Genomic DNA, 144,179 nt, shown 5'->3' with positions numbered 1-144,179 from the left:
AGCCCATGCAAAGGCCTCTGACTCTGCCCCTCTGTCCGGGAACACAGGCGCCCACTCCTGGGGGAATCTCTCACCCACTATCCGTGCTTGCCGACCAGGATATCAGGCTGGCCGCCTCTCGCTCCGGGTGAGGTGCCCTCCCACACGGAAAAGTATGAGCATAGGGAATTTCACTCCCATTCACTCCCCACGCCATTTTTTCAGGGTGCAGGGGCTACCCTGAGACTCCAGTTTTCACCCACACAAAGGCCTCTGACTCTGCCCCTCTGTTCGGTAACACAGGTGCTCACTCCCGGGGCTTTAGGAGGAATCTCTGGCACACTATCTGTGCGCGCCGACCAGGAGATGGGGCGGATGGCTGCCCCACTTGTCTTTGTGTGGCTTTGGCGTGAGCGTTAGCTTGTGTTGACTGGGTTGCCACAAGCACAGTTTTTCCTTGGCTTGGATGTCTGTGCCGCAGCCTGGTACTATTCACACCCTATGCCCGCCTCAGTTCCTATACTCTCAGTTCCCAGTGAAAGCAGCCCTTATTTAGGTTAGTGAGGAAGGCAGAGTGTTTCTTCCTCCGTCTTATTTCCTTCATGGTTGATTATATATTTAGTCAATTTTTCGTTCGATCATACCTTCGCATTTAGTGTAGAACTGTTGGAGGCTCCAAGGATAGACTTTTCTGTCTCTGGTTGAAGATCTTGTTGAATTTTTGGGGAGATTTATTGGTATCACTCCTTACGGTGCCATTTCTCTGACGTCACTCCTAAATTTTTTTTCTAAGTGAACATTGTTTAAATTGACTTTCCAAGAATGTGAAATTCAATATTTATTTTTAAGTAGTATTTATTTTTTCTACTTCTTAGATTAAGTCAGGTTCTTGGGTGCTTAACTAATAATAATTAAATTTTTTTATTTAGTTTAGTAATATATTTTCAAGGAAATGATAGTTTCTGTTTTTTAAAGTGGGCCCCCAAATTTCTACTTTCATCATTTCAAATTGTTTTGAAAATCTAGTATTCTCAAGTCTCAGTATTGTATTTTCTGTTTTGATTCATTTAATGTCATTTGAATGGTAGGTAGTATTTTTTATGATGTAACAAATAAAATAGAAGACTGAATATTTTACAAAAAGTATAAGGGCTTTTGAGTCAAATGAACTTTGAGTTCAAATATTGGCCCAAACGCTTACTAACTTGGAACATAGAAAGAATTTACTTAACCATTTGAGCTTTTAGTAGCTTAATCAGTAAAATGAAATAATAATTTCTAGTTAACAAAATTGAACAGGGTTTTATTAGATAAACTAAAGTTTGAAGCACAGTGACCACCACAAGGTAGCTCTCATTAAGTGGTCTCTTCTATTATTATTACCAAACTAACTGATAAAATATAAGTATTATTATCAAACTAACTGATAAGATCCAAGATAGACTTTTTTCCAAACATTTTTGCTTTTTTTTTCATTTTTGCTTTTTTATTCAGGTATTTTGCTGATATAAACAATGAGATGCACTGGAGACCATTCTATATAAACAAATACTAACCCTGTGAAGTTTCTTTGTGTCTAAAATAGTTTTGTTCTGCATAGTTCCGCTTGTAAAAAATTTCACACTTTTAGTTTTTCAATTACAAATTGTCCAACAGATCCTATGGGAAAAGAGGACTGTTTTCTAAAGTCAATGAACACAAGGTAAGTTAGTAAAATTTTCCCGATTTCACCTTCTTTCCCATGGTTACTTAGCAACCAGCCAAATCTCCTTTGAATACAAAATTACCATTGAGATTTGTGTCTATTGCCAAATTGAAGATCAAGTAGCAGTCACAATTTCCCTAAAGGACACAGTGAAAATCTAGTTAATATCACCTCATTGCCACTAAGAGACCAACATTTTGCTCTTCCTGTTTAGAATATCATTATGTGCTGTTAGTTATGCATAATAAATTCATAGTAAAGTCTGTGAGGCTGGGGTTGTAGGTGGGGATGTGTCATGTGGCCAACTACCCTTCTATAATATTTAATATGAGTCAGTCCTCCAGGGCATCCCTTCATGCTTTGCGAACACGTGCCCAGAGAGTGACATGAATAAGGTAACAGTCCATTCTGGTTTCCTGGGATGGATCTGGTTTACAGCTATTGTAAACCAATTAAAACGGAATGACTTTAACACCTCTTTTCATTCTCAAAATTGACCTGCTTTGAATTATGAATTAATTACATGGTCACCCTGGATTTGAAAAATTTGGAGACAGTCCAGAAGAGATCCAAGAAAACTAGAGTTATAGGAAATAGCCTCTGTGAAGAATGACAAAAGGAGATGGGTTTGCTTATTTGTTGCAGAAAAAGAGAATACATAGGGAAATTTCACTCCCCAAGTACAGGAGATGCTCTAAAAAGAAAAAGAAATGTCTTTGCCCTCTTCTCTGCTTGGGGCTTCAATTCTCCCAGTGGAGATAGGCTGTGCAGAAAGTAGAGGTTAGGAAGATGTATGCACTGGATTATCCCCCGGCAAAGCTGTTATTTCCTATTTTGAATATTCTTTAAAGAACAAATAGAATATGAACATATTCTATATCCAGCAATTCTACTTCTAGATATATACCCTAGAAAACTTGTGCAAATGTACATCAATATGTACATTTATTAACCAGGCTGTTAACAGCTTCATTGTTTTTAATAGGACTGTTGTGAAAATAACTCATTTTACTGGGGAACAATTTTTTTTTTCCATTTTCTGTTGCATGAGGTTTTAGAACTTTTTCTATATCTTTCTACATCGCTGATTCCAAATCTGAAATCCGTTTTTTGGTGAATGCTCTAGTTTTTATGCAATTTTAATTTCTTTTTGTTACAGTTAATGGCATGCATTGGTTTTTAAGTTGGAGTTAAAGGGCAACGACTCTTGGATTGAACATAAATAACCACAAGATAATTAATGTTTTACAAACATCACTTTTACTTAATTGTAGTTGTTTTTAAATGTAAAAAATTATTATCTGATAAAAACAATCTCTTATTTTGTTTTAAGATTGAATCATGGCTTCTTCAAGTAGGCGTAAATGTAAGAATAGTCCTGACACTTTCTGTTATATATGTGGCTGTAACACACTTCTATGTCAAAGGCGCAATATTTCATCATTTGTGACATGTGCATATATTGCCTATTTTCAAGTTCCCCTTGGCGATCAAGACAAGAATTGGGCTCCTCATATTGTGTGTCATAATTGTGAGGAAATGCTTCATGAATGGACAAAAGGAAAATGCAAAGGAATGCCTTTTGGTATTCCCATGGTTTGGCGTGAACCTAAGAACCACAGCAGTGACTGTTATTTCTGTCTGATCCACACAAAGGGCAGATTTTTGTCTGCATAGAATTTAAATAAGTTTTGTGCAAATTTTATGATTAAAATAAGTGTTTTAATATGTTCTATTTCAAAATTGTAGACAAATTCTGATGCAATCATATCTTTTAGTGTATTAGTGTATTTAATGCATTATATAAATTATATTTTCGCAAAGATGATGCCCAAGAACACATTCTATTTCATTATGTTAAACTAAATGTTGAAAATTTTACAATAAGATGAAAACTTACAATCTTGAATTGCAAAAAATCTGTAGCTTGCAGAGAAAAACTAATGTCAAATTTGAGATCAGCACACTCAAATTAGGTAAGAACAAATGTTTTTGTGGATGCAACTTGACATCTTAGGACAAGCGGTGCAGGCCACCAGCCATGAAAACTGAGTACATCCAGTACATGGCTGGAGGCAAAAGATAAACAACCGTTAGAAATGTAGCAATATTTTCCACTGAACTCTATGTACCCAACATCCAGGAAGCCCTACCCTAGAGACTTAGCCAAGAATAAGGTCAGCTAATCGCACCTCTTCTGCCCTTGTAAACGCTGCTTGCTTGCTCAACCTAGATAGCCACCCTATAAAAAGGAGCCATTTTAGAGGCTCGGGACTGCAGTGTTCCCTTGCGTGGGTTGCCTGAAGTCCCTGCGCAGGTTTGCAATAAAACTTATAAAATTCACTTTGGGTTTGCTGTGGTCCGGTGTTTCCCAACGTGGGGTCCATGCCCCACAGGGGGGGCAATTCGATAGTTAAGGGGGGCAATTTAAAAATGGACTGGACACGACTTTAACTCTTTCGCCCCGGGCCATTTAAATGCAATGCTAGATATCGGTGCCAAATTTAACAAAAAATGCAATTCTTAAATAATTGCGGTAAATAATTATTAAGTATAATTTCATTTGACGAGACCAAAATATCAACTGGGTGATTGGCGTCGTCAAGTAAACTTCGTCCTGGGTTCACCGCGGAGTGTGCCATCTGCCGCGGGGAACCCCGGATGTTTTAAAAACTTGCTAAACAACGCAGTTATTCTCACCTAATTGGCCCATCGCAACTTCTGTAGTGTTTCACATCATTCAGTTGGTGTTAATTTGAAATAAGTGTCAGTCAAAACTGTTGTAAAAGCTTGTTGATTTAATAAATATACATATATATATTGTATAGATATAATTGGTAAGTTATTTGATTTTATTTTTATCAATATTAAACTCTTTATTAAGTACTTCTTGCATCGGGGCTAGAAAGCACTAATATTTTATAAATATTATTGGGGCTATAATAGTGCATGCACGACAATTTTAATTTTAGAAGCATAACTTTCCAAAAAATTTTGTCAAGTGGAAAAAATATAGATACCTTTTGATTTTCGGTGGTAGTGTAGTAAATGTGTTATATACATTTAAATAAATATGACTTTTTAGTATACGTTTACTCTATGTCACATTGAATATATATATATATATTTTTTAATTATTTTTATTTATTTATTCCATTTTAGAGAAGAGAGAGAGAGAGAAGGGGGAGGAGCAGAAAGCATCAACTCCCATATGTGCCTTGACCAGGCAAGCCCAGGGTTTTGAACCAGTGACCTCAGTGTTCCAGGTCAATGCTTTATCCACTGCGCCACCACAGGTCAGGCACATTGAATATATTTTAACACATATTTTAATATTAGTTTTTAATTGATCTTATTTTTATTTCTTATAGCCCATAGTAAAATGAGTGGTGCAAGCAAGAAAAAAACTCGTCAATATTTGGAGGAATATTTAAAATTTGGGTTCATACCCGCTGTTCATGATGAGCGGATTCCTTTTTGTCTTTTATGCCAGCAATGCTTGACCAATGAATCAATGAAATGAGGTCGTCTTGAGGCGCATTTGAAGGCGAAACATAGTGCTCATATTAATTCAGATTTGAGTTACTTTAAAACTTTAAAGAAAAATTTTGAAAAAAAAAACCATTAAAGTCTCTATTTACTGCTCATACTTCAACTAATAATCGTGTTCTTGAGGCTAGTTATCAAATTTCTTTATTCATCGCTAAAACTGGAGAAAGTCACACTATAGGAGAGAATTTAATAAAACCATCAATATCAGCATTTCTTAAAACGGTTCTTGAAAAAGATGACAAAGATGTAAAAGCTATGCCACTCAGTAACAATTCTGTTAGCAGAAGACTAGACAAAATGAGTGAGGATATTGAAAAACAACTTATTGAAAAGCTGAAAACAAAAAAATTCTCCTTGCAAATGGATGAATCAACTTTGAGAGACAGTGAGGCAGTATTGATAACTTATGTAAGATATATTGATAAAGGACATTTTGCTGAAGAAATGTTGTTCTGTAAAAGATTAGAAAGCACCACTACCTCCAAAGATATATATAATAAGCTAAAAAACTACTTAGATGTCAATGATATACCAATGAAAAATAGAACATCTTGTGGTGCAGATGGTGCTCCCAATATGATGGGCAAGAAAAATGGCTGCTTAAAATTGATGAAAGATGCGAATCCAGAAATGATTCTTGTGCATTGTGTTATTCATAGGGAAAACTTGGTAGCTAAAAACATCTCGCCTGTTCTGAATGAAGTATTACATACAGTAATAAAGTGTGTTAATGCTATTAAAGCTAGTGCCAAATGTGAGCGTCTTTTCAAGCTATTTTGTGAAGAACAAAATGAAGACCATGTGAGACTTTTACTTCATACTGAAGTCAGATGGCTATCTAAAGGAAACTGTTTGAAAAGATTTATGGAACTGTTTGATACTCTTAGTGATTTTTTAAGCGACAAACCTGAAATGAAGTATCTGTTAACAATGGATGGTAAAGCATTTGTGAGTTATTTAGCCGATATCTTTGAAAAACTAAATATATTAAATAAGCAACTTCAAGGAACAAATAAAACTCTTGTCGATGCAAAAGCAAAGATATTTGGTTTCATGACCAATATTGAGTTATGTCAGAAACATATTAACAACAAAAACTTTAAACAGTTTCATTGGCTCCAAAAATGTGAAGTAACTGATACCGCTTTACTTGTTATTGTCAATCATTTGAATATTCTATCGGCTGATTTCAAAGAAAGATTTTCTGATTTAAAACAAATTGATTTCCCAACATGGATGATGCAGCCAATGTTAATGGATTTGTCTGATATATCAAATATGCAGTATCAAAAAGAACTCACAGAATTGCAAAATGATGAGTCAGTTAAAGCTTTATTTAATATCAAAGGAGCGATGGCATGGCTTTGTGAGGAAACAGAAATCAAATACCCAAATTCAACCAAATGTGCAAGAAAACTATTGCTACCGTTTCCATCTTCATTTTTAGCTGAATGTGGATTTAGTGCTGTAAATGATTTACTGGTAAAAAAAAGAAATCGGCTGGATATAAAACAACGTGGAAACTTGAGACTAAAGCTAACCAAATTGGAACCTAATATAAAATCTCTGTGCAGCAAGCATCAAGCGCAAGGATCACACTAAATTAAAATAATAAATTAATATAGAAAAATCTGTATTAAAATTTTAAATTTCTGTTTTTCATTATATGTTTTGAAATTTTACTTACTGTGTTTTGTTAACAATTTCATAGTGATTTCTTCCTAGAACCTATCATTTATGTTTATTAAGTGAACAAATCAATTTTTAATGTTAAAAATTATGTATGTTACATGGGGGGGACATAAAAATTTTAGAAAGGTTAAGGTGGGGCATGGCACAAAAAAGGTTGGGAAACACTGCTGTGGTCTGTCTCCTGGGATGTAACATATGGAGGCCCCAGCAAGATAGGCCATGTAAGACGGAGTGGGCTGCAGCAGACGTTGGTAGCTGGCCAGCCTCCGGCAGTTGTTGTTTGGAAACTGAATTTGGCTGATTTGAAACATTCAGGGGTTTTGAGACTGTCTGGTAAGGAAGCTTCCTCTTTGAATATCTAGAAACAGAGCTCTGGCTAGAGAAAAGAGTGTAGTGGAGCAGGCAGGATGGCACCTGATATCTCCAGGATGCTGCCTTCTCCCTTTTGGTTTCGGTTTAGAAGTTTTGTTTGTTTCGTGTGCATATTTGGTTTGTTTGTCTGCTTCTCCCATTGTTTCCTCACAGGATTCCTTCGGGAATCAAGGGCCATGGGTCAGGGGCAATCTACTGCCCTAATGCCTCTTCAGTGCTTGCTTGATAACTTTTCTGATTTCTCTCGCAGGGCACGAGACTATGGGACTCCTGTTGATTCCGCTACGTTGCGGACTCTTTGTGAACTAGAATGGCCAACCTTTGGTGTAGGGTGGCCCTCAGAGGACACTTTCAATTTACCCACACTCTTTCCTGTCAGGGCAAATGTTTATCGGGTCCCGCACCCTGACCAGATGCCATATATAGATGTGTGGATTGACATAGCCATGAGAAGACCAGGTTATGTTAAGAAATTTTTTAAGAACTATATTAAGGGAGATAAAGTCCGGGCAGGAGGAAAAGCTGTCCTATTGGCAACCCCAAATGAAGGCAAAGGGAGGCTTCCCTCCCCAAAACAAGAAACTTTGAGAAAACAGCCACAGCCTGCCCGCAGACTTTATCCAGTAATACCAGAAGATCCAGGGGCCACTGAGTCCTTACTAGATCCCATTCCTCCTCCATATCCAGAGCAAGCCGAGGACCCGCCTAAAGCCGCAGGGCTACCCCTCCCCCCCGCAGCAAACCCACAACCTGGACTGGCCCCCTCTTGGGAAAGCCCACCCCATACCCGTACAGGGGCCAATTATGGTCATCCTAGTATGCCACCAGCTCCAAAGCCAGCACCTTTGCTTCCCCTCTGAGAAGCTGCAGGTGGGGGGGATCCTAGGGGACTGGCTAGATTAATTTATGTCCCCTTCTCTACTAGTGATTTATATAATTGGAAACATCAGAACCCCCCATTTTCAGAGAAATCCCAGAATCTAATTTCTCTCCTTGAAACCATTTTCCGTACTCATCGTCCTACTTGGGATGATCGTCAACAGGTTCTTTATACTTTCTTCACTTCTGAGGAAAGGGAAAGAATCTACCAAGAGGCTGCTAAAGCAGCAGTAGGGGATGGAGATCTACACAGCCTTAGTCGAAGGCAAGAATTAGAGGAAGTTCTCCCTTTGACCCTCCCTGACTGGGACCCCAACACTTCTAGGGGACAGGAGGCTTTATGCAAGTATCATGATTTCCTGCTCAAGGAAGCCAACTAATTTTAGTACAGTCAGAGAAATCATCCAGGGAAAGGATGAATCTCCTTCGGCTTTCCTTGAGAGGCTTTTAGAAGCCTATAGAACATATACTCCATTAGACCCGGATGCCCCAGAGAATAGGAGGCTCATAAACGTAGCCTTTGTCTCCCAAGCGGCCCCAGACATTAGAAAGAAGTTACAAAAGTTAGAAGGATTTGAAGGAGAAAATAGAAGCAAGCTTTTAGAAGTTAGTAAGAAAGTTTATATGAACAGGGAGGATCCAGAGATACGAGGTGCGGAAAAGGTGGCAAAAATACTAATCGCAGCCCAGCAAAAGAAACTCGCTAAAAGAAAGACACAAAGGAAAGGGCAGAATAGTAGGCCACCTCTAGACAAGAATCAATGTGCTGGCCCTGGCCTGTTGGCTCAGCGGTAGAGTGTTGGCCTGGAGTGCGGGGGACCTGGGTTCGATTCCCGGCCAGGGCACATAGGAGAAGCGCCCATTTGCTTCTCCACCCCCCCTCCTTCCTCTCTGTCTCTCTTGTCCCCTCCCGCAGCCAAGGCTCCATTGGAGCAAAGATGGCCCGGGCGCTGGGGATGGCTCCTTGGCCTCTGCCCCAGGCGCTAGAGTGGCTCTGGTTGCAGCAGAGCGACGCCCCGGAGGGGCAGAGCATCACCCCCTGGTGGGCAGAGCGTCACCCCTGGTGGGTGTGCTGGGTGGATCCTGGTCGGGTGCATGCGGGAGTCTGTCTGACTGTCTCTCCCCGTTTCCAGCTTCAGAAAAATACAAAAAAAAAAAAAAAAAAAAGAATCAATGTGCTTATTGCAAGGAGACTGGGCATTGGAAAAATGAGTGTCCTAAGCTAAAGGAGAAGAAGGGACAGAAAACTGAGGTCCTCTTTGAGGATCAAGACTGAGGGGGCCAGGGTTTCATAACGTTAGGCCCCCAGGGACCCATGGTAACACTGTCCATTGATGGGGAGCCCACCAAATTCCTTGTGGACATGGGGGCCACTTATTCGGTATTACAAGAAGCTACAGGACCACTCTCTTCAAAGAAGATCGCCATTGTTGGAACAACGGGAAAAGCTAAGTCATACCCATGGATGAAGGTAAGGATCACTGACCTCGGGAAGGGAACTATCTCTCATTTGTTCCTAGTAATGCCAAAGTGTCCTTATCCTCTCCTTGGAAGAGACCTCCTACACAAACTACATGCTACCATCTCCTTCCATGGGGAGGCAACTACATTAACTTTAGATCCAGCTTCAACCCCGTTCATATTAGTAACAGTACCCTTGTCAGAGGAATACTTGTTAATAGAGGAACTGTCCCAAGCAGTTCCCTCTAGCTTTTTAGAGGAATTACTCGCAGAAGTATTGGGTGTTTGGGCAGAAACAAATTCTCCTGGACTAGCTAGGCATCAGCCTCCTGTCCACGTTCAGCTAGCAAGCACGGCACTACCCATACAAGTCTGGCAATATCCAATCCCACAGAAAGCTAAAAAAGGGGTGTCAAAGCATATAAATAGACCCTTAAAAGCAGGCATTCTAAGGCCGTGTCACTCTCCTTGGAATACTCCATTACTCCCTGTCAAAAAGCCAGGGACAGAGGACTATAGACCGGGCCAGGACCTCCGAGAAGTCAATCTCCGGGTTGAAACAATTCACCCGACAGTTCCGAACCCCTACACCCTTCTGAGTCTTCTACCTCTGGACCACACTTACTATACGGTCCTCGACTTAAAAGATGCTTTTTTCTCCATCCCTTTAGCTGAAAGGAGTCAGCCTATTTTTGCTTTTGAATGGATCGATCCAGAAGGGGGATTTTTTGGACAGCTAACGTGGACAAGATTGCCTCAGGGGTTTAAAAACTCCCCAACATTATTTGATGAGGCATTAAGCAAGGATTTACAACCTTTCCGAGAATCACATCCACAGGTTACACTACTCCAATATGTAGATGACCTTCTCCTCGCAGCAGACTCTGAGGAAACCTGCAAAGAAGCCACCAGAGACTTGCTCCACACCCTCGACCAGCTCGGGTATCGTGTCTCCAGCAAGAAGGCCCAAGTAAACATTCGGACAGCCACGTATCTCGGGTATGACCTTAGAGAAGGTAAGAGGACTTTATCATCTGAAAGAATTCAGGCAATTCTTGATATCCCGACCCCTTCCACAAAAAAGACAAGTTCGAGAATTTCTAGGGGCTATTGGATATTGCAGACTGTGGATATTAAGGTTTGCTGAATTAGCAAAACCCCTAGATACAGCAACCGGGGGTAAAAGTCCAGACCTTATATAGACAACAACTGAGGAAGCTGCTTTCCAAGCCCTGAAGGAAGCTTTGGTCTCAGCCCCTGCTCTGGCACTTCCTGATTTGAATAAGCCATTCCAGTTATTTGTAGCTGAAAAACATGGGGTAGCAAAAGGAGTACTCACACAGACTCTTGGACCTTGGAAGCGGCCCGTTGCTTACCTATCCAAGCACCCTAGACCCTGTAGCCACAGGATGGCCCACATGCATGAGAGCCATAGCTGCCACGGCGGCGCTAGTCAAAGAAGGCGGGGCTAGTCAAAGAAGCTCAGAAGTTGACTCTCGGGCAGGACCTCCAAATACATGGAGGTCATACCACTGAAGCCCTTCTAAGGTCCCCACCAGATTGACGGATTTCTAACGCTAGGTTAACTCAATACCAAGTACTCCTTTTGAACCCTCCTTATGTAACGTTCTTCAAGTCAGTAGCCCTCAACCCGGCAACCCTGCTGCCTGAGACAGAGGAACAGCCCGGCCCTGATCATGATTGCCTTGAACTTCTTGACACTATTTCCAGTCTCCGCCCAGATCTTCAGGACTTCCCATTGTTGAATGCAGAAACTACTCTCTTCACCGATGGGAGTAGCTTCCTCGACCAGGGGGTCCGAAGAGCTGGAGCAGCTATAACAACCGAGGACAAGGTAATATGGGCCCAGTCTCTTCTACAAGGAACTTCTGCCCAGAGGGCTGAACTTATTGCTCTCACTCAAGCCTTAAGATGGACAAAAGGGAAAACTGTCAACATCTACATGGACAGCAGGTATACTTTGGCTACTGCACATATACATGGGGCTTTATATAAGGAGAGAGGCCTTCTTACTTCTAGAGGGAAAGAAATTAAAAATAAAGAAGAAATTTTAGCACTCCTCAAAGCCACTTGGCTATCAGCTAAAGTAGCTATTATACATTGTAAAGGACATCAAAAGGGGTCGGATCCAATAGCAAAAGGAAATAACCTAGCACATGATACAGCAAAAGCAGTTGATTTAAAACCCGGGGAACCAGTTACTATCCTTCCCTTACTTCCAGAAAGACTTTTACCTGAGAAGCCTCACTATTTAGAAAAAGAAATGCAATTAGGAAATAAATTACACTGCAGAGACTTACCTAGTGGATGGAAGCAGCCACCCGATCAGAGACTGTTTATACCTAAGGCTATAGGAACAACTTTAATTCGGGAAATGCATCAAGGAACCCACCTAGGTATTAACAAGCTCACTTCCTTGCTACGAAGGCACTATTACATACCTGACTTAAGTAGTCTTGTAGAATCAGAAGTATCCAGATGCCTTACATGTGCAAAAGTAAACCTACACCAATGGAAGAATATACCTAAGGAAAGACAACGGGGACGCTCTCCAGGTGAAATTTGGGAAGTAGACTTTACTGAAGTAAAGAAAGGAAGATATGGATACAAGTACATACTAGTCTTTATTGATACTTATTCAGGATGGGTTGAAGCCTTCCCTACAAAGCATGAAACTGCTACCACTGTGCTCAAGTACCTCACCTCTGAGATTATCCCTCGGTTTGGCCTTCCCTTTGCTCTGGGGTCAGACAGTGGTCCGGCTTTCATAGCCTCAGTTTCTCAAAATTTAGCCAAAGCTCTAGGTATTAACTGGAAAGTTCATTGCATATACAGGCCACAGAGTTCAGGACAAGTAGAGAGAATAAATAGAACCCTAAAAGAAACTTTAACTAAATTAAGAAAGGAAATAAGTGATGATTGGGTAGGCCTCCTGCCCTTTGCCCTTCTCCGTACTAGGTGTTCTCCTTACTATAAAGGCTTAACCCCTTTGGAAATTCTTTTCGGAAGACCTCCTCCTATCCTGCCCAAGTTAAGTTCAAGCATGTTAGCCCCCTTTGATAACTCACAGTTCCTTAAGTCCTTACAGGCCATTGAGGCAGTGCGAGCAGAAGCCAACTCCCACACCCAAAGAATACCTAACCAGCACCCGCATTCCAGCGAGCCTCTCATCGAACCTGGACAGTGGGTTTGGGTCAAGCGGCTCCATCGTGAGAACCTTCAGTCCACTTGGGAGGGACCTCACCTTGTTATCCTGGCTACTCCAACAGCAGTTAAGGTAGCGAACCGCAAACATTGAATTCATCACAGCCAGGTAAAGCGAGCACATCCTGACCAAATACCCACTAAGAACAAACAATAGAAGGTACAAAAGGACCCTATAGACCCCTTAAAGCTTCGGTTTACATCACCACCGGGGTAATCCTATTTACACTGACTTTCACTCAAGCAGGAACCCCTAGCCACAGTGAATGGGTCCTCATTAGAACTCAAGATGGGTCTGCAATTGCCAGGAATCAAACTTGGGTTACTTCAGCTGTCACCTTGTCAGTAGACTTGTCTAAACTCTTTGACGAGAAATTCTGTGACTCACCGGCGGCTTGGAGGCACTCTGATTCAGCAAGGAGCCCCCTCCTAGATGACTGGCCTAGTTCATACACCATAGGTAGCATATGTTCTCCCCACGTTAAAAATAGAGCCTTCTGGTGTAGTCCTCATTATGCATGTCCTGAACCCCCTTCTGGGCAGCGCCGTACTTGTGGGTCTGTCACTGATTATTATTTTAAAAAGTGGGGTTGTGAGACTCTTATTAGTGAATTCCAGTGGAGTCCCCCTAAACAAGACCCAGACATAAACCTTCTCAGATTAGGAACGAGACCAGGGGGAAAAAGACCAAATGATGGATGGGATGATAATTGTGCTAAAGATAACTGTAACCCCACCATCTTTACTATTAAGAAACCCCAGGACCCAAGTTGGAATACAGGGAAAACGTGGGGCCTAAGATTATATGACACGGGCTCAGATCCAGGAACCTTCTTCACCATCAAGAAGTTACACCCCCGAGGCTCGCAAGCCTCTCTTGAGGGGATTAACTCATACCTTATCTAAAGTCTTTAAGCCCCCTAAGGCCAACTCACCTAAAGTAGAATTAAATCCCAATTGTACTGCTTCGCATAGTCCGGAGACTGTATCACCCACTAAAGCTACCCCTATAGCTAACACCTTAGCACCTCCTGACCCCACATTAGAACACAGTTCTTCTATCTTCACACTTCTAGACTCTTATTTTTCCAGTCCTAAATAGCTCCCATCCTGAAGCTACTAAGAGTTGTTGGCTCTGTCAGGCGTCCCCAAACTACGGCCTGCGGGCCGCAATGCGGCCCCCTGAGGCCATTTTCCAGCCCCCACTGCACTTCTGGAAGGGGCACCTCTTTCATTGGTGGTCAGTGAGAGGACCACTGTATTTGGAAGCCCACCAATGGTCTGAGGGACAGTGAACTGGCACCCTGTGTAAAAAGTTTGGAGACCCCTGCGAATCTGCCTAGATCCTCAACCTCCCTACTATATTGGATTAGGAGCTAATGTTTCTTTTCAGAATGTCACTGTAAATGATTCAGACTCCCTTGTTGAGTGCGAACAGGAAGGACACATCTCTCTGGCCGGATTCCAAGGAAAAGGACATTGCTTCACCTTAGGAGAACTGACGGACCCCACCACCGTTGGATATCAGAACTCTTGTCTCTCCATGACTCACATCAGTCCACCGGCAGCCGGAAGACTGTGGGTACTAAAAGCACCAAAAGGAACTTGGGTTTCTTGTTTATCTCGAGTCAGCAAATGTATCTTACCTAGCACCTCTGATGATTTTTGTATATCTACCTATATTGTACCTCAGGTTTACCTATACGGGGGAAACTCTGAATTCCTTCTCCAACCCAACATCAGGTACAGAGCTAAAAGAGCTGTACCCCTACTTTTACTTATCATAACAACCTTAGGGATCACTGGAGCCATAGCTACAGGAGCATCTGCTCACATCACCCTAGAAACTAGAATTAAACAATTATCTTTGACCTTTTCAAAGGATATATCTATTTTACAAACTCAGATGTCATACCTTGAACATGCTGTAGATCAGCGGTTCTCAACCTGTGGGTCGCGACCCCGGCGGGGGTTGAACGACCAAAACACAGGGGTCGCCTAAAGCCATCGGAAAATACATATTTCCGATGGCTTTAGCCGCTGAGAAGCCGCGCTACTGTCTGCAGCAGCGCTATTCAGCCTGCTCGCAAGCCGTTATGGACGCGGTTCCAAACTGAATGCCTGCGGTCATGCGCAGACGTGATTGCATCATCTGTCCGGGGCCTAAGGGGCGGGGGAAGCAGGGGGGAACGCTCCACAGTCAATAGCAGCGCATTACATGTGTCCGGCGCTTACTGACGTCATCAGTGGGCGGGTGCAGCAAGCGCCGGAGGACAGAAGACTAAGAGGTGGAGAGGCAAGAGGCGGAGAGCCAAGAGAGCCTGTGAGACAGCCTGCTGGTGTAAAGAAGGTTAATAATGTAAAAACAGTACACACACCATACACACAATACTGTGTAAGTGTAAGCTGCTTTGTGTGTAATCATTACACAGTACACAAAGCAGCTTACACTTACACAAAGCACCATACATTTACACAGTGTGAACTACATCGGTCTTATACTATAAGAGACCACTATAAGGTGGAGATATGGGAGATATGGGAGATAATATAATATAATAGTGGGAGATATGGGAGATAATTATACATTGGGGAACAGTGTGGTGGCTACTTCATAACTGTAATTTATGCCCCAATAGACTGAAAGAGGCCTCACACTGAGGAATCTGCTGTGAGGATTCTGCAGTGTAAAAGATCTGCCTCCTATAGAAGTTTATTGGGGGTTGCGGATTCCACCTTTGGAATTTTTCTGCTCTAGGAAAAGTTCTAGCATGAAAAAAATTAAGCAACATGCTCTATATTTGAGCGGAATCTGCTGCGGCCTCCCATTGACTTGAATAGGAGAGGAAGAAATGTGTCGGAACTGCATTTCTGCCGTACAGGGGATCTCTCTTCTGCGGAATCCACGAGTCTCCCATTGAAGTAAATGAGATGTGGATTCCACCGCAGAAACCGCTGCTTTATAGTGTGAAAGAGCCCTGAAAGATACCATGCTGTGCAGAAACTGCAGTGTATCCTATGACATAGTTCACACTGTTCTATATAGAAAACTTGCCACTAATCTGGAAAAAACAGATCCATTAGTTAAGCAGCTATTTACGGAATGGTAGCCCCATACACTAGGTAAGGAGGTCCATTAGTAATAAATATTTTTCAATATATAATTAAATATTGTTTTTGTGATTAATCACTGTTTAAATTATGTTTGATTTGTAGCAATGAGAATACATAATGCATATCAGGTGTTTACATTCCGAATCATAACTGTAGCAAAATTACAGTTATGAAGTAGCCACCAAAATTATTTTTTGGTTTGGGGTCACCGCAACAGGAGGAACTGTATTGCGGGGTCACGGCATTAGAAAGGTTGAGAACCACTGCTGTAGATTCTTTAGCAGAGGTAGCTCTTCAAAACAGGAGAGGGCTAAATTTACTCTTCTTAAAACAAGGAGGATTATGTGCAGCTCTAGGAGAAACTTGTTGCTTTTATGCTAACCATTCAGGAATAATTAGAGAAAGTATCCAAGTTTTAAGAAAAAGGCTCCAAGATAGGGAAAAGGAATTACAAGACAATAACTGGTATCAAAATCTTTTTAATTGGTCCCCTTGGTTAACAACCTTACTTACTGCATTAACTGGGCCAGTTTTAATATTGCTACTCGTCCTTACCTGTGGACCAATCATTGTCAATCGTTTAGTAGCATTTGTCCGAGAAAGAATAGATACTGTAAGACTTATGGTCTTAGCTCAGCCCTACCAGATTATACCCAGTTCGGATGAGCAATACCAAAGTTCAATGGTTTAAACTAGTAAGAAGAAAAGGGGGGAATGTGACATCTTAGGACAAGCAGTGCAGGCCACCAGCCATGAAAACTGAGTACATCCAGTACATGGCTGGAGGCAAAAGATAAACAACCATTAGAAATGTAGCAATATTTTCCACTGAACTCTATGTACCCAACATCCAGGAAGCCCTACCCTAGAGACTTAGCCAAGAATAAGGTCAGCTAATCGCACCTCTTCTGCCCTTGTAAACGCTGCTTGCTTGCTCAGCCTAGATAGCCACCCTATAAAAAGGAGCCATTTTAGCCCTGGCTGGTTGGCTCAGCGGTAGAGTGTCGGCCTAGCGTGTGGAGGACCCTGGTTCGATTCCCAGCCAGGGCACACAGGAGAAGCGCCCATTTGCTTCTCCACCCCTCCGCCGCGATTTCCTCTCTGTCTCTCTCTTCCCCTCCCGCAGCCATTGGAGCAAAGATGGCCCGGGCGCTGGGGATGGCTCTGTGGCCTCTGCCTGAGGCGCTAGAGTGGCTCTGGTCGCAATATGGCGACACCCAGTATGGGCAGAGCATCGCCCCCTGGTGGGCAGAGCGTCGCCCCTGGTGGGCGTGCCGGGTGAATCCCGGTCGGGCGCATGCGGGAGTCTTCTGACTGTCTCTCCCCGTTTCCAGCTTCAGAAAAATGAAAAAAAAAAAAAAAAAAGGAGCCATTTTAGAGGCTCAGGACTGCAGTGTTCCCTTGCGTGGGTTGCCTGCAGTCCCTGCTCAGGTTTGCAATAAAACTTATAAAATTCACTTTGGGTTTGCTGTGGTCTGTCTCCTGGGATGTAACAGCAACAAAAATTTTGTTCCTCAGTGTAAAAATTGAACAATATATAATTACATGCCACCTTATGTATATGCTTCAAAACATAGTGTTGAGTTTGAAAGACATGTTACTGAAGAATACATACAGTCGTTTTATTTACACCAAAGTTAAATAATAGGTTAAACTTATTTTCCTAGCATGGATGCCCCAAAAAAGGATCCTAAATGAATGATTCAAGTTCAAGTATTAAGTTGAAACATGAAACAACTGATATTCAATCATTTATGACCTACAAGAAATGGCAAATATGGTTCAATCAAATTGGGAGGGTAAGAAAAATAGCAGTAGATGTGGGGAAATAGATAAGGAATGGAAGCAGACACTATAGGTGCATTTTTAAGCCAGTTAGCACTGTAGATTAGTGGTCCTCAACCCCCGGGCCGCGGACCAGTACCGGTCTGTGGGCCATTTGGTACCAGTCCACAGAGAAAGAATAAATAACTTACATTATTTCTGTTTTATTCATATTTAAGTCTGAACAATGTTTTATTTTTTAAAAATGACTAGATTCCCTCTGTTACATCTGTCTAAGACTCACTCTTGACGCTTGTCTTGGTCACGTGATACATTTATCTGTCCCACCCTAAAGGCTGTTCCGTGAAAATATTTTCTGACATTAAAGCGGTCCGTGGCCCAAAAAAGGTTGGGGACCACTGCTGTAGATGGCTAGAGCTTAATCCTATCTGGGAAACTCAAGGGGCCTAGTAAAACACACACACCAGAATTAACTTATGTACAGCAAAGAAATTTAGATATTTATGTACTGTTTCACATCAGTTTCTGTTGGAGAGATGTGCCCGGGTCTGCAGACTTTACATAGCAAATATTGCTCCCTACCTTGAATATCTCCAGTTGATGAGATCAGCTGGTGCATATGTTCCCAGAAGCTTCGTCACTTGTATCACCGGCTGGGACTGCTGCAGACCCATTTTGTTCTGGACCCAATCCCAGATGGTCATCTTCCCAGTTACCCACTGAATGGCTTGTGAGGCAATATTCCCAAATGTAGTAGATGTTCTTCAAAATCCCAAAAGGCTCACTAATGTTTGCCTCTTTCTGAGTTTTTTTTTTCTTTTTTTTTGTATTTTTCTGAAGCTGGAAATGGGGAGGCAGTCAGACAGACTCCGGCATGCGGCTGACCGGGATCCACCCGGCATGCCCACCAGGGGGCGATGCTCTGCCCATCCTGGGGGCGTCGCTCTGTCGTGACCAGAGCCACTCTAGTGCCTGGGGCAGAGGCCAAGGAGCCATCCCCAGAGCCCGGGCCATCTTTTGCTCCAATGGAGCCTCGGCTGCGGGAGGGGAAGAGAGAGACAGAGAGCAAGGAGAGGGGGAGGGGTGGAGAAGCAGATGGGCACTTCTGCTATGTGCCCTGGCCGGGAATCGAACCTGGGACTCCTGCACACCAGGCCGACGCTGTACCACTGAGCCAACTGGCCAGGGCCAAGACCTTTCTTAGTTTTAGTAACGGCCAGGTGCACTAACTTGTCCTTTACTCCTGGGGAGATATGCTGGCATCCCTTTGACCTCTTAGTCCCTAAGTACCTTGCTGGCGTTCCTGGCCTGTGAATCATTGAAGGGATTATTTCCAAGCCTCTGGTGTGTGTTCACCTGATTAAGGCATCCAGAGTATTGCCACTTTTTCATCCATAGTTCCAATTATTATGCTATCAAGTACAGTGGCCTGGTGCGATGTTAAAAGAAATATCCAGATGATCGAGTTTCCTATGGACTGTATCGTGCTCAAGAGTGGGAGAGTTATCATAGTCCTGGGTAAAACTGTGATGTAGTGTGCCATCAATCTGTCTTGAGCCCTATGTTATGCTCTCTCTCTCTCTCTCTCTCTCTCTCTTTTTTTTGCCAGGGCTGGATTAGTGAATTGAAAGAGATATATATAATGGTAATATCATACTGTGGCTATTTCATTTCAAATATGGACTTGGTTATTACTCTGTGTGTTGAGTTTTCCATACAAAATATCTTCACAAGGATCACAGTGTGATCCAGTCTCAAATTGAAAACATCTTGCGTACAATAGAAACAAGGAATCAACAAAGTGTAAATTCTATACTATTGAAGAGGAAGTTTATCTTTGGTGGAAAGACACCACAATTGCATATTTTTTAAAAAATTGATGTAACATTGGTTAATAACAAGTGTTTTGCAAAGCTGTAACCAAGTGCTTTATAGGACCAGACAAAGATTGCCAGGTAGATAACGCAAAGTTGTTTTGTTTCTGAGATACTTGGAAACAGCTTGTTTATCACATGCCAAGTGATATAACTAAAGGCATGAGAATCAATTGAAAAAAGACACATGCTTGATTTCTGGACTTTTTGTTTTATTCCATTGGTTTAGATACCTGTATTTATGTCAGTACCACACTGTCTTATTGTAGCTTTATTAAATTTTGAAATTGGAAGGTGTATATCTTCCATCTTTGCGATTTTTCCAGATTATTTTGGTTATGCTGGGCCCCATGCTTTTCCATATGGGTTTTAGAATCAGCTTGCCCATTTCTGAAAAAAAATTGCCAGTTAGGGATATGAGAGAGATAGGATCAAATCTGCCAGTCATTTTGGGAACTATTGCCATCTTAACAATATTAAATCTCACTCCTTGAACATAGGATGTCTCTCCATTTATATAGCTTAATTTCTTTCAACAATGTTTTTTATTTTTCTGATTATAAGTCTTGCATTGTTTTGGTTCCATTAGTGCAGGGGTCCCCAAACTACGGCCCGCAGGCCGCATGCGGCCCCCTGAGGTCATTTATCCAGCCCCCACCGCACTTCCGGAAGGGGCACCTCTTTCATTGGTGGTCAGTGAGAGGAGCATAGTTCCCATTGAAATACTGGTCAGTTTGTTGATTTAAATTTACTTGTTCTTTATTTTAAATATTGGATTTGTTCCCGTTTTGTTTTTTTACTTTAAAATAAAATATATGCAGTGTGCATAAGGATTTGTTCATAGTTTTTTTATAGTCTGGCCCTCCAGTAGTCTGAGGGACAGTGAACTGGCCCCCTGTATAAAAAGTTTGGGGACCCCTGCATTAGTGTATAGAAATACAATTGATTTTGTAGATTGATCTCATATCCTGAGAATTTGCAGAATTCATTTGTAAGCTCTAAGTTGTGTGTGCGTATGTGCTTGTGTAAAGATATATTACTTTATAGAAAAGTTAGGACCACATTGTCTGGTTTCCATATTTTTACCTCATTGTGGTTAAACACTTTGAAATAGTTTTGTGATTTTCCCAAAGGAATGGAAGAAGTCCTCTCTCTTCTTCTTACTCTCATTGGACAAGAGCCAAATGACTTCCTTATCACCTTATCTCCTTTTCTCTCCAGTGACTCAGGGAGGCTACATGGAAGAAACTGAAGTATAATGGTTCTTACTTTCAATTTTATGCATATTCCACAAACACATTTACAACAATAGCTATCCTATATTCTCCCAAAGGTGAGAAATCAGCTAGAGGTTTTTTATGTATTTATGATTTTAATTTATTGTGTTTACATAGATTCGAGTGTCCCACCGAATATATCTCCCTCCACCCCTGTGTTCCCCTTGGCGCCCCCTTTTCCACCTCCCCCCAATGCCTTCCCTCCTTCCCTCCTTCCTTCCAGGATTTTGCTGTCTTGTTCTCTATAATGCTGTGCTATGTATATATAATTCACTAATCTCCCTTCTCTGATCCCATCTTCTCTTCCACTTTTCCTCTGTCTGCTTTTCTTCTAGTCCCTTTGATCCTGCCTCTGCCTCTGTTCTGTTCCTCAGTTCACATTGTTCATTGGATTCCTCAAATGAGTGAGGTCATATGACATTTTTCTTTCTCTGCCTGGCTTATTCCACTTAGCAGGATTCAGCTAGAGTTTTAATAGGATCAAACTGGACTAGAGATTGAAGTAAATTAATTTGTATTTCTGAAAATTCAATGGAGCTTTTACCCATGTCAAAACAAGCAACTAACTAAAATCACTCAGGGGGGAAAAATCCTAAAGTGAAAGATAAACTTTGGAAAAGAAATAGTGTTATTATAAAAACCTTTGTGGATTTGCAGCTAAGTAAATTCTAGGGAAATGCAAGAAGCTGTTCCCAAAGAATAAAAAATTGTCTATATTTACATGTTCAACTTGAACAGATAATGGAAATATAACTTTTATATCAAAACCTCTCAGTTAAAAATATAAAATATAAACCCAAGAGCATAATTGAATTTTCAGTTAAAGCAATGAAAAATTTCTTTTTAAAATAACATGCAGGGTGAGTTTTATACTTTATCTTTAAATTAGTTTGTGTGCTCTAAATTGTCTGCCTCTATCTATCTACCTACCTACCTACCTATCACCTTTTCATTTACCATAAGTCTAAGGGTGGTTAGTAATTTTTATGCTTAAAAAAATGCATCTTTTAACGTAAAAAAAAAACACATCTCACTATTACACATTTAGCCATCCTCTTGGCATATTCATATATGTTCAAGCTTTTCTCTTACTTCTTCTTCAAGAAAGGTAGACACCCACCTTTTATCATGTTTCTTAGTGGATCTGAAACTGTCCCCTATTGTTTGTGGTTCCCTGATGTGGATGGAGGACTGTGTTATCATTCACAGTATTTACTGCCCTTTTCCAAAAGTGTTTTATATTTTCCTTAATCACTGAATGGTAGTCATGGCTATGTGGCTTGATTTGGCCACTGAAATATGAGTTGAATTGTTTTTGTATCACTTCAAAGCAAAATCTCTAAAAACTTTTGTTTTGTTTTTCCCCATAAAAAGGCTTCCACTCATCTAGGTCATTCAGTGAACATGATGTAGAGCAGAGATACAGCCAACACAATGTGGACATGTGATATGAATAAGACATAAACTCTGGGGGTTATAAGTCATGGATATTTTGGAGACATTTCTTACAAAAGTATAACCCAATCTTGACTGATACAACTAGTGTTTCAGTCTTTCTCAAAAGACTACTTAAAGGGAAATGTAGAGAAAAAGAATACAATGAGAATGTTTTACAGGTTGGAAGTTGGGAAGAGAAATTCCTCTCAGATCAAGAAATATATGTGTTAGCTGTCCACTGGCTTGAGAGGTAAAGAATAAAATCAAGATCAATAGGTCCTCACTGGGGTGGAGGAAGGGCTGTCCACCCGGAAGGTAAAATGGCATATAATGAGGTTAACATTGCTCTTGAACACATTCCAGGCCATACAACTTCTTGGAAAATTCCAAGAGTGAGGCTTAACATGTTGATGATATACAGAACAAGTACCTTCAAAGAGTAGTAGAAGATATTCTGAAAAGGTTCTATAGTATATTGTTCCCCAAACCAAAATATCACTGACATTTTCTTGAATAAACCACTCTTCTTGGTCATGAAAAGTATACGTTCCAGTGGATGTGTTATTGACATTTGAGGTTCCCACACAGTCAGTCCTTCCAGAAAATGACCGAGGAGAAGACTACAGAAATAAGGGGAGGTATGTCTCTGATAATTCTTCATGTTATAGGAACCTAGATTTATAAATGAAAGCAAATACATAAGACACTTAAAAATGGTTTTATAAAAGCATTAGTTCTCTTGTAGAGCAAACAAGGCTGGAACAGAGATGTCCCCCTGGCTCTTAAAAACTTGCAGTTTCAAATACAATAGTTCTTTCTCCAGATTTTCTAATGTGAGTTAAAATGATAAACTAACTATATTAAACTGACTTAATATTAAAGGTATTAATATGGTGAAATAAATTATGTTTAATTTATTCTAGGCAAGAATTTTTAACTTGAATAATAGAATCTATTGCTACCCGACCTGAGACATACAAACTTAATTAAACCATATAATTTTTTTCATGTGAACTCAGTGGCCCTGCGGTGACTATATCAGAGCTGAATATTTATCTAAAATTAAAAATTCTGGAAAAAATTTTTTTCCTCAAAGTGGTAATAAATTACATTTTAAGAAAAACAATATATTTTTAAATCTCAAAGACATTTACATAAAAAGCAATTTCATAGACTTAACCTATACTTCAAGAAGTTAGATAACTAAGTGAAATGATTAAAAAGTACATTAGCCTTGCCATGATTAATATTGTTTGCCTGGTAAACTTGTGGGTGGTGCACTCATATGCTCATGGCTGAATCGATCACAGCAATTTGTAATATACCAATTTCCGCTGTTGTTAAGGGGCATGATTAAGATCATGTCTTCACGTTGAGCTAAGGGGTATGAAATAGCTCACCTCTAGGTTTGAAGTTTAATTGAAAAAGTTAATTAAGACCTAAGACATTTTTTTCTTTTCCCTTTTTGCTTTATAGAACTACCTGAAACTGAGATATATGTGAAACTAAGCTAAAGTGCATAGTGCAAAAAAGCAATTAAGTGAGGCAAGATATAGGTTTGTAGTATAACTGTTAAAAAACCATTTTCTGGTATCCTTATCTTTTGTTACTCGAAAATTACTTTACCTTAAAGATGCTTCTTTCTGCATCCGCTTTTGTTGACACAGTCCCCGGTTTGGACTGCCAGTGTCCCCTCTCTCCCATCTCTTTGTTTTTTATTCCATATTCTGGCTGCAAGTCTTCCATGACCGGATATCAAACTCAACATGTCCAGGTCTTGGTGCTCAGTCCTCCTCTGACCTGTATGGCACCTGTCTGTAGTTGTCAGTCATTGCTCTGTGACAGGTAATTTAGAATTGTTAGATTGAAAAAATTCCTTTTGTGTGCTGTCGTTCACATTTTCATTGTATTTATTTCCAGCAACTACTCCACAGACTTCTTGTGAGCAAGGATCACATATTTGTCTGTGAGTTCCAAGTCTCCTAATCCCATACTATATATTTCAAAGGAATTTGTATATTCATTGTCAGATGTGAACTAGTTGTCTTTTTGGGGAAGATTTAAAAAAAAATGAAAGGGTTATTCTTCCCATCTACCACTTTCAAGTGCAAATCAGTACCCTAGTGCAGTAGTCTCCAAACTCCGGGCCCTGGACTGATACCGGTCCGTGGGCCATTTGGTACCAGTCCGCAGAGAAAGAATAAATAACTTATATTATTTCTGTTTTATTTATATTTAAGTCTGAACGATGTTTTATTTTTAAAAAATGACCAGATTCCCTCTGTTACATCCATCTAAGACTCACTCTTGACGCTTGTCTCGGTCACGTGATACATTTATCCATCCCACCTTAAAGGCCGGTCCATGAAAATATTTTCTGACATTAAACCGGTCAGTGGCCCAAAAAAGGTTGGGGACCACTGCCCTAGTGTACTATGCTAAAAGGAGCAAATTCTCCACCAGATTTTTACGAATCAGGTTTTATGTCCTTTTTGCTTTGAAGAACAGGGGTTCAAGAGTCAAATGACTTAAAGGGATCACATGAGCTGGTGTAATACTAGTTCATTTGTTTTGTTTTGAAACAACTTTATTGCTATGTAATTTATATACCAAAGAAGTCGTTAATTAAAAATATATGAGTCGATGGATATTAATATATTCACAGATTTATGCAGCAACCACAAGTCACTTTCAGATCATTTTCAAAACTTTCCCCCCAAATTCCATGCCCTTTACCAGTCATTCCTCATTTCCTCCTACTTTCCCTCTCCGTCCCAACCTGAGGCAACACTAGTCTACCTTTTGTCACAGATTTGCTTATTCTGGATGTTTCACACAAAGGAACTCATTCAATATGCGGTCTTTTGTGACTGGCTTCTTCACTCAGCATGTTTTCCAGGTTCAGACACGTTGTAGCATGAGTCAGCACTTCATTTCTTTTCAAGGCTGAATAATGTGCCATTGCATGGATATATCACATTTCCTTGATCTAATTTTCAGCTGGTTGGACATTTGGGTCTACAGTAGCTACAGTGCCACTAAGGTGTGGGCCCTTCTTGTGAAATCTGGTTTTTCAAGAGAGGTAAAAAATTTGTGTATCTGTGTGAAATTATCCAATTTTTCTATTTTGATAACTATTTATATAAAAGTTCATGTGTGCCTGTCAGATGTGGTCTGTTGTTTTGTGCCCTCCGCTATAGAGAACACCAGTGGTTTCTAAGATCATAGACTAATGATAGTAAGTCACTGGGGGGTTACTTCCTTCAGAGGAAATGATAGTTGCCATGGTTACAATGCCTCCATTCATGCAAGTCCTCCCACTCCTTATCCCTCTGTTCCTGATAGGGTGACTTTGTAAATAATGCAAGCCTCTCTCTGTGTGTGTGTGTGTGTGTGTGTGTGTGTGTGTGTGCATGCACTGCCATAGAGAGAACAGCCCCTCACTCCATTTGTCACTCCAGTCTAGCTGAAATCATTTGTCACTCCGTTCTAGCTGAAATTGACATGGAATGTGAAGTCAGGTTAAGAAGAAAACAGTTTCCTCCTCATAGGCTCCTCTGGCCTCCTATCAAGGCAGGAAGCATTAGAAACTTTGTTTCCTGTTTCACTCAGCAGTTAGAGTTCCCTAAGCCACAAAAAGGCTGTGGCATTTCTGGTCAAGTTCCTGCAGAACCGGGTCTTGGCAGAGAGTGCAGATCCCCCCTTTGGCAGATCCCCCCCCCCCCCAGCTAAAGGCCATCAATATCATCATGGCAGATTTATAGAATGTCTAGGCTCCTGTTCTACTGTAATTCTAGTTAGATGCATTTGTATTTGTCCAGGTTGCTACATATACTATGCTAACAGTGGTAATTTGTTGTTTTTTTTAATAACTTTATTTATTGATTTAACGGAGAGAGGAGGGGGAAAGCAAGAAGTTTCAACTCATAGTTGCTTCACTTTAGTTGTTCATTGATTGCTTGTCGTATGTGCCTTGACCAGACAAGCCCAGGGTTCGAACCAGCAACCTCAGTGTTCCAGGTCGACGTTTTATTCCACTGGGCCAGCACAGGGCAGGCAACAGTGGTAATTTGGTTAAGGATATGTCCCAATGAGTAAAAATACTGAGATTTGCTAAGCTGTGTTATTGAAAAAAATTTTGAATGCGTTTGGAGTCATGGCGTTTGCTTATATAATGCCTTTGTGGTACTTGGAGTAGTGAAATATGTCACCTGGGCACTCTTCACCCTTATGGCCTCATATAGATTTTCTCTGTGGCACTAGGCTTACTTATCAAGCAGCAAGTGTTGTATTGGAAGAAAAGGGCACTCAGAGCAAGAGGTTTTGCAAGTGGGCTCCCTTCAGCTCAGGGCCTCTGTGCAGCGCTGAGCTGCATGACCATATGCTGAGTCCCTGGCTGGAGAGGCTAACGAGTCAGACACGGTTTGGTGCAATCCCGTCTGTGTCGTTTAATTAGCTGTATGTCCTTAGGCAAATCAGCTAATGTAAAAACTCAGGTCCTTCTGTATAATGGAGATCATAAGTATGTAATGGAAATCATGAGAGGATTAAATAGAATAAGGTTTGTAAGGCAACTGGTACAGTGTCTCTAGACCATGTAGAGAGAAGCTGTGCAAATGAGGAGTTGCTATTGTTTATATATCGTCAAGAAAAAGTATTCAAAACTTAGAACTAAATGTAAGATGACTGTATGTCCTACAGGCTGCCGCAGTGCGCTTCAGTACTATAAGGCTATTCATGGCTCGGTTTACCTTACACTTTTACTATTGATTACAGCCTATCCCCAAAGTTACAGATGAAATCACGTAGGTGTTTATCTGTTACAGATGTAAGTGATTTTTGTCTGGTTACAGTTTTACAGCCAAGTAGGAAATAAATCAGTTTTGTGTCTAACCTAGTAATGTGCTATTCTTTCAGTGTTTAGATAAATGATAGTATTGCGCTATTCGTTCAATGTTTAGATATATTGTATCTTGAATTCTTTTTGACCCGTGTTTTCCATCCTTCTGGGTCTCTCACTAATTTATATGGAAGTCACTGGAAAATTATACCGTGACAACTTCCGTAGTGTATGCTTGAACAGTACATATCTCTGAATAAGGGGCTGGTTCCATTAATTAAAATATGAGTACACCTTTCTTCAAAGCAGCACCTGCATTTTCAGAGCATCCCTGAATTCCTAGAGGAACTCACAGTTTGAGGGAAACCTATGTATGGTCTTTACTAATCTTCTGCTTCATCCCTTCTTTCCTATTGAAGGTCAACAACGTTCACTGCCGGTTCTCCTTCCCAGTTACCACTAACCTTCACCTGCCTCTCCGGGAGCCTCCTCTTTATTCAAATGATGAAGTCAAAGAACCTTTCCCAACAAGCCATCTGCCTGCCTTCTTCTCCCCATCTCGCAGATAAGCATCTAAAAACAGTTTATGTTTGAAATAATTTTAACATAAACCCATTCAATGGGTAAGAAAAATAAGCAAAGGGCAAATTACAGAGTATTGAGATTCTTAAAAAGCACCTGTCGGGCGCCTCCTCCTTCCGCCCTCCTGCCCTCCGCAGTCTTCGTTCTCCAGGGAAGTATAAAGGAGCTGGCTCTACTTTCAGCTAACCTCTTTTCTTTTATCAAACGCTTTGCAAGTTTCCTGGGGAGTTTCACTTCATCCCTTCCAGCCACACGCTTTTATTCCTAGGGTTTGAGTTATCAAGTCCTCTACCCATTTTGAGAAAGGTGTTAACTAGCTTGCCAGACCTAAGAGGATCTTTTTTACATCTGAAGGAAGCTTTAAACTGGTGTAACACTGAGGTCCAGCCACCTGACTTGGCCCTCTCCTTAAGCTAGGAAGAGTCAGCCGAGGTCAATGCCTGAGAGAGCGCAGGCTGGACGGATCTGTTGTGTGGATTAGAGGTTCTCAGTGAGAAGTGTGGAAGGGAGTGTGTGTGGCTTTCACAGCCTGACAGTCGGGTGGGATGTGTGAGCAAAGGGCTGGTCAATGCTTCTGATAAGGTGTACACTCAGGGTAATTTTATACTCGGAGCATTTTTTTTTAAAGTAATTTTTTTTATTGGAGAAATTATAGAGAAGGAAGCATGATAGAAATGGCTGGTGGTGGCGCACTGAAAATGGAGTATCTCTCTCAGTTGGGAGGGCTGGGAGTGGAATTACTGGCATCACCTGGAAATAGGAGATATTTATGTGTATCAAAAAGGACATGAATTGTCTGACCTGTGGTGGAGCAATGGATAAAGCATCAACCTGGAATGCGGAGGTCGCCAGTTCAAAACCCGGAGCTTTCCCAGTCAAGGCACATACAAGAAACAACTACTATGAGTTAATGCTTCCTACTTCTCGCCACCCCTCTCTCTAAAATCAATAAATAAAATCTTTTTTTTTTTAAAGGACATGAGTTGTTTACATCGTTGAGAAATGTAGGATTTTTGGATAAAGCCTTGGTACAGTTCACATCCTTCTACTTCTCCACATTCCTAAAGGAGTTTCAAGTATCCTAACCTCGGAAACGTCAGCTGCAATGTGCAAACATTTCTAAGCTGTAGTCGAGTTCTCTCTGGAAGGCTTTTGTTTGTGTTTTTTGTTTGCTTTTATTTTTATTTTTTTACAGCTATAAAATTGGATATAGTATATGTGACACATTAAACAAGTAATAACTTAACAGTTCTAATGGTCCTAGAACTATTTGGATGACATGTTTCCGTCAGTGAATATTTGTATACATACACAATATTATAAGGAAAAATTTATGACAACTCACCGACTAGTGAAAGATTGCTTTAGAGAACATAAATCGCAAAAGAGCCAAGTAATAGCTTTCCCTGAGGAGTCTCTGAAAGAATTAACATTTGAATTGGATCCTGAAACCCTAAATTTAATTTATCACCCATTCTTCAAGTAATACTGTAGTTATATGTACAAGATAGCATCATAGAAATAAAATTCAAGAAAAGAATGGATTTGGTGTTTAAAAAATATTACCAGAATTACATGATTCTGCTGAGGTTATTCTTGCTTTAAATTGAACTTGTCTTTATAGTATCAAAAATCCAACCTTAAATTGACTTCATAAATAATCCTTTTCATTAAATGTTATGATTCTTAGAAATGAAAAAAAAAATCTTCACATGGAGAACTAAACTAGGAAAAAGGTCTGTGCATAACAGCGTAAAAACTAGAAAAAGTCTTCCCTTTTGTGTTTTCATTACCAGCAAAATAAACATATAAAGGTGTAGAATGATCGTTTTCTAGGACTTGATATCAAATCCATTCTAAATACTAAGATATTTATCTTTGTAGATTCATTGGTAAGTTTAGATTGCTGCTTATGATTCGTTTGTTCCATCATTCCTAAGGATGAAGTTCGTTACAGGAAATAATTACAGGAAGCTCATTATTTATTAAGAGCTAATGAAGAATTACTCATTTAAATATGCTGGGATTTAATTGCATCCTTTAATGATTTTCCTGATAGGAAATCAAATTATGCATATTACATATAATGTAACTATGTGTATTATATATTTTTTTTCATTTTTCTTTTCCAAGTGAGAGGAGGGGAGGTAGAGAGACAGACTTCTGCATGCCTCCTGGCTGAGATCTCTCCAGCAACCCATCTAGGGCTGATGCTCTGCCCATCTGGAGCCATGCTCACAACCTGAGCTATTTTTAGCACCTGATGCAGAGGCTACATGGAACCATCCTCAGCAGCCAGGGCCGATGTGCTTGAACCATTCGAGCCATGGCTGTGGGAGGGGAAGAGAGAGAGAGAGAGAGAGAGAGAGAGAAGGGAAGTGGGAGGGGTGGAGAATAGAGGGTTGCTTCTCTTGTGTGCCCTGACTGGGAATCCAACCTGGAACATACACACGTCAGGCTGAGCCAACTGGCCAGGGCCTGTATTATATATAGTTTTAACTGTAAGCTTAATGAATGACTTTTATCACTGACTTTGTCCCTTCCTTGTTGTGACCTCTCTGTGCCTGTTTCCTCACATATAAAAATGGGGATAACAATAATAGTTACTTCATAGAATTGAAGAGAGAATTATATCAGACAATACCAGTATAAAAACCACATGCTTGGCTCATAATTAGGACTCAATGTCTGTTACAATTTTCATGGTTAACAAATTCAAATGATTGACAAAGTAAGATGGAAGCTTTGCAATATGTCTTTTATTTTTCTCTTCTTTCTAGTTGTATTTTAGTTGATATACTGTGTATCCATCACATTTGTACTATTTTAAAATCCATGTCATAAAATAAGCTGTCACAGATTTTGTTTAGGAGCTTAAAGGGAGAACTTCTAACTGCTAAATTTATTCAATGCCTTTATAATGAGAGAGGAAGAATCGTGTTTGTTGAACAAATATATTGTTTTCTATCTTTTTATTATTATTTTATCTATAGATTGTTGTGGAAAGAATTATTTTCTCTTTACTTCTGTTATTTTATTAAAATAAAATAGCCAAACTATACCTTAAAATTATGGTTACAAAAGATCTTAGCATGCCAAACATTTCAAATACCACATCTGTTTTCAAATACATAATTACATTGTGAGAGTATAAAAACAGTCAGAAATGACACATGCCAACTTCAGGATTGTGGTTGCTCCCCAGAAAGGAGGGAGGTAAATAGTATGAGGAGGGAGGGTTCTGTGCCTATAAAGTTTTATTTATGAAAAAGGAGGATCTGAGGACAATATGGCAAAATATTTATGTCCCTGCCGTGCTTGGTGAGGTAGATGTCACAAGGTACTTTATTGTTCTCTCACCACCTTGGAAAGAATTTTAATCTAAAATGGAACTAGAGGATATAAAATGGAATATCTCAGTTATGTGCCCTCATGGACACAAAACATAAAGAATGACAGACTGATTTCCTGTAAATTCCTGATTTACATAAAACTGATAATATGGGACTTTTCTAAATGATAGGGAGTTTATCAGTGGTTACTTCATATTGGGAAATTTTGCTTATGGTTTTCCGGAGACATGAATAAGAAATGACCTAGATTGGGTTGATCTTGCAAAATAAACCGAATTGAATTTTGTTTGTATGACTGGACTGAATTTGTCTGCTCAGAAAAAATTTCAAACTGTTCTCTGTTTGTTTCTTATTATAACAGATATTGTTTAACTGAACTCTCCCCTCTTCACATTCCCTGCCCATAAATGCAGCTACTTTAAACCCTCAATAGACTTGCTTATACCTTGCTACGGTTTTCCTCTGGATTCCTGAATATACTCACATTTTGGACAATTTTGAGCTTGCCACACTCAGTATATCTCTTTGTTTAGGTTGACAATGACCAGTATTCAGGTTGAGAGAGCTGAATACGCTTACTTGGTGGCAACAATGCCTTCTGGAAAGTACACAAGAGATGCAGCAGGCTTCCTTCAACAAGAAAGCCCTAACCTGTCAGTTCCTAGTGTTCTTGCATGGCCAAATGACTCTTAATATCCTCAAGTTAGTTTCAGAATATTCTGTAAGAGCCATTTGAATAAAAGGACTCACATGCCACTGTGATTCAATGTCTGCTTTGCTAATGAATCAGCCATATTTGGCCAGCCTTGCTGTCTTCACATTTTTCTTTGTGTTTATCCTTAAGCTTAGCAACTAACCAAACACTAAGTGGAATATCAATATTTAAGAGTAAAATGTATTATTAACTAGTTGTTCTTCAGAGAGACTGAGTTTGTATGGTTTACATTTTTGTACTTGCTGTTTTACTTATTCAGAATGCGTGACATTTTGGCTTTCTTTCGCTATTTGCAAGCTTTAAGATACTGGTAAAATGTCTCTGTATATCTTTAGTTCACATAAAAGATTGTTATGTTGTTTGTGAATATACAAATGTAAGAACAGGAAGACAATTTTATTAAAGAATCAAAAAGTAGTCAATATGTAAACAGGACAAAAATGAAGTTCTACTACCCATGTAAGTAGTTTTCTTTTGACCAAATAGCTATATATAGTGTGTCTTGACATAAAAATGTTTTAAGTTTAACACTGCTGACTTTTACTGAAAGCCAATTTTCACCAAAAGGTTCTATTTTTACGCCACTTTAAAAATTGTGAACGTCTTACATTTATAATCACAGGAAGGTTTTTGCTTTAGTTTACCTTGGAAAGGTAATACAAACCCATTTTGCACATACTAAAATAACCTGGTTGGTTTTTTTTTGTTTGTTTTTTGTTTTGTTCTTTTTAAAGAAAATGATCGTGTTTTATTTCAAACACTGAATTGGACCAGGTGAGGGAAACACTGTGGTTTTGCATCAGCTCTGGGTTGTGAATGACGCCTCTTCCCCCCCCCCCCCCCCCCCAATAAGAGAACCTCGGGCGTTGGCCGAGTCTTTCAAGATCATTATTTTATACCCTCATTTTACAGAAAAGGAGCCTGGGCCGCGAGAGAGGAAGGGACCTGTTTAAGGTCAGCGCTCTACAGAGTCCTGATCCAGGATCCGCCCCCAGCTTCACCGTTATGGCGGCTGCTTTCTACATGCCATTCCCTTTTTCTGCAGGAACCTCTTGATTTCCATCCAGTCTTCTGGAAAGATGACTACAAAAATCGTAGTAGAGCTTATAAGAGGTTTTCCTCCTTCCGAACCCTGTTTTCTTTCCCGTTTGGGCTTCCCCCGCATCCCCAGCCGCCCCGCGGGGCAGGTGCAGCCCGCTTCCGCCCGGCAGGCGCGGGGCGGCTCCCGCTGGCCCCGTCCGCGGCCTCGGTCCTGCTCCGGCGCCGCGTGATGCAGCCCAAAAAAGGGCCAGCCTCGCACGTGTCCCCGCAGGCGCCCGGGCCTCTCGCGTCCAGGCCCCGCGCCGGCTGCCCAATCGCCGCGGTCGCCTCGCGCTCCGGCCGCGTGTGCTGCCCGAGGACGTCGGGCACCGGGAGCCACGCCGCCCGCCCGCCGCCATGCGGTTCCGGTTCGGGGTGGTGGTATCGCCCGCGGTGGCCGGCGCCCGGCCGGAGCTGCTGGTCGCGGGGGTCGCGGCCCGAGCTGGGGCGCTGGGAGCCGAGCGGGGCCCTGCGCCTGCGGCCGGCGGGCGCGGCGGGCGCGGCGGGGGCGCTGGCGCCGCAAGAGCCGGGCCTGTGGCTCGGGGAGGTGGAGCTGGCGCCCGAGGAGGCGGCGCGGGACGGGGCGGAGCCGGGCCGCGTGGACACGTTCTGGTACAAGTTCCTGCGCAGGGAGCCGGGAGGAGAGCTGTCGTGGGAAGGTACGGGAGCGGCCGCTGCGCTCCGCCCGCGCGCTCGGCCCGGACCCTGACTTCTGGAAGCCGTCCCCGCTCTGCTGGCCAAACCCGCACCGCCCGCTGCGACAGCGGCTCCCGACCGAGCCTCTAGGCTTTCCTGTGCCCTAACCTGCCCTCTGCCCTTTGTCCTCGAACCTCCGCCTTCTTTCCCGCACGCCCAGGACCCGGTTCATTTCCAGTCCGTTATCCAGGTTATGGTGGCATCGCGGGCCAGTTCCCTCCGTCCCGGACACCCAGGGTCGCTTCCCCCCTCGCTCCTTCTCTGCGCCCGGTCCCTGACTGCCGGGTCAGCCCCGCTGCGCGTGTGTTCACTGCTCAGTTCTGCCTCGATTCTTTATGGGTCCTCGTTTTCTTGCCATATGCACTAAAAAATGACCCACCCAGTGAAGGCATCCCTTTTGCTAATCCTAGACTGTAATGTGCCAGTTACTGTATGGTTTTCCTCCTTAGATGTGAGAGTGAACTGATCCAAAGACGATGAGTTTTTCTCTTTGGGGATTTTTTTTTTACACCGAATATTTGATAGTTGAGGCATGCTCTGATTTTTTAAACATAAAAACAATAATGTTGGTTAAAAAAAATCAAGTGCACAAGGTAAAAACCTGTTTCCTTTACACATCTTAAGGCCACTTACTTCCCAGTATATGCATTGCATGTGTGTCAGTGTCACTCGATATAGATGTCTCTCATTTTTTAAAAATGGCACCAAAATATTCTGCAGGTACTGATGCGCATTTAGGTGGTTTTTTGTTTTCCTCTGTAGAAGCGGTGATAGCCCAGTTGAAAACCTGTAGAGTTACCTTTAAGCATTTGGAAGTGTTTCTGTAGGGTCGATTCTATGAAATGAGATCATTAGATCAAAGTGTAGTCCCTATTTTATTACATTTCAAGGGGGTCATACCAATGTAGAGTTCATCCAGGGATGTGAATTTGCACAGCTCTTTGTTTAAAAAAAAATTGGAGCATATGATACTCATAGTTGTCTAACACCAATGAAAGGAAGGTCTCTTTAAGTTTTTATGACAAAGATAGGCCATTTAGTCCATAGTGAAGTGGAAACAAGGAATCAGCCAAGAAGCTGTGTATTCTGTGAAATGCCACATATTTACCCTCCTGCCTCTCTTTGTACCCCTGGGTTACATGATCTGGTAGCACTCACTGACCTTTTACATTTCCTACCAGAACTGAAGGTCACCCTCTTCAGATTTTACCCTTCTTTACAGCATACGACTGTTGCTAATAGTAGTATACATACTTATTTTTTATAATAAAATAATATCTGATACTTTTAATAATTAAAGTGGTAAAAAAACCAAAGGTCTTCCCAGCCCCCTCCTTTTCTGTTTTTAGCTTTTCTAAAAACTTATTTACTTATACAGTATTACTTTTTTTTTTTTTTTACAGAGACAGAGAGATTCAGAGAGAGAGAGAGATAGATAGGGACAGACAGGAATGGAGAGAGATGAGAAGCATCAATCATCAGTTTTTCGTTGTGGCACTTTAGTTGTTCATTGATTGCTTTCTCATATGTGCCTTGACCATGGGGCTACAGCAGACTGAGTAACCCCTTGCTCAAGCCAGCGACCTTAGGTCCAAGCTGGTGAGCTTTTGCTTAAACCAGATGAGCCTGCGCTCAAGCTTGCGACCTCGGCGTCTCGAACCTGGGTCCTCCACATCCCAGTCCGACGCTCTATCCACTGCGCCACCGCCTGGTCAGGCTTATTACTATTTTCTTAATTAAAAAAAAATATTTTTTTTGTATTTTTCTGAAGCTGGAAACGGGGAGAGACAGTCAGACAGTCTCCCGCATGCGCCTGACCAGGATCCACCCGGCATGCCCACCAGGGGAGATGCTCTGCCCACCAGGGGGCGATGCTCTGCCCCTCCGGGGCGTCGCTCTGCCAAGACCAGAGCCACTCTAGCGCCTGGGGCAGAGGCCAGGGAGCCATCCCCAGCACCTGGGCCATCTTTGCTCCAATGGAGCCTTGGCTGCGGGAGGGGAAGAGAGAGACAGAGAGGAAGGCGCGGCGGAGGGGTGGAGAAGCAAATGGGCGCTTCTCCTATGTGCCCTGGCCGGGAATCTAACCTGGGTCCCCCGCATGCCAGGCCGATGCTCTACCGCTGAGCCAACCGGCCAGGGCCATTACTATTTTTTTTTTTTTTTTTTTTCTGAAGCTGGAAACAGGGAGAGACAGTCAGACAGACTCCCGCATGCGCCCGACCGGCCCGCCCACCAGGGGCAACGCTCTGCCCACCAGGGGGTGGTGCTCTGCCCATCCTGGGCGTCGCCATGTTGCGACCCTCCTGGGTGTCGCCATGTTGCGACCAGAGCCACTCTAGCGCCTGGGGCAGAGGCCACAGAGCCATCCCCAGCGCCCGGGCCATCTTTGCTCCAATGGAGCCTTGACTGCGGGAGGGGAAGAGAGAGACAGAGAGGAAGGCGCGGCGGAGGGGTGGAGAAGCAAATGGGCGCTTCTCCTGTGTGCCCTGGCCGGGAATCGAACCCGGGTCCTCCGCACGCTAGGCCGACACTCTACCGCTGAGCCAACCGGCCAGGGCCATTACTATTTTCTTAATGTACCAACTTCAACTTTTCTGTTTTTAGATTTTTCTCTTACCATATAAATTATATTTTATTAACATTAGACAGTATCTAGTAACAGCTGGTGTATATCCCTAAAGTCAACCATGATACTTCCTATGAAATATGAAGAAATTTAGCTTAGTTCATTATTTCTCTTCCCCTGCTAATTTTTATATTATTTTAAATTATATAAAACATACATATTTGTTATATATAAACTATTTTTGTTTTATATAATTTATATAGTTTTTTGTTGTTATTGTTGTTGTTGTTCTTTTTTAGTGTATGTGAGAGGGAGAGAGAGAGACAGCCAGACAGACAGGGACAGATAGACAGGAAGGGAAAGAGATGAAAAGCATAAATTCTTCATTGTAGCACCTTAGTTGTTCATTGATTGCTTTCTTATATGTACCTTGACCTCAGGGCTCCAGCGCTCAGGCCAGCAACCATGGGGTCATGTCCATGATCCCATGCTCCAGCTGGGAACCCTGCACTCAAGCAGGTGAGCCCATGCTCAAGCCGGCAACTTTGGGGTTCTGAACCTGGGTTCTCAGCATCCCAGGCCAACACTCTATCTACTGCGCCACTGCCTGGTCAGGCAATGTTCTGTTTTATACTTGTTACTATACCTTCCTATTTTGGATTGATAGGTTGATTCTAAGAACTGTAAGTTAACAAAGAGCATTATGAGAACCGGTGTAGCCTGTGTTTAGGAGCAAGTATTACAGAGCCAGAATGCAGGGGTTCACTAACCAATGTGTGACCTTGGCAAGTCACTTAGCCCCACTGTGCTGCTTCAAGGACATAGAATAGGCTGTGTATTAAGTGTTAAGTATGTGTTGTTATTTTTACTATTATGGTTAGGAAATAATTACTGAAGAACCAAGTAGTTTTATAAATGCATTGAAAAGGGAATATAATTCTGCGATAAGAAGTCATATATATATGTATATATGTTAGAATCAGTTTGTTGATATCTACAAAATAGCTTGTTACGATTTTGATTGGGATAGCATCTAATCTACAGATCAAGTTCCAAAGAATTGACATCTTATAAATGCTAAATCTTTCAATCTATGAACATGGAATATTTCTGTATTTAATGAGGTCTTTATTAAATTTTTATTAGGGATTTGTAGTTTTCCACGTAGAGATCGTGTACATATTTTGTTAGATTTATACATAAGGCTTTTCTTTGCTGCTATTTTAAGTGGTTATATTTTTTAATTTCAATTTAAAATTTCAATTTCAATTGTTTATTGCTGGTACAGAGGAAAGAAGTTGACTTTTGTATCTATAGATTTTTGTTTGAATACTGGACATGTTAGTTTTACAATGTTTCAAAGAGTATGAATTTTTCCCCCTTGCAGTTATTTGTGGATTTGCTTGCTCCTATTGAGGCTTATTTTGAAGGTTTATAAGGGTAGGTCTATAATAGCTTTTACTGTAGGCTCGCTTTAGCCTCTAAAGGGCACAACTAAGCCATGTTCTTTCTAGATTCTCTACTGAATGCCCATGTGTTATACAAGATCTCCTCACTCTGGTGGAAACTCAGGTGTGCCCAGTTCTGTGTGAGCACTATTTTTTTCTTTTTGCCTCTTGTTCTTTGCATAGCTCTGTCAAATTCAACTATATGCATTCATAGATTGGATGCAGCCAAAGAGTATCGGAGACTTTAAAAAAATTTTCCCATTGATTTGAGAGAGGGGGAGAGAGGAGAGAGAGAGAAAGAGTGAGAGACAAAGAGAGAAGGACCAAGAGGGAGGGGTAGGGGGAAGAGAGAGAGAGAAAGAGAGGTGGGGAGGGAAGAGAGAGCGAGAGAGAGAGAGAAGCATCACCTTGTTTTTCCACTTAGTTGTTCCATTTAGTTATGTACTTATTGATCGCTTCTCCAATGTGCCCTAACTGGGGATCAAATCTGTGACTTCAGCATGCTGGTATAGCATTCTAATATACACTGAGCCATCGGGGTCCCTAGGCCAGGGTCCCTAGGAGACCTTTATGCAGATTTGTGGTTTTATCATCTCTGCATGGTTTTATCATCTCTGGAATTTGGTTCTACAAATTCTAGTCACTTTGTTTTTCCCAAGTTTGGATTTCTATTTCCTCAATAACAAGACTGTTGGGCTCTATTTGGGATCACTTATCTGTGTCATGGTTCAGAAATTCCCTATGGGTAGAAAGCTATGGCATTCATATTGTTTATCTTGTTGATTTTCCTTTTCTCGGGGATTATAGTCCTGTACAACCTTTAGTTTAACATTTAAAAACAGTGTTTTGTTTATTTTTCCACTTTTCTAGCTGCTGCTTTTATAGGCAGTTTCTCATTCTGTCTCCCCCAGTACCTGATACTAGTCCTTTGCCATGGGAACTGAAATGGAAATTTTGTTGCTTTTAGATAACTTGTTCATGCTTCTTAGAAGCAGAATAAGGTTCTAATTTTAGGGAAAAGAAAAATATTGTTGCCTGATCACAAGTTGAAGAGGGAAAAATGTTATGAAATTATTATTTTTTTTCAAAAGGTGGTAGAGCAAGTACAGTCTTAAAAATGTGCCTTGGTGCTTCTATGGAGACAAAATAATAAACTAGATAAGGCATTAGAATAAACCAGCAAAACATATTCTGTGGTGTGTAGGGAAATATAAACCCAGATGTTAGAGGTTTATACCTCAGTAAATGTGTTTCTTTGTGTAAAGGTAATACTCATGAGTGTTTGGGATTTGAGAATGAATGAGAAGAAGATTTATAAGTTGGATTTGTAGAAAGCCAGAGAACACACAGCTTAACGAGATGAGGGAAGTCGGAGGCTATTTCAGCTTTCTGGGAAAGAGACAAGTTCAGCTGGCAGGTCAGGTTTGATCAGCTGGGCCTCCACCGGGTGTGAGAGATGGCTCTTTGTCTTGGCACCAGAGTTGGTGCCCAGGCTTCTGTTACAGTAAGCTCATTAAAATGTTCTGTTATTCCAACACCATCAAAAATTTGAATTCTGTGGCCTGGAAAAGTTTTCTCAGTTTTCTGCTCTGACGGTGGGATCCTGGGCCATGTGTAGCTGGTGCAGGTCTGTGGAACACACTGGAGTGAGAAGCCTAACATTTTAAGTTCCATGACCTTCATGTTTTTAAATGTTAAACCATAGTGTCACATTTACATAGAGCTTCATCCTGAATTTTAGCTAACTAAATCATAGGGAGTCAGAGGAAGGGCTACTATGCAATGATTTTCTTTTTCAGTGAAGTTGCAGAAGGATCTAAACAGTTTTCCTGAGCCAAGAGAATGTTTATCGTCATTTGATCTGTTATTACCATCATTTGTGGATGTTATACTTGTAGATCTTTTTTTTTGTTGTTTTTTTTGTTTTTGTTTTTTTTTTCATTTTTCTGAAGTTGGAAACAGGGAGAGACAGTCAGACAGACTCCCGCATGTGCCCGACCGGGATCCACCCGGCACGCCCACCATGGGGCGATGCTCTGCCCATCCTGGGCGTCGCCATATTGCGACCAAAGCCACTCTAGCGCCTGAGGCAGAGGCCACAGAGCCATCCCCAGCGCCCGGGCCATCTCTGCTCCAATGGAGCCTTGGCTGCGGGAGGGGAAGAGAGAGACAGAGAGGAAAGCGCGGCGGAGGGGTGGAGAAGCAAATGGGCGCTTCTCCTGTGTGCCCTGGCCGGGAATCGAACCCGGGTCCTCCACACGCTAGGCCGACGCTCTACCGCTGAGCCAACCGGCCAGGGCTATACTTGTAGATCTTATGAAGTATTTGTATCCTTGGAAAGAGTTAATATGACATTTACATTCATGTCTTTTGCCATAAATGACCAATATATTACCTTCTTCACTGACTGAAATCTCTAAAAATCTATAATATTTGATGAGTGTGGCAATCATTATATAGACCATTTCAGAACTAGACTAATTTGGACTCCTATTCACAGGAAACTGTATTTGAGGATTGCACTGCTATAGCCATGATCTGAGATTCAGAACTGTTCTAAATACCATATATTGAATTCTGAGGTTGTGGAAATTCTGAATGTTGTGTAAAAAGCCATTGGTTCAAAGTATAGCTTTAACACTAGTTTGGAATAATTATGAAGAAGAATTGAGTTGATATATGTGAACATTCTTTGTAAATGGGAATAATTTTGTTTTAATAATATTGACTGAAAATTTTGTCACTGGATTTTTAATGTTTTTTATTTTTTATAATATCATGTTTTATTAGCAATGAAGGAGTATCCCTTAAAAAACACTATTTGTAACAACATGGATAGACCAACCTAGAGGCTATTTATTATACTAAGTGAGGTAAGTCATACACTTACCTTTTTAAATGTATGGATTCCTGGGTCAATCCCAGGCCCAAGAATCTCTAGGAATAGAGCCTGGATATCCATGTGGTTTTAAAAGCAGTTTTAGTGAGATATGATTTACGTACCATAAAATTCAACCCTTTAAAGCATGTAGTTCAGGGGTTTTATTATACCCACAAGTTGTGTAACCACCAACACTAAGTCTGCTACATTTCACCTACCCTGTTCTCATTCCTAATCAATCTCCATCCCTCCCTCTCTCATCCTCTGGCGAACACTAATGCCTCTTGTGTCTCTGAATTTGCCTATGCTAGGTACTTCTTATAAATGGAATCATATAACATGTGGCCCTCTGTAACTGACCTTTTTCACTTCGTGTAATGTTGTCAAGGTTCACACATGTTGTAGCATGTGTCAATACCTCATGCCCTTTTATTGTTGAGTAATATTTCATTGTATAGATGTAGCACATTTTGCTTGTTCTTTCAACAGTTGATGGACATGTGGGTTATTTTAATTTTTTGGTAATGCTGCTGTGCACATTTGTGCACAAATTTTGTGTGCACGTATGTTTTCACTTCTTCTGATTATATACCTGGAAGTCATATTGCGAAGTCATAAGGTAACCCCCTGGTTTAACTTTTGAGGACATGCCAAAGTCTTTTTACAATGTGATTGTACCCTTTTGCATTCCTACCAGCAGTGTATAAGAGTTTCAGTTTTTTCACATTTTTGACAACAACTGCTATTGTCTGTATTTTTTATTTTAACCACCCTAGGGGGTATAGAGTGGTATCTCATTTTGATTTTTTTTCCCTAATGATGGATGATGTTGACTCTTTTTTTTTTCCATGTGCTATTGGCCATGTGTTAGTCAGGAGGCACACATATATGTGCGTATGATCTTGGGAAAATGTTTATTCAGATCCTTTGCCTATTTTAAATTGGGTTATTTGCTTCTCAGTTATTGAGTTGTAAGAGTCCATGTCTTCTAAAAGTCATGGGCAGGTGACATTGATACAGATAATTCTTGTTTGGGATAGGCAGCTGACATACTTAATTGGACTGGATATTGCAGCTTTTACTTTGAAATGAATGAATTGGTTTCGTATAGAGCTTCATTTTGCTGTAAACGAATAAGGCAATAGGGTTCAGTGCTGGTTTAATGGAACTGGATGTAGGTGCGTTTATCCTTCTTGGTCAACCCTCATATTACCACGTTCATCTTTCTGTGCACTTCCATAAGTGTCAGTGTGCCTAGGGCTTCTCTCCTCAGGTCACCTGTATCTCAACTACATCCCTTCTTTGGAAGACCTTGAATCCTGTGATGATATAGCTTTAGCATTAATCTCTTTTCTGGGCTGCAGGCTTATACAGCCTGTTGTCTATCAGACTTTCATTTCTGGATTTCTTGTAAGTACTTTAAACTCAATATATCTAAACCTCAACTTATGAACAACTTTCACAAAGCTCCTTTTTCTGTGTTCCCTCCTTAAAGACACCACAGCTCAGTCACTCAGTATATGGAAACATAAGACCCTCTTAGGCTGGGCTGCCTGCATGGTTAGTATGATGAGCATTTCCTAGGCTACATCCTTAGAGACTGATTTAGTAATTCTGGGGTTGGCCAGGGAATAAGGATTTTATAATTGTCTCAGTTGCTTTCGATATGGGAGATCACTGTGAGGGTTCCGCAGTGGAAATATTTTAATCCTCCCCACCTTCCTCCCAGACCCTAATCACCCCTTTTTATTTTCTTCCTGTTGCTTCCGCTGTAGTTGGGTTCCTTGGCATTTCAGCGGACTTCTACATGATCTAACTCAGTGGTAGTCAACCTGGTCCCTGCCGCCCACTAGTGGGCGCTCCAGCTCTCGTGGTGGTAGCGGAGCAGCCAAAGTAGAAATAAAAAGATAGATTTAACTATAGTATAAATAAATTGTTTTATAAAGACTTATTCTGCCAAACTTAGCAAAAATCCGACATAAAGTACTTGGTAAGTAATTATTATTATATGCTTTAACTTGCTGTAACTCTGCTTTATAAATGTTATAAAGTAAAGTTACTTCCCTACTTTATAAATCACCATTACTGTGGAACCAGTGGGTGGTTAGAAAATTTTACTACTAACAGAGATACAAAAGTGGGCGGTAGGTAGAAGAGGTTGACTCCCCCTGGTCTAACTCCTTCATGTCCCTCGTCTGCTCAGTCCTCCCTCTGCACTACTACCAGCATTACCTGCCTAAACACAGATTGGATGTGTCACGTGATTAAAATGATTTGATGATTTCTTAGTTCCTGTAAAATAAATCTGAGCCTCACAGTATGACCTTTCAGGTTCCTCACAACCTGGCAGTTCTAGCCACCTAAACTCTTATTTTCCCCAACATGTTATGGCACTCTTTGTGAGTGCTATCCCCCTTTTGTGGATTTACGTCAAAGCTGTGATAGTCCTAGGTTTGCAATGACCCATGTGACATTATTCCACTGGCTTCAATGTGATATTCTGAAACCCTGTCGGAAGCAGCCTCGTGAAATTGAAACAAAACATTGTCATTAATCCATAGCAGTCACATGTGCATATGCACATTTCTTGGGATTAGGGGACGGATTAGTATTTTAATCCTTACGGTGTATCTGCCCTGGTCCATGTGGGCCATTGCTGGTAAGACTGCTTTATTTTCTCCAGCAGCTGCCTAGCCCATCAGCGTAGGTTGGATCCAGCACAAAGGCTTTCATTAGCGCTTCTGGTCAGAAACTTAACTCCCAGCTTCAGTGGAGGGAAGGAACAGCCTGCAGTCCTCCGGCGGGGGCACGTGTTACGGAGCTATGAGAAATAGTGCGCGGTTTAGTGAACTCACGTGTTTTGGGCATACACACACACACACACACACACACACACACACGATTGGTGCACGTGCTGGCTCTGTGGCCCCCACTCAACTGGCTGTCGCTTTCACATAGATACGTTCAGCAACCCTAATGTGTTTGTGTTGGGCCCCGGTATGATTTGTGTGCACCTGACTCTTACACTGCCACCCACCTGGCTATAATTCTGTATAGCTTTGTAACCTGGTCCTTCGCTGGCCACAGGCACAGCCTGCAGGTTGTACTGATAAAGTGCTCTGTCCAGAATGGCACTTAGACTCATAATTCATACGTGCATACATTCTATTTAATTAATTTATTTATTTATTCATTTTTAGAAAGGAGAGAGAGAGGGCGAGAAAGAGAGAGGAGAGACAGAGAGAGAGAAGGGGGGAGGATCTGGAAGCATCAACTCCCATATGTGCCTTGACCAGGCAAGCCCAGGGTTTCGAACCGGCGACCTCAGCATTTCCAGGTCGATGCTTTATCCACTGCGCCACCACAGGTCAGGTACACGTGCATACATTCTAAATAACTTTTCTCTACTTGTCTAGTACGCACTCATTTCTGTCTCACCTGCCTGACCCTAAATATTCCAAACCTTTAGCCCTCTATGATATCCCTTTCTTCTAATATTTAAGTAATATGGCTTGAATTTCCACCCCACATGCTGATAGATCTGACCTCTTTCCTCTGCGTCTCTCAGAGCCACGTTTCCTCGGTGTGTTTGGGGAAGTCGGGGCGTGTCAGACTGTTGCTGTGTACCAGTGTCCATGTGCTCTCTCCATGGGAGGGTTATCTTGCGTTGAGGAATGTCATGTGGCTAGCTTCGGTCAATAAAATGTGATGGGAACCGTTGTATGCCATTTCCTGTTGCTTCACCTCACTCCTCTGTCTCTGCATAGAGATTATTATTGGTACTCCAGATAGTGGTGGCTTTGTCTGCTGGTCCCTATATGAAGATGGTGAGAATGTGAGAAAGCGCCCTTAGCCAGTCTGCGGTATCCTCTGGCATGGGAGGGAAGTAAACGTTTGTTCTTCCGTGTCGCCGGTATTGTGGGGTTGCTTGTCATCACTGCACGCCCCAGGACTTACAGCAACGCCTGGCGTGTGACAGGTGTTCATCACATACTTCATAAGTGATTGAACATGAGCAGTGCACTTTCCAGGTGCCTCGAACTGGAACACTCATACTCTCCATCCTCCCATCATCGGTGTGGTCCAGGATAGAGATGCACTATTGTCTTAAAGCAACAATTATTATAAAAGACATTTTAGGACCCCCCCCCAATTTTATAATTAAAATGGACATGCATACGATATGGAATACAACACAAATCTTACACATGTTTTTAAAAGGTTAGGTTACTACTACTTCAAGCTATACTCCCAAGACCCCTTGGAAATGTTTGAGAAGCCTTGATAGTCTCTGAGTCTGGTTTTTCCTCTAGGAAATACAGTGTTTGAATGAAAGTAGAGGTGTCAAAGGCTCTTTAAGGAGGGACTCTGTGGTGTGAGCAGCAATGAAGTGGGAGCCAGCAGCCTAGGGCTCCAGTACTTCCTTTGCTGCTGAATAAACATAGAACCCTGTAATATCACGTCATCTACTAGGACCTCAGGAAGAGATATATTCACGCTTCTGCTATCTGTCCCACTGTATTGTTAAGGAATAATATTTTTGAAAGTATTTTGAAAATTATTAAGCTGTTATTCCAACTGAAAAGTGCATGAAAGTCTTGCAGTGTTTTCAAATTTGAAAGTTTTGTTTATACTGTACTTCCATTGGGTGGCAGTATTTCACTGTACTCTACTACACTTATACATACAGTTTGTTTATAATCTCATAGAAAAGAATTTAATCAACATCTTTTTCTCTCCCAATCTTACCTTTCCCCTTTCCCATCCCATGCTCTCTTTAGCTCCTAAAATAATTTTGAGAAAGTGTTAGCATTAATTTGAAAAAGAGACTCTTTTTTAAATGACTCTTAGGGACAGTCTTTCTAAGTCTTGGCAATTTATCCATAATTTCTGCTTTATTTGGGAAGAAGTGTTAGATAGCTTAATTTTGCTCAGATGTGAGCAAATTACTTTGATGTAGATAATTAAAATCAGTTAAACATCACCTACAGAAATCTTGCCATTGAAACTTTTGTGAATGCTTTAACAATTATTTTTTTCCAGTAAGCTCATGCAGACATTTTTTTAAACTGACAACAGTAGTCACACTTGTTTTATCTTCAAGATTTTGAAGTTGTCATGCTGAATCCTTTGATGTCTCTGACATGTGTGAGAAATATTTTATCGTGGTTCCAGATCTGTTTTCTTTGCATCAGAATTTCTTAGACAACATATTTCACTAATGGAGAAATAAGAAAAATATAAAGTATTATAAGTTATTCCTTGCTAACTTCTGTTGATATTGAAGTTTCAATAGAAGCGATAGCCTAGGACTATTAGAGTAGCCTTGTCCTGTAGTGTGGAAAAAAATTAGAAATCTTTAGGAAAGTAATGGATTATTTGTTTTCTTCTGTAAGGAGACCATTGCTGCAATTTTTAAACCTCCTTAGTCACTATATTCCGTACAAGAGAAAGTAGCTATTTTGAAAAATTAGGCTGTTGAATAGTTATTTATAAAATTGATATACATAGAGAAATCTTCATTTTTAAATGGCCAACACTTGATAAAAATTTTTAATTAATTGTTTTATGCTAAATAAATCTTTGCTGTATCCAGGGAGGAGAAAAAAGTTATAAAAAATGGATGTCTAAACTTTAATTGGCATGTTATTGAAAATTTTATACTTTTCTCTTATGGTTATAAATATGAACCACATTTTCTGCCTTCTAATATACAGGATAATGATAACATGTATGCATTGTGTGTATGAGCAATAAAAAATTTTTTTGGAGGGAGGATATTTAATAGCTTCTCATCGATTCTCAAAGGAACTTGTGATTCACATCAAACAAATGAACAAACAAACAAAAACCCTGATATCTCATCATTATTACATATTTTTGAATCAGGTCAAAATTGCTTTAGAAGTTTAACTTATCAAAGATTAGCCCCTCATTAGTACAAGGAGAAAATGGAGGAATAGTGTATCTTATTTTCTGTACAGGATTTTAGAAACATCTCCCAATTTCTTTTTTAGACAAATTAAAAGGCAACTGGCTGGCTAGTAGACTAGAGGGGTTCACTGCAAGGTGAACACCTGAACCTTAAGTGCTCAGATTAATAAACATGAAGGACATGTGGGTGTATGCAAATGGCAGGTCAAGTCACTTGTCTAGGTGCTTTCCTGCTAAATCATTTTATTAGTGATTTCGGAAGCTTGCTTATCGAATTTGCTGATAAGAGAAAACTGGTAGAGCTAGCTGTTATTTTGTTTGAGAGAAGCAGTATGCAGTATGCAAAGTAGTAAGTCCCAAAGATAAGAAGAAACAGACAAGAAGCAATTAATAGAACTTAAGTCTTGAATTGCATGAACAAATTACTTGATAAACATTGAGAACAGTTCAGAGAAATAGATTTTGGAGTTTCAGCTGGTTTTGGTGTAGGAAGAAGTTAGCAGAGTTTGGGCAGAGATTGGTCAGAATTTGTATAGTCGCTGAGTTACTGGGAAAATCAGTGATTTTATCTTTGGAACACATGAGCCTGTGTGAAATAACTGTCATTGTGGTCTTGTCTTGAAACATATAGGTCTGAACAAAGATTTTATTAAAAACAACTTGACCTCTTTTATTGGTTTACATGTTTTGCAAGTAAGTGCAGATTTGCAAGTGGACTTGAAGGACTGCAAATAATGTAGGAGAAGAATAGTAATTAAGACCTGTTATTAAATTGTTATTGGACACTGACCATAGTAGGTCCTGTGTTTAGTGTTTTAAATGGATTATCTAAGTGAATTCACTCACAACTCTGAGATAGATAGCAATACTAGGTTCCCTTATCACAGGGGTCGGGAACCTTTTTGGCTGAGAGAGCCATGAACTCCACATATTTTAAAATGTAATTCCGTGAGAGCCATACAACGACCCGTGTATGTTACGCATTATCCAATAAAAATTTGGTGTTGTCCCGGAGAACAGCTGTGATTGGCTCCAGCCACCTGCAACCATGAACATGAGTGGTAGGAAATGAATGGATTGTAATACATGAGAATGTTTTATATTTTTAACGTTATTATTATTTTTTATTAAAGATTTGTCTGCGAGCCAGATGCAGCCATCAAAAGAGCCACATCTGGCTCACGAGCCATAGGTTCCCAACCCCTGCCTTATCACAAATGAGAAAACAGAGGCACAGGTTGCTGGAATGGCTTTCTCACTATTATTTAGAAGCAGTAGAGAGTATAACTTGGAATGGAGTTCAAGTCTGAATGTTGAGCCCATGCACTTAATTGCTGTAATATTCTGCCTCCCGGGAGAGGAGCATGATGGAACCAGCGGAGGAGGGTTTCAGCAGAGAGTGGTCACTATCATTAAATGCTGCAGGCAGGTAAAGAAAATGAAAAGCGAACCTGACAGGAGATGAGTTCATTTAAAGTTTTTTTCAGTCAAGTATTGAAGGCAGATGCCAAATTGTAGCACACAGAAGAATGAATAGTGAAGTGAGGTTGTCCAGTGAGGACAAGGCCAGTTAGAGGAAAGATGAGGTTATAAGACCTGATGGAGGGGCAGAGATGACAAGAAAGCTAGAAGAAGAAGGGCTTGGGGAAGCTTAGGGGCATGAAGAGAAGAGATGCTGTGTTAGAGCAAAGAGGCTGTCCAAGCCAAACACAATGAAGCGCAAGGCAAATAGCCTCTCTGGTAAGTTTTAACTTTTATTTATTTTTTTTCAGAGACATAGAGAAAGTCGGAGAGAGGGATAGATAGGGACAGACAGACAGGAACGGAGAGAGATGAGAAGCATCAATCATTAGTTTTTTGTTGCGATACCTTAGTTGTTCATTGATTGCTTTCTTATATGTGCTTTGACCATGGGGCTACAGCAGACCGAGTAACCCCTTGCTCGAGCCAGCGACCTTGGGTCCAAGCTGGTGAGCTTTGCTCAAATCAGATGAGCCTGTGCTCAAGCTGGCCACCTTGGGGTCTCAAACCTCGGTCCTCCGCATCCCAGTCTGATGCTCTATCCACTGCGCCACTGCCTGGTCAGGCAAGTTTTAACTTTTTAAAAGTACATTAAAATGCATTTAGTTTGTTGATTTTTTTTTAAAAAAGTAATTTACAATAAAAAATGTAGTACATTGGGTGCTTCTGAATTAAATTAGGTAGAGGCAAGTTAGAACCAAAGAAAGGTGGTTTATCTTCCAAAATGATTTGCCGGAGAAGGATGATGTGTTCAGACCTAGCACAGTTGCCATCAGTGGCCTAACTAGCATTTGTGTCTCCCCACTCTCCCTGGCTAACGGGATGCTGACTTGTTTGGGTCAGGGTGGAATGAGTCAGGATTGCTCTATCACTTAGTTCTTGATATTGAGAGGGAAGAAGTCTGTTGGGTGAGGCTCCCAGGAAAGCGTTCACTTTTCTCATAAAAAAAACAACAGAGGCTTGTTTACTCTTCTCCATGGCTAGGACTCCAGACATGATGCCTAGTGGTCACCTTCTGAATGTGAGGTGACATGCGTGACAACAAGCATTTAGAAAGCACTTGGCATGTCACCATTTCTGTGCGACCTGGCTTTCATCTCTTGTTATGTGAGAGATGGACCTCTATTTGCTAAGTCATTGTTCGTTTTTCTGTTGCTTGCAGCCGGGCACAATTCTAAGAGAAGCAGAATCCTTCTTCAGCTCTTGTCTCGTACATGTATAGGAAGACAGTCTCCCTAACTGACCCTCTTTTATTTTTTACAGCTTATAATGTTTCATTGAAAGAGTTTAAAAACAATCTGTCTTACCAATTTCTAAAAAGAATTAGTCTTCAAAATTATATTTGGCCACTGCATCCTCTCTTTTAATCAGCTGGCCATTTCTAGTTTCTTTCCAGTACCTAGAGCACTGCCTGTATGATGTTCATATCAGCGGGGCCTCTGTACTGTCAGTCAGATATCTTTGTCCTGGAAGAAACCAAGGTGTCAAGCCATCGGAGGTGGATTTCCCATCACAACCGGCCCAGCTCAGAGGAATATTTCATTAAACCGTTTAGTCTACATTCTGGAAAATCTTAACAGAGGAGAGATTTCAGGCCAAAACATTTACTAACTACGAAACTGCTAAAATGTGTGTGTGAAGGGCTATTCAGGGTATGATGGAGTGAAATGTAAAGTAATCTTCCATGTTCTTCAGTGAGGATGAGGACGTTCATTCTCTGTTCTTTTCGTCTAAATGTTGGACACTCATGAAATGTGACTACCAGGGAAGGTATTGCCTTTTACCTCACTTATTTTCACTTAAATTACACAAAGATTGGTGACATGAGAGTCAAGGTGTGTCAAATGAAGTAGTGAAATCTGGTTAGAGGAATTTGCTTTATATAGGGAGTCTAATTCTAAGATAAATATTTTATCTTTTTTTTTTTTTTTTTTTTACAGAGACAGAGAGAGTCAGAGAGAGGGATAGATAGGGATAGACAGACAGGAACAGAGAGATGAGAAGCATCAATCATTAGTTTTTCATTGCGACACCTTAGTTGTTCATTGATTGCTTTCTCATATGTGTCTTGACCGCGGGCCTTCAGCAGACCGAGTAACCCCTTGCTCAAGCCAGCGACCTTGGGTCTAAGCTGGTGACCTTTGCTCAAACCAGATGAGCCCGCACTCAAGCTGGCGACCTCGGGATCTCGAACCGGTGTCCTCCGTATCCCAGTCCGATGCTCTATCCACTGCGTCAGGCTATTTTATCATTTTTTATAGTGTAATTTGGATTTGTGTTCAGATGATTAAACACAGTGAAATTTCTAGTCAATTCTGGGAGGGTTGTGGAGAAAAAAAAAGGACCTGTCAATTTAATAATAACATAAGTCTAGACACTACTATAAAAATGGTTTAAGTGACAATAGGAGAATCAACATTAAAATTATTAGAACAATTAAATAAAATTTTATTGAACACATGAGTAAACATCTTTGCATGAGACACAGACAGTAAATGTCGTATCCAGCAAATATGTCCAAGTACACAGAGATGGAATATTTTAATATGCTGATCTTCTGTTTAATCGCTCAAGTCATGGCATAATTAGCTATCAAAGGATTTGATCATTTCAAATCATGTTGTCTAGTCTTTGGCTTCACTCTGGATTATCACATTGAATGAATTGTTAATAATTCAGTCTTGTGCTTTGGGTCAAGCCTGTTAATAACAATCTAAGTTTCAGTTTTTCTCTAAAAATTATATAAGAAGGGCTTTTTTATTGTATTCAGTTTTAAACGGAAGCATCATTGTGTGGTCAATGCCATTGTTCGAGATTTTTTTTTTTTTAAATATCTTTCAGAACATCTTTTTTTTTTTAAAGATAACTTTTTTGTCGTTTTTTAATTTTTTTAATTTTTATTCATTTTTAGAGAGGAGAGAGAGAGAGAGAGAGGAGAGAGACAGAGAGAGAGAAGGGGGGAGGAGCTGGAAGCATCAACTCCCATATGTGCCTTGACCAGGCAAGCCCAGGGTTTTGAACCAGCAACCTCAGCATTTCCAGGTCGACATTTTATCCACTGCGCCACCACAGATCAGGCCTGTTCAAGATGTTTTTAAAGAGAATCTCCCATCCTTGAGATGATGCCCCTGGATCACCAGTTAATGTAAATCTCCCTTTTAAAAAACACCTGGCACCCTGGCCGGTTGGCTCAGCAGTAGAGCGTCGGCCTAGCGTGTGGAGGACCCGCTTCGATTCCCGGCCAGGGCACACAGGAGAAGCGCCCATTTGCTTCTCCACCCCTCCGCCGCGCCTTCCTCTCTGTCTCTCTCTTCCCCTCCCGCAGCCAAGGCTCCATTGGAGCAAGGATGGCCCGGGCGCTGGGGATGGCTCCTTGGCCTCTGCCCCAGGCGCTAGAGTGGCTCTGGTCGCAACATGGCGACGCCCAGGATGGGCAGAGCACCGCCCCCTGGTGGGCGTGCCGGGTGGATCCCGGTCGAGCGCATGCGGGAGTCTGTCTGACTGTCTCTCCCCGTTTCCAGCTTCAGAAAAATGCAAAACAAACAAACAAACAAAAAACAAACAAACAAAAAAAAACACCTGGCTTCTTAAATTATGGTTAGAGAAATGGTTATTCTGTTCTCTGCTCTTCTGACTTATGAAATCTACAGTGTTTGCTGTAGAATTTGGTAAGTTATGTGCATGTTCTATGAGTCAATATTATGTTGTCCCTTTACCTGCTGAAATAAACATATTTGTTTTTTATTATCTATTTCCTGCTTTGAACCAAATTCATACATTGTTGTTGTGCTCTTTGTTATGTATCAAAAACATACCCTGTTGTCAATCACAGCTTGGGACCCATCCCTGTCTATCCCAAATCCTTTCTCAGTAGTTCTAACACACCCAGATACAACAATCTCTATTTCTGTCTTCTACGTTTATGTACACACTGTACATCTATTAGTTTTCTTTCCTAGTGAGCCAGTCGCTCCTGAAAATACAACTCTATATAGCATAGTACATTAAAAAGGACATTGAAGGTGAAGCCTATTCATAGTTGAGTAATCTGTTAATGTATCAGTTATTTTATCCCGTTTTAAAGTTATTTTCATCATTTAGTTTAGTTTTTTTCTTACTTACTGATTGCTTTGTGTAACTTTTTTCTAATCAACTACGGTCCATTCCGTGTTGGAGAGGGGTTTTCAGTTTCGTTTGTCTGCCTCAGTTTATAACAGGCCTAGATATGTAACAAGCTCTTAATAATATTTGGTTAGTAACTGGATTGAACTCTAGAATATTTTACATGTATGAGCATATGAGTCTGCTTGAGCTGTTATAATAAAATGCCATAGACTATGTGGCTTAAATGACAGAAATGTATTTGCTCACAGTCCTGCACCTGGATGTCCCAGATCAGAGGGACCGCAGGTTCGGTTTCTGGTGAGGACTCTTTTCCTGGCTTTGCTGATAGCTGCGTTGTCCCTGGGCCTTTCTTCTGGCCCTGCATAGAGAGGGACTTCTGGCATATCCTCCATCCTTATAAGGACACCAGTATCTTGTGGGCTCCTCCATTATGATGTCACTTACCCTTAATTACCTAAGTACCCAAAGGCCCCACCTCCAAGCACAGTTCCTTCGGGAGTTAGAACTTCAGCATATATATGGGGGAGACAATTGAGTTGATGGCACTGAGAAACTAAATCATTAGTAAACCTTTTAAGAAAAGAGCCATTGAATTTTGCTTTTCCCACTATATTTCTTCAGTGCAGCTTGTTTTAAGCCCTCATTCCACCCCTTTCTTTCTCTAATCATGGGAGTCCTTTCTGCTAATATTTTCTGCTCTATATGGCTTGGCAGGTATTAATCAAGTCTCCTTAAAATTCTTGGTTTTAACTGATCAAGGCTTTTCTGGGAGTTTTACCTAAAACATCGCCTCTGGAGGCCTGGCAGAGAGTGAGCCCAAGGCTAAGCTTCATTCGTTATTCCTGCTGTTCCCCGTTTGCACACCTCACGCTCACCTTGGAGAGGACCAATGCATCACGTCGGGCTACTAAACATCCGTGTGAAGGGCTTTCCTGATCAATTCATAGAATCGCATAGGTGGATGGTCTTAAGTCTGATTATTAATAAGAGTTAATGAGGTCGTCCTTGCTCTGTACGGACGTATGAGTCCTCTGGCACATCTACCGAGTGGTTGTCTTAATTAGGCATATTTTTTTATTTAAAGGGCCAGATAAGTTTACATGCTCTGTACAGATGTACGGAAAGGGTGATGCTTATGTATCCCATGCTTCAACTTGGCTACTTTAACAAAAAGTAACAATCACCAATAATCATCAGTCTTCCACCTTGAAAGACAGTCTCTCTTTCTCTCTCTCTCTCTCTCTCTCACACACACACACACACACACGCACGCATGCACGCACGCACGCACATGCATAGATATAGCCGAGTCAGATGTTTGAGTCCCTACCATAAATACCATGACATGTTGGATACTTTCTTTTCGGGCCCCCCAAACTTCAGCCACCTTAACAAGTACTATTATCATATCTATTGTAGGAAAAACTTATTATCTTTAAACCTAATTCTTGTTTTCATCATTGCTAAGAGGGCTACTTATTATTATTTTTGTCATCATTATTATCATTCTTAATCAAAACCTTGGAGCTCTTTCCTGAATTTGTTGGGTGGTTCTGTATTGGAATTTTTCTAGGAGTTATTTGAGCTTTAATGCTAACCTTAGTACTCTTTATTATATAAACTTCTTATTATTTCACTGTAATATTATTATATAGAAACTGGGCCTTTGTCTACCTACCTATCTGAACTAGTATAGAATTTTCTTCATTTCCTTAGGGAGTCATTGATTTCCTAACTTTTGTTAGCCAAATTTTGTTGTTTTTGTGCTGTGAGCATAAAGTATTGTCTAGTTACATTTTGCATTTCAGATTTGTGCATTCTTAAAGTCAAATGAGTTAAAAAATCTTATGAATAAAAAGTCTATCTGCATCTTGTGTTACCATTTTCTTATTAGATCTTGATTTCTTTCTTAACATTTTGTTCTGTTGTGTGTGTGCAGATTCTTTTTTTTTAATTTTTTTTATTTTCTGTATTTTTTCTGAAGCTGGAAAAAGGGAGGCAGTCAGACAAACTCCCGCATGCGCCCCACTGGGATCCTCCGGCACGCCCACCAGGGTCGACTCTCTGCCCATCCAGGGAGTCACTCTGTCGCGACCAGAGCCACTCTAGCGTCTGGGACAGAGGCCAAGGAGCCATCCCCAGAGCCCGGGCCATCTTTTGCTCCAATGGAGCCTTGGCTGCGGGAGGGGAAGAGAGAGACAGAGAGGAAGGAGAGGGGGAGGGGTGGAGAAGCAGATGGGTGCCTCTCCTGTGTGCCCTGGCCGGGAATCGAACCCGGGACCTCCGCACGCCAGGCTGACGCTCTGTGTGCAGATTCTGAAAGCTTGTAAAGACTCTATGATTGCATAGGTTAGATTTTAACTATGGTCTTTCTTCTTCTGATACCCATTTTTTTCAGTCCCTGGTCCTGTAGGTTGGGACCATCCTGTAGAGAGGATGGAACCCTCTTGAAGATGCCTGTTTAGCAGGGAATCTATATCCTCGTGGTCATCCTTGACTTTGTTTTCCTGCTTCTACTCTGCTTGGCAGACAAAGCTTCTTGTGGCCCTGCTTATGTAGCCCTGCTCTACAGCAAGCCAGCGTAGGCAAGGGCTTCAGATTCAAAATAAACTGTTATTGTGGACCAACTCTCTCTCTTTCTACAGTGTGTGTGTGTGTGTGTGTGTGTGTGTATCGGTTACATTGAAGGTTGGGGAGGTGGATAAGAGAGGATTCGGTTATGTAGAAGGTTGGGGAGATGAATGAGAGAAATATTACAGAAAGGGCAAACAACTGCAGATTAAATATATATATATATATATTTGTATTTTTCTGAACCTGGAAACAGGGAGGCAGTCAGACAGACTCCCGCATGCACCTGAACGGGATCCACCTGGCATGCCCACCAGGGGGTGATGCTCTGCCCATCTGGGGTGTTGCTCTGTTGCAACCAGAGCCACTCTAGCGCCTGAGGCAGAGGCCACAGAGCCATCCTCAGCGCCCGGGGCCAACTTTGCTCCAATGGAGCCTTGGCTGCGGGAGGGGAAGAGAGAGACAGAGAGGAAGGAGAGGGGGAGGGGTGGAGAAGCAGATGGGCGCCTCTCCTGTGTACCCTGGCCGGAAATCGAACCTGGGACTCCTGCACGCCAGGCCAATGCTGTACCACTGAGCCAACCGGCCAGGGCCTGCAGATTAAATATTAAAACACGTCTTTTTCTCTTTCTGTGGTGGTCTCATGACCCAGGCATTTTGATTATCTACTTTACCTTACTGCTAAGCCGTTGGATCTTCCCTCTTCTCTTCTTCATCTCACCTTTCCTTCCCTTCACTTTTCTTACTCTTTCCCCATCCCCTCCTTCCTCGATTGCATCCTTGTCTTGTATTCTGTGATGCAGGATATTTCAGCTGCTCCATCACTGTCCTCAAACTCAGCTATGTTCTGGCTCTGGATATTGCAATTGAAGAGTGCCCAACCTGAGCAGGGTCCGCCCCTCCCAAGGAGGCAGTTGGGTGAACAAAGAGATTTTGTGTGTGTTTTGTTTTAGCCATTAGAACAGAATATTAAAATGCCAAAGAGTTTGTAATCATTATACCATATTTGTACAATTTTATGTACCAATAGCTTTTGAGGTAGTAACAGATGGGGCATGAGAGAGATCCAATTTGGGTGAATTGCTAGCTAAAATTAGAGACTAGAAATGTTAGGTTCAGAATTTATGTTCATGTGCTAGAAGTAAAAACTGTACAGTAATTAAACTCCGAAGAGGATAGATTAAAATAAAATAATCTATTGGTAATGAAATGAGAATTTTAATTTTAAGTAGACTAGACTATCCAGTAGACATTGCTTATCCAATGTCATTTCACATCTTCTGACTTTATAAAAAAGTTCATTTTAGCCTTAACTTTCAAACATATAGAACTGTTTGAAATAATGAATTAGTTCTGCTTTTTGCATTCGGAGGTTTCTCACTTCTCTGGGTTTAATTGGAGCTCCAGAAAGCAGGACGTTTTAGACCTTTCCATTTTCTCACTTTATTTTATCTTACCCAGCTTGCATTTTTTTTCATTCAGTTTGAGATCTTTGTGATTCTTGATATAATGAATGACTTTCTGTTGAAACCCGGACATTTTGAGTATTAATCCAGTGACCTCTGGATCTTACTTACAGCTGTTTTAACTGGATCCCTCTGACCTTGCTTCAGAAAAGTAGGGTGCCACCTCATTACCCACGTTCCCCTCCCCATCTCCATTGACAGCGGAGGGGCTTGGACTCCTTATTACTGCCGAGGGGGTAGGAGTCCCAGCTCTCTTCCTCGGCCGGCCGCCGCTGACCCTCCCTGGCCGAGAGAGACAGATACGCCATGTTACTTCTCCTCACATGGCTTCCACTGATGGCGGGGTGGGAGGGAAGTGAGAGTCCTTTGACACCACATCTGTTGAAAGGGGAGAACGCCTTGTTATTTCTCTGTGGAGGTAGCGTTCCATCTGCCCTCCTGGCCTTCCCTGGCACTGCCAGAGGGGGAGGGGCTAACATCTGGTGTTCTTTGACACCAGTCTAGTGAGCAGGTGTTTGTTACAGTCTGGGGAGGGTGGAAGTCTAGGTCCCTCCCGGTCTTTGCTTGTGTGGGGCCACAAATGCTTTTAGTGGTGTCTGGCTGGGGCAGAGCAGTTATTGTCTAAGAGTTTGCTGCCTTGCTATGCTGACTCTCCTTTTTCTTTGGTTAGAAAGAGCTGGGTTTTCTTTTGTCTGTTCTCATTGGTATTTTTTGGTTGCTGGCTTCTTCAGATCCAAGTAACGTGAAACACGTAACTCAGAGAACTCACTTCAGAGAACTCATTGCTGTGCAGTTCCTTATTCCCGTGTCCCTGGGTGGTTTCCTTCTCTTCACCTTTCAGAGTGGGGCAAACATAGGCTTACAGTTGTTTTTATGAAAAATAGTACTATAATCAATAAATAATAATGCAATAATAAACTCTGTGCCTGGTGTACTTACAACTATAAGCCTACTTCTGCCTGCCCTGTCCAGTGATTTTAATTGTTCTTAGAGGAAAGGGAAAATACATTTACTCCATTGTCACTGATACAGAAGTCCTTTTTGCTCTTTTTTAAAAACTAAATTTAAAAGACAATGACCAACCATCTAAAAACACTTACTAGGAAACAATTTGCATTACCCAGGTTATTATGTATGAAAGACTCCTTTAAAAGTTACCTAAAACATGTATGTATAAAAAATGAGTAGCTAGAGAAACCAATTCTAGGAATGAAGAATTCTTAGGAAGTTGATGTTACATAAATAATTTTTCTTGAACATTCTAATTTATATATATTTGAGCACCTCAATAATCACATGTATTTAAATTGTGTCATTTAAATTGTTAGGTCTATTGTATTGATCATAGATATCCTCCTGTTGAACTAAAAAGTAATACCCGTGGCCTGACCTGTGGTGGTGCAGTGGATAAAGCGTCGACCTGGAAATGCTGAGGTCGCTGGTTCAAAACCCTGGGCTTGCCTGGTCAAGGCACATATGGGAATTGATGCTTCCAGCTCCTCCCCCCTGTCTCTCTCTCCTCTCTGTCTCTCTTTGTCTCTCTCTCTCTCCTCTCTAAAATGAATAAATTAAAAAAAAAAGTAATACCCATTTTTGTAACACATCCAGTGAATTCACAATCCTTAGAGTAACATTGTGCTGCAGCCCAACTCCATTTTTCACATATAACTGTCCGACATGCACCCACCCAGCTGTTAGTGTGTCTCCACGTTCAGTCATGCTCCCCCTCCTCACTTCCTGCTAGGTCTCCTCTCCAGCTTCTCTTTTTATGCTTCCTTTGTGAATTCATCCTTCTCTGTCCAGTTGTTAAATGTTGGGATGCTTTTAGACTTGATTATAGAATGCTTTTCTTCTCAATCAATATTGTTTTTCCTTGTGACTCATCTATATCTTTGTTTCAATTGCCATTTGCTTTCAGATGAGTCTTAGATTTATTTTCCTAGTTTAGATCTCTGGTCTGGGTATTAGATCAGATCGGTAACTCCAACTCTGTATGTGACATCTCTTTTTGGATATCCACAAGCACTTCGAGCCCAACATGCCGAGCCAGATGGGAGCTTCCCTTCCAACCATTTCCAGACTTCACATCTCAGTGAATGGAACCACTGTAGACCGAGTTATATTAATATTTGCTTAGAAGAGTATTGATTCCCTTTCTCCTTCACCTCCTACATCTACTGAATCACCGAGTTGTGTGGCTTTTTCCCCTGGGATCTGCCCACTCCTTTTCATTTCTACCTCCAGGCTTTCATCATCTCCTGCTGTGAAGTTTCTGCTTCAAATTTCACTGTGCTTAATTATTATTTACTCTGTAACTAGAGAGATCTTTTTCGAAAACAAATTTGGTCACGTCACCTACCTGCCTGCTTAAAATATTTCAATTGTTTTTATGGTAAATGCCTAAATCCTTAACATGGATTAGCCTTGTGCCAATCATATAGTGGGCACTCAAATATTTGTGGGAGAATGTATCAATGAACTGATAGAGGTTACAGTATTTGCTACTAAAATAGTATTGCCATACACATGTATCTGTGCATGCATCTTTCTTTACTTTTATTAACATTTCTTTCAGATATCTTTTTAGAAGTGGGATTGCTAGTATAGGTTGGTTTTCCTTTATGAAATATCAAGGTTAACAGAGCAGTTGGTATAGTGCCTGCCTTGTAACTAACAAGAGGAAAGGAGGAGTTTGATCTGGGAAGATAGGCAATGTCTTAATGACTTACTAAGGAAGCTGTCTTGTACCTTCTTGCCAAATGGAAGGGAATTATATGTATGATATACTTAAAGAACTGCCCAATGACTTAAATAATTTTTTTTGAGATTTTATGCCAAATAATTTCAGATTAAATATTTTGTCTTAATCCCAGATAAGAAAAAGGTAAAGGAGTTTGTTACCACTGAGCCTGCTTTAATATTTTGAATGACAGAACAAGGGACAAATGAGTCAAGATTTTATATTCGTGACAAGTGTGACATTTCTATTTTTATTTTGCTTCCCTGTGTTTTGTTTATTAATGACATATTAAGGAAGTTAGGTAATTTCAGGAAAGAAATAACTTGAAATGGGGTGGTGACATATAAAGAGCTAATAAAATTAATATATGATTTATCATTCTCGTAGAAGGAGAGGATCTGTTGCTGGTGCAGTTGACGCTGGGCAGATAGTGTTCTCAGGACCATGTTTTTCTATCGCTGCCTTTTTTTTATTTTTTCTTCTTTTTTTTTAATTTTATTTTTTTAATGGGGCGACATCAATAAATCAGGATACATATATTCAAAGATAACAAGTCCAGGTTATCTTGTCGTTCAATTATGTTGCATACCCATCACCCAAAGTCAGATTGTCCTCTGTCACCTTCTATCTAGTTTTCTTTGTGCCCCTCCCCCTCCCCCTTTCCCTTTCCCTTTCCCCCCTCCCCCCCATAACCACCACACTCTTATCAATGTATCTTAGTTTCACTTTTATGTCCCACCTACGTATGGAATAATGCAGTTCCTGGTTTCTTCTGATTTACTTATTTCGCTTCGTATCATGTTATCAAGATCCCACCATTTTGCTGTAAATGATCTGATGTCATCATTTCTTATGGCTGAGTAGTATTCCATAGTGTATATGTGCCACATCTTCTTTATCCAGTCTCGCTGCCTCTTTTGCTGCTCTCCCTGGAAAGAGGATGGGATGTGCGGTGCTCTGAGATAGACAGAGAATAGCGTGAAGGCATCAGATTCCGGAAAGATGGGGACTGGGGCATCACGTTACACTAGCTCTGCCCTTATTAGTTCTGTGACCTTGGACAAGCTAGTTAATCTCTGTGATACTTAGTCTTCCTATCTGAAAATGATACTAACCACTGATATTCATGCCAACTAGATTGGATGTGATAATTTGTTTTATTATTTATTAATGTATTTCTTTTAAAAATTTGTGTATTTTTTGAGCTGATAGTAAAACGCTTTGTGAATGATTTTAATTGTGACTTTGGATACCAGAAAATTAAAAATATGTAATATGGGGATGTTAATTGCATTAAGAACCATTTTCAGCAGCTTATCAGGCTGTAAAATAAGTTGTAAGAGGCTCTTAAGGCCTGACAAATGCCATGAGATTCTGAAAGAGTTCCGATGCTTTTGGAAATGTCCATTGTACTCAAAGGGAACACAGAATCTATGGCAGTCGTAGCTAACTTTTAACGGATGTCTACTACTGTTTTCCCTTTGTGGCCTGTTTTTAAATACTGAGGTGTATAGATTATGCAGCTTTCTATTTATTTTTATCTTACTATTAATTCTGTTGACACAACATTACTTTGTGGCTGCTTAAGCAAAACTCAGATTTAATTGCTCCATTTGTCATTTCTTCCTGTTCAGGCAATGGGCCTCACCACGACCGGTGCTGCACTTACGATGAAAACAACGTAGTGGATGGTGTTTACTGTCTCCCAGTGGGACACTGGATCGAGGCCACCGGGCACACCAACGAGATGAAGCACACAACAGACTTCTATTTTAATATTGCAGGCCACCAAGCCATGCATTATTCAAGGTAAAAATAGTGCCGTGTTTATAAGCATAGAAATAGGACAAGAGGTAACATTAGGACAATGGAAGTATTTACTATGTTCAAAACTTCAATGTCTCGCTCCAGAGGGGTCCCGAGGCCTGCAGGTCTCTGAGGGGGTAAATTGGAGTGAGTCACATGTGTGAGCTTTTCTGGTTCTAGATGGGAAGGACCCTTGTTATAGAATTTAAATATATACCGTGGCATCAACATATTTTGACCAGACAGTAGTTAAATAATCTTTGTACTTAGTGGATCAAAAATAAAAGCTGAATGAAATTATCCTAGATCAGTATTTGCATCTTTTATGCTACTAACAGTGAAACACACGCAAAAAATGAGTATCTTCTTATGAAATCTTATTCAAATAAACATGGGTGAAAATTTAGACGTAAACCTAGATTGGATTGATCATTTGCTTTATTCTTTATTAACATACTCACTTTTTTATTTGTTTACTTAATTATTATACCAACACTGGTTACCCTATTAAAAATTCAAACACAAGAGGATGCTAAATTAAAAGCAAGGTTTACTACATTTTCCTTTATTTCCACTCTCAGAAATAACTGTATTTAACCATGTATCATTAGTTTTTCTGAAAGGTAAATTTAAATCTCGAATAATACACATATACTTTGTTAGTGTATCAATTAAAAATAGCTATTGATGTCCTCTATTACATGAGACAAATTTAGCTCACGTATACTTGTTCTCTGGCCCCATTCCCAATCCCTATTAGATTCATTAAACAAATTCTGTTGTTATTTAAGTTCATAAAGATCCTGTTTCTTGACCCATACATTGTTGATAGCACTTCTTAATCTGCTGTGTAAGATCAGAGATGAATCGCCCCTCTATTTCCCTCCACGTCTACTTTCCCCTATCAACTCCTGTTTTTTGTTATTTTTACATTTTCAAGGTTTATAGAATTAACATTTAATTTAGTAAATATAAATAAGCATTCCATACGTTGATGATTTCAAATTTCAAACCAACAATGCAACATATAAAATCCTATGTATATATTATTTACTGTAGAGCATGTAGTGTTTGTACTGTAGACAATGATGCATTCTCGTATTCTTAAAAATGTAATGCTTTGAATGAAAGAGAGAGACTTACTACTAACAGGGTTGTGAGGGATAGGGGAGGGAGAGAATGCGATTGCATCATACTGTTAGAGAATAAATAATCTTGGACATGCCTTTCTTATAAATTGATGCTAAATCTTGGCCTTCAGATAAATAGGAGGCAGTGCATGAGGAAGAGAGTTGTTGAGCATGACTCATGGTTTCATGGCCTGAGCAACTGGATTAGTGAATGATGTTGTTGTTTACGAAGATGGGGAACACTAAGAGATGAGCAATTTGGAATAGGGGTTGAGATAAAAATTCTATTTTAGGCCCTAGCCATTTGGCTCAGTGGTAGAGTGTCAGCCTGGTATGTGGAAGTCCTGGGCTCGATTCCCGGCCAGGCACACAGGAGAAGCCCCCATCTGCTTCTCCACCCTTCCTTCTTTCCTTCCTCTCTAACTCACTCTTCCCCTCCCACAGCCAAGGCTCCAATGGAGCAAAGTTGGCCCGGGCGCTGAAGATGGCTCTATGGCTTCCACCTCAGACACTAGAATGGCTCTGGCCGCAATGGAGCAATGCCCCAGATGGGCAGAGCATCGCTTCCTGGTGGGCATGCTAGGTGGATCCTGGTTGGGTGCATGCAAGAGTCTGTCTGACTGCATCCCCACTTCTAACTTCAGAAAAATATGGAAAAAATATTTCTATTTTAGACGTATTACCATTGAAATGTATGTTAGATTGAAGAAAGGAAATCAATTTTTTTGTGAGAAGCTTTGGGGAGAGGTTGGAAATGGAGAGAGAAAATAGATGACATTTAAAGTGATGAGACTAGCTGAGATCATTTGGCAATTGAGTGCAGAATGGAAGAGAAGGAGTGAAAATACAGGACCCTGGGTGCACACGATTTAGAGATCAAGGAGAAGAAGAGGATGCAGAGAGAGGAATGAGATGGAGCATCTGTTGAGATGTTCAGACATTTAATGAGGATGCATTTATGACTTATTTTTCATTTGTCCTGAATCACATTTGCTGAACTCTTTTATTTGAAAAATCATATTTTAGGCTCTAGGGGTTTTCTTCTATTTGATTATCTCTGAGATGGATGTTGGATTTTATGGATTTATATCCTATTCTAGACTTTTTTTTTTTTAAAGTAATTTTCACCTTCTGGTCTTATTGCTTTACATTTTGGGGTCATTTCATTTTTTTGAAACTTTAAAAACATTTAAAAAAATTTATTGATTTTAGAGAGAGGAAGAGAGGAAGAGAGGAAAAGAAAGAGACAGAAACATTGGTCTGTTGCTGTATGTGCCCTGGTAAGGGATCAAACCAGCAACTTCTGTGTGTCGGGACAATGTAACCAACCGAGTTATCCAACTATGGCCACTTCATTTATTTTTCCAACTTAACTGATTCTTAATTTTAGTGATTGAATCCTTAATATTCACAGACTGTGACTTATTTGGTTGTTTCCTTTTTGCATATTTGTTTTAGTTTATAAGGGGATGTAATATTTAACTTGTCTTAGAATATTAGATAATTCTTTAAAAATTCTCATTTCTTCCTGGGTGGATGTAGTTTCCTCCTGGACCAGTTGTTTTTTATTCATTTGATTTTCTTTTTTTGTGGTGTTAGTTTTTCAAATGACTGGTTGTTCTAGGTTGTCTGTTTATTACAGGAAAGAGAAGGTTGATTATTAAATGTGGCTGACATCGCCATTACTAGCTTCTGTGCCTATGAGGGTGTAGGTATAAGTGCAGGTCATGTCTCTCTGTGTAGACCAGAAGGAGACAAAGTCAGCTGGGCACCTCTGCTACCCCACTCTGAATGAACACCTCCCCACTCAGACAGCCTTTGCTCCCTAAGTAGATGTTTCTAGAGAAAGCATTTGTCAGCTTCACAATCGGTATCAGAGCTGTATGTGAGGTATGAATCATAGTTCATGTACTCAACTATGTAAAAAAGCTTACATTTCTTTATTTCTTTTAATACAACTTAGAGTTTTTAAAAAAATTGATTTTAGAGGGAGAGAGAAACATCAGTTTGCTGTTCTACCTATTCACGAATTCACTGGCTGATTCTTGTATGTGCCCTGACCTGAGATTGAACCTGCAACCTTGGTGCATTGGGTTGGCACTCTAACCAACTGAGCTACCTGGCCAGGGCCTAAAGTAACTTAGTTTTATATTTAAGTCTCTAACCTACTAAATTAACCGGAAAGTCAACCTGTTACTATCCTCTTCAAATGTAAATATATATCTTTAATATATAATAAATATAATATATAGCTATGTATCTGTGTATAATATGTAACATGTAGATAATATATAATAAAATAATATATATGTATAATATAAATCTATATCATAAATATATATGCAGTATCTAATAAACACAGACACATATGCCTATATACATATATATTATAAATGGGACAAAATCTCAGACTCATCACAGTACTAGAATTAACAATATTATTTGTTCCTCTATTTGTTTATCTCTATAATAGAACAAAGTGAGGACCTTGTAATAAATAACAATTGTTTATAATGAACCTGGTGCCATAGCTTTGCTTTTAAGGAATCCCATTAACCTCCAGTGTTTCTCGCAGTTCAGTCTCAAAGTCCCAAATTGAAAATCAATTGGGTGGAGTAATTTTTAAAAATAAAAATCAATTGAGTGTTGTGATTTAAAAAAAAATACAGATTTCTGGGACCCTCCTAGTCCTGAGAATCTTTATTTTTCAACCGGTTTATGTGATTCTTATGGGCATAACAGTTTGAGACCATATATATATATACATACCTATATACATATATGTGTGTATAAAGATATACACACATATATGTGTATATATATAATAAATCTATATATTATAATAAATACAATAATTTAGAATAAAAAAGGAGAAGATTTTTGAGTACTTTCAGCCATTTCTGTCTAACTGCTCTTAGAAATTCCAGCCACAATTCAGCCTCACTTGAAACTGGACAAGAAAACCATGTGAATTCAGTTTCAAAGAGCTGAAGAGACATTCATATATGTTACTGTTAAATTAAAGACATTTCATTGCTATTTACTTGCCATTTTCATCATGTATAAAGCTAAGATAATTTGTGAGCTTATGTTAGCTGCTGAAATGGATACAAGCATGATAGGTTATATATGTTGAGTACATGTAGTGATAGAGGTATCCACACTCACCTAAGAGCTTGCAGTCCCAAACTATCACCCTAGTCAGAACATGGGGATGGAATTATGCCTGAAATTCTTTATAGTTTTATTGTGTGGGTCCCTTTGTGCAGGATGATGAAAAATGGAGGGATAGTGGCCCCTGCTCTCAGGGACCTAAGTTGCTGGGGAAGACAAGCACAGGAACAACTGGAGTAGAGTGAGACAATTGCTATAACGAAGTTGTATGTGAAGGGTTCTGAGGGACAGGAGCAAAAGTCTTTAGTTCAAGGAAGTCTTTCGGAATAGAACTGAACAGAAATGTGAAGGGTCCTTGGCTCCAGGAGGACGTGTGGGGGAGGGAAGTCAAGATAAGCAGAAGGACAAGGCCAAATGTACGGAGATGTGAGAAGGTAGCATGAAGCTGACGGAATAATTTTGCCCAGTGAGGATAACTTGGAGAGGAAAAAGAGGTATTTTTCATAATTAGTCTGCATAACAGGTGTAGTCATATGATTACATTGCTACTTTTTGGTTTTCGTTTTAGGTATTATCTGTTCATTCCACACAAGGAAATAGGCAGATTTCCCTCTTTTTTCTTCCCCTCCCCCCGAAGATCCTCAGTTGGAGCCTTCTGTTGTTCAGGCCTCCCATTTAGTTATGCCACATGTTGAGAAGATCAGTATTTCACATGTTTATTTGTATGCAGCGTGTTATTTAACACCCCTAAACTAAATCTCAGCTGTCTAGATCTTTGAAGAATGTAGAGCATTCAGGGTTACTAGTGAGACGTGGAAGCCATTATGGCCTCCGATCCCTTATGTTCAGTTGTTCCCTCCACCCTCCACCAAGCCTTTTCTGTCTAGTATGAAATTTCATGGTGGTATGTCCTGGGGTAGGCCTATTTTATCCATTTCGCTAAGCTCTCAGTGAATAGTCTTTTTTAATTCTTTAAACTTAGGTACTTATTAGAAAGTAAAATTTTTTACTACAATTTTAAAAACTAAAGTCGACATAAGAAGTAAATTTCTTGAATTATTTCTTTAATGATTTCTTCCCCCCACCCCTTTCTTTGAATTCTTATTATTCAAAAATTGGAAACCTGGCCTGAGTGTTTAATATTTTGCATATCTTTATTAATTTTGTTTTTCTCTTCCTTTTAACAGATTTTCTCAACTTTATCATCCAGCTCTGCTATTTAGTTTTTTTTTTTATTATTTCTGTTATCATTCTTTTTTTTTTTTGTATTTTTCTGAAGCTGGAAACGGGGAGAGACAGTCAGACAGACTCCCGCATGCACCCGACCGGGATCCACCCGGCACGCCCACCAGGGGCCACGCTCTGCCCACCAGGGGGCGATGCTCTGCCCCTCCAGGGTGTCGCTCTGCCGTGACCAGAGCCACTCTAGCGCCTGGGGCAGAGGCCAAGGAGCCATCCCCAGCACCCAGGCCATCTTCGCTCCAATGGAGCCTTGGCTGTGGGAGGGGAAGAGAGAGACAGAGAGGAAGGCGGGGAGGGGGGTGGAGAAGCAAATGGGCGCTTCTCCTATGTGCCCTGGCCAGGAATCGAACCCGGGTCCCCCGCATGCCAGGCCGACGCTTTATCATTCTTTATATTCTAGGAGTTCATTAATTTTCTGAGTGTCCCCCAGCCCAGAGACTTGTTTAATTTCTCCTAGAATATAAACCTTTAGTCTCTGTCAGGGCTGGAGAGGGAATGTTTCCCCATGGAGGGGAGTGGGAAAATGACTGATGATCTGCTTAATCTGTCTTAAACAGGCTTCCAGCCGGTTCTGTTCTGTTCACCTGGATCCAGAAGAACCTGGTGATACCAGTTTCTGAGCCCGCTGGGGAGTCTGTAGGGTAATTTCAGTCTGGTTGCAGCTTTCATTACTACTGGTTTTAGAATTTAGATATTTTTTTCCTATCTCCTAATTATTTAGCAATCAACCAAATGCTTTCCAGCTTCGGCAATTTTGTTGTTGTCATCTCTTTTCCTGTTCTTTCTTGTGGTTTGGTGTGTAAAATTTCTTTTTAAATTGTTCTGTTCTTGTTTTAAAGGGATTTAGTGAAGTCAAACTAGATGTGTTAAATCAATTTGTCTGCAGTAACAGTGGAATAAAGTATTCAAAGTGCCTAACATAAAACTCGGTCATAGTAGATCAGTAAATATTAAGTTTATTCTTTATTTCTCACATTCAGCTTATATTCTGTTCCTCTGACATAGGTCAGATTCTGCCAGGCTAGCATGAGATTTTAAAAATGAAAGCACATGTCCATATTCAGGCTGGGAGGGGAAGTTGCACTTGGTGCCAAACGACATCTCCCTCTTCAATAGATTTTTCTTTATGCAAAAGAATGAATGTTTGCCTTAAAGACACAGATAACTAATTTAATGAGACTTTAGTGAAAAGAGACTGTAATTTCTGTATCTTGAAAAGACTTATTGCCAATTAAACTCATCTCGAGAGACAAATCAGACTTTCTAAATATCGCACTTTATACTGTTTAAAAAGTGTTATGATTTAGAAAATGAATTATGAAAGCATGCTTATACTTTGCAGCCCCTTTGACTTATAAAGAAAAGGTATAGAGTAATTTTATTATTTTTTTTTGTATTTTTTTTCTGAAGCTGGAAATGGGGAGAGACAGTCAGACAGACTCCCGCATGTGCCCGACCGAGATCCACCTGGCACGCCCACCAGGGGGCGACGCTCTGCCCACCAGGGGGCGATGCTCTGCCCCTCCGGGGCGTCGCTCTGCTGCGACCAGAGCCACTCCAGGGCCTGGGGCAGAGGCCGAGGAGCCATCCCCAGCGCCCAGGCCATCTTTGCTCCAGTGGAGCCTCGCTGCAGGAGGGGAAGAGAGAGACAGAGAGGAAGGAGAGGGGGAGGGGTGGAGAAGCAGATGGGCGCTTCCCCTGTGTGCCCTGGCCGGGAATCGAACCCGGGACCCCTGCACGCCAGGCCGACGCTCTACCACTGAGCCAACCAGCCAGGGCTAGAGTAATTTTCAATACTCATATAAGTATTTTTAACATTCGAGTAATGATTTTGCCCATTTTTAAGTACTGTTTTATCTAGCACATTTTCCAAAATGAATGGAATGACTCGTTTTGGAGAGTGAATAAGGAACTTGGGTACCAGCCTGGCGCTCTCATGTACTGCCGGGTAACCTTGAGACAATCTTGCCATGGTTCTAGATTTCAGTTTCCTGATTTGCAAAGTGAGCTGGTTGAACTAAATGACTACTAAAGGCAGTTCCAGAAGTAATCAAGGATTTTAAAACCCTAAGGCTTATGTGACCTTTTGCCTGTATGTTATATATTGGCCCCTTCCAGCAGCTATACTTCGTATCAACTCTGATTACAGATCCAGGAACCACATGCCTGCAATGTGGTACTGTTTCTAGGTGGTATTTTCCCTCAATTCTGGTAGCCCAGAACGTACATTCAGTTACACTTTACAGAAGCTGCATTACTAAATACATATGTTATAGCCAGTATACTAATAATCTTTAATAAATATGTGGCGCTTCTCACATATACATATCCCCCCACTGTGTAACCGCTTCAGTGCCTGCAGCTCATAGACACATGGCGAGGTGATGATTGAAAACCACCGTTCGCTCTGGGCTCTATGAGAAACCCAGGGGTATGGATAGTGATATTCTTAGGTTGCCTATATTTATAATCAAATTTTGACAAATCTCTTTTGGAGTAAATAGAGAACAGCCATAACATTGTGTGTGTGTCAACATCTCATGACACTTCCTGCTTCTATAGATCACAGTCAAGACGTTCGTTACTGGTCAAAGGAAGAGTCTACTTTCAATTGCTAATTACATCTGATTGAATGATTTGAGATTTTCCTAAACATTGAAACCAAGATTATAATTGTTCATGCTCATGTAGGAAAGGAAAACAGCATAATTCCCTCCTTTTTAAGTTCTGAATGGGCATTGAGTTTTACTGAGTATTAGTTGAACATGTGAGATTCCTTGAAGAGTTTCCTTATATCAGGGGTCCCCAAACTATGGCCTGCAGGCCGCATGCGACCTCCTGAGGCTATTTATCTGGCCCCCGCCACACTTCCGGAAGGGGCACCTCTTTCATTGGTGGTCAGTGACAGGATGCGGATGCAAAGCGCAGCGTCACTCACGTACAGTACTACTTCTGGTGACACAGGACGCTCGCGTCACGGCTCCAGAAGTACATCATATCACTTGTTATGGCTAGCAGTGACAAATATGGAACCAGACATTGACCATCTCATTAGCCAAAAGCAGGCCCCTAGTTCCCATTGAAATACTGGTCAGTTTGTTGATTTAAATTTACTTGTTCTTTATTTTAAATATTGTATTTGTTCCCGCTTTGTCTTTTTACTTTAAAATAAGATATGTGCAGTGTGCATAGGGATTTGTTCATAGTTTTTTTATAGTCCGGCCCTCCAACGGTCTGAGGGACAGTGAAAAAGTTTGGGGACCCCTGCCTTATGTAATTAATGCTGTTCATATTTTATAAGATCAAGTTAGTTGATGATGGATATCCTCTTTTTCTTATGGTTAAAATATATACTATTGCCCTGGCTGGACAGCTCGGTTGGTTAGAACATCGAATCGATCCCCAGTCAAGGCACATACAGAAACAGATTGATGTTGGTCTCTATTTCTCTCTGAAATCAATCAATAAAAATATTAAAAGAATACATATTATTATATGAAACATTTTAAAAGGTATTAATTATAATAGATCATATATTTCATATTATATTTAATTATATTGAGATGATTTATTTTCAGCATTACACCATAAAAATATTAGTAATAGATGTTAGTATCCTAACAATAATGCAGGCTGTGCAAACATACCCTTAAATTCTTATTTCTTAGGAGCCACTTAAACCTATCTGTAAAGTTCATGGAGAGAATAGTTTTTGCTGACAGTGTTGTTGTGGAATCAGTGTAGATATAAAGGAAGTAGCTGGATTCTGTGTTGCCTTGTATTATAGCACTGTTATTTAAATTATGATTAAAATATCGTGGTCAGTGCTGACTGAGAGAGAAGCTTGATTAAAAGAGAAAGCGTGATTGTCAGATCTCAGTGATGCCACGTACAGATGACATTTTATTGAGTGTGCACTTGAAACTTGTATAGTTTTGTGAACCAATGTCATTCCAATAAATTCAATAAAAAGAAAGGAAATATGTTCTATCATGTAAATTAAGCAAATAGATTTCTAAGTCACTAAGAGTAAAATATGCCAATTTTACTCTAAAAATGTAATTTTTTACTACAAAAGAGAGCAGAGAAATGAGGAAATGCAGGGTAGGGGCGTGTAATTTCTGAGCTGGGCACTCCTATAGAATGTTTCCACGTTAATGAAGATGATCCTGGGGAGCTGGGAAGGACTGATGATTAACAAGAAAAGGAGAGGGTTGGAGGAGCACAACCCTTGTGTGAGCGGGAGTGAAGCGGTCCCTCCAGCGTCCTGGGGGGAAGGCTCTGTGCGGGCCTGGCTGCAGGTGGGCCAGTGTAGTTGTGAGAGCATGTGGAAGCCCAGTGTTTGGTTTATTTCTCCGTGAAATAGGAAGCAGAGTCATCAGATGAGAGTAAGAATAGAGAGGAGTTTAAGGTCTGAATGAGATAAATAGATTGGGTAACTAATAGGACATAGCTATACAATTCATGAATTTTAATTTTTATAAGACTCTTCCAATTCCTATATTATAGTGGCCATGGCAACCGAAGAAGAGTTATTTTCTCATGTTAAAAGTACATGTACAGAAGACAGACAGAATATTTTTGATGGGCTGAGATAGCTTTTTTAAATGCAGTTTTCTTTGTCACTTTAGCCAGCTCATAAAGAAGTCTAAGTAACACACTAAAATGGAGTGTTGGTGCGTTAGGAATTATAGACCGCGTTTTCCAGTCATGATGGTGGAAGGTCCACTTCAGGAAAACCAAGGGATCTGTTTAGTGTATTAGAGTCAGTGAATATATCCGGAAATGAGTTTACCTTGTTTTTAGAGGGTTGGTAAATTTACATCCCACTGTCAATCATTGATTGTGACCATTTAAATTGCCTTAAAAAGACTGATTTGTTAGATTATAGTTTTACCTCTGGCTGGACAGACTGGGTGGATTATAAAACCCATTGGGAGAGGGATCAATTAAGAAACAGTAGTCAAAATACATGTTTCTTGCTTTATATGAGAATGGATTTTGCTGCTATTTCTATATCATAAAGGCCCTGTTGTGACTTCTGTTCACAGAATGGTTTTGGAAAAGTGTGCTCTCTGTTTTCATGCTTTGATAAGTTATAAAATGCCTTTCTCCTTTTTCTTTTCCCAAGTCCTTTTAATTTTTCTCCCTGAATGTCATGTAGATTTTTGTTCCTGATAAATAAATCATTAGAGATGAAAATACTAACGTAATTGATTATCATGTGTAAACATTACTCTGAAAAAATACTGGGTATATCAACACACACACGCAGAAACATGCACACAGAAACACACACACACACACACACACACACGGATAACGTCTCCCCATACAACCCCTCCATGTTCTAGTAAAAGGGCTCTTTTCACCCACAGGCCACCTGATCGGTTTGACGAGTGCTGGGTCAGAACTCTAGGATCCGGGCTAAGGAGAGGAGGGAGTGGGTTTCACAGGTCGTACAATGATTATATTGGGCAAGTAAAACCATGTTGTTGCTTCCTAACTCTCAGCCACTTCTGATGGTGAGAGAAAAGGAATCTTACACCGAATTCCCTCATGTTGTACAGGAGCACAGTGGGAGCAAAGCGAGCAAGTTACTGCTCTGAGGTTGTAACAGCCGACAAGGATGAGAGTTGCCGTTCCCGATTCTCCATGTGCCTCTATTTTTCCTTCTAGGACAGGCCTCCATTTTCTTGTGCCAGAGCTGACATCAATCTCTGATCAAAACACAGATCTGGACACAAATAAATGACGAAAAGAATCCTGCTTATTTGCACTAATCAAATTTTCAAGGTTGTGTAGTCCCTGTATGTCTAGATACATTGTGTTCATTATAAGAAGGACGGAAATCTTTATCTCTCCTAGTACGTTCATGCCGTTTTTGAAAAGTGATATTCAGGTTTTTAGCCTTGTGGTTGAACTCGCTTGGTTATTCTTTCCACTTTGTAATCTTGACCTATTGTATCGACTGTTTGTCTCACTGCCTTTTCCCCTAGATTGCAGATCCTGTCCAAACACCACTTTCTTCCATAAGATTCGCTGTTTGGCTGTTTGGCTGTTTGGCTTTTCTGGGACGGTTATTCTTCTTTTGAATTTAGTTGCTGGCATTTCCACTGCTACGCCCTCTCCTCAGACCTGTTTACCGCATTTGTCCTTACAAATAGGCATCCTGCTGTTGGGGGAAGGCATCGTGTGGGAGGGTCTTTGAGTACAGGCCACATCACATTATTCTTCTGCTCCTCCAGCTTCATTGTACCAGGTGTGACTCCTCGTGCTAAGTTTTGTGGAAACGTAATATATGGATGCCCTAAAGCTGAAAAGAGACGTATTTGCGTTGTTGGAAGTTGCCAGAGAATTTATGTAAATGGTGACTTCCTTGAGGATTTAAGAGTTTATTTCAGACATTTTTGTTTGTTTTTGTTTTTTGGTCTAGTTCTAGGAGGGAAGAGAAACCTAAAGCTAAAATTAATGATTCACTCAAGATTGAACATCAAGTATCTCAAAAATGATAAATTGATGAGAAGCATGTTCATTTTGTTCCAAAAATAATAGGTTGATCTAAAGTGTCAGGAACCATTTTTTGTTCACAATGAAAGACATCTATTATCTATAAAGCTCCTTGTATGTTTCCTGTCGGTTCTTTGTCCTAACCTAGGGAAGTTAGAGAAGAAGGAAAAAGGAGGCAAGGCAGAGAGGCAAGTGGGAAGAGTGAAGGAACAGAGACTTCTCTTCTGGGCTGGGCCAGCTCTCACTCAGCTATCCTGTGACAGCAGCTGGTAGCATGGGTTAGTTTTTAAAAATCCTGCTTCCCTCTGAAGTATGCCCTGTCCCTTGAAATTGTACTCTGAGCGACCTCTTGTTTCTGTTGTCACCTGAGGTGTAGAAATAGGGCCTCTTGTGTATCTTATTGCTTATAGATGATGAGTTTTTTCTCCTTCAGATCTTTCTGGAGTAAACAGAGCCCAGGGATGCAGTGAAAGAGAACCATCCCGGGAGAGCTTGGCAACGCACTGGTCAGTGGTCTTGAGCCAGAATAACAGCTATTTACAGTCATGGGGTTCAAGAGTTTTCCTTTAAATCCAGATATTTAAATCAGATATTGTTACTTTAGTCAAGGTAAAGTAAAAATGATGATAAAAATGATATTATAGAAGCTGGAAGTATATGTAGTTAATAGAATATAGAGATAGATTTCAACGCCAGCGCACCAAGTCTCAAAATACCCTTTTCATAAAATTATTGAGTATTATTCTCTACTTTAAAAAAACAACTATGCTGACCAGGTGGTGGCACAGTGAATGGAGTGTTGGCCTGGGAGGCTAAGGACCAAGGTTCAAAATCCCAAGGTCGCCAGCTTGAGCGTGGGGTTGCTGGCTTGAGTGTGGAATCATACAGAAGGTGGCTGGCTTGAATCCCAGCTTACTGGCTTGAAGCCTAAGGTTGCTGGCTTGAGGCCAAGGTCGCTGACTTGAAGCCTTTAGTCAAGGCACATATGAGAAAGTAATCAATGAACAACTAAGGTGCAGCAACTATGAATTGATGTTTCTCATCTCTCTCTCTTCCTGTCTGTCTATTCCTATCTGTCCCCCCCCTCTCGCTAAAACAAACAAACAAAAAAACAACTAAAAATCAGAACTTAGAAGTGTGTACCGGCCCTGGCCGGTTGGCTCAGTGGTAGAGTGTCGGCCTGGCGTGCGGAAGTCCCGGGTTCAATTCCCAGCCAGGGCACACAGGAGAATCGTCCATTTGCTTCTCCACCCCTCCCCGTCTCCTTTCTCTCTGTCTCTCTCTTCCCCTCCTGCAGCCGAGGCTCCATTGGAGCAAAGATGGCCCGGGCACTGGGGATGGCTCCTTGGCCTCTGCCTCAGGTGCTAGAGTGGCTCTGGTCGCAACAGAGCGACGCCCCGGAGGGGCAGAGCATCGCCCCCTGGTGGGCAGAGCGTCGCCCCTGGTGGGCGTGCCAGGTGGATCCCGGTCAGGCGCATGCGGGAGTCTGTCTGACTGTCTCTCCCCATTTTCAGCTTCATAAAAATACAAAAAAAAAAAAAAAAAAAAAAAAGAAGTGTGTACCATTTTTATTATATACGGTGTGCTAGGTACTGTTAAAATTTCTCAATTTAAATAATAATGAAATTATGTGATATTTATTTATATCACAAAAGTGTTCTTCGCCTTGTGGAAGGATTTAGATGAGTGGACATTCTCGGGATAGAGCTGAGGGGCCAGATTGCTCCCTTGCCTGAATTAATAGCCCCTAAGGCATGTTTCTGTCCTGGCCACTGCCACTACGACAAGGAAAAATTAAGAATAGGAAAAAACCTCCGGAACTGGGAACAGTAATTAACCAGCTAATTCACATTTCAAAGATGAGTGATGAGAAGTTTAAACCCTGAAATTCATGAACTACAGATTGTATAATGGCATGTATAAGACTATATCTAAGAGCAGGCTGACAGCTGTCGGGCTGGGGATGCTGGGTGACGGGGATGGAGGAATTGAGCGAGAAAAAGGACAGAAAAAGAGGAAAAACTCATGGACACAGACAAGAGCATGGCGATTGCCGGAGAAGGAGGAGTAGAAGGTTTGGGGCGGGGCTAAGTGGTGATGGAAGCAGACTCGACTTGGAGGGGTGACCACACAGTACGGTGTACAGAGCTGTGTGGTAGAGTTGGCCACCTGGAACCTGTATCATTTTGCTAACCAGTTTCACCCCAATACATTCAATAAAAAAAAGCTACGAATGTACCTTTATCTATCAGGTTTTGCCCTTAGTCTTTGCCACCTTTTCTACCCTTCGTGTTTAACTTTGTCCCCTGTGGTATTACTAAAACTCCAGGCTGCTTCCTTCGGTGACCCCGCCCCATTGTGCGTCACACTACCCTTTCCACGGGGCCTCTGCTTCCCTGTCTGTCTCCTTTTCTCCCTCTGGCTTTTCTGTTCCCTTTTCCCTAGTTTAATGTCTTTCCCCTACTTTCTTCATTTTCTGCTTGATGCTTTATTAACCGGCCACAGTAGGAGATAGAAGTTCATAGCTAAACAAATATTTAAAACATTTTGTGCTTTCTGTTCTTAATGTGGTAATCAGATGAATTTGACCTGTGGTCATCCCATGTATTGATTCGGTCCTATCTTCAGCTATTTTTGAGTGCCTACTTTTTGCTGGAAACTGGATTTTTAATAATACCAGAGGGGACAAAGTTAAACATGACTTGGTGTCCCTTCTTCAGAAGCTAGTAGTCCCACCTTAGAGACAAATAAAATATGAACTACTATGATAATCTTAATCCAATCAAATTACATTTTACTTCGCTGTGATGTTCAACTGATTTTCCTTCAGGGGCCTTAAGTGAATTCAGGTCTTGAATTCCCGTTGAAATTTCTCTCCATTTAAAATGTGACCTGGTTTACCAAATTTTAGTTATTTAATTTTCAGGAACAATTTTTTTTTTTAATGAAGGGAGAGACCATGGTGCTTGTGATTTTAAGAAGTAAGGAAATCAGTAAGTTTTATTTACCTGACATTCCTATTTTCTCATCCTAATGAAATAATTAAAAAATTTAAATACAGAAAAAGCTTCTGGGTAAGGTACAACAACTATCTTTTAAATTTTGATTTAGATTTTCATCATCACTAAAGGTAGAATTTCATGGAGGGTTGGGTGTCGGACTGTTGCCTTTCACAAGCCCAGAGTGGATGCTTCATAGAGCAGTGTACGAGACACCCCCCCCCGCTCTGTGCCGTGCCAAGCCTGCCTGCCTGCCTAATAAATTTAGACAGTATGCAGAAATCTAGCGGTGGGCATTATAATCTTAGGGATTGACATATACTTAAAAATTTTATAGATTTTGATCAAAGACATTTAAGTCTAAGAAATTATCTACATTAACCTTTTTAGTTTCTAAGTCAATGACAGATATTCCAACATGTCTCCTCTGGGACTCTGAGTTAAGGCCAGTGATGGTTTTTAATCTTCAAGCCTATCCAACTTCGCAATGATGGGGTGTAGAACATACTGTCCTAAAATATGGCCTGTTGGGACATTGACTATTTTAAGCTGAAGGAATTTGAGAAGCACCGTGCAGAGGAAGCACTTTCTGACCTTCCCCTAAAGCAGGTAATAGACCTTCATCTGAGAGCCGCCCACTCTGTACCCAGAGGACAGCGGCATGCTTATCTCCAAAGACTGAGAGGAGCCCGATGCACAGGCCTGGACGCGTTTCTCCCAGCTTCCTCTTCCTAGTTCCTATCCTTCTGGCCTATCTCGTGTTTTCTCTGATGTTCTTCTCTTCATCAAGCCTTGTATACAAATGCTCGGGTTTAACTGCTTCCCGTGCTCATTTCCTCCTGAAGGCTCTCATGCCATGTAAAACTTTTTTTTTTTTTTCATTTTTCTGAAGCTGGAAACAGGGAGAGACAGTCAGACAGACTCCCGCATGCGCCCGACCGGGATCCACCCGGCACGCCCACCAGGGGCAACGCTCTGCCCACCAGGGGGCGGTGCTCTGCCCATCCTGGGCATCGCCATGTTGCGACCAGAGCCACTCTAGCGCCTGAGGCAGAGGCCACAGAGCCATCCCCAGCGCCCGGGCCATCTTTGCTCCAATGGAGCCTTGGCTGCGGGAGGGGAAGAGAGAGACAGAGAAGAAAGCGCGGTGGAGGGGTGGAGAAGCAAATGGGCGCTTCTGTGTGCCCTGGCCGGGAATCGAACCCGGATCCTCCGCACGCTAGGCCGACGCTCTACCGCTGAGCCAACCGGCCAGGGCGCCATGTAAAACTTTAATTGAATAGATGTGTATTAATATAAGTAAGCTTGTAGCCGTTTTCTCTCATGAATCTGTCTTTTGAGGGAGGAATGTGCAGAGCCCCAGCTGGAGAACATAGCAGGGTGGTAGGGAAGGCTATAGCCCCCCCACCCAACAGTCTGAATAGTCTTCCTGGAATTGTAAAGGGAAACGCATCTAAGCCTAGAAACAAATACTTCTAAATACGAGAGGAAAATAGAGCTTAAAAAATTATATGGAGGCCTTTAATCTATTGGCGATATTAAGGGTTGGCATCCATTTCTTTAAAAATCAAAACTGTTTTTGGGTTTTGAATTTAGAAAACTGTTGTGGCTTTTCACACCTTTAATTTAGATGAAGCAAAATAGATTTTTTCCTACATATTTAGGTTTTTGAAATTGTCTTATTAGGAATGTGCTATCCCAGACTAGATTTTCTTATTGCTTAGTTATGCATTGCACTTTATTGACAATGATAGAACTTTCATTTGGAATTCAGTGAACCTGTGACATTCCAGATAAGACTAAAATAAGACCTTGTGGTTGAACTTTAAATGAAAAAAAAGAAGAAAGGCTCCAGCTAGAGTTTCTGCTTTTAGAACTAAAAGTAAGAAACAGCGAACTCTCTGAAACTATCTCAGAGTTCTAGTGGTTGTAATAGGCGGAATAATGAGTTTAGGAGCAGAAGTCATCCGCTATGTTGTAAACGCTGAATCCACACTGCAGATCTTCATTAAAATAAGCCTGCAATTGAAAAAAAAAGATACAGAATGCTGAACAGGTCAGTCATTTAATGGAACCTATCTATAAATAAAATGCAAACTAAAGAGAGGGGTAGATATGACTTCATGCTTGGACAGAGGCAGGTAGTAGTTAATATCTAGGTTTGGTGTAAAGTATCTCATCTTATTGACTCCTGCCTTCAACTTATTAAAGTTGTTTGCCTTAGGCTGCTTTCTTGCTAATGCAAAAAGCTTTGGGGGGAAAATCAAAATAGTAAACATAGTATACACATAAAGGTGGCAAGTAAGCCCTGGTTAGTTGGCTCAGTGGTAGAGCGTTGGCCCAGTGAGTAGAAGTTCCGGGTTCGATTTCCGGCCAGGGCACATAGGAGAAGTGCCCATCTGCTTCTCCACCCTTCCCCCTCTCCTTCCTCTCTGTCTCTCTCTTCCTCTCCAGCAGCCAAGGCTCCACTGGAGCAAAGTTGGCTCAAGGGTTGAGATGGCTCCATGGCCTCCACCTCAGGTGCTAGAATGGCTCTGGTTGCAATGGAGTAATGCCCCAGATGGGCAGAGCATTGCCCCCTGGTGGGCATGCCAGGTGTATGCCATACGGGAGTCTGTCACCCCCCCCCACCCCCATTTCTCACTTTGAAAAAATACAAAAAAAAATGTAGCAAGTATACTGAGAAAAATGAAGGAAAGAAATGGAATTTTATTCCAGAGTTGAAGAAACAAGCACAGTCTTTTTATTTTTTATTTTATTTTTTTCTGATGTTGGAAATGGGGAGGCAGTCAGATAGACTCCTGCATGCCCCCGACTGGGATCCACCCGGCACACCTACCAGGGGGCGATGCTCTGCCCATCTAGTGTGCCACTCTGTTGCAACCAGAGCCATTCTAGTGCCTGAGGCAGAGGCCACAGAGCCATCCTCAGCACCCGGGCCAACTTTGCTCCAATGGAGCCTTGGCTGCAGGAGGGGAAGAGAGAGACAGAGAGGAAGGAGGGGGGAGGGGTGGAGAAGCAGATGGGAGCTTCTCTTGTGTGCCCTGGCCGGGAATCGAACCTGGGACTCCTGCACACCAGGCTGACACTCTACCACTGAGCCAACCGGCCAGGGCCGAACAAGCACGGTCTTATGATCTGCTAAGCTGATAGAAGCTGGTTATCAATTCAGGACTGAGTTGAAGGGCAGCCCCCTCTGATGCCGGTGTTTCTGAGTTCAGCAGACTCCGAGCAGAGATTGCCAGTCTTCTGCTATTTTAAGGGTGAAATGACAGTCTTGATGAGAGCATGAAATTGGTCTCTAAAATGAACTCGAAATCTTAACAAAAGGCTGCTCCATGTTCCTCAAGTTCTGATAAAAACCTGCCCCATAGCAGCTCAGACCCGAATGACCAAATTAGTTGTTACAAAAACTCCGCTTTGTGGGAAGTCGAATCCCTGATGAATTACGGATGAAGTGCCGAAGAGAAGCTTGCCTACAAGGAGAGGGAGCAAAGAAGAAAGGGGCTAGGGAAGGATGTTAATGAGAAAAAGCAAAAGGCAGAGAGAAAAACTGACTACATCCTAATGATGAGAATAGATCCTATCAGATAGGAAGTGCAGCTTCTGTAAAAATTACAACATATGCCTGGGAAATAGTCAGAAAGATTAAATTTCTCCAAATAAAAAACAGATGAAGCATTTATTTTGGTTTATTGTACTTTTTTGCTCTTCAAATGTTTTGTTGATTCTAAATTATAGACATTCTGTAAAATGAATCCATCTTATTTCATTAGTGGACACTGAAAAAATTTCTAGCATTTTCTAAAAAATAAGCTAATAAACATAAGACCCAAGAGGCTGTATTATCTTTAGCAGTGCATTGACTTGTGTCCATTTTAATCTAAAATATTGGGCACATTGCATGCTGCCGGCTGTCGCAGGTGTGTTAAAGAGCCTTGTAGAGAAGGGATTTTTTAAAAAAGACTTCACATACTGGGCATTCTGTGAATAAGAGCCCAGTTACAATGAATCAGGAAATGCATCCATCCACCTTCATATAGTTTCTATGGCTACAGCACTGTAACAATGTCTGCTATTTTCTGTGATGTTGACATTGTGTCATCATGTTGACATATCTGGATATCGATCAAGCTCCTTCTCTCATGGATTCTGTTCTTCTGTGTCAATAAGGGTAGAGACTTGGTCTGTTTCATTCACTGTGTACTTCCCAGCTTGGTGCCTACACTTTGCTTATGTGATTGATCATTACTTGTTGTAGGGTTGAATATATTATTTAATAAGGCATCTTAACTATCCTGTAAGAGGACTATAAACATCAGTGCAGGATGTATGTCTAAATTGAACTCTATTTCATTCACTGCTTTAACACAATGCCTGCACATAATGATAAGTTATGTGTGTGTACATTGAATGATGAATTTAATGACTCATTATTGTTATTATTTGCCATTTAGGAACTTATCCAAACCATTTGGAACTCATAGGTAGGTCCTGTGTGACGCCAAGGGATGGAGTAGAGGAGATTACAACTGAATTACTACAAAGTCCTAGCTTGGCATCCTCAGAACAAGTGTTCTTCAAAAATAACTAATTTTTTTTTTTTTTTTTTTTTTTGCACTTTTCTGAAGCTGGAAACAGGGAGAGACAGTCAGACAGACTCCCGCATGCGCCCGACCGGGATCCACCCGGCATGCCCACCATGGGGCGATGCTCTGCCCACCAGGGGGCGATGCTCTGCCCATCCTGGGCGTCGCCATGTTGCGACCAGAGCCACTCTAGCGCCTGAGGCAGAGGCCACAGAGCCATCCCCAGCGCCCGGGCCATCTTTGCTCCAATGGAGCCTTGGCTGCGGGAGGGGAAGAGAGAGACAGAGAGGAAGGCGCGGCGGAGGGGTGGAGAAGCAAATGGGCGCTTCTCCTGTGTGCCCTGGCCGGGAATCGAACCCGGGTCCTCTGCACGCTAGGCCGACACTCTACCGCTGAGCCAACCGGCCAGGGCTAAAAATAACTAATTTTGATGAGTATACTTTCAGTGGATACAATGAGTGGGCAGGTGGGAGTAAAGAAAAGTAAAGAAATCTAAGTTATAAAATAATTAGAAATATAGAACTGTAGTATACTATAGGGTCAATCAATCTAAAATGATAGTGAGAAACTTAGATCAAGGTGGTTGAGTATTTCATATAGTTCACTGTTCAGAAAAAAGTTAGTAGAGCAGGTCTGAGATTGCTTTTTTTTGAAAAGTCTTTTTGCAAGCTTGGCCTTTTTGCTGTGCTCTGGAAATATGGCTAAGAAATTGTCCCCTATACTGATATAAAGCTATCCCAAAATAATAATGGTGGCTCACTGTGCCTAAACTGTGTGAATAGTATGTCGAGAAGTTTGGTACATGCTAGGCAGAGCGTGGTTGCAGGCCAGCCTTTAACAAAACCAGCGTCTGATGAGCTACCCTGGTCTATAGTGCCACCAGTCAGTAGCTGTGCAGCTAGTCTTTTTGCCTTAAGCCAATATCTGGTCAGCCTGATATGAGTCCATTTTGTATGCGTGAGTTTTGTTTAATGTATTTTCTGTATTAATTTCAGTTCCTATAATGCAGTCATTAGAAGCATGTGTTCTGAGTTGGGCTGCCAAGGTTTTGATCCCAGCTTTACCACTTCCTAGCAGTAGGATTTTGCTTAACTGCTGTGAAACATCTGTAAGCTAAAAATAATAATAAAACTTACCTTAATTGGCAATTGCCATGATTAAATGCGATGAAGTAATATGCTGATTCCTCTGATTTGGTTCAAATGGTTTTACATTTGACCATGTTTTGAGGTCAGTAGTATATGTTGAGCTCTTCGATTATTTGCAGACCTGGTGATACAGTGTTCACTGTTTTGACTTTGTGTTTGTTTGGGTTTGGGAGGCAGGTTTTGCAAGCATGAGTCTAAGCTGCCATTTTTTTCTGGAAATAAGCCTACTTTTAGATGTGCAAAAAAATTTTTTTATATCACAAATGGAACTACAAGATGCTGGTATTTAATTAGTCTTCTATTGCATAGGTATTTTTCTTAGTTCGTGGGTAGCAGGAAGACACTTGAAAACATTGTAAGAAAGTAAATAAAATTTTATTGAGGATCTACTACCTACTAGGGACTATACTAGGTAACTGCTTGCACTAATTCATGTTAATAGCTCCAGTTTTATGAGGAGGAAGATAAACCACAAAGAAGTTAAATGCATTTACCACACTAATGTAGCCACTAATTTGCAGAATGGGGATCTGAACTCAGGACTCTCTGATGTTAAGGATTATTGTCTAATCATTATGCTGTCTCATAAAAATTGTAATGAAAATAAATACTAATTATCAAAAATAAAAATTTAGGGAACGGGGAAGAGGACTCCTCTATTTACTACACATACTTTTTGGGAAGTGTATTTGGCCACATAAACATGGCCAAGTTAGTCAGACTTTCTGGGATTTCAGGTCTGCAGCAGACTTGATCCAGTTTTCTGTGGCTTCATTTTTATTAACGTTATAGACTTTTGAAGTGTAATGCTTTAACTGATAACATCCCAACCCTTTTGTCTGTTAGTAGATTTCTGGATTTGTTTTGAACATTTTCTTTTCCAATATTGAAGAAAAATAGGCCTTATCTGAACCCTCAGACTGCATTTTAGGGTCAAAACCCTAAAAATATTCAGTAATAGCAACTCTTAAAAACACCTTCTCAACCCTCAGGTCTAAGCTTATTTCCTGCTTTATGACATAGTAGTTAATTTTAATGTCATAAATTGATGTATTTGTAACTTAAGACATAAATTTTGAATCAGTGAATGGCCATGTTTTTTCCTCTTTCCCCTTTTTAGTAGGTTTTTTGTTTGTTTGTTTTGTCAGAAATACTCACTTTGCTGAATTGCTCCCCAGTCAGGGCACATAAGCAGGGACAGCTTGATGTTCTTGTCTCTCTTTCTCTCTCCTGCCTCTCTCTATTAAAAAAAAAAAAAAAAAAAAAAGACATACCAGCCCCAAATTATTTTTTACCTTTGCCAGTGCCTAACATTTATTTTAAAAGCTTTAGGGAGATCTAAAGCTTAACCAGAACATCTCCATCAAAGTAACATCTTTCTCATAAACTTGGGCCCCTTAGGTCTTAAATTATTATTATTATAGTTGAAGTCATTTTGTTTTGTGAAAATAAATTGTGACTTCGACATCTCAAATAAGTGTTATTTTAGAGGACTGGTGTCACTGCTTTGTGACTGTTTTGACATTAGGAACACAGCTTACTTACCCTTTGTACCCTTGACACCTCTTTCAAGCCCCGGGTGCTGAGTCCCTAGTTCCGAATTCCTGAAGAATTCCTTCGGTGGTTTTTCCCTTGATTACGTAAACAAGCGATACAGAGCACCTTCTACATACTTAATGGCCGTTTTGCATTTCCCTAGCTTCTTTGGACACTTTGTAAGATGTACAATAATAGACCAGGCACTTAAATATATATCGTCTGATAGAATATAATGGTAACCAACCACTAGGAAGGCCACGCCTGCTTCCCTTTCACTGTAAAAAGTTGCTGCTGGGAATACCAGGTTCCTGGACCTTCCCGAAGTCTAGATTTGTTCCTGTGTCAACACAGTGTGTATGTGTGTTTGCTTGTATGTGTGCACACGTGGGCACAGGCACACAATACACACAACCAAACCAAACCAAACAATCCATACAGTCTTGGATAGTGAGTGATACACAGCTCACACAGGTGAGTAATAATATACCCTCATGGAGCTGACAGTCTGCAGCAGGAAACAGATTTCTAAATAGATCCAATCATTTGTGGCAAGAGTCCAACTTCCACAGGTAAAGTAAGGAATTCTCAAAAAAGGGAATTTCCCCAAACTTTAGAAATCTTAAAAAACAATTCTGTTGACATACAGGACTCAAACGAAGCAGACATTGGTTTTATTCTTTTGTTTTTAATTTTATTTATTTTTAGTGAGAGTAGGGGAGATACAGAGACAGCCTCCCACATGTGCCCCGACCAGGATCCACCTGACAACCCCTGTCTGGGCCAATGCTCTGCCCATCTGGGGTTGCTTGCAAATGAGCTATTTTTAGTGCCTGAGGCAGAGGCTCCATGGAGCCATCCTCAGTGCCTGGGGCTGATGTGCTCCAACCAATCCAGCCATGGCTGTAGGAGGGGAAGAGAGAGGCAGAGGGAGGGGGAGAGAAGTGGGTGGGAGAGGGTGGGGAGAAGAAAATAGTCATGTTTTCTGTGTGCCTTGACCAGGAATTAACCCTGGAACTTCCACATGCTGGGTTGACGCTCTACTGCTAAGACAACCAGCCAGGGCCAGAAACTGGTTTTACTACTGACAACTCAATAGCCAGTTATTCAACTATAAACCAAATATTTTGCTATACTTTATTTTTAAACTTTAAGTAACCAGGAAGTGATCTCAGCAGATTTCTCATACCTCTCGTTGCTGGGGAAACAAAGAAGGGAGTTAGAATCTAGGTCAGGTTGTAATAAACTTGACAGACTTTATAAAGCTCTGAAGGCATCTTGGAATTTCTCTTGAACTCCAAGTATGGCAGATCAAAACGTTTTTTGTATTTCATACAATCAGGAAAGTTTTCTGTAGCATAGAAAGTTAAATTGTTATTCTTTGGTTTCTGTTTCTGGTCCTGAAATAATTTGCTACTGTCTGTGTTTTTATACAGTGTTAGAATTGCATAGCCTGTGCAGAAAATGGTAAAATTGACACTTTAAAACTACATCGCTTCATCAACAAATACATAGTTGGTTCTGAGATCAGAACCGGGGCGGACTAAAGAAGTTCTGGAAAACCTCCCCCACCTCCTGACGCTGACTGTCCATTGGGAATGATACGGTATTAATACCTGAGCATTTTATTAGCAATATGTAAATTAAACAAGTTAAGATAAGAGTGGAAAGGCCCCTAGAGGCAGCCTGTGATACTTAACTGTGATTGTTAATATTATGTGTCTGCTTGACTGGGTGGGCCACAGTACCCAGGTATTTGGTCAATCATTATTCTAGATGTTTCTTTGAAAAAAAAATTTTTTTTTTTGGATAAGACTTGTATTTAAATGATTAGTCTTTGATAATATGGGTGGTCCTCATCCAATCACCTGAAGGTCTCAATAGAAAAAGACTGAACTCCCCTGAGGAAGAGAACATTTTGCCAGTAGATGGCGTTTGAATTTGAACTGCAGCAGTGGCTCCTTCCTGCATATCCAGCCTGCTGGCCGGCCCTGCGTAACTGCACGAGCCAACTCCCTGAAAGAAATGCTTGTATTTATAAACACATCCTACTAATGCTGACTGTATCTTGAGGAGAAAAAAATCAGCCGAAAGATAGTCACGTATCTCTTCCTTTTCCCGTGTTCATCTTCCTTCCTAGATGAGGAGCTAGCTCCCCGAGATCAGTGGGAAGAGCATCAAAGGCTTGGTTGGGATAACGACTTTTAGGTTCTTATGTTTAAAGCTGTCAGAAATGACTTTAATATGCAAGAATTGTAGGCTTATCATACGGATTACTTCGTTTCATGGGTTATTAGGAAGGCTTTTAGAGACAACAGGCAGTGCCGTGGAAGGCGTATTGGTTAAAATGTCTAGCCTCTGTTCTTCAAGAGTTGCAAGACATTCTACAAATTGCCCCATGTCTCCATGTCTCTGTTTTTGTTTGTAGATTAAGCAAGATAGCAGAACTTCACGAGCCCACCAGAACAGGCAAAACATCTCTGTGTGTTGTGAGTCCAGAGAGTGGTTCTCGTAATGACTGGGAAGGAGTCAGGGAGAAGTTCTGTTCTGGATTTGGTGCTGGCTACATGGACATGTTCAGTTTGTAAAATATTTATTGAGCAGTACATTGAGGTGTATTATTAATGTGGGTTGTGTTTCAGCAGAAAGTTTTTAAAGGTTCATGTCTTGCAAATACTTTGTAAAAAGGATAGGGCACAAAAATTGTAATGTGTTACAAAGAAGATAACCAAAATAACTTATTACAGCATTTGCCTTCAGTGGAGTTAGTAAAGACAAACAAAAAGGAATGGTAAAGTGAAGACAAAGAAAAACAAATTTCTTAGAAGTCCAGGAACTGATTTTCAATAGATCACTTAAATTGCATTTTAGATCTCTGGTACTATACTTATTTTCCTTGTTGATGTTCATCTTGAGAATGCACTGAGCCCAAATGGTTGTATTTGTGAAAGTGCTTTTTGATGTTTGTCAAAACACAATGGAAAAGCCAAAGTATTAGCAGTACGAAAGGAACAAATAAAGCCTCTTACAAGTATATTTGAAGCTCCATGCGCCTGAAATTCAGAAAATGGAATTATTTAGTGTTTCAATAAATCCACGGGCCCGTCCACCTTTTGTGATTCGTGTCATGTCAGCGCCTATTTCTCATGCCAGTGAGAAGCAGATGGATAGAGTTTTCAGGCACACAGGGTTGGGGGGGGGACAATAAAATATATACAATGTAGTCTACAGATCCCCTTTGACCTATTTAATAAAATAACAAAATCCCAAATTGTGAGATTAAAGAAGAAAACCATCAGAGCAGCTGAGGGACACCTTCATTGCAGGCGCAGTGGACAGTGGGGTGGCCATCAGCACAGCCCAGGGTCACTGCCACCCTCCCTCTTTCAGTTATTTCCTATTTATGATCCTTCTTCTGTGCTAATGTAAATATAAGAAACGCACCAGTTAATTCCTAATTCTGTTGGCTGGCTGGAGGATGGGCAGTTCACGAATACGCTCCTTAACATTTCTGGTTGCAGTAATGCTCTGCATTGCTCAGCAGAGGAAAGAGACAGACAGAAACAGGTGTTCGCTTTTAGATGTGAAGTCAGCTCCCCGCAGAGAATCTCAGATAAGTGGCCCAAATTACATCTAAGAGGAAAATTCGCCAAAGCATAATTACTTTTCATCAGGGTGCCGCAAATAATGAAGAGAAGAGAACACTGGATGTATATTGTAGTCTACTTAATCACCATCATTTAAAAAAGCTGATGTAGAATTCCATACTTCAAGACAAATTGTATGGCTTTGGTGGTAAATTAGGCATATTTTCTAAACACTAAATTATACTTCTTCTAATTCACATTTGGCTGAGAAAAGCTGACTAGACTAGTCTTTGTAGGAATCGAATATAAGAGAAGGTTTGCAGCTGCCATTTCAAACAGTGCATTTTTATCTGTTCTTCAATAGCTGCCTGTGTTTCTATTCACATTGAGTGAGTCCTGTTTATCTTTCTTGGTAAGATCAATTCCATCAGTGTTGCTATCTATGCAGGATGCAGGCCGATTCCTTGCCTGTCCATCTCCCTTCCACTCCCCTCACTCAAGAGCTACACTTGCAGACAGCAACAGATTATTAGTATCATTTGCCCAGTGATAAACAATTTATCTTGCACAGTGCACAGAAATCCTGGTCAGAGTTTCAGTAGCATTTTTCTGCATTTAAGGGAAGTTCTAGAACTGAACAACTTCAATAAAGGCATCACGGGAAACCTGAGGCAGATAAAACTAGGTTTGACTACAAGCTCAACCACTAATTAGATATGGGGAAGTTGCTTAAACTCTGCATGCTTTGGTTCATGCATCTATGAAATTAGGATAATGGTGCCTATCCAGTAACAATCAGAGAGCATAACAGAACCTTTTTTTCTCTCTAGGATTGTATTTGATTAATAGTAGCGATTATAAAGGGAATCTGTTATTTTGGGGAGGGTGTGGCTACTTTTAAGGAGGTGATTGGAGAAAGCGCCCATTCTCCATCAGCCCCTTTAAGGAGCATCCGGGCCTCAGGTCACCTTCTGTTTCCCCAGCTGCTTTCTGTTTCCTCCGCAGTAGCAGCTCTTCCTCTGCGGTCCTCACTGTTTCTCCTTCTCAGCCTGCATCTCTGAGACCCTTCCACCACCAAAGCCACTCTCTCTGCATCCCACACTGATGGCTGTTGCCTTTCTCCCTCCAGCCAGCTGGGTCCATGGAGTAGAAATGCCCACCCATAAAATAACGTTTGTCCCGATGATCAGGTTATGGTGGCGGAGGGCTGTGGGCTTCCCGGTACCTTACCCGTCTGAAGCAGGGACTGGCAAACTTATTCTCTCAAGGGTCGGACAGTGTATATTTTAGGCTTTGTGGGCCATATGCTTTCTGCTGTGGCTCTGCGCCCCTTTTGTTGCTGTGAAAGTAGATATAGGACAGTCCGTAAACGAGTGAGCATGGCAGTGTTTCATGAAGACTTTATTTACACGAACAGATGGCGAGTTGGATTTGGTCCATGGGACTAGTTTTCTGACTCGTTTTCTGAGTCTCTAAGACATTGAGATGAGTCGCACCACACCAGCGTTTAAAAGGGCATAGCGATTGCGTAGTACGATTTCCCCCCAAGGTGTGCTGTCTTGCAACCAAGGGTTAACTGGTTAAGATTTTTTTTTTTTATAGGGACAGAGAGAGAGTCAGAGAGAGGGATAGATAAGGACAGACAGACAGGAATGGAGAGAGATGAGAAGCATCAATCATCAGTTTTTCATTGCGACACCTTAGTTGTTCATTGATTGCTTTCTCATATGTGCCTTGACCGCGGGCCTTCAGCAGACCGAGTAACCCCTTGCTCAAGCCAGTGACCTTGGGTCCAAGCTGGTGAGCTTTTGCTCAAACCAAGTGAACCCACACTCAAGCTGGCGACCTCAGGGTCTTGAACATGGGTCCTCTGCATCCCAGTCCGATGCTCTATCAAGTGTACTACCTACCGCCTGGTCAGGCTGGTTAAGTATTTTTTTTGAAATGCTACATGACACGTTCTTAGAGGCATACCAACACATTAGCTTCCTCAAGGTCCTGCCTTTCTTTTAGGGTATAAATCAGTGACAGGAAGAATAGCTGATGCTTTAATCGTTCCTATGTGCTTGGAAATGCTCTAAATGCTTTTACATAGATTATCTCACTTAATCTCACAACCCTGTGTGGTATGTAGTATGGTGAATGCCGTTTTATAGTCCGGTTATCGAATCTGCCCAAGGTAAGAGGGTTAGTGGATCTAGGATTCAGAGTGAGGCAGCCCGGCCCCCGGGGCTGTGCTCTCCTCCACCCCTCTGCCTGCCCCACAGCCAGACAGCTCTGGGAACCAGTGTGGACCGACAGAGCGCTTCTGAGTCCAGGTGCCCGAGTTCACGCGTTTGGAGGGAAGTCTAGAGAGAACCCAGTGACTTTGCAAAGGTCACAAGCGTAATTAGTAGCTGAGATAAGTCTAGCAATCAATTAAATCACTACCTGCTCCTCGAAGAAAAGCTTATATTAATCCTTTTTAAAGACAGAAAATCCTTTGAGAAATGAATAATCACTTCTAATTTCCCATTTTTAATTCAGGTTTTATAACAACTTTCATTTAATGGGAGTCAATACACAGTTTGGTTTTTAAAAGGTAGAATCATTTTTACTTTATTATTTACGAGGCAATGCTATTAGGCAGTTTCCTATCAAGAGAAAGATCTTCATCTCTGCCTCTGGCCTCCCTCTCAGGCCCTGTGTCGGGGTCCCCAGGCCTCACTGGGGATGCTTGAGCAAGTGATGCTGAGCCCTACCCCATGGCCTCAGAATGCTGTTCTTACTGAGGACCTGGTATAATATTTCTAAAGATACCTCCAAGTAAGTAGCCGTGATTGCACACCGCTGCTCTAGAATCACATTTGTTATTGGCTGCTAAATTTGTCCACTTGCAGTAACAGCTAACATTTAAAAGAGTATATGTCACAAAATGAAACTTATGGCTGTGGTCCATGGATTATAATTAATAAGAATGTGACCGCATTCCAAGCGTGAATGGAACTTGATTATTGCAGATGGATTGTACCAGCGTCTATAATATTCAATCAGCTTTATGTGAGTGGGACTGTCACACTGATATGCATAGCTGTGGAACCGGACGGACCGGAAAGCTCCGGGATTCTGATAGGTCGCTGCAAGTCTGTGTGGCTCCAGCAGAACCAAGCTCTACCTTTTATACGGCTGGTTAATGCCTGGGGCCTACGGTGGAAGAAACAAGTATTTTAGATGGTTAGCTTTTGGCATCATCCTCCACCTACTTACAAATATTATAATCATTTATTTATTTAAAAATTTAAAGACATTTTGTTTATTCATTTTAGAGAGAAGAGAGAGAGAGAGAGAGAAAGAGGAGAAAGAGAGAGAGAGAGAGAGAGAGAGAAAGAAAGAAAGAGAAGAGGGAGGAGCAGGAAGCATCAACTCCCATTTGTGCCTTGAGGGGGCAAGCCCAGGGTTTGAACCGGCAACCTCAGCATTCCAAGTTGACGCTTTATTCACTGTACCACCACAGGTCAGGCTATTTATAACAAAGGAACTTAGAAAAGAAATAATGTATAGTAGAAGAATTTAAGATAGATATAGACCATCTGTGTGAGCGAATGTGATAGGAATGACCAAGAACTTGAGATGATCTAATTACTACTGTTGAACACCAAATTTGTCTGTAAGTTTCCTGGCAGTTAAGGCAAAAAAAAAAAAAAAAAAGGAAGCTTGTTGAATTATGTAATTAATATGGCTGAGAACAGCTTTCACATTTGTCTGCAGAGAAATTTGGTATTTTGAACTAATTTCAACCAGTAATTTAACACGGATATCCTTAGGATAACACAGATAAAAATATCTTCAGCACCTTTTTGCAAAAGTCACAGTTGATCACCATTCATTCACTCATTCATTTACTCACCTAGTTGCCTATTTGCTTTTTTTGGTAATGATGTGCTCGATATGACGTTAAGTTCTGGGAATATGGTGATCAATAAAACATTATTCTTAATCTCGAGGAGCTCACAATAGAGAGGAGGAAATGCTCAGGAAAACCAGCATTTCAGAGTGAGAGAGGCCAGAGTGAAATCAAAGTGTGTGGTCATTTGTAGCTGTTATAAGAACATGGAGGTGGAGCTGGTGAGCTGCAAGGGTTCGGATTGCAGAGGCTCGGTCAGACAGACAAGCAGTGAAAATGCATAGTAAGAGAAGGAACCACAGGACAAGAGGCAGGGAAGAGAGAGTGCAGGGAGCTTCAGGAGACCTACAGATATCTCTCCTAAATGGGAAGGTGGTATTCACATGGGGATGCCGGGCTTGAGATGTATGGAGCGGTCAGATTCCCAAGGGTCCGGCCAAAAACTTGAGACTTCATAGGAAAGTGATGGGTAGTCACCTCTGTATTTTAGGTAGTGGAGTCACAAGATCAGACTTGTTTTAGAATGATCACTCTAGCTACGTGGTGGAAGGGAGACAGACTGTGGGGTTGCTTAGGAGGCCGGTGGTGTAATTCACTTTGTAAGTGTGGCGACTCTGAGGGAAACAGTGCTAATGGGGGAAAGAGGACAGATTCCACTGCTCTTCAGCAAATTCACTTGTGTGACAGGATGAACGGCTGTAGGGAAGGACAAGGGTAAGGAACTAAGGAACGTTTCCTGGCTCAGGTGGCTGGGTGGCTTGTAGTGCATTCATGGAGATCAAGAACTGCAGAGGAGAATCAGGTTTGTGGGTAGGCAGCGAAGAGTGGAAGCTGGTGAAGTGGGTACTTACAGGACATCGAGTGGAGATTTGCAGCGGAGCATTAGGTTCCGAACTGGAGACAATAGATTTGTAATTTACCAGCATGTATACAGCAGCGTATATTAGTGAGATAACTTAAGAATATGTAAATTAAAGAGAGACCAGTTTGGAACTCTGAGAAACACTGAAAAGGCTTGTGGAGGACACAGAGCTTATGAAGGAAACAGAAGCAAAGTAAAAGTGGACTCGGAGTGTGCAGGACAATAGAAGTAATCAGGTATTATACATAGTATTATAATTTGGGACAGAGAAAATGTACATCTGTCTCTGTGAAATGTAAATTGTGTCAGATAATACTTAATGGGTGTTGGGTTTTTTTTTTTGTTTTTTTTTTTTTTGTATTTTTCTGAAGCTGAAAACGGGGAGAGACAGTCAGACAGACTCCCGCATGCACCCGACCGGGATCCACCCGGCATGCCCACCAGGGGCGACGCTCTGCCCACCAGGGGACGATGCTCTGCCCCTCCGGGGCGTCGCTCTGCCGCGACCAGAGCCACTCTACCGCCTGGGGCAGAGGCCAAGGAGCCACCCCCAGCGCCCCGGCCATCTTTGCTCCAATGGAGCCTTGGCTGCGGGAGGGGAAGAGACAGACAGAGAGGAAGGAGGGGGGGGGGTGGAGAAGCAAATGGGTGCTTCTCCTATGTGCCCTGGCCGGGAATCGAACCCGGGTCCCCCGCACGCCAGGCCGATGCTCTACCGCTGAGCCAACCGGCCAGGGCGGGTGTTGGGTCTTTGGCTGCTGTATGCATTCTCTTAATAGGAGCCTATGAATTTTGTTTGAGGGACAGAGAATTTAGATAGATGATATGTTTCAAAAGTTTAACATCCAGACATTTCTCCAGACCACACTTAAGCCACGATGCGAATGCAGAATAGTTTTTCTGAAAGATCTTGAAAATATCTAAGCACTTGCATAGCCCAAGATGGAGATGACAGTGTTCTGGGCTATGAAATGTAGAATAGACCATTTTAGCTTAAAAAATTTAAGACAGATTTGTACCAATTAAACCCTTCAATGAACAGAAGCTAAGTATGCTTCATGGAATAGATGATCTTAAATAAAACTGTGTTGTGAAGATCTTGCCAGAATGAATTAACCACATACAAGAGCATGATATAACTGAATGCAGTCTCATGGTGACTAGGCTTATTTAATATTTACCTGTTTAAACATGACAGTGATATGACTGGTACTTAATTCTCTTTGTGAATTGTATTGCAATACATGTCTGACTATTTAAGACCTTTCCTAGTTAAAAATAACATAAGTACATCAAGTTTCACTGAACCTGTCCTGTTCTTCCACATCTATGGGTCCTCAGGATCAGTGGTAACTTAAAGGAAACAGAGGCCTTTTATTGGCTATCATGACTTGTTTCTGGACACATTAGCATATACTTTATGTGCCCTGACTCCAGGCTGAATACAAGAGACAGAACTTCCCAGGGATTTTATAGGTCCCCGTATCAAAATATTTTCAATGACACATCTCTCTTTGTCCCTACCATCGTTACTACTCACATCTCCAAGAGGAGAGGAGTTTATTTTTTGTTTTCTGAAACCTTATCTAATTTCTGACACTCCTGAACACAACACTGGTAATAGCATCAGAGTTTCCAACCATTTAAATTCCTTGGTGTCCCATAAATTTCAAGTCTCGTGTGTATTTTTCCCAGTTTTCAGTGTCTCTGTGTAAAATCTCAAACTGTATATTTTAAAATATAACACAAAAGGGAATTTCAAGTTCCTATCAAGAGGCCATTGAGCACTGCACACGAGGAGAAAAGAGGAATGTTTTAGAGCCAGGAAGGTCGTTTGTAAATGCAGCCATTTGGCTTTCTGCTGATGGGAAATCAAGAAAGAGCGTGAAAGGGATTTTAAAGTTTTCTGTAGAATTCTTTTTTATAATAGCAAGCCTCCCTGCACAGTTAACATTAGGCCTCTAATATTAGGGGCAACAGTAGAGATTTGCTACTTGTCTTTTGTTTGCTCTAGAAGAAGATCTCGTTTCATTTACTTCTTGGTGTTCCTGAGCTTTATGAATTGTACTGAACTACTAGAATGTATAATAATGTAATAATGGTATTTAGATTAAATAGCATTATTAGAGCACTCCTTGCTGTTCAAGGTGTGTTCCAAGGGCCAGCAGCGTTGGTATCACAGAGAGCTCGGGGCAATGCAGACCAGGCTCCAGCCCGTACTCAGTGAATGACTGCGTGTGTTTTCACATGATGCTGGCTGGTTCCTCTGTACATTAATATTGAGAAGCACTGGTTTAGATGAATAACCATAAAACTATTCAAAATGATATTTTTTGTAGATAAAATTGTAATGGAAAAAGCTATTGTGGCTCAAAGTATTTAATAGAATCCCTTTCACACCAGGAATTCCTTGTATTTCAATAGATGAAAAGATTGTTTGGCAATAATGAAGAATTAACATAAAAAAGAAGAAAAATCATGATATTTTTTATTTTCTGTCTTTCCCCCCCCCCAAATTTAATTTTTGTTTTAGAGCTGAAATGAAGACCCACAAGTAACAATAGAAGACATTAAAAAATCTTTTTAGTGAATTGATGAAACAAATAAACTAGTTCCACTCTGACCTACTTTGGCTGTTTCCTTGATATGAGTTAAATCTAAATGATGGGAAACATATCCTGTGTACATAGTTCTTACATCAGTAAAAAACAATACCTTATTAATATTTGCATAATGGAAATAAAAATTTGCATGGAAAACTGAGAGTAAGCTTGAACAGTGTGGACGCCATTAGCATGATGCCTAGAAATAAAATGTGAATTGGAAAATTGTAAATATAAATAGCAAAGAAACCTAGAGATAAAAGTTCCATTGAGGGCAGACCTTGTTAAGAAATTGTAGATTATAGCTTGACCAGGTGGTGGCACAGTGGATAGAGCATCGGACTAGGATACCAAGGACCCAGGTTTAAAATCCCGAGGTCGCCGGCTTGAGTGTGGGCTCACCAGCTTGAGTGCGGGATTGATATCTTGAGCGTGGGATCATAGACATGATCCCATGGTCTCTAGCTTGAGCCCAAAGGTCACTTGCTTGAGCCCAAGGTTGCTGGCTTGAGCAAGGGGTCACTTGCTCTGCTGTAACCCCCCCCCCATCAAGGCACATATGAGAAAGCAATGAATGAACAACTAAGGTGCCACAATGAGGAATTTGTGCTTCTCATCTCTCTCCCTTCCTGTCTGTCCCTATCTTTCCCTCTCTCTGTCACAAAAAAATAAATAAAAACATTGTAGATTATAATACCACATTAGTAAATTTGTAGTCATTTTTCAATCTTTTCTATCCCTTTTATCCAATTAGTGTGCCAGTGCTGTTGACCCCACCCCGGAAAGACATTTGAGTTAGCCTGCTTCTCTCTGTTGCCCCAGTAAATGTATTTCTAGCCATCTCTTCTGAAAGGTCTTCCCTCTTTCCCCTAACAACTAGTCACCTCTTAAAATCTCTAAAATAAGTTTATGCCACTCTTCTACTTAAAAAATCCTTCATTGGTTTTTCATTGCTTTTATATCATTATACAAATTTCCTAGCAGCTCAGTAAAGCCTCGCAGGTTCTTCTCCTCTATCTCCTGCCACACTCCTTCCTTGATCGCCTAGCTCCGTGGACCTGGCTCCTCCTAGTTCCTGAAGTCTAACTCGCTCTTCTCACCGGAAGAACGTTGTATGTCTCACTCATTTTCCCAACTCAGATTTCAGCTGCTATGACACCTTTTCAGGGAAGACCTTCCCCATTGTTTCTCTAAAGCCTAGTTCCCCTGCGGTTTTCTATTTTAACTCCTTGTTTATGTCCTTGAGAGCATGTTACAATTTAATTTTATAAGTGTTATACATTTTGTATCTTTATTTGTTTATTGCCTGTTTTCCTCAAGGAATGTAGGTTCCTATGAGGGCGTGTCTTGACTGTCTCCCTCACCGTTGACCCTTGATGGTACAGTGCCTGGCACAAAACAGGCATCCCTTACATATTTGTTGAATAGACAGAATGACTTTAAAACAAATACAAGGAATAAAAAAACTCACATGTTTAATTTTTTATCACTTCCTTGATCTCCTGTGGTTCCTAATTCATTATGCAAGTAATTAATATTAAAAAAATCCTTTTAAGTTTATTATTGGGAAAAAATATTAAACATGACATTTTACTTTTTCAAGGAGTGCTCAGCGTTAGAAACAAAATTGCCTTGCCAAGCGGATATTTTATTGCAACATTTTGTTGCAAGGAAACCAACCGGGGCTGCCATCCTAGTTATTTGTCTCAATCTTTGTGTTACCTTTGAATGACTTTAAGAAAGGAAAGTGTGCTAGTTGCTTTATTTACCACTATAATCTGTCAATGTGGCACATAAACCCCATTTCTGGGCAATTGACATACAAACACGAGAAGGCCAAACTCTCCAGGACTGAGAGTCTTAAGAAGTTATGAGTCTGAGAGACTGTGTTCTTAGACATTTTAGCTGATTCTCTATTGAGGTCCATTCTCAGGAATCCAAGCAAAGGGACCGAAGATTCTACTGTAAAACTAGACAGCTGAGACCTTTAGAACTGAGTTATTAGAGCAGGAAGGAAGCCAAACAGTCCAGCCGGAGGCCTGATCTCCTCTGCCGTGTTGGAGGAGCTCAGGTGATGCACAAGGACATGCGTGAGGGAAGGAGAGTGGGTAGTATTGTGCATGAAAGGACCATGTGGGCACCGCAGTCAAATGTTAGTTGTATTTGTAGAATTCCAAACATCAGGATGAAAGCTGAAAATGACCTATTAAAGTGTTTTACTTTAAATACCCTTGTGTATGAATATTTGAAGAGTCTGGATGTATGGAGGTATATGTTTTATAGCTGAATGTTTAGACCTTGTATCCATCTCCTGGTGTTGCCATAAAAAGTGCCACATACTGGATTGCCTAAACAACAGAAATATGTTGTCTCATAGTTCTGGAGGCCAAAAGCCTGAGATCAGTGTATCTGTGAAGGTGATTCAGTCTGAGGGCTGTCAGGGAAGGCTCTGCTCCAGGTCTCATTCTTGCTTTGTAGATGGCCATTTTATTCCTTTATCTTCATACTGTCTTCCCTGTGTACAAGTCTGTGTCCAAATATCCCCTCTGATAAGAACATCAGTCATATTGAATTGGAGCCTACCCTAATGGCTTTATCTTAACTTGATTATCTCTGTAGAGATCCTATCTCTGAATAAGTTCACATTCTGAGGTGCTGGGGTGAGGACATCAATATAGAAATTTTGGGAAAATAGAATTCAACCCGTAACAAACCTTTACAATTAATTATATGGCATTTTATAATATCAAAGATAAAAGAACATATGTCAAAAATATTTGCTTTATATGGTTATAAACCACATAGCCTATTTAAAAAAAAATCTAAGAAAGCCCTGGCTGGTGGCTCAGTGGATAGTGTCGGCCCAGCATAGGGATGTCCCGGGTTCAATTCACAGTCAGGGCACACAGGAGACGTGACCATCTGCTTCTTCCACCTCCCTTTGCCCCTTTTCTCCCTCTTCCCACCCCACAGCCAGTGGCTTGATTGGTTCGTGCATTGGCCCTGGGCACTGAGGATAGCTGAATTGGTACAAGTGTCAGCCTCAGGTGCTAAAAATAACTCAGTACTCGAGCATTGGCCCCAGAGGGAGTTGGTGGGTGGATCCTGGTTGGGGTGCATGAGAATTCTGCCTCACTATTTCCCCTCCTCTCACCTAAAGGTAAACATCTAAGAAAGTAATGCATTTATAGAAAGTAACATGTGCTCTACATGCTTAGTAATTGATGACCCATAAGCAAACACTATAAAACTATTTTTTTTTAAAAAAAGCAGTTAATTAGTATGACTTTTTAAATTGGAATTTGTTTTGAGCAGTTATTCAGCCTTAGCCGGAGTCTGTAACAAGCACCCCTTTGGGTTAGAAGTTTGGCATTAATTACTTAAAACCTAACACCAGAGGACAAATTTTCTGCAGAAGGAGCTCTCTGTGCTAATGAAGTACTGGGGCTTACTTTTAATGTTTCTCTTGCTTTCTCACTAATGAGATCTAAATTATAAGACTGATAGACTGTTTCTTCTTTACCCATTATTTAAAAGCCAAATCACATTTTAATTTCACATCGAATTGCCCATAAAGTATCAAATAAGGTAACACAATTATTCACGTTAGGAAATGTACCATCTTTCCCCCTAAATTCTTGGCTGGATTTTGTGGAGAACCTCTGTAAAATCCATTTCTCCATCTTTAACATGACGTTGTGTTTGTGTGGCTAAGACGGCCCTGCAGTCAACAGCTGTGCTCTCCTGCTGTCATAGGAAATAAACGCAAACCTATGCTCATACATTCATCTCACCATTCCCGTGGTTCTCCTGTTTTATTTTTCCTATGGACAAACCATAGTGCTAATTTTCACCTTCAGAAAAAGGTTATTCTGCCATTCCTCTGGCCACTAGTGATGGAACCTGTTGTATAGAGTCCATATAATGGTCTCGTTTCCTGAGATCTCTTGTCTTTTCCTTGCCCCTCCTCCTGCCAATACGCTGCCTTTATTTTATTCCTCCCACAAAGTGTATGGATGCAGATTTGGCCTGATGTACTCATTCTGGGTGGCGAGCCCCCCTTTGACTGACAGCTGAGGTGTGGCAAGCTGGCCCTGAGTCCTGTGCTTCAGTAGCTGCTGTACCACTGGCCCCACCTGACAGGTGGAGCAAACAGTGTAGTATGGTGATGTGATTACCTGGAACCATAAATCCAGTCTCAGTCAAATGAATAAAATTGGTTTGCAGTCTAAGAAGGTAAGATTCTAGAAATATCAGCCGTCCATTTGTAGCTGTGCATTTGTTTCCCCTGGTCTATAGCTAGAATGTAATATTACTAAGATGAATTTTATGTAAATCCAATCTTGTTGAATCAGTGGCAGTAGTGAAAACTGAGGGTGATATTTTCTTTCTATAAAAGTACATTCTTAATGGATATAACTATATTAAATATTTGTCATGACTCAGAAGTCGATTTAATTTTGACTTTTTTGAAGAAACTATGCAATTAAACCCATGGACACACATTCTCAAAACTACTCTCTCATAATAGATAGTTCCCATTCCTCACTCTCTGTCTAGGAATCCTTTGCAGTCTTGAAACTCTTTTGGGAGAAAGGCGAGGACTTAGTTTTAGATGCACAGGTGCAGGGTTGAGCAGGTCCACGTCCTCTCACTTATACATTGTTTTACTTCTACTAAAAAGTATGGAGATCGATAAACGAAGCTTCTCCTCCATGCTGGCTGGGATCTGCTACACTAGTAATATACCTAGTCTGGTTAATTTCTAAGGGAAAATGATCCACAGAATTTTTTACTTTTCTCCAGAGTCATTTTACGAGTATCTGTGGGATGTAGATCCTGGGACTGAAAGTTTTGATAAAGCGGCACATGGACTTGAGGCAGACCCAGGTTCACGAGCTTCTGTCCTCGGCCAGCTGAGTGTCAGGACCCATTTGGTGCAGTGGTTTCTCTTTGGTCTTTCAGAGTAACTGATAGTGAAATTGCCAGAAAGCTCTGATGTAACTCAGGACTGATGGTGAGTTATTCACAAAATAGTTCTCTCTGAAAGTTGTACAGTGTAATTAACAATGTAAGCTATTTCTTTTATTCCACTATTTTATCCCACTATTAAGTTTTGGAAGTTTGGTATGTCTTGCATTAAAAAGATCTTTACAGAAGACTTTTATTCGCTAAACCCTATATTTCAACAAGTTTCTATTCACCTTTAGAAACATCCTAATTTTTAGAATTGTTTCAAGTATTGATACCAAAAGATTAAAACCAAGGTAGAATGGGTAAAAATTGATTTCTAAAAATCATTTAAAATTATTTATTGATTGATTTTTAGAGAGATAGAAAGAGGAAGATAGAAAGAGAGAGAGAAGCATTAATTTGTTGTTCCACTCAGTTGTTGACTCATTGGTCTCCTCCCGTATGTGCCCTGACCAGGGATCAAACTTGCGACCTAGGGCGCAACCTTGGGCGTTTGGGGATGATGCTGTAACTGATTGAGCTAACTGGTCAGGGCCAACACTGATTTTTGATGATGTCAAATTATTCTCTTTAGAATGGATAAGTAAGAGTTTAATTACTATTTGGAAAGTAAGTCATGCATCTTAATACCTGTATCATATTACTGGAAGTGTCATCACCTACTGTTAGAGACAACAGACGGACACAGGGTGGATGTAAAGGGCACCTTACTGTCGGGTTAAGCAGAATCCACTGACTTGTGTGTTTTTAACAAGCCCAGTATTTTGCCTCCATGTCCCGTATGATGGTTCAGTAAATTTACTTTATAACTTTAATTCTCTCTTTCAATACAGTGTGTGCTTTCAGAATTTATCTTTAGTCATCTATTCCTAGGTTCAGAACTTCTTGCTTAAAAAAATTAGAAGTAGCTTTATATTCATTTCTTAAATATGGACTCTGACTTCTGGCATTTCTAGAGGAGGAATTATGTTACCCAAATGTTGGAAATAATCTGATACAGGAATTGGTGTTTTTATGTGTGTGAGAATGTGTGAGTGTGTATTTCAAGGGTTTATTTCCATTTGAAAATTGATGTGGGAAATATATATGTTAAGATACCAACTTTTGGTCTGTTTTATCTTTGGCTTATTCTGAATTTCCCAAGGTTCCCAGTATATTTGAGGACCACAGCTGAATTAAATGATAGAATAATACCTCTTTTAGCAACACAATGGGATTCTATATACTGACTCTAGTTTGGGATTCTGTTTCCTTATTTTATGGGCTCAAATGTTCTAATATACCCTTGGCATTATCTCTATGAATTATTTTTTGGTCTTCATGCAAATCTTGCATGCTATCTACTTTATTTTTGGTGTTTATTTACTAGCTAAGTACTCAGTGATACCCACTCAAAGGGTATGGTATTCAAGGGACCTCTGTGTGATGTTTGGAATTCAGCTTGCCTCTCACGAATATTTGTTTTAATAGTTCTCCAGTCCATTTCAAGATTTTTGCCAACAAAAATCCGTTTTTCTTCAAAAGGCCATATTTCTCAGTTATATAAGTGAGGTGTCCACTTTCCTCTTTTCTAGCCTAGGTGACTAAGATGCTCATTAATCTCCACAGTATAAGTATGACAGCCCAGAACGACTAGCTACTAGGCATCCAGCAGGTCATTGGAGGGGGAATTTTTAAGGAATAATGGAAGGGGGATGAAACATCTAGGTACAGGTGGGTTTCTATTCTCACTCAACAGCCAGAGGGAAGGGCAATGACCCAGGGTTATGATGTTTCCATTCCTGAATATGTGGATAGCAGTGTCCTGGGCAAGTCCAGTTGTGGGACACTCCAAAAACTCTCTGTTAATGGTCTTTCTCTCAGCCTGCTGGGCACAGTGGCGTTTCTGGGAATTCTTTAGAGTCACGATGTATAGTAAAAAACCCTTTGAACCCTATGCCCCTCTTCATTGTACCATCACGTCTCTCCTGGTTGTCTCACTTTTCTCCTTGTTTTATATTGCAGTCTCTTTATTTTCCCACATGAATCCACAGGGAAAGTCCTAATATGACCCATTAGACTTAGAACCCAAGCAACAACAAAAGTCCAGTTTATTCTGTCCTAGAGGGTGAGTAAGATGCAAGCTTTAGAGAGACAGTGCTTGATCTTGTAAGATATGTCATGGAAGATCGAAGGAGAATGCCCACATTTGAAGATTAATCCGTTGGCTTGCTTTGTTAACGTCAACGATGACAACAACAGCCAAAAGACAAAAACAAGCTGGATTTCTTACAAAATATATAGGGTGGATTTTATATTCCCTATAGCATTTAAATGAAAGATACACAGAGCAATGACAAGTTATTGAATAGCCATTTCAATACAAAATAAGTTTCTAAAATAAGTACATTATAGTTACTACACATAATGTCCACTTACTGTTATTGTGCAGTTACTAGTGTCCTATTCAAATACCTTATTTACTTTTTGTTTCACTCCTTACGAAAGTCCTGTGAACTATAGTTTATTTTATTTTAAGCCAACTTTAAAGATGAGCACACCAAGGCTCAGAGATGATCATTACATTGGCCTAATCTTAGACAGTTGTTACCAAGTGCTTTTTTTTTTTTTTTTTTTTTTTAATATTTCTTTCTCTGAAGCTGGAAACGGGGAGAGACAGTCAGACAGACTCCCGCATGCGCCCGACCGGGATCCACCCGGCATGCCCACCAGGGGGCGACGCTCTGCCCACCAGGGGGCGATGCTCTGCCCCTCCGGGGCATCGCTCTATTGCGACCAGAGCCACTCTAGCGCCTGGGTCAGTGGCCAAGGAGCCATCCCCAGAGCCCGGGCCATCTTTGCTCCAATGGAGCCTCGGCTGCAGGAGGGGAAGAGAGAGAGAGAGAAGGAGAGGGGGAGGGGTGGAGAAGCAGATGGGCGCCTCTCCTGTGTGCCCTGGCCGGGAATCGAACCCAGGACCTCTGCACGCCAGGCCGATGCTCTACCACTGAGCCAACCGGCCAGGGCCACCAAGTGCTTTTTAAAACATTGTGCTTCTGACTGACGGGCTGCGGATTAGAGGTTCCTCAGACCCCTCCTTTCTTAAATTCTGTTAATTTCCTAGAGCAGCTCACAGAACTCAGAGAAACATTTGGTTACCAGGTCACCAGTTTATTACAAAAGGATTATAAAAGGGTGTAAGTCAGGGGCAGCTAAAGGGAAGGCTGCATAGTGGGAGGCGCGGGGCAAGGGCGCAGAGCTTCCACGCCGCCTCCAGGTGGCCACTCTCCCCAGTCTCCATATTCAGCCTTCATTCCTTCTTCTCTCCAGGAGGTTAGGGGGTGAGACTGAAAGTTCCAACCCTCTAATCACGTGGTTGAGTCTCCTGGCCGTCAACTCCCCCCCTGTCGCTGGTGAAATGATGAGACCTCGATTCTTATCTTCTTGACGGAAAGAATTCAACCAAGAGGCCAAATGCAACAAGTAAAGGAAGGTTTGTTGGCCGTGCAGGAGTAGCGTCAGAAGGGGCTTAGTGGGCAGTGTGAAGAGGGCCTTGGAGACAGGCTCAGGGGGTTAACCTCGGGCTGAGTGGCCACTGTCCGCTGTTTCTCTGGTTGCAAGTCTAGTGCGGTCCCTTAGAGCTTGGGAGAAACAGAGCGGCGAGGAAAATGCACCTGAGGGAAAGAGGAGGAGGGGGAGGGAGGGAGGCACGGCATGATCCCGAGAGGGAGAAACCAGGGAGGGAGAACGTGCTGGATTCTCTGTTCTAAGGTCATTTAAGGGGGGAGGTCTGAGGGGAGGTCCCAAGGGAAGATCTCGATAGCATATTATGGGTCAAATAAGTTTGCAAATATGATGAATATGTTTGCTCGCTTATAGTTTGCATTGGGTGCGGGGGACAGGCTGTAAGCAGGCAGGGTCTTTATAGGTTTAGTTTTAAGACCAAGCTTTTCCCCACACCCTTGACTGTTGCATGATGTGGGGTGGTGCACTCTTATGAGGAATCCATTTATGCCTCAGATAAGTGACTTTGTATCAGAGACTTCCTTGTTTGTAAATTGGATTAAAGATTTTGATTTCTACACTATAATATTGGGCAGAGGAGCCCATGCTGGAGGAGAGCAGAGAAAGGCCACGTGGAGGAGAGGAGAAGCAGCCAAGATGGTAGAGTGCTGAAGGAGAAGCCAGTTCGGCAGAGTTTGTGCAGAGAGAAGGAGATGGGAAACAGAGGTGAATAAGGCTGTTGAGGTAGAAACCTTTGATTCTAGGAAACTCGGATAAGTCAGTGGCTTTGTGAGCCTTGAATGGAAAGGGAAGTGTTTTTCCCACTGTGTGTATTTCTTGCTCGCCGGGTGCAAGCTAGGATTAAAGCTAATGGCCCACCAGTTCTTGGCTCTGTTGTTTCATTACCGTCTGTCCGAATCCAATGCGAACCTGCATGGGCCAGGCGGCTGTGGTGGTGGCCGTGGCTACTGTCTTTACACATATTCATCAGCTTTCCAGGTGTGTTCTTTTAGGGTCATGGTCTTCACTGATTGGTCGGTGCCAGGGAGCAGGTCATTAGTCGGCGCAGCTGGTCCTGAGGTCAGACATGGCCTTGCTTTTCTGGGCCTGGAGCTGAAATAAGCTGAGGCTTAGGTATTATCCCTAGCGTTAACACTTAAGGGCTATTCTCTGCCTCCTTGTTCACTCCCCTGCTAAGGGTGTCTAACTACATGACCAGCGATAGGCTAGTGGAGGAAAGGTTACCCTGAGGGTGAGATCCTTGTTTTCCAGGTTTTGCCCGTCACTGGGCACCTGAGGCTTCCTCATAGAGTTTTAAACAGGGATGATTGCTGAATTTTAGCAAATGGTTTCTAAAATTTATTAGTATCATATGAGGAGTTTTGCCTTTAATTTCATATTTTTTAATTTGAATTAAAATGTGACCAGTATTTTTTACTTTCAATAGTAGTACTATTCGTTGCCATAGTCTTAATACAGCTGTTCTTGTGCTAGATTTAAAGGTTAATTGCATTTTAATACTACATGTTTCATGCAGCTGCTCAGATTTCAATCATAATAGTAATAGTCGACTCCATATGTTCTCATTAGGATTCTACCAAATATCTGGCTGGGTAGCTGCCCTCGCCAAGTGGAGCACGTAACCGTCAAACTGAAGCATGAATTGGGGATTACAGCTGTAATGAATTTCCAGACGGAATGGGATATTGTGCAGAATTCCTCCGGCTGTAACCGCTACCCAGAACCCATGACTCCGGACACCATGATTAAGCTGTACAGGGAAGAAGGCTTGGTGTACATCTGGATGCCAACACCAGATATGAGCACCGAAGGTGAGCATTGCAGTCTTTCTGGCTTCTTGTGAAATGTGTCTCAGAGAAATCCTTGCCTGTCTGTCTATCGCTCCATCTATCCATCCATCCATCCATCTGTCTACCTACCTATCTATCTGCCTGCCTACCTACCTGTCTATAACTGATTGTCTTAAACATGAATATAGAAATGGAATAAAAAAACTGTTTAGGTTTGATGTATTTTATTTAATACATATCTTTGACAACTTAGCTGAGATTTTGTTCATGGGTCGTTTATTCATTAAGCATGTGTTTTTGTGCATCTGCTGTGTGTGTGGCATCATGCTGGTGGCTGGGAATGTAGTGGCGAAGAGAGACAGGACAACTCCTGTCCTCATGGAGCTTATAATCCCATAGGCAAGACATATGTTAATTAACTGACTATAAATAGAAATGAAAAACTGTGATGAGCTTTTTTGCTGTTATTGTTAGAAAGATGCATAGATATTGCTATGACAGCACAGGCAGACAACCAGACTTTGAAAGCGGGTCAAGGAAAGTTTCTGAGGAATCAGCATTTGAACTCAGATCTGAAGAGCGGGTCGGGTTGGGAGTGAGGCTCCCGGGCAGAGGGAGTAGCTTTGGAGGAATCCCTGTCACAGGGAAGTGAGTCGTCCAGGATTTGGGTGCAGTAAGGACTTCAGACTTTACCCTAAAGTGGTGAGAAGCAGATGAAAGAGCTGGAGGCTGGGAGATGCCAAACTAACCGTTTTCTTTTCCTCTAGAAGGGCACTTCGATTGCGGTGTAGAGAGTGGACTGGGACGGGCCCAGAGTGGGTCTGTGGACGCCAGTTAGGAGGTGACTGCAACGTTAAAGCGAGTCAACGACAGGGGTCACGCAGTTCGGGGAGAGCGGTGATGTGAGAGAGCGTTGATTGCATTGCAAGTACTGGCTGGGCCGGTCTTTGTGAGGAGAGAATTGTGGTGCGACCCGGGTGCCGCAGGGAAACAGACACGAGGCGTGGTGTTATTCAACGGTAAGGGGCAACGAGACAAGTTCAAAACTAACGACGGTGCAGAGAGGAGTGATGCGGCAAATGAGTCCTGTGCTCTAGGAGAGTCCTGGCACGGAGGAACCGTTTCCATGAAGGACAGGCAGGTGACATGAGGGTCTTAGACTTTGAGGTAGGTGTGACAGGTCAGTGTGGAGGAAGGAAGACCATGCCAGGTGGAAGAAGGCATAGGCCAAGGCACAGCGGCAGGGGGCTGTAGCGGAATGGTCTGTGTTTCAGCCTGGTGGTAGAACAGCGTTCTTGTAGAAAAGGAAGGGAGAGCTATCTGAAGCCACGAGAACCAAGTTACACTAGTAGTATGGACAAGACGTCAGCAGGGGGCAGCAGAGAGCTGTGAAAATGGCACAGGCTAAGGGAGTTTGGTCAACACTGTTCTGGGGGAAAGAAGGATGGTCGCGATGCTTAGGGAGGACACTTTCTATCATTAGCCCTCTTCCCCCCAAAGTACATTATGTATCAAACGCTCTTCTAAGCAGTTGCATGCATTAACTCATTTAATCCTCACAATAAGAGTCTGGACAGATGTAGTTATCTCTATTTTGCAGAGGAAGAGACTGAAGTACAAAAAGCCTAAGTCACCTGGTCTGGATTTCAGCTCAGTCTGACTCAGAACATGGCTGCAGACAGCACCATATGTGCTCACGTGAACTGTTCACGCACATTCCACAGACCACCACACACTTTCAATCTGTCATTGTTGCCTTTGGGTGGCATTAGGTAAAATCATGAGTTGCCAGGGAGGTAGCTCAATCTCCCCAGAGTCAAGATAGTCCAAGACGGGGTGGGGCAAGATAACCCCGAGAATCCCAGGTTGCCTGGCCCTCGGCCACATTGGCTCTTTATGAGTCTCAGGTGGTCCTCCTGGCTGGGCTCTCTTTGTGGCTGTGTGTGTACTGAGCTATTGCTGGGAGGAGGCATAATTTTTGTCCCTTAGGGAGGGGACAGTTTGGTTACTCCTGGTAATGCTGATCCAAAGGCACTTGTTTAGCCACACGAGCTTTGTCTTCTTTCCAAAGGAAGGAGAAGACAGACTTGATTTGCATAGAAGAGCACAGGTTGAGTCTAGGTCAGATCTGTCCTGTGCAGCTTGTTTCTCTGGTTTCAAAACAGAGAAAATGCTTACAGTGGAGCGCCTGGAGCTTTCAGAGAGCGCTTGGACCTTCTCTTGAACTCTGGTTTCACAGCCTTGGTATCTCATTGGAATATTAGGTGAGCCAAGGCTCAGAGAAGTTACAATAGTTTGCCACACACCCCATTCCACCCCAGGCTCTGGTTATCCGAAGGTCCCCCTAACCAATCGGGAATAGTATGCTCATCCTTAAAACCCACTGCAGATATATGAGAACCTTTTTGGGTGTCTGTCTTTGTGAAGAGAGAATTATGATGTGACATGCGTGCCGCTGGGGAAACAGAGACAAATAAGATCTTCCCTCTGTGACTAGGAGTTCCAGTCACACCCGGGGAGCACCTGCTGCACTGACTACCCGAAATGACAGCAAAATAAAGGCTCCCAGTTGAAAAGGGTGAAACCTTAAGACCGCAGGAAGGGTTTCTTCATTTCAGCATGACCTGGGGAGTGATCAAAGGGTTAATGGCTACTGTGCAGTCCCCAAGGAGGAAATTTTGACCAATAGATCCATCTCTGCAGCTCACAATATTTGCACAGTAAACATATAGATTAATTCTGCTAAATATTTTTAGAACTCTAGAAAAAAACCCCATCTGGAAGTGTTTTGAGCCACTTAATCCTGTCAGCTAACGTCTGAGAAAGAAGACAGTATGTTAGGACCCACTGTCACCACTGGTTGTCACAGACCTGCTGCAATCAGTTGTGCCATCAACCCTTATCCTGTGTATTCTGTCGTACGCAGAGGGGTTGGTTAGGGTTCTTTCTTCCTTTCTTTTTTTATATTTTGGTTTGTGATTTTCACCTAAGAAGAAAAAGCTCTCAAACCTAGCATTCAGCCTCCCCACCTCCCGAAACAAATATGTTCCATTTTTCCTTCATATAGGAGGTGGTCTGGCTGTGTTTTGGCCCCTGTTAGGGCAGTGCCGGGGTGACACCTGGTCTGCCCGGCCTCTGGAACGACAGCGTGTGGCCAGGTCCCCGGCTCCCCCGTTGTCGTCATAGTCTGAGTCCTGGTCTCTGACTCAGCACGCTGGCTTTGGCTCAGCCATGAGGCAGAGACACTGAGGGTGAAGCCATGGCCCCTGGGGCCTGAGCCTGTCACCGCAGCATGGCTGTGTGATGTGGGGCAGACTAGTTCACACATTTAGAAAACAGCGATAATAATTTCTACTTTGCAGTATTATGACAGCTGCGTAAGATGATGGGTCCGAACGTGCTTTGAAAATCATGGAGATTTTATAAAGAACGTGCTTTGAAAACCATAATATGTATGGATAATACGAACCTTATCTATATTACATTGCGAAGGTGGAACACAAGATATGCTCAAGTAAAATAATAATATTTTATTCAGCCTTAAATCTGCCCCAGTATTAAGAAAGGAAAGACGTGTGTGTGTGTGTGTGTGTGTGTGTATGTGTGTGTGGCGCATGACCACAGACGCATGCATTGGAAAGGCTGGAAGTTGTGCCAGGAGTGATTTCTTTCAGGGCCAGGCTTAGCTACACCTTGGATACCTTTGGGTAAGGTGACCAACTTTTTTACAATGAAAAAGAGGACAAAAATAAATTGAAAAAAACAATATTATAAATAAAAAAACATTTTATTCATTGCAAAAATAATACACTATAATAAAAACATTTGTAATATTTTATATTGTAATTATGCTTCCATGCCTATTAATTTTTAATAATAATTGTAAGAAAAAAGTACTCATTTAGATACAAATACGTCACATCACACGCAATGGATCCACTCTGCATCAATCGAATATGGACATTTACAGATTAGTCTTCCAATATCCAAAAGGAGGACATGTAGGAGGACACTTTTCGAGGGAGGACGGAACTTACAAAAGAAGGACTGTCCTACCTGAAGGAGGACGACTGGTCCCCTTACTTTAGGGTCCCCCACTTCTGTCCAGTCCGCGTGCCTTCTCACCACCTGTGCGTATTCACTTTAGAGTTGGATTCGCCCGGAGGCGGTAGAACAGGAGTTAGATTAAAGGGGTCTGGTAGTGTCTCGGATCAAATCTGTGTGGCTGGGGGTTTGTTTTATTTTGCTTTAATTCGTGTACTTAACAAATGCCTTCTGAGCGTCTTCCGAGAGCCGAGGCCTGTTGCGGGTCCCACAGGAGGAATCCCATTCGTGGAGTGTTTTGTTGGATCTGCACGGGGTTTCAGATTTTCAACCTAGTTGCCAACATTTAAAATTTGGACTATTTCACATTAAAAGAAGATCTGCATTTCTTTCTGCCTTGCCTTTAGGTATCCTTGTTTTTAAGAATGAAAACTTTTTACCAAATTTAATTGCATATGGAGCCAAAATTCCCCAAACCTAAAAATCAGGGGCTCTGGTTGACACTGGCTTTGTGGTATGAGGTCGGATCCTGGGACCTCTTTTCATTCCTCGGTGGGTTACATATTAGCTGGGTGGGTTGGCCACAGATGGTCCCCCTGGGGTGGGGCAGGTGCTTAGCCCCTCGGATGTGACTCTCACACAGGTGAAAGCAGAGCACAGCCAGGCAGGTGGGGAGCAGGGCTGACTGAGAGCTCAGGCTGACAGCACGGGGCCCGCACAACCACGGGCCAGGCAGGTTCGGGAAGGACAGCAGCACAGAGGAAACTGTGCCTCAGTTTCCTCAGATGTCACTGAGCATAATAATAGTCCCAAGTCATTGTTGCTAAGAGGTGGTTGCAAAGGAGCTGAGGCATGCTCGGTGCTTAGAACAGCACGTGGCTGAGGAAAGGCGGAAAGAGCGGCCATCCAGGCAGGGTGGTCTGGAGATCACAGTCAACCAGGCTCCAGCTGAGGCCAGGCTGAGCTGCGGGCATCCTGGGCCCGCTACTTCTCTGTGGCTCCTTTTTATTAATTGTTCATTCTTTATGTCATTTAAATATTTGTTGGACAGTTCTTAAGTTGGATGGCTGAGTGACGTTAGGAGAAGGCCACTGGCGTGCAAAACCCGTGTTTAATCTAGAGGCCTTCCGGAGACCTCCGCGTGGCCGCTGACATTCACCTGCCAGGATTATGTGCTGAGATCATAGGACCTCAAGTAACATATATGCATTCTCATCTTCTAAACACATATCTATTTTCAGCAGTTTCAACTTCTAAACTGTTTGCATGCATCCTGAAAAATCTTTGACAGATAAAAAGAAAAGGGAGATATCACATCATAGCCTTTGGTGCAGACCCTTTCACGGGGCACCTCTGGCCAGAGAGGAGGTCAGGGAAGGGGTCCTGACAGGTCCCTGTAACCCCTACCGATGCTGAGCACCAGGGGCGGGGACTTGCCCTCGGCACCTCCTCCTGCAAATGGCCACCGTGGTCTGTTTGTGTATTTGGCACTTAATAAAACTCACATTACACGTATTTCTAGCCCTGGCTGGTTGGCTCAGTGGTAGAGCGTTGGCCTGGTGTGCGGAAGTCCCGGGTTTGATTCCCGGCCAGGGCACACAGGAGAGGCGCCCATCTGCTTCTCCACCCCTCCCCTTCTCCTTCCTCTCTGTCTCTCTCTTCCCCTCCCGCAGCCGAGGCTCCATTGGAGCAAAGATGGCCCGGGCGCTGGGGATGGCTCTGTGGCCTCTGCCTCAGGCGCTAGAATGGATCTGGTCGCAACAGAGCGATGCCCCGGAGGGGCAGAGCATCGCCCCCTGGTGGGCATGCCGGGTGGATCCCGGTTGGGTGCATGAGGGAGTCTGTCTGACTGCCTCCCCGTTTCCAGCTTCGAAAAAATACAAAAAACAAAACAAAAAAACCCCAGAAAAAAAAACAAAAAAAACCGTATTTCTATTTATTTCTCAGCCAGGCACGTGGCAGCTGGAGAAGGAGCTGTAAATGGGGACTTGTCAGGTGGTGCACTAGGGAGGAGCAGGAAGAACCCAAGCTTCCTGGCCCCATCACTAGGCGCTCCCTCCCCAGTGCTATTACTCGGAGTAAACCCCGAACACCCCTTTAGCAGAACAGCAGCCTTCAGCCTGAACCCGCCTCACCCCATCAGCAGGTCACTCAAACACACCTTGGAGGTTTTGCTTCCTCTGGTCCCCCAGCTCAAATAGTGGGTCAGCTACACAGTACTCGCCTTGAGACACACCGTGCGATACTTCCTCAGGGCGTGCGATGCTCCCACCTTGCCAGGTCTCCGGCAGTATTTTCCTGCCTCTAGGACAGTGCCATGAACAACCGGCTGCATGGCAGGCCCCCCCAGGGCTCGCCCCAGAGCACCTCAGAACAAGGGGCAGAGGTGTAAATCAGTCAAAGTGACGGCTCCATTTGGACTCTGAGAAGTCACAAGTCACACGTCATGTAGGTGCTAGTGTGTCTCCAATTCAGGTGTCCTCGGGGACCAGGCAGGCACCACTGAGAGGGATGGGGCCCCAGGAACTGCGGAGTGCCCTGCATAAGGGAACTCCAGTTAAAAGCATCTCTAAACAGCTCTTTACATCCAGAGTAGGAGGGATTAACAACACTGGAAGTAAAATTAGGGTATCGTTCTGGCTCGATGCATTTCTGCTCCCACCTCAGAGTGGGGTGAGTCTGAAGGTAGAGCCCTGCCTGGATAGAGTGGTAACTGGGAGAGCCATCGGGCACAACGGGGTCTTTGGTAACATCTCTGCTTCTCAGGTGCTGACACCTGTTCGCAGTGGGTTGTGTTGGCCCCTTCAGGGGCTCTTGCCTTGTAAAAGAGGACATCTAACGAGGGAAGTCTAAACTTACCCGGGTGTCTCTCATGGGAGGGTTCTGTAGTGAAATCATCTTAGGGAGGGGCTTTTCCCGCCTCCTGGTCTTCCGGTGGGCTGGTGGTGTGCAGGCATGGCCCTGGGGGCTACCTCTCTGAGTCTGTGCAGCTGAGGACTGAGCGTAGCGGGAGAAATGCACACGGCTTCCGTCCAGGACTCTGCGGAGTCCCCTCCTCTATCCCTTTTGGAAGTAATTGACACTGTCCATCCTCCACCCCTCCCCGAAATCCACTAAGTGTCTCGGCCTGAGAACCTGTAAGAGAAGAAACTCCAGGTGTCCAGGCAGCGGATGATTTCAGCGGGGATCTCTTACAATGGCCCCCACAGAGCCTCTCAGTGCGAGGGGCAGACATCTGAATCATCTCATATTCGAAAAAGTAGCCACGAAGCTGCAATAACTGTAATCGTAACTGCCTAGGAAAGGAGAAACCGAATCCATTGTAGCCCACACTGCAACACGGGGAGTAATAAATGAACCATTTATCGAACACCCACCATGTATCAATAAGTTAGTCATCCCATTGGACAAAGGAAAACGAGCATATGTCAAATGAATAAGATTGGCTAATCTTTGGTCAGGATTGACTGATTCTGTGTTTCGTTTCCCTGGGAGATCCCTGTGGACTAAAGCGAATTCAGGTGACAGGGCCTGTTGGCTTCTCTTTGAAACCTTCTGACCCCTGCCCGAGCTGTGAGGATGAACAGTGTGAAAATCCACCCCTCTGATGACAGGCAACAGTGGACTTGCCCTGGAAGGGAAACTGGCATGGACGCAGAAGCGCCTTGAAGGGGCAGTCGATAGCTCAGAGCTGACCCATTGGCTCTGCAGCACCCTTTCCGCTTTATTATGAGTAGGATTTTTTTATTTAATCATTTTAGAGAGATACGAGAGAGAGAGAGAGAGAGATAGAGAGAGAGAGAGAGAGAGAGAGAGAGAAGGAGAGAAAGAGGGGCAGGGGAGGTGTAGGAAGCATCAGCATCAGCATCAGCTACCCTTTGTGCCTTGACCAGACAAGCCCAGGGTTTCACACCAGGGACCTCGGCATTCCAGGTCGCCGCTTTATCCCCTGTGCCACCACAGGTCAGGCCCATGAGCAGGATTTGATATTGTATCACCTTCTCCTTCAAAAAACCACAAAGGAATGAAGGAGGCTGTATCATCCCTGCCTTGACGCGCACAGCACTGTGACTTCACGGGGCACTGGAGGAGCGGTTATTAGGCGATATGGGGGTACCGTTATTCACGTGTCTGTGCTGTGCTTTCTCAATCGCAGGGCGGGTGCAGATGCTGCCCCAGGCGGTGTGCCTGCTGCACGCGCTGCTGGAGAACGGGCACACCGTGTACGTGCACTGCAACGCGGGGGTGGGCCGCTCCACGGCGGCCGTGTGCGGCTGGCTGCACTACGTGCTGGGCTGGAAGCTGCGGAAGGTACAGTACTTCCTCGTGGCCAGGAGGCCGGCGGTGTACATCGACGAAGACGCCCTGGCCCGGGCGCAGGAAGATTTCTTCCGGAAATTTGGCAAGGTTCGGTCTTCCCTCTGCAGTGTGTAGGTGGTTGATCTGCCACCCCTCCCTCCCAATTTCCTTTGGAAACCTGGACTGATGGGGACACAGTGACCTAGAAGCAAAGATTCCATCTGCAAAGACAGGTCGCTGGCTCCACCCCCCCCCCCCCTTCCTTTCTTCTTGGGTTGACTTTCTGTTCTGCTTTGGTTGAGCTGCATTGCCTTTGACATGTTTTACAAAGGAAGCTGTGACTGACGCGTGAGAAAAAGCCACAAGCCGTCGGCTGTGTTGTGCGGTGTCGTTCTAGCATCAGACAGGAAGGCAACTGACGTGTGCAGTCCCAGCTGCCCGCCCGCCGACCAGCCCCTTTGCTCTACAGACATTGCATTTGTTGAATGAGCGTTTCACGACTGCACGTCCTTGCTGCCCTGTCACGTGGCATGCAGAACACATAGGGCATTATGTGAATTTTATCACTGTATGTGTGCTTGTGCAACCATGTGCGCACACACACGCAGAATTTCCATTGAAATTAAGTGAAAACTGGTCAATTGCAAAAGAAAAACATAAGCTTAGAAGCCTGAGGTATGACAAACTAAGAGCGCAGCGTCACCAAAAGTGATGGCTCTGTAGACCTTGTTTTTGCATCCTACTTCAAAGTCTGTTGCAAGGCCTCACCTTATCTTGTCTGCCCACAACCTTCTGTAACACCCAAAGTGTAGTTCTTATCTCTCTGTTTGTTTTAATTGAGGCTCAGTGAACATAGCGGACTTGCCGCAGGTGTCAAGGCGAGGCAGGGCGGGCTGGAGTTTAATTGACTCAGTGCTTTTTCAACACAACTTGTTTTGCCAGCGAACTGTAGTGAATTCAGTCCCTCTATTTCCGAGTAAGGTTGCTGTTTCTGCAGCAGTTTCTACAGTGAGAAATGGAGCAGCGTTCTGATCAGTTGCCAAAGCATTTTGAAGAGTGCGTATATTTTGTACAACCTATGTTAAAACGTGGTGGGCTGCCCCAAGGCCAAAGTGGCCTGATCCGAAGCTCACAAGAGGGGCTCTAAAGGAAGGGCAGGAGTAGGTTTATGGTTTTGAGTATATGAGAGAGTTTATTATTGTATTATTATTTATTAATTACTGTATTACTTTCCATACAAACAACTGTGAAATCTACTTTTGTACTACGCTGTATTATCAAAAGAGCCCAACGAGCCCAAATCCATAGTTTTGAAATGATGCTGGTCGATCTACACTCAGTTTAACACTGCACACAGTCATTGTGCCTCCAGAATGAGCAGTCACTACTGTACCCTGGATTCCACAGGAAACACAAAGATGAACGAAGTCTAGGAACAGCCCCGTGTTCTATCAGGTACAAGACAGGACTGAATTGCGAATGGCATGCTAGAACAGGGGGAGAAGTAATAATTGTTGGATGCTTCTTATGTGCTAGGATCAGTGGTCGGCAAACTCATTAGTCAGCAGAGCCAAATATCAACAGTACAAGGATTGAAATTTCTTTTGAGAGCCAAATTTTTTAAACTTAAACTATATAGGTAGGTACATTCCTTATTGAGGTAGCGCCTACACGTGGTATTTTGTGGAAGAGCCACACTCAGGGGGCCAAAGAGCCGCGTGTGGCTCACGAGCCGCAGTTTGCCGACCACTGTAGCTAGGTGATTTATGATCTTATCCCTTTTAAACTTTACAGTACCTTACGAGGGAGGTTTTGTTATCTCCATTATACAGGTAAGAAAACTAAGGCGCAGAGAAGCTAAATCATATAACATGGTGAATAAATAGGTGACATGAGATACAAAGCTAGTTCTGTTTGACTCAAAACCCATACTTTTTCTGATAAACTACCATACTTATTTACTCTTCTGCTCCTTTTTGTTTATAAATGTTTATTGATAGATATCGGAGAATCTAATTTTGGAAGTATGGGGAATAAGAAAGATGCAAGGTGAATCCCAGTGGAGTTTAGAGGAAAGATTTCTTATCATTGTAGGACTCAGGGGACCTGGCATTTGAATTGGGCAGAGAAGGCTAGACAGGACACATTTCTCCTACAATTTTACAAAGTTAGATATATAAGCCAAGAATGAATAATATGAAGTCCAGCTCCCTTGCTAAAATGAACTAGAGATAACTACTGTATTAAAGTAACCCTTTATATTGATAGTTATGGTGTGTTGTATAAAATTTAATCTTAAAAATGAAATATTTTTAATTGTATAACATATGTGTGAATTTCCTTAATAGTTAAGAAGTTTAGTAATGTAATTTCCACTGCAGAAACCCGTGTTGGATGGATTTTTCTTGTTAGGCATAATTACTGTAGGGCTATTAAAGGATGTTTTGGAATAATCTCTTTTGTCTTCATTGAATGGGATGTCTAATGTATTTCAAAATCAGCTGGAACTTTTGCTAAATAAAAGCATTAAAAATGACCTCCGTGTACAGGATTTTTTACAGAAATGTTATTAATTTTGCCTGCAGTTCAGAACAAACTGTGTTTTCTTATTTGTAATCTAGTTTACTCCTTTATTTTTCAAGGGAACAGACTAAGACCCAGAGACATCAAATGACTCCTGTACAGTGAAGAGTGTCGACTGAGGGTCAGAGGAACGGGACAAGCTAGGAAGATCGGCCGGGAGATTTATTTTGGGGTTGAGAAGTCCTTGCAGAATTCATGGGGATGAGAGCAGTCAGTGTGTAGTTAGCGGGAAAGAATTGGTGGGAAGATTAATGGAAATTGGAGTAAGTGGAAGAAAAATGGCCAAAATGAGAAAAGCACAGAAAAATGAAATATCCAAAAGAAGAAGAAGAAGAAGGAGGTGTTTCCCTTTATAAAGATATGATCGGAAGGACTGAGAAGGAAGGTGTGATTGTAGAAACAGAGTAGAATCAAGGTTATGTGTCCAGGACAGAAGGTCATGCTAAATACTGCAGTAGGAAAAGGACAGCTAGATGTAATGTGCTGACCGAAGAGCAGGGCGTACTGTACATTGGCTTCTTTCCTGCTAGGAAAAAAAGGAAGAAGGAAATCTGATAGGAGATGAAACTAAGAATAAAGAGGAAAGGACTGACGAAGCTACTACCTCCTACTAGAACAGTAGTGATGGCAAGAGAAGAAGGGAAGGGGGAACACCACACTGTGACTTTATTCTTCCCTTCCTAACCCATTCCGACCAAAGTCTTTCCCAATTCAGACACTCCAGCTTGCTCAGTTTCCAAACCTCTGAGTTGTTCTTAACGCCTTTCTTCCTTTCAGACATCACATTTAATCCACCTGGAAAATCTGTCACCTCGCCTGTGAAAATACCTATCGTATGCTTTACTTCTTCTGCAGAAAAACTCTGGTGAGAGCCTGGTTTGTGATCTCGAGACTGAACTTCAGAAATAGCCTCCTAACTGTTCTCCTGCTTTCTGACCTTCCCTTCTCCCCCCACCCCCCACTGTCATATCTGCTCTCACATACTGGCCTGGGTGATCCTTAAAAATGTCCAGATCATGTCATTCCCGGGCTCAATGCCTCCAATAGCATGCCATGTCGCTCAGGGTGAAAGCCAAGCCCTTCAAGTACTTACCTAGCCTGGCCCCCTGTTAGGTCTCTGACCTCATCTCCTACGGCCCTCTGCCTCATCTGCGCTAGCCACACTGCTCTTCCTCTTTGCGTATTCTAGGCAGGTTGCTATGTCAGGGCACGGGCACTTGCTGTCCTCTCCGCTTGGAGGGTTCTTTTCCAGGTATGCACATGGCTCTCTCCCATACCTCCTTCACTCATGCCTTTCTGGACCACCTACCAATCTCAGCCCTTCTTTTCTCTTTTTTTTTTTTTTTTGCATTATTCTTCTTCATGAAACTTATTATTGGCCAAGATATTACACAATTTGCTTATTTGTTTTATTGCCTGCATTCACACACTGCAATATAAACTTCCTAAAGGTAAAAATTTGTATCTGTTTTGTTTGGTGATGTACCCAGAGTGCCTATCACAGAGTCTGGCATATAGTTCAAGGAAGGAAGGTCAAGAATAGCTAGTAACTATTGATAGCATACACATTCCACGGCCTGTTCTGTAAGGGCTTTGCATGTATCAGCTGATTTATTCTTCCCAACAACTCTAGGAAGTAGATATTATTTTTTATCCCTAATTTACAGACAAGAAAATTAGAGGCATAGAAAAAACTTGAACTTATTTCAAGGCAACTAAGAGTTTCACTCCTGTTTAGTAGAAAAATCTAATGAACCATTGTACATAAATTCTGGGCGCACTCCATGTATTGGGTGCTAGGGCAGCTGTAAGTACCACAAACTGTCTGGATTAAACAACAGAAATTTATTGTCTCACAGTTCTGGGAGCAAGATCAAGATTTTTAGCAGGATTGATTCCTTCTGAGGGGTGTGAGGGAGAACCTGCCCAGGCCCCTGCCCTGGTTTCTGGGGGCTCGCTGGCAATTTTTGGCATTCCTTGGTTTGTAGAAGCATCACTCCGACCTCTGCATTCATCTGCACATGACATTGTCCTCATGAGTGTGTGCGTCCATATTTCCCGTGTTTATAAGGATACCAGTCCCACTGGATGTGTGGTCCATCCTACTGCAGTATGACCTCATCTTAACTAACTGCATCTTATATACAAGTAGAGGCACCAGATGTTTTTAAAAGTCACTTTGGAGCAAAAAGGGTAGGTAATTACTATTATTATTGTGTTTGTAACGCAATCAAATTTGTACTTATTTTTTCTGTCAGATTGGCAAAAAGTATGTATTCTGGAGTGCTGCATACTTTTAGTATGTAATTAGTTTGTGTGCCTGAGATAAAAAAGGTCAAAAATCGCTGATCTAGACTACACCTATTTCTGCAGTCATTTCTATAACCATCCCCAAGAGTACCTTCCAGTCACAGTGAATTACTTAAATCTTCTATGATCTTTACTGCCCTCCGGTTTCCCCTTTCCCCTGCCTGGCATCCTCTTTCCTCCTGTCTGTGTCTGGCCAACAATGACTCATCGTTTGGGGCTCGAAGGTGCTCTCCCTGCGATATCTTTGTGAGTCCTCACGGTTGCTCCTCCCAGACATTTTTATAGGACCCCACACACGCTGCTTTTGAAGCACTACAGCGTCTTTAGGTGGGATTAAGTGGTGCTTAGCAACAAAGGCTCTTGCACATTCTCAGCTCTTACTTAAGGCAAATATTTCTTTGGATCCTGTGATCAGATCTAATGTTTATTTTAATCTAAGAGAAATGCAAAGAAAACATTACATGAGAACTTTTTTTTCCATGTAGGTTGTGATTAGGATAATTAATGAAAGTCCTATCAAAGCCTTTCTTTGGTCTTTTGTTGTTGTTGTTTCAAGCATTTTACAACTTTATACATATAATATTAAATCATAACAAATATCACATCTCAACCTCAGAAAGCCGTGATCCTATAAAGTAGTAGATTGCGTTTTCAACCCAGCCTCTTGATTGGTTGATTCAAAATTCAAAATTATGTTGATTCAACCCCCCTTTGTTTGGTCATTCTAGGCTAATCCTGATGGCCTTCAACCAGACCAGCCTTATGAAATGCATTGCTATGTGTACTAAGAATATTGTTCATTACATTACATTGCCCAGAATTCTCCCAGTGAGTGATCTTATGGAAGAAATTACTTTCTGGCTAAGGAATTAAGCACAGTTGTTATTCTTCTGAGCAATGAAAATTATGCAACTGTGAAGCTTATAAATAATTAGGATTATTTCAGCGACAATTAGGATTATGTAGTACAAGTTCCTTGAACTAACTTTATTCCTTGGTCTGCCTTTTATTTCTGCCCATTTTTACCTGATGTCTTCATCTTGTGCTCGCTTCGGTAGCACATATACCTTATGTCTTCATCTTTTTGTAGTTATTTTAAAATGTGATTTTAATTTTGCTATATTGTTGGATCCATCATAAAATGTCATATTTATTTCCTTTTGGAGAAAGAGAGGTATAACACGAAATAGTTGCTATATGTTGAAGCTTTTGCACAATGGAGAGGCTGACATTATGAGTACTACTGATCTAAATGTCACAGAAAGGTGAAATGTCAGAGTAAAATTCTGTCTTTTGGATACTTAAAGATAGTATCATCCCTCACCACATAGACTCAGATATCAGAGGATTGTTTTAAACCTACAGAAGAATGTTTTCATGACTGTATGATTTGATTGATAGAAGCATTCTCATGATTAAGCAATGATAAACCACAATTCACATCATTAGCATAAGTTTCCTGTATATCTAAAACATTAGAGATAGAGGAATGTGTTATACTTTTTATTTTTTTCTGATTAATCCAACAATTTGCTGTCTCCATAATTTATTTTATGTTTTTGCATCTTTATTTCTATTTATAAACTTATTAAGGTGACATTGGTAAATAGGACCATTTAGGTTTCAAGTGTACATTTCTATGATATGTGATCTGCATATTGCATTTTGTGCCCACCACCCAAAGTCAAATCATCTTCCATCACCATATATTTGGTCCCTTTTACCCTTTCCATGGAATCAGTCATCAGATGTGACCACCTGCTCTTCTTCCATATATTCTGTTGAGCTTGCAAATAACTAAAGTCCTCAGAAAGTCATAAATAAAACCCACAGCTGAAAGCTGAGATGAACCCACTGACCTATTGTATTTCAGGTGTCTGACTAGTGGGATTCTCTGGTCCGGAGAAAACGGCAGACTTGATAGTATTGGTTTTTATTTTTGTATTTTTCTGAAGCTGGAAACGGGGAGAGACAGAGACAGACTCCCGCATGCGCCCGACTGGGATCCACCCGGCACGCCCACAAGGGGGCGACGCTCTGCCCACCAGGGGGCGATGCTCTGCCCCTCCGGGGCGTCGCTCTTTTGCGGCCAGAGCCACTCCAGCGCCTGGGGCAGCGGCCAAGGAGCCATCCCCAGCGCCCGGGCCATCTTTGCTCCAATGGAGCCTCGCTGTGGGAGGGGAAGAGAGAAACAGAGAGGAAGGAGAGGGGGAGGGGTGGAGAGGCAAATGGGCGCCTCTCCTATGTGCCCTGGCCGGGAATCGAACCCAGGACTTCTACACGCCAGGCCGACGCTCTACCACTGAGCCAACCGGCCAGGGCCGATAGTATTGTTAGTACATCGGCAGTGTTCCCTTCGGCTGTTAACACAAAGTTTTAATTTTTTTTTTTTTTTTTTACTATTTATGCTATATTGTTTTCTCCAAATATAATCACAATTTACCCATTAATTTGGAAGAATTATGTTTCTGTACACAGAAAAATTTTAAGCGTTTTTGATATAATAAGCTGATTGTTTTAATAAATTGATGATTAGAAAATGGAGGCAACTCTGTAAGTTATTGGATCATTACCTATGTAAACCAGTCATATAAAAGAGCCTTGTATATATCACTGGCAAGCAGTAATTGGAGTTCTTCAAATAAATTTTATTTTTTAATTTTTGGTATTTAAATAGTTCTGGATATGCATAATGAATAATAATTGATGTAAAATAATTCTTTTTTGCGAGGTGACTTTATTAAAGTGTCTAAAAGCAAATTCCTAGTTTAATTTGAAGCATTAGCTAATATTATTCCTCTAGGAATCCCTTTCACAAGAGTATTTGCTGTCAGTGCAGAATATATTTTATCCCTCAGTGGTCTATTTTCTTTTGAATAAAAGAGACAAACTCTTTGATCGTTGATACAGAATTTTTTATTGTTATTTTTTTAATGACAAATAGAGGATAAAAGAAATCTACTTTTTAGGCAAGAGGAAGGCTTCCCACAGCTCATAAGTGAACTGTTATCAATATATGTTTTGTGGCCCTGGCTGGTTGGCTCAGCGGTAGAGCGTCGGCCTAGCGTGTGGAGGACCCGGGTTCGATTCCCGGCCAGGGCACACAGGAGAAGCGCCCATTTGCTTCTCCACCCCTCCACCGCGCTTTCCTCTCTGTCTCTCTCTTCCCCTCCCGCAGCCAAGGCTCCATTGGAGCAAAGATGGCCCGGGCACTGGGGATGGCTCTGTGGCCTCTGCCTCAGGTGCTGGAGTGGCTCTGGTCGCCAACATGGCGACGCCCAGGATGGGCAGAGCATCGCCCCCTGGTGGGCAGAGCGTCGCCCCATGGTGGGCGTGCCGGGTGGATCCTGGTCAGGCGCATGCGGGAGTCTGTCTGACTGTCTCTCCCTGTTTCCAGCTTCAGAAAAAAAAAATACATATATATGTTTTGTAAAAATTTTTTAAAAAAGCGAGAGAGGGGGAGAGGCCTGGTTCAGTAAGGTGAAGTGAAAACATCCTAGGGGTTTAAATGAGCCAGCCCCTTTCTACTGCTGCTAAGAAGGCTAATGAAGTTGGGGTGACTTATTAAACACTCAAAAATATACAAACAGGGAGTGCTTCATGCCTGACTACCAGTCTATTGAAGGATTGTATTTATTTCTGTCAACAAGTTAGAGGTAGGATATTGGCATTTATAGACTAGACAGTTTTTCAAAGAGAATTTCTAATTTATTCCTAAGTACAGATGGAGGAAACAGCACCCAGAGAGCCATTTGTACTAACAATTTCCATATTTTGAACAATTGTGCAAATGCTTGCTATTGTCCAGGAATTGTCTGGGATTATCACTCATTTAGTACTCACAGTGGCTTTGTTGAGTGGATATGATTATTAAATTATAAAGAGAAGAGCATAAGAAGATATGCTTGAAGAAAAGAAGACTGTAGAAGGTAATAGCACTCTTTAACTATTTGAAGGAATGGTACATAAATAAGACAATTATCGTGCACGTGGTCAAGACTCAAACGGTGGTAGCATGCATCTTCCTTTAAGAAAGAACTTTCTAAATAAAGTTGGAAAATGATAAAACAGATTGCTTTTTGATATTGTGAACTGCCGGACACTAAATGATTTTAAAACATAAGGTAAAAAAACTCTTCTGAAAATGTTTTAAAGGGGGTTAATTACTGGATGTAAGATTTGATCTCACTACTTCTGAGGTCCCTTCCAAAGTTTTCATAATTAACAATCTATGCTTCTAATTATTGGTATATGCTAACTTTCCATTCAGCTTTTCCTTGGAACATCAAAAGCTACAGATTGGCATTTGCCAAGGTAGCCAAAGGTTATGGGAGGAGAATACCAAAGTCTTAAAGTGCTCAAAGAGAAAACTGAATGTTCAATTGGCTCTTGCCATTTTCAAGTGATGTTGGGAATGATAGAGTAAAAAAAAAAACGCACAGCCTAACTAAGTGTCAACCTTCTGTAGCTGTTGAGAGGGGTTCACTTTGTGTGTAGGGAATTCTGGGATAACTTACATGGGACCAAATAGAGTGAGCTGTGGATAGCTTTCCAGTGAGAAGAACTTGAAAGGAGAAAGGGCGTTAGAGCCTGCAGGAGAGAAGAGGCCATCTTTGCCACAGGAATCAGCCCCTAAAATCATTTAGAGTTTATTTAACGGTCCTGATTGGGACATTATTTTCTCCATGTTAAATTTTTGTTCAGAATTTTCCATGAAGATTTCACTTTATGGCGTCTCTGACAAAAATTTAATCTGATGCCAGTGACATAAATATAATTTGCTCATTTCTGGACCCAGTTCTAGTTTATTGGCTGACAATTCTATGAGCCATATTAGATTAGATGTATTGACTGGTCAAGTCCTGCTCACTTATTTATTTTCATTTTATTTTAGCTTTGATCTAAACATTAAGTCAGATCAAATTAATTGACTCAGAGTACTACTTCAGGCAAGTGTAATAGACATGCCAGGATCTTGTTACTGACCTAGTCTTCTGGATAAATCTCATTCTCTCCCTCCCGTTGGAAGAACTCCCCTTTACTGTTTCACACAACAAGAGCTCTTTGCTGTGAGGGTGTCTTAGCCAAGTACATTAAAGAGAAGGATACTTATGAATATGATTATGGTTCTTGAATAATCTCCTGAGGAGTTTTCTTCCTATTTTCACTGCTGTTTAATTTCTTCCCTTTGACATAATATGCTGCCTGTTCAGTGAAAGCAATGAGATATTTGTGCTAATTAGATAACTTGTCTACTCTGAAGTAGAGGCACTCAGCTCGCGATGGAGCTGGCGTCAGGCGCTCATTTCTGAGCAACCGCCCTTTCTTTCGCTGTGTTCTGCGTGGCGCGTGTGTAGCTTCATCTTCAGACTGTGTATGGCTCCCAGCAAACTCAAATGGGCCCTCAAAGAAGCACTTCTTGTGTAGTATGCTGTTTAAAAAGTGGTGTTGATTGTTTTCTTCTTTAGTACTGCTGGAGAAGAGAGATGACCAACTAGAGAGATAACATGAACATTTCCTTTCACTCACCGAGATCTTGAACTGTTTATGAAGTGATGTGTGTGAAACAAATGCAAGGGATAACAAAGAGATTTTTCATATGAGTGCAGGCAGAAAGCAAAAGTCATTTTACAGAAGAAAACAACTTGAAAGGGGCATTAATAAATAGTTTCTTAAGTGTAATTCTGATACTTCTAGCTTTGGACAGTGCATGTCTGTGCATGCATGCTTCAGTATATATGTATACGAAACTATCACTGAATCCTGTGTCCTGGCTTCCCCATGCACTCAGAGACAAGGGGCCAAGTGCCCAGCCACCAGGCAGCTGGTAGTGACAATGGGAAAGGACAGGAGAAGAGCAGCAAAGGGTTAAGATAGTAAACATTGACCTCACATGATATCCTTTTACCTGCTTACTCTCTTGATTCATACTACCCTAAGCATAGGACAAGTTGGGATGGAGATCCCATGTCAGCTGAAGAAGCAAGAACAGGGGTATGTCTCCATCTGTAGTCCCTGTCACTCAGAGCAATTGTGTCATCATCTCTCTCCCATTACAAGCCACAAACTAGTGTCATTTGACCTCCTCTGCAGTCTTCATTCTGTTCATCCACTTTATTGCTAAACTAAACTTTATTCGTTTCATGATATTCCCTCTTATCTGTCCCACACCCACACCCCTTTCCCACCCCACCTCAGGTTACAGTCTGTCCCACATACTTTTTATTTTCTCTCTGTGTGTGTATGTGTGGCAGAGACAGAGAGAGTCAGAGAGAGGGACAGAGACAGGAACGGAGAGAGATGAGAATCATCAATTCTTCGTTGCGGTTCCTTAGTTGTTCATTGATTGATTTCTCACATGTGCCTTGACTGGTGGGGGGGCTACAGCAGAGCGAGTGACCCCCTGCTCGAGCCAGCGACCTTGGGCTCAAGCTGGTGAGCCTTGCTCAAACCAGATGAGCCCGCGTTCAAGCTAGAGACCTCGGGGTCTCAAACCCGGGTCCTCCACATCCCAGTCTGACGCTCTATCCACTGCACCACCGCCTGGTCAGGCTGTCCCACACACTTTTTATTTTGTATCTTGGTCAACTTCAATCCATAAAACATATAATTTGTCTCCCGCATAATTGTAAATTTGAATCTTGTCATCCTTCTCTTCTTTTAGGCATCAATTAGCCTTCTCCATTTCTTCTTTCCCTCTCCCCACCCCGGTGATGCCAGTAAGCCAGAATATGTATATCAAGGAAGCCTCAGCCTGGTCCCAGGCGTATCCTACTCAGGTATAACTATCTCTTCTCCTGTCCCCAACCTGTCTGATTTTCCCTGCTACTTGTTACTTGCTTTCTTGGTTGGGCAATGACTGTTTTCTAAGTTCTAGAAGTAACATGATTGAATAATAAAAGTTTAGTATATTTAGTTCTGCTCCCCAAATTAGATACCAAAAGGAACCCACTTATACACTGGTCCAAAAGAATGAATCTCAGGTGTTGGAATGTCTGATACCATGATGGTCTAGGTCAGGGGTGGGGAACCTTTTTGACTGAGAGCGCCATGAACACCACATATTTTAAAATGTAATTCCGTGAGAGCCATATAATGACCCGTGTATGTTATGCATTATCCAATAAAAATTGATGTTGTCCCAGAGGACAGCTGTGATTGGCTCCAGCCATCTGCAACCATGAACATGAGCGGTAGGAAATGAATGGGTTGTAATACATGAGAATGTTTTATATTTTTAACGTTATTATTATTTTTATTAAAGATTTGTCTGTGAGCCAGATGCAGCCATCAAAAGAGCCACATCTGGCTCGCAAGCCATAGGTTCCCGATCCCTGGTCTAGGTGATCTTTAGAGGACAGTGGTCCTCATTAGTGTTTTTCAAACTGAAATGTTTTAGCATGCCATCATTATACCTATATGTAAGTTTTCATGATCATTTGAAAGGAGATGTTGAAAGGCTTTGGAGGTAATATACTTTATTCTGCTTTTTCAAAAGGGAGTGATGTTGTTCATTAAGGGACATATTTTGCATGAGAATATGAGAAAACAACTATTCGCCTTTACTCATTTTTCTCAAACTGTGTTCTTTTTCTCTTATACTTCTTTGGAACATCTTGATGAAGTATTTGATTTATGAAAATTATTCTCAGGCTCTGGGGAGCAAATCACTCTAAATACTATACTTTTCCAGTAAATGAATGTACATTAATTATTTATTTTGAATGTGGTACTACAACTAAGTAGGGAAAATTTTTGTATGGGAAAAATATTATTTCATGTTGAATAGAGTATTTCAAGAGGTTCTTGTGTGTCTGAGTTGGATTTTTCTAATAGTTGTATTTTGTAGATTCAATATAAAATTTACATTTGTAAGAGCAGTGTGAAAGCCAGAACCACATTTTTCAAATATACATGTTTTATTCTTTACCAGGAATCAAATTTGTTAAAAGCAAATATCCAAAATGGCCTAATATGTCCAAATATCTAATATATCTTTTTGAGTTTGGAAATTTTCAAATCTTTGTATACAGTAATATTATCCAGCAGGCATAATAATATTTCTCAAATTCTCAAGAAGTATAAACTACTTTATTTTCTGAAATGATGAGTTTAAAAGCACACACACAATTTTAGGTATTTTTCTGCATGGTCCCAAGAGAGCATAAACACTTTATGGTTATTCAATTTAGCTTCTGTGAATAAAAATTTTATATCTCTGTTGAGTAAAAATCAAATACTTGACAAATTTCCATGTTATATATTTTAATGAAATTTCTCCCCACATTCTCAAATTTACCCTGAAGAACTTTTTATTCATTTAAATTTCTTAGGAGATATCGTTAGTGGTTTGAAATATGACAATGTATTTTGTATTTAGAATCCTATAACTTTTAGCTTTTTAACTGCAAGGGACCTAAGAGATCATTTCTAGAATAACTTCTTCACTCTCCAGATTAAAAAAAGAAAGAAAGAAATGGGTCTCAAAGAAGCTAAGGAAGCCATCTAAGATACATGGCAGAAATACTACATATTTCCCAATTCAAGGACCAGGTCAGTTCAACAAACAGTGATTGAATTGTTACTGGTGATTTTTAAATAATTGAGAAATGATGTCGACCTTCCAGGAGTTTATAATCTAATGGGGTGTCCAGGTATATAAATAGAATGTGTTAAATATGCTAATAAATAAAAGTGCAGGACAACAATGTAAAGAGCAGGAGTTCATTCATTTGATAAGTGCTTTTATATTTCGTCAGCTAACATTTATTCGGCACTTCCAAAATGTCGGGTGATAAGTACTGGTGAATCATTTCAAAATAGACATAATCTCTGATCTCCGGATCTTTAGTCCTTTAGGGGACTGATGTCAATGAATCAATCACATAAAAATTATGCTAAAAAATAAAATACGTGCTTTGACTGCAGGTCATGAGAAACTCACAAAGGAGCCTGACTGTGCGGGGCTTCCTGGGGTTTCAAGGAAGACTTCCTCATCCGGTCAACCCACTCATTGAAGGGGTCAGCCTCCCTGACTTGAACAGTCAAGTTCAGCGTTTTCTTTTAATTTAGAAATAACAGATTCTCTTCTAGATGGTTTTGTTTGCGCAGAAAAGGAATTCATTACGAGCTATTTGGCAGCGTCACAGGCTTGGGGGAGTCTCAACCAGAAACGAGGCCTCGGTTGCGGAGAAGCTGCCGCCGCCATGGCCGAGTGCAGACACCGCGGCGGGGAGGCCAGCACGAAGACTCGGGTGGCTCTGTCCCTGGACCTGGGTCACTAGAATGTCTCTGGTCCCTCTACTGAACTAGGAAGGGCAGACTTCTTCACGCTGCTGCCTTCCAAAGCTGGAGACTCAGGAGCAGAGGCAGACCGGGCATGAAGCTGCTGACCCTTCTGCTCCGGGCGCCTCACTTGTCCGGTCCCTTCCACAACCTGGATGTGACCTGAGCAGCGTATTCATTCGGGTCACGGATTTTTGCTCCTGTAGGGCACTGGCGGTGTGTGCTTACTGATGTGCTGGAGGCCCTGGGGTTCTCCCTGTGCTGGATCACAAACGGCTTTGATTTGTACCCTGCAACATAGTCCCCAAGTAAGACTGGTATCCTGTCCTTAAAAGCCCGGAGCACTGGCATTGACTTGGCCTCCTTAAGGATGAAAGTCTTTTCAGGCATCCATTTCCAGAATAGGGAGATGTCATCCATATTGAATATTTCCCTGACAAGTAATTTTCTTCCACCATCAGCTTATATAGATATTCCAAAAATTCTTCAACTGCTTTCATATCAGCACTCACAGACTCACCATTCACTTTCACATTATATAACGATTACCATTAAGCTGTTTAAACCACCCAGATCTAGCAGGAAATTCCACATGATAGTTGGGTCTAGCCTTTTCTTGCACAGTAGGTTTGTTTACACCAACATTATCACAAATAGGGTAATAATGCATGCGCTACAATGCTGAGAGGGCTTACAGTGTCACCAGGCAATAGAAACTGTTCAGCTCCATTATAATCTTAGGAGACCACCGTCGTGTATGTGGTCTGTTGTTGATGGAAACATCGTCATGTGGCACATCACTGCAATCCACTCTTCTTTCACTGGAGCCCTGTTGATGTGGTATTCAGGTGTGGGTGAGGAGAAGCGCTCTATAATCTCATGATTAATCTGAGTCTTTTTGTGGGCCTGTGATCTTGGGCTGTGACCTTCATGAGTGTTTAAAGATTTTTTTTTCCTCCACGGAGGTGAAACAGAAGGGCTAGAGTTGTGTAAGGTTGTGATAAAGTCTTCCCCTTTGTTTTGAGAACATTCTGGGTACATTTCAACGATTACTCTCCCTTCCTTCTACCAGAACCATGGGGGATCTTTCTTAGCTCTTTACCACGAGAAAGACATGAGATTCTTAGAGGTAAACCCACAAATTCATTAAAGGGTATTTGACAGCACCACAGGCTTGGGGGAATTACAGCCAGAAACGAGGCCTCCGTTGCAGAGAAGCTGCCGCCGCCATGGCCGAGTGCAGACTCCGCAGCCAGCCCTGCCAGGCCGGGGCGTGGAGGCCAGCACGAAGACTCGGTCGCTCTGTCCCTGGACTCTGAGACTGTGGTCCCCAGCAGCTTCTCAGTCTCATCCTGGCCCACAGTCATACTCCAGCAGCTTGTCAGACTCGCCATGTAACTGTTCCTACTGTGTACGGCTCCTGCCACGTCCGTTCTGGGAAAGACAGATCTTGCCTGTGGTTTTCCGTCTCTATAGTTCAGCATTCCAGTGTGTCCTAGGACCTCAATTCTCTGACAGAGGTCAGTGATTTTTAGTTTGTTCAGCTTTTTAAATTTATTTATTTTTTAATTTTAAGAATGGTGGTGACAATTTCCAAGCTCTCTCTGCATGTCAAAACTGAAACTAGAAGTTGGGATTTTTTGTTTTGTTTTGATTGGCTTGTCTCCTGTTTCTTTCTTTTTAAACTTTGAAATATGCATGCATTGATTGCTTAAATAACCCAGATGTTAGTGGTCTTCTCAGCCGTTCAAGCTGATTCTCTTTAGGCCTAACGTCAGCCAGCACAGGAAACTCGGACCCTTCACTAGTTTCACGTGAAATCCAATAGCACTTACCATTCATCGTTATTCTTTTCTTTTTCTTATTTTTGCAGCCCCTACTTAAGATCTATAGATGCACTCGAAAGGGTGACGGTCACACACTGCACACCATGGCCCTAGACGCAGCCTTGCTAAACGTCTCGCACAGAGGCACCCTGTCCTCTTGTCCCTCCAGAAGTCCTCCTTCCCACCCCCTGGCCCCCTACACATGCTCCCCAGCAGCATGACTCAGCGTCCGTTTCCCCAGTAAAAGCTGGGTTCTGTAAGTAAATTAGGACCTATTGCTTTGTGGAGGTAAGCACATAAGTAAACGAGAAGTGAAGTAATGAAGTGCTCCGTGCACTTGAACCCCAGACCACAGACCACACTTCCCTCACCAGCAGCCACTTCCAGCAGGTCCGCTCCATCCACGCTCTGTCACAGTGCCGGGCTGCTTCTGTCCGCTGAGCCCAGACTGCCCCACGCTCCGGAAGCCTGGGCTGCTTCTATAGAACACTGCTGGCCCCTTCTCTCTGGCACGTTTCTTTGTTGCCAGCAGATTTTGTGTTCCTTTCATAGACATTGCCTTTTTGGAGTGGTCTAGATCTTGGCCTTGGTTAAAGAGAAAGTTCTGTCCTAGTCATTAATTGTCTTATTCCCCCCCCCTCCTCTTCCGTAGCCTGGGGGTAGGAGCAGCTTCTGCATCAGCTACCCTTAGGGTTCTCCTTCATCTCTTTTAGTTAACTACCTTTCAATAGTGAGTAATTCCTTATAGCCCATTCTCCCTGTTCAGATGACAGTGTGTTTTCTGTATCAAGATGGGATGGAGCCATTCGTCACAGTGCATCGTTCCTGAGTCTTTACCGGTCTGTTTCTGTCTGACACCACAAGTTTAAGTTTACCGTGATAAAATATAAGTCATAGATGCTATCATATTTTTTCAGTTTATTATTGTTACACTTTATTCTTAAATTATTTTAATTGTAAATTGGTTGATTGGGATGGTACTGGTTTCAGCTGCCCAGTTCTACTGCACATCCCTGCACACCATATTGTGTCTTCCTCCATCATCATCTATCCCCCCACACCGTCTTCCACCTCCTACCTCCCCTCAGTCACCACACTGGTGTCCATATTTGAGATTTTCTTTCTTGTCCTCTTTTACATAATCCCCTTAACCTCCTCACCCAGCCCCCACCCCTGGCAGCTGGCAGCCTGTTCCCTATGTATGAGTTTATCTTTATTTTGCCTGTTAGTTCATTTGTTCATTAGATTCCACATACGAATGAAATTATATGCTACTTGTCTTTCTCTGGCTGGTTTATTTCACTTTGCATAATACTCTCCAGGTCCATCTATGCCAGTGGTAGTCAACCTGGTCCCTACCACCCACTAGTGGGCGTTCCAGCTTTCATCGTGGGTGGTAGCGGAGCAACCAAAGTATAAATAAAATGATAGATTTAACTATAGTAAGTTATTTTATAAAGATTTATTCTTCCAAACTCAGCAAAAATCCAACATAAAGTACTTGGTAAGTAATTATTATTATATGCTTTAACTTGCTGTAACTCTGCTTTATAAATTTTATAAAGTAAAGTTACTTCCCTACTTTATAAATCACCATTACTGTGGAACCGGTGGGTGATTAGAAAATTTTACTACTAACAGAGATACAAAAGTGGGCGGTAGGTAGAAAGAGGTTGACTACCCGTGATCTATGCTGTCCTAAAAGGTAAAAACTTCTTCTATTTTATGGCCACATAGTATTCCATTGTGTAAATGTACCACTGCTTTTTTATCTACTCATCTACTGATGGGCACTTGGTCTGCTTCCAAATCTTGCTTATTGTAAATAATGCTACAATGAACATAAGGATACCTAGAATCTTTCAAATTAGTGTTTTGGGATTCTTAGGATATGTTCCCAGGAGTGGGAACACTGGGTCAAAAGGCAGTTTCATTTTTATCTTTTGAGGTTATTTCATACTGCTGTCCACAGTGGCTGCATCAATCTGCACCAGTTCCCACCTACAGTGTGTGAACGTTCCCTTTTCTCCACGCTTTCGCCAACACTATTGTTTATTGATTTACTGATGGTAGCTATTTTGGCAGGTGTGAGATGATATCTCATTTTGGTTTTAATTTGCATGTCTCTAATGATTAGTGACATTGAGCATTTTTTCAAGTCTGTTGTCCTCTTTATAAAATTGTCTATTTAGGCCTTTTGCTTATTTTTTAGTTGGATTATTTATTTATTTATTTGGTGTTGAGTTTTATAAGTTCTTTATAAAGTTTGGATATTAATTTCTTATCTGATATATCACCAAATATATTCTCCCATTCAGTGAATTGTCTTTTTATTTTGTTGACGGTTTCCTTTGCTGTGCAAAACCTTTTTATTTTGATGTAGTCCCATATGTTTATTTTTTGCTTGTTTTGTTTCCCTTGCCTGAGGAGATATATCAGAAAAAATGCTGCTCTGAGAAATTTCCAAGATTTTACTGCTTATGTTTATTTTTAGGATTTTTATGGTTTTGAGCAGGGGTCTCAAACTCGTGGCCTGCGGGCTGCATGCGGCCTGCCGAACAATTTTGTGCGGCCCGCAGACTAATCCACGAAGTTCAAAATATTTTGGATAAAATTAAGTAAGCCCGTGGATTAGTCTGCGGGCCGCACAAAATTGTTTGGTGGGCCGCATGCGGCCCGCGGGCCGCGAGTTTGAGACCCCTGGTTTTGAGTCTAATATTTAAGCTTTTAATTCATTTTGAGTTTATTCTTGTGTATGGTATAAGAAGGTGGTCTAATTTGTTGTACATATCTGTTCAATTTTTCCAACACTGTTCACTGAATAGATTTTCTTTACCTCATTGTATGTTCTTGCCTCCTTTGTCAAATTTTTTTTTAATATTAATATTTTTTTATTAAATTTAATGCAGTGACATTGATAAATCAGGGTACATATGTTGAGAGAAAATATCTCTAGATTATTTTGACATTTGATTGTGCTGTATACCCCTCCCGCAAAGTTAAATTGTCTTCTGTCACCTTCTATCTGGTTTTCTTTATGCCCCTCCCCTCCCCTAACCCCTCTCTCCTTCTTCACCCCCTCCCCCCTCCCCCAACCCCCCCCCTGCCCCTGTTGCCATCACATTCTTGTTCATGTCTCTGAGTCTCATTTTTATGTCCCTTCTATGTATGGATTCATCTCAGTTTTTTTTCTGATTTACTTATTTCACTCCGTATAATGTTATCAAGGTCCATCCATGTTATTGTAAATGATCCGATGTCATCATTTCTTATGGCTGAGTAGTATTCCATAGTATATATGTACCAAAGTTTTTTAATCCACTCGTCCTCTGACGGACACTTGGGCTGTTTCCAGATCTTCGCTATTGTGAACAATGCTGCTACAAACATGCGGGTGCATTTCTCCTTTTCGAGCCGTTCTTTGGTGTCCTTGGGGTATATTCCTAAAAGTGGGATAGCTGGGTCAAAAGGCGGTTTGATTTTCAGTTTTTTGAGGAATCTCCATACTGTTTTCCACAGTGGCTGCACCAGTCTGCATTCCCACCAGCAGTGCAGGAGGGTCCCCTTTTCTCCACATCCTCGCCAGCACTTATTCTGTGTTGTTTTGTTGATAAGCGCCATTCTGACTGGTGTAAGGTGATATCTCATTGTGGTTTTAATTTGCATTTCTCTAATGATTAGTGATGTTGAGCATTTTTTCATATGCCTATTGGCCATCTGTATGTCCTCTTTGGAGAAGTGTCTATTCATCTCTTTTGCCCATTTTTGGATTGGGTTGTTTGTCTTCCTGGTGTTGAGTTTTACAAGTTCTTTATAAATTTTGGTTATTAACCCCTTATCAGACGTATTGTCAAATATGTTCTCCCATTGTGTAGTTTGTCTTTTTATTCTGTTCTTGTTGTCTTTAGCTGTGCAAAAGCTTTTTAGTTTGATATAGTCCCATTTGTTTATCCTGTCTTTTATTTCACTTCCCCGTGGAGATAAATCAGCAAATATATTGCTCCGAGAGATGTCGGAGAGCTTACTGCCTATGTTTTCTTCTAAGATGCTTATGGTTTCACGGCCTACATTCAAGTCTTTTATCCATTTTGAGTTTATTTTTGTGAGTGGTGTAAGCTGGTGATCTAGTTTCATTTTTTTGCAGGTAGCTGTCCAATTTTCCCAACACCATTTGTTAAAGAGGCTGTCTTTACTCCATTGTATTTCCTTACCTCCTTTGTCAAATATCAGTTGTCCATAGAACTGTGGGTTTGTTTCTGGGTTCTCTGTTCTATTCCATTGATCTATATGCCTATTCTTATGCAAGTACCAGGCTGTTTTGAGTACAATGGCCTTGTAGTATAACTTGATATCAGGAAGTGTGATACCTCCCACTTTATTCTTCTTTTTTAAGATTGCTGAGGCTATTCGTGTCCTTTTTTGGTTCCATATAAATTTTTGGAATATGTGTTCTATATCTTTGAAGTATGTCATTGGTATTTTAATTGGTATTGCATTGAATTTATAAATTGCTTTGGGTAATATAGACATTTTAATGATGTTTATTCTTCCTAACCATGAGCACGGTATATGCTTCCACTTGTTAGTATCTTCCTTGATTTCTTTTATCAATGTTTTGTAATTTTCCGAGTACAAGTCTTTAGTCTCCTTGGTTAAGTTTATTCCTAGGTACTTTATTTTTTTGGTTGTAATTGTGAAGGGGATTGTTTCCTTAATTTCTCTTTCTGACTGTTCATTGTTGGTGTATAAAAATGCTTCTGATTTCTGAGTATTGATTTTATATCCTGCCACTTTGCTGAATTTATTTATCAGGTCCAGTAGTTTTTTGACTGAGACTTTAGGGTTTTCTATATACAATATCATATCATCTGCAAATAATGATAGTTTTACTTCTTCTTTTCCAACTTGAATGCCTTTTATTTCTTCTTCTTGTCTGATTGCTGTGGCTAGGACTTCCAGGACTATGTTAAATAAGAGTGGTGAAAGGGGGCACCCCTGCCTTGTTCCTGATCTTAAGAGTATTGCTTTTAATTTTTGCCCATTGAGTATGATGTTGGCTGTGGGTTTCTCATAGATGGCTTTTATCATGTTGAGGTATGTTCCCTGAATTCCCTGTATTCCCACTTTGCTGAGAGTTTTGATCATGAATGGGTGCTGGATTTTATCAAATACTTTTTCTGCATCTATTGAAATTATCATATGGTTTTTCTCCTTCTTTTTGTTTATGTGATGAATCACATTGATTGATTTACGAATATTGTACCAGCCTTGCCTCCCCAGAATAAATCCCACTTGATAATGGTGTATGATTTTTTCCATATATTGTTGGATCCGGTTTGCTAATATTTTGTTGAGGATTTTAGCATCTATATTCATCAGAGATATTGGCCTATAATTTTCTTTCTTGTGTGGTCTTTGCCTGGTTTTGGAATCAGAATTATGCTCGCCTCATAAAAGGAGTTTGGAAGTCTTCCTTCCTCTTGAATTTTTTGAAATAGTTTGAGAAGGATAGGAGTTAGTTCTTCTTTGAATATTTGGTAGAATTCCGTTGTGAAGCCATCGGGCCCCGGGCTTTTCTTTGTTGGGAGTTTTTTGATAACTGTTTCGATCTCCTTTGGTGTAATTGGTCTGTTTAAGTTTTCTGATTCTTCCCGATTGATTTTTGGAAGATTGTATGTTTCAAGGAATTTGTCCATTTCATCTAGGTTGTCTAGTTTTTTGGCATACAGTTCTTCATAGTATTTTCTTACAATATTTTGTATTTCTGTTGTGTCAGTTGTTATTTCTCCTCTCTCATTTCTAATTTTATTTATTTGAGTCCTCTCTCTCTTTTTCTTGGTGAGTCTACTTAAAGGTTCATCAATCTTGTTTACCTTTTCAAAGAACCAGCTCCTAGTTTCATTGATCCTCTGTATTGTTTCTTTAGCCTCTATGTCATTTATTTCTGCCCTGATCTTTATTATTTCCTTCCTTCTACTACATTTGGGCTTTACTTGCTGTTCTTTTTCTAATTCTTTTAGATGCAGGGTTAAGTTGTTTATTTGAGCTTTTTCTAGCTTCTGAAAGTGTGCCTGTAGTGCTATGAACTTCCCTCTCAGCACTGCTTTCACTGTGTCCCATAAATTTTGAGTTGTTGTATGCTCATTGTCATTCGTTTCTAGGAATTTCTTTATTTCTTCTTTGATCTCATTCTTAATCCATTCATTATTTAACACCCTGCTATTTAGTTTCCATGTGTTTGAGAATTTTTGAGCTTTTCTGCTGTGATTCATTTCTAGTTTCATGCCGTTGTGATCGGAGAAAGTGCTTGATATGATTTCAGTCTTCTTAAATTTGTTGAGAGCACTTTTGTGCCCTAACATGTGGTCTATCCTAGAGAATGTACCATGAGCACTTGAAAAGAATGTATATTCTGCTGCTTTAGGGTGAAAGGTTCTGAAGATATCTATTAAATCGAGTTGATCTAGTGTTTCCAATAAGTCTGCTGTTTCTTTGTTAATTTTCTTTCTTGAGGATCTATCTAGTGATGTTAGTGGGGTATTGAAATCCCCTACTATTATAGTATTGCTGTTGATCTCGCCCTTTAAATCCATCAAAATCTGTTTTATATATTTGGGTGCTCCTATATTAGGTGCATAGATATTTATAATAGTTATATCTTCCTGTTGGATTACTCCCTTTATCATTATGTAGTGGCCTTCTTTATCTCTTACTATATCCTTTGTTTTAAAGTCCAATTTGTCTGATATAAGTATTGCTACCCCAGCTTTTTTTTCATTTCCGTTTGCATGAAACATTTTTTTCCATCCTTTTACCTTCAATCTGTGTGTGTCTTTTGTTCTAAGGTGTGTCTCTTGTAGACAACATATGTATGGGTCCTGTTTTCTTATCCACGCAGCTACCCTATGTCTTTTGATTGGATCATTTAATCCATTTACATTTAAGGTTATTATTGATATGTAGTTGTTTATTGCCATTTTCTTCTTTAAAGGTGTATTCCTTTTTCTTTTTTTTTTTTCTGTATTCTTTTCCCACTTTATCTGTTTACACCAGGCCCCTTAATATTTCCTGCAGCATTGGTTTGGTTGTAATGAATTCCTTGAGTTGTTTTTTGTCTGGGAAGCTTTTTATTTCTCCTTCAATTTTAAACGATAGCCTTGCTGGATAAAGTAGTCTTGGTTGTAGGTTCTTGTTCTGCATTACTTTGAATATTTCTTGCCATTCCCTTCTGGCCTCAAGTGTTTCTGTTGAGAAGTCAGATGTCATCCTTATGGGGGCTCCTTTGTAGGTGATAACTTTTTTTTCTCTTGCAGCTTTTAATATTTTCTCTTTATCGCTTAGCTTTGGTATTTTAATTATGATGTGTCTTGGTGTAGGTTTCTTTGGGTTTCTCTTTAATGGAGTCCTCTGTGCTTCTTGGATTTGTGAGAGTTTCTCTTGCATTAATTTAGGGAAGTTTTCAGCTATGATATGATTGAACAAAGTCTCTATCCCTTGTTCTTTTTCTTCTTCTTCAGGAACCCCTATGATGCGGATGTTGTTTCTCTTCATGTTGTCACAGAGCTCTCTAAGAGTTTCCTCTGACTTTTTGAGTCTTTTTTCTCTTTTCTTCTCTGCTTTCATGCCTTCATTCCAGTTGTCTTCTAACTTGCTGATTCGATCCTCTGCTCTATCTATCCTGTTTTTAATTCCTTCCATTGTGGTCTTTATTTCTGATATTGTATTTGTCGTCTCCAACTGATTCTTTTTTATACTTGCTATTTCTTTATTTAGGTTTTCAAACTCCCCCTCCATTGTTGTTCTAAGATCCCTAAGCATCCTTACAATCATTATTTTGAACTCCGCATCTGGAAGTTTGATTATTTCCATATCACTCAGTTCATCTCTCGAAAGTGTCTCTTGTGGTTTCATTTGGATTGCACTCCTTTGTTTTCTCATCTTCTTTTTTTTTTTTTTATTTGTAGAGTTGATTGAGTCTAGGCTTGGTGTTGTCTGCCTCCAGTTTTCAGTTGTGTTATTTTTAGGTCTTCGTGGGTTGGTATCAGCTATTATTGGTAATCCACTTTCGGATTTGGGCAGCTTTGATGTCTTGATTTGTTTGTTTTCTTAACAGGTGATAGTCTTGTTAACTGATCTCAGCAGGGGGCTTCCTTGAAACTGTATCCAGGAATGCTGTGGGTGTAACCTGAGACGCTGAAGGTCTCTTCCTCCAACTAATCTCACTGGGGGCAGGGTTTTTTCTCTCAGCTTCAGTAGGGGGAGGTGTATCTCAGATCTCCATGGAGACCTGAGTTACTGCCCCTCCTCCCCACTTCTTGTTTTCAGCTGTGTCTTGTGCTGATTGGAGCTGGATAGATGTCCGGAGATCTCTGATCCGGAAGCACTTCAGCTCTGTTTTGTGAAAGGTTCAGTCCCTCCCCCAGCTATGGCCGCCTCCAGCACGAATGAGTCAGCTTTTTTATTTTGTTTCTTGCATACCTTAGCCCCTCACAGTCTGTCCCTCTCCCTGTCTTTTCCATTTGGGAGATAAGCTGGTCTTTTCAACCCACCTTGCTCCCTGGCCGCCAGGTAAGTGGCTGTGAGCAGTAGTTTCTGCTCTTTTTCCTCTGTGAAATCCTCTCTGGGCTCTCAGCCTCACCCCCCTCCTTCCCTTCCTGTAAGCAGAGGAGATTCAGGCACTCCTTACCAGGATTATTGTGGCTTCCTCTTTGCTCCTTGGTTTTTGAGAGCTGTTCTTGCAGTTCAGTGTTGGTTTTTCATGCTGATTTTTTCTAAATTGATTTGTATTCCAGTTTGGTGTTGAGAGCTGGGTGTCTGTGCATCCGCCTACTCCGCTGCCATCTTCCACGAATCCCTTTGTCAAATATTAAATGACCATATAGATATGGGTTGATTTCTGGGCTCTCTATTCTGTTCCATTGTACTAAATGTCGGTTTTTATGCCAGTACCATGTTGTTTTGATTACTGGCCTTGTAGTCAATTTTAATATCAGGTAGCATGATTCGTCCAACTTTGTTCTTCTTTCTCAAGATTGCTGTGACTATCTGGAGTCTTTTGTGTTTCCATATAAATTTTTGGAATATTTGTTGGAGTTCTGTAAAATATACCATTGATATCTTGATAAGAATGATATTGAAATTTTAGATTGCTTTGAGTAAATATGGACACTTTAATGATGTTAATTATTCCTATCCATGAATACAGTATATGTTTCCACTTATTTGTATCTTCTTCAATTTCTTTCTTCAGTGTCTTATAATTTTTTGAGTACAGGTAATTTATATCCTCGGTTAAATTAATTCCTAGGTATTTTATTCTTTTTGAAGCAATTGTGAATGGGATTGTTTTCTTAGTCTCCCTTCCTGATAGATCATTATTAGTGTCTAAAAATACAACTGATTTCTGGATGTTTATTTGTATCCTGCTATTTTACTGAATTCACTTATCAGTTCTAGTAGTTTTTTTGGTGAAATTTTAAGGGTTCTCTATATACAGTATCATGTCATCTGCACGTAATGACAGTTTCACTTCTTTATAATTTGGATGCCTTTATTTTTTCTTCTTGTCTGATCGCTGTGGCTAGGAATTCTAGTATTATACCGAGTAAGAATGGTGATAGTGGACATCCCTGTCTTGTTTCTGATCCTAAGGGAAATGCTTATAGTTTTACCCATTGAGTATGATGTTGGCTGTGGGGTTTGCCATATATGGCCTTAATTATGTTGAAGTATGTTTCCTGTATTCCCACTTTGCTGACAGACTATATTTTAATCATCTTTTAATCTTTAATATTCTGCACTATTCCTGGCATGCAATAAGAGCTCAAAAAGAGGTGGTGAATGGGCAATGAATTTTTTATTCAACAAAATGGGAATGTTTCTATACCCATTTAATACAAAATGAAAAAAACAACTTAAGACAATAAATACCAATTAATATGATATTTATTAAACTTTCCTACTTTAAAATTATCCTTAACACTTTTCTCTAATTTGAATCACTTTTGAATTCACTTTGGGATTAGTTATGAAAACTGAAATAAAGTTTTCTAAAGAACATTTCAAAAATCTTTTAAAAAATTTTGGGATTAGTAATAAAAACTGAAATAAAGTTTTCTGAAGAACATTTCTCAAAAATAGCTCAATTCACCAAGGTAAGCATGTTTCACATGAGGAATTTTAATTCTGTTCTCTGAGAAATTAATTCATGAAATGCACAATTTTTCCATTCTTGTTAAATAAAGCATAAATAGGCTTATAAAGAAAAACTAATTTATTTTTCTATGGCACTAATGATTTTTGCTAGGTTCTTTCCAATATTAAAGAATGTTAAACTGTGAGTGTTTTTTCCCCAAAAGATAAACATGTCAGTAATATAATTAATCAGGTTTACCTCTAAAACTCTATATTTGGAAATGGAGACATGTTATTTAGGTATTCCAGTTGTCTCTGTAACTCATTACTGTTTATCAGAGAAATGTATCCTGAAGTTTTTGGTGCTCACTGTCAGAAATTGATGGCATCCTTTAAATACAGTTTTCAACAGAGCAAATGACAGCTAAATCTGTAAGTGGTTTTCCAAACACTGCTATCTGATTTGTGCAGGTATAATGTTTTAATTCAGAGTTTTATTTATAAGATTTCATCAACGCTAAGTTTTTATTTTTAAATCTCTTGAAAAATTGAATTAGGGAGAATAGGATGCATTTATTTAAGAAAAATGGCATATCCTTTAGGGTTTTAGATATCTTGCTGTTTTATACCTCATCAAAAGTTCCTTTAACCAACATTCTTGTGTGTTTTATTCTTGTTGGGAATGATGTAAGACTTGGATTAAGTAAGAATGATGGTTGATAACAACAGTTAGAATGTATGAATTGGGTACTCAATGTGTGTGATACATTGCGTGAGTTTATAAATCATGTTCTGGCTCTGGCCTCACCTCTTTTTTTTAAAATGAGCCCCTTCTCTTCCCAACTTTCTGCACTAAGAGAAGTCTTATCTACAGAAGTCAGGGAACAGCTGTTTACGAATGGGTCACAGCAGGAGAATAAACACAGCAGTCTGGGCAGAGGATATTTTTCACTCTTGTGCAACTTGTTTCTCAATATTTTTGTCCTCTGTTGTGGATTATGAAGTGTGTACGTGAGAGTAAACACCAGGCAGTCATTCTTTCTCTCTCAGCAGGAAGAATAACACTTTGACGCATATTAGTAATTCATATATTCTGAGCCATGTGCAATGCAGTCTTTTACTGAGTAAAATGAGTACAAAAGAAACATGGGTTTGTTTTATTTTCTTATTAATCATAAGAACAACATATTAAGATGGGAATGTTTATTTAAAATGGGGCATTTCTGATTGGGCTGTTTCTACATTCTTCTATCTTACTACAAATTACTGCATGTCTTCCATAATTATATGGCTATTGTCTTAGACTAGGTGAGAAATTATGAGAGCACAGGAGATGCAGAGTGATTGAAATAACATTTCAAGAAAATAAGAGTTTTCAAGGGTTTTAAAAACTTGAAAGAGACCATATATGAAAAAAATGGAAAAAACCCCACCACTACCAATTAAGAGGTAATACTGCAGTCATGTTAGGTGTCACAGTAAGGAATAATGATTTATTATTGATTACTCTTTCTAGAAGATTGGCGATAAAGACCATCAGAGTTCACTTAGAGTTTTTATTTAGGTAATTAGTAAGCATTTCTTTGGGTTGGGGATATATTTGGAACTATTCTTATTATCTTGATTTCTAAAGTTTTTTGTTTGGAGGTTGAGTTAGGATTGCAAAGATGGTTAGACATTCCTATTAAATAAATAGGTAAGTTCATTTTACAGGGCACGTGAGTGTCTCCACATTATTCAGAGACTAAATAAAGGACTGCTTCTTTGATTGTGTGTCTTGTATACAATTTACCACATCACTTTACCTTCAAATATAGCAGCATTCACTGTTCTCTTCTTTTACATTAACACTGCTCAAAACATAGATTCCTGGTCTTTAGAATCGATGACACAGAGAGTTAATAATATAATTTCAAAGCATAAACTGTTCTGAAGAGATATTTTGGTATTTGGCAACACCCTGCTGTTTCACCCGTGTGCTGCTTCCTGCTTCCCTGAGGGCAAGTCCCCATTCTGAGTCCCAAAGTGCAGCTCAGAATAATAGTAGAAAAAATATAATTTTTATGATAAAAAAGACTACAAAATTTTTTTAAAGATTGTGAATATGACATAACATATTCACACAATTTACCATTCCACATTAAACAAGAAAAACACTAGACACCATATATGAAAAAAAAATGGTCTTCAAGACACCATATATGAGAGCCTGACCTGTGGTGGCACAGTGGATAAAGCATTGATCTGGAACACTGAGGTCATCGGTTCAAAACCCTGGGCTTGCCCGGTCAAGGCATACATGGGAGTTGATGCTTCCTGATCCTCCCCCCTTTCTCTCTCTCTTTCTCGCTCTCTCTCTCTCAGTCTAACTCTCTCTTCTCTCTAAAAAAAAAGAATAAATAAAAAAAAGACACCGTATATCAGAGAATGAAGGACAATGACACTGAATAATGAGAAATAAATGACTTGAGCCCATTGACTGCCTTAGAAGAATTTTCAAACTTCCCAGTTTGGGGGAATCTAGGCAAAGCCCAGCATACTTCCTGAGTAAGGATTTTGGTTGACCCAAGCAGCTAGAGTTTGCAAGAAAGAGTACAGGGGAGGTAAGAACTAGACAAAAAGAAAAATAATAGATCCCAGAATTCACACAGAGGTGTGGGAATTGTGCCTGTTCATACCAACCAGATTGGAAAACCTAATAATTCATAGAAAACTGGGTAAGTACATAGAAGGGCTTTGTATCAGTAGCGAGACAAAATTAGCCTAGACTAAAGGCTCATCTGATCCTGGTTAATACATTTTACACACAGAATCCAAAAGAGTTGAACTATTTCCAAGTAATTTATTTGTATGCCAAAACAAAACTCAAAAATATTTACAGATGCATATGTTATAGTCACATAGCTGACTTATACTACATGAGTAGAAAAGGAAGTCCTTTAGACAGAGGACAATGATACCAAATGAAAATATGGATCTAAGCAGAGGAATAAAGAGTATTGAAAATAACTGCATCAGTAAATTTATAAGAACTTTTTCTTCTTCTTTAAATATTTAAAAAACATAATCAACTCTTTAAAGAAAAATAATATCAATGTCCTCTGAGGTTTATAATTATGTGAAAGTACAAAGCTTAAAGACCAAGATGAGAGGAATCAAAGTATAGTATTGTAAGGTTATTATATTACATGTAAAGTAGTGTAATATAACTTATACAATGTTATAAGTTATATATGTTTATTATAAACCTAAAACAAACATTAAAATAGCAATACAGAGAATTATAAATAATAAACCAACAAAGTTTTATTGAAAATACAATTCAGTTAATCAAAAAGAAAGAAGAAAAAGTGGGACAACAAAAATAAATGTGGCAAGTGAAAAAACAAAGAAAAAGCAAGATTCTACACTTAAACTTAACCATATAAACAGTCACAATAAATGTAAATGGTCTAAATATCCCATTAAACGGCAATGATTGTCAGACTCAATTTTATGCTACCTACAAGAAAGTTCTTTAAATAAAAAGACACTGCTAGATTAAATGTGAAAATACACCCATCATATGATCCAGCCAGTCCACTCCTAGGTATCAACCCAGCATGAAGGAAAGCCTTACAAAGACTTTTATACAAATTTGTTTATAACAGCTCAAAATCAGAAATTATTCAAATATCCATCAACAGGTAAATGAATGAACAGACTTTAGGTTGCCCATACAGTTGATTACTATTCAATAATAGAATGAGGAACTACTGGTATACATATGTGTAACAACTCAAAATAATAATGCTTAGCACATGAAGCCACTCAAAAAAAGTGCACATATGTATGATCAACTCATTTATATACAACTCTAAAAATGCAAATAGAAAACAGATAAGGAGTGAGAGAGAGATTATAAAAGGGGATGAAGAAACTTTGGGGGATGATGGATACATTCATCATATTGATTGTGATGATGGTTTCATGGTGTTTACATATATAAAAATGTATCAAATTGAACACTTTAAATATGTGCACTTTATATTATATGTCAATTATAACCCAATAAAGTTTTTTAAAAAAAGAATTACTGGGATACCAAGATGGCAGCAGAGTAGGCAGATGCACAGACTCCCAGCTCACATCACCAAACTGGATTACAAATTAATTTAGGAACAATCAGCATGAAAAATCAACTCTGGACTACAAGAACAGCTCTCAAAAACCAAGGAGTGGCCCTGGCCGGTTGGCTCAGTGGTAGAGCGTCGGCCTGGTGTGCAGAAGTCCCGGGTTTGATTCCCGGCCAGGGCACAGGAGAAGCGCCCATCTGCTTCTCCACCCCTCCCCCTCTCCTTCCTCTCTGTCTCTCTCTTCCCCTCCTGCAGCGAGGCTCCATTGGAGCAAAGATGGCCCGGGCATTGGGGATGGCTCCTTGGCCTCTGCCCCAAGGGCTGGAGTGGCTCTGGTCACAACAGAGCAATGCCCTGGAGGGACAGAGCATCGCCCCCTAGTGGGCAGAGCATCACCCCCTGGTGGGCGTGCCGGGTGGATCCCGGTCGAGCGCATGCGGGAGTCTGTCAGACTGTCTCTCCCCATTTCTAGCTTCAGAAAAATACAAAAAAAACCCCCCAAAACAAACAAACAAAAAAACCAAGGAGCAAAGAAGAAGCCACACCAAGCCTGGTAGGGAGCATGAAGGGATGGTGTGTCTCCCCTGATTCCAGGAATGAAGGTGGGGTGAGACTGAGAGCCCAGAAAGTCTCTCATTCCAAGGAAAAGAGCAGAAAATATCACTCACAGCCACTTGCCTGGGGATCTGGGAACGAGGTGTGTTGAGAAGGCTGGCTTATCTTCCAAAAGGAAAGTGGGGAGACAGAGAGAGATGGTGACAGGCAGAGGAATGCATAGGATGACCTGAGACGCTGACTCATCCAGTGCAGAGGCGGCCATAGCTGGGGGAGGGGTTGATCCACACAGCACAAGCCTAAAGTGATTCCAAATGACCCATCTCCAGAAATCTCTCCAGAAGATCCAATCAGCTCAACAAGACACAGCTGAAAACAGGAAGTGGGGAGGAGGGGAAGTAACTCAGGTCTCCATGGAGATCTGAGATACACCTCTCCCTACTGAAGCAGAGATAGCACCCTGTCCCAGAGAGTAGCTGGCAGATCAGGTCTTCAGAATCTCAGGTTACACCCACTGCATTCCTGGTTAGTTTAAAGTAAGCCCTCTGCTGAGATCAGTAAACAAGACTACTATCAAGTTAAGAAAACTGAGAAGAAAACAAACAAATCAAGACTTCAAAGCAGCTCTACTAGAAAAGCCAAATCCACAGTGGATTACAAACAATAGCTGATGCCAACCCCAAAAGACCTGGAAATAACACAACTAAAAATTGGAGGCAGACAACACCAACCCTAGACTCAACCAGCTCTACAAACAATACACCCAAACACACAGACCTAATGGGAGACAGAGAAGTGCAATCCAAATGAATCAACAAGAGAAATATCCAGAAAATGAACTGAGTGATATGGAAATAACCAAACTACAAGATGCAGAGTTT

The 144,179-nt window shown here is 41.3% G+C and overlaps 1 protein-coding gene across 1 annotated transcript; it reads left to right on the top strand.

The window, feature by feature from the left end:
* The first annotated feature begins 33,192 nt into the window (after nt 1-33,192).
* EPM2A (EPM2A glucan phosphatase, laforin) lies at nt 33,193-115,026 on the top strand. The gene is given in 6 exon segments (XM_066248293.1): nt 33,193-33,348; nt 33,350-33,581; nt 60,505-60,679; nt 66,720-66,803; nt 103,927-104,168; nt 112,348-115,026. Coding segments are annotated over 6 exon segments (1,080 nt in total). The 5' UTR covers nt 33,193-33,279; the 3' UTR covers nt 112,626-115,026.
* Nucleotides 115,027-144,179: the final 29,153 nt, after the last annotated feature.

This window comes from Saccopteryx bilineata, chromosome 12, assembly GCF_036850765.1.
Source record: "Saccopteryx bilineata isolate mSacBil1 chromosome 12, mSacBil1_pri_phased_curated, whole genome shotgun sequence".
Taxonomy (NCBI): Eukaryota; Metazoa; Chordata; class Mammalia; order Chiroptera; family Emballonuridae; genus Saccopteryx; species Saccopteryx bilineata.
Note: the sequence above shows the minus strand (reverse complement) of the source record. Positions and strands in the feature narration are given on the sequence as shown.